The 144179-nt window shown below is 43.6% G+C and overlaps 2 long non-coding RNA genes across 2 annotated transcripts; both read left to right on the top strand.

The window, feature by feature from the left end:
* The first annotated feature begins 37314 nt into the window (after nucleotides 1-37314).
* LOC142459320 (uncharacterized) lies at nucleotides 37315-95397 on the top strand. Its single transcript, XR_012786460.1, has 3 exons — nucleotides 37315-37452; nucleotides 37746-37789; nucleotides 93176-95397. It is a non-coding gene; the product is annotated as an uncharacterized LOC142459320 (long non-coding RNA).
* LOC142459321 (uncharacterized) lies at nucleotides 38425-59059 on the top strand. Its single transcript, XR_012786461.1, has 3 exons — nucleotides 38425-38760; nucleotides 55494-55757; nucleotides 56124-59059. It is a non-coding gene; the product is annotated as an uncharacterized LOC142459321 (long non-coding RNA).
* Nucleotides 95398-144179: the final 48782 nt, after the last annotated feature.

Raw genomic sequence — 144179 nt, 5'->3', positions numbered from 1 at the left:
GTTAGGGATGTACTGAGGGGGAAGTGAGGACTTTGGCTGAGAGGGAGAAAATAGGAATGACTGGAGACAGAGAGAGAGAGAGAGAGAGAGAGAGAGAGAGAGAGAGAGAGAGAGAGAGAGAGAGAGAGAGAGAGAGAGAGAGAGAGAGAGAAAGAAGAAGAAGAAAAGGGAATAGAGAAATGTTTCATCACCACTGTCCTTTGACTGCAGTGGGGTGTGTCAGTGGTCACTCTAAAATTAATACCTGTTAATTGTTAACACTTCATGCATGGCAGAGGGGAGAGTTATCAGGTCCTTCCACTTATAAAAGTTGACTGCTCTTAACCAAGTCTTGTGTGTCCTTCCACACTTTTCCCACGCACACAAGTATATTGCCAAGTCATAGCAGACAACACTTACTTCCCTAAGTCCTAAATCTCTTTCCTATTGGCATCTCAGTTCCTGTCCTGGTTCACTCCTAATCTCCTGATTATTATTTTTTCTAAAAGATCATTTTATTGGGGGCTCTTATAAAAATCCATACATCAGTTCTTTCAAACATATTTGTACATATCATTTCCAAGACATTTTCTTCTTGAGACCTTGATATGAGCTTCTCTTTTCCCTCTCCTCCCCACCCTCCTGTATCCTTGATTCATTATAGATTGTTATATCTTACACTGTTCTTTGTCTCCCTTCACCCATATTTCTGTTATTCATCCCCTTTGTGTGGTGGTGGAGCTATATATCCAATCTTGTGGTGGGTTTTCCTTTTCTCACCCTTCCCCTCCCTAAACATCCCGTTATCCTCATGATATCCTACTCCCATACTTTTCCTGAGGGGTTTATCTTTCCTGAATTCCCTGTTTTGAGAGCTCTTATTGGTTCCAATGTCTGTTCTCCGGTCTAGCCAGAGTTGGAAGTTAGAACTGGTGGTGGGAGGGAGGAAGGATTCAGGAACTAGAAGAATGCTGTGTGATTCGTCGGTGCGATACTGCACCTTGGTTGAACCATCCCTTCCTTATACCACTTCTGTGGGGGATATCCAATTATCCCCACTCTAACTCCGCACCCCCTTCACATCCATATAGTTGTTTGTTTTGGATCTTTTGATGCCTCTTGCCTGCTCCTGTCCACACCTCATGATCACACAGGCTGGTGTGCTTCTTCCATGTGGGCTTATTTGCTTCCCTGCTAGATGGCCACTTGTTTTAGGCACTATTTCTTTGATAGCCAGCAGCATCCATTCATTTCACCACAATTGCTTATGCACCCTTTTATTCTTGAGGGATCATGTCAGGAAGGTTAGTATCAGAGTGCCAGGTTATCAGAACAAAGTTTTCTTGTGTTAAGGGAGGCCTTGAGTAGAGGCCCAAAGTCCATCTGCTATCTTAATACTTAACATATAAATATATGCACATGGGTCTCTATCCCTTTCATTATATCTTAATATATTTACACATATACATACGTATAGCTATACCTCTATACATAGCTTTTGCCTCCTAGTTCTTTCCTCTATTTCCTTTCACCTTCCTCCTATTCCACTATCATGCTCACTCTCCATTCGGCGGCTCCCAGTATTTCCCCTCAGATGCATTACTCTTGATCAAGCCCCACCCAGCATTATACACCCTCCTCAGCATCAATTTTAGATCTCTTATTGTTCCCTTATCTCTGAGTTTTTGGGCTCCCCACTCCCCCTTCCCGCCTCTTCCTTTCCAACGTCTCCCTGGAACTGCTGGTCCCATAGTTTTCTCCTCAGAATTGTTCTCCCTACCTATCTTATGTAGCTAGACATGGGCAAAAGAAATAGAAAAACACAAACAAAACCTTATAAAATGAACAAACAAACAAAACAAAGCAGAACAGAAGAAAAAACCAATCAATAATTCCAGGTCTGTCTGCTGACCCTTATGTATGTTTTTTGATCAATCTGATGAGGTGCCAAGCCCTGTTCCCCAAGTCAGAAGTCTGTTTTCAGGATTCCTTGGTCACCCCTTGGTTATTGACATGCTGGGTTAGTATTTATATATTATCTGTCTGGAAACACGTTTGACCCGCTTCCCTCTTCCTTTCTTTCTCATCTCTAAGAAGGGGATCAGTCCTTGGACGTCAGCTCTTCGCTCTACACTCTTGGGTCTTGAAAAATTTGTCATCCTTCTCCTCCACGCAGATGACTCTGATTTCCACTCAAGAGTTCCACTTTGCACTCTCCAAGGCCTGACCTTGACCTCTTCCTTGACCTATCACTTATGGCCTCTCTATTACAACAATCCATCACCAACCTCATTGTTTGTGTCATATACCTCCTCCCAAAGTCACGTGCTCCAAAGCTTGGCTTTGTCTTTGATTCTTCTCTCACATTCAGGTTCTGTTGATTCTTCTTCTGAAACATCTTTCCCTCTCGTCCTATCTTTTCACTGGCTATTTTTATCACCTAGAAACCATTGGTCCACCAACTCTTCTCCCCTCCTCACAGGTGCCGTTCCAACCTTTGTAGTGCACTGTTTACATCCGAATCCTCTATTCCTCATTAATTCAGAATTTCAGCCCCCTTGCTTACCAGGAGTCCCTTGGTTACACAAAAGCATAAGTGATCAGCTGCTAACTGAAAGGTTGGATGATTGAGTCCAACCTGGAGCACAGGTCTATTTGGACACACATGAGGGGCCCTGTGTGGGTATCAACTCGATCCATGACAACTGGTTGCTTTCCTGGAGGACACTGTCCCTATTCCTCTACCTGCTGTTTACACCTCCTACCGTTTAGAACTCTAAACTTACCTTTTGGCTCATCGCCACGATGTGCCAACACCCCTCTCCACTCCAGCCCAACTAACTTAATGACTGTTCTCTTAAAGCATCTTGCACTTCTGACTCTGGGCCTTTACTCAAGAAGGGAACCTCACCTGAAAGTTTAACCCCCTTGCTCTCAATTTTTCCAAGAAATTTTCTTCCCATCTCACAGCACAGCCAAACCCCAACTGTGGTTTGAATTGGGGTTGCCACCCCCCCACCCCCACTAATCACGTGTTCAGGAAGCACAATTGTACGGTTGAGATATATAAATATTATATTAAAGTCATCGAGAGCTTGAGAGATAAAAGAGATATTGCAATAATGGAGTCAGACACATTTGATGGTAGCATGCTCACCTCAGCCCAGCTTGATGGTCCACATGGAGAGAGGGGAAAGGGAAAGAGGTCAAAGGGAAAGGGAACAGCAGAAGGGAGAGGAGAGGGGGAGCCGAGAGTGTGTGAGGGAGGAGCTGAGAGAGCGAGGGGGAGCTCTCTATTGCTCACCCAGGCCTATATACCTTTTGGGGCGTGCAAGCCCACTGGTTACAGGTAAAGACATATGTCACAGGAAGGGGTTGCACTATAGGTTATACAGCAATGAGAGGGGGTGGTCTAGGGACATACATGCAACAGGAAGAGGAGGGATTGGGGGTATACATGTTACAAGATGGGCAGATCCTAGATTTAGGATGGCAGCTTAATTTTGACCTGTTCTCTGGATCTCCAAAGGAACCATTATCAGTAGGGTGTAAACCCCATGTACTGGAACCAAATAGATGACTGCAGGCTTGTCCATTGTCTTTAACAGCAGGGAGTGGGGCCCACTGCAGTCTGGCAACTGATTGCCCTCGGGGAGGATGCCTGTAAGCATCTGACCTCCCCCTACAAGTCCCATTTTGTTTTATATATAAAATTCAAAAGCCACGTGGGCGACACGGTTATTTTCTATACATCAAAAGCTGTCAAGGCAAAACTTCATGATCCAGGTAATATAGCCAAAAATTCAGCTTATAGAAACATTTGGAATTCAGGTATTGGGGATAAAGTCCTCCTATGCTCATCTGCTATTGGAGGAAGGTATGAGAGAGGTTGGATACTGTGGCGGAAGAAATAGGGCCAAATAGCAATGTCTGCTTCTATAGTTAAAGCTGCTGGCCACACAGCAACCAGCTATGTGCTTGTAAGAAAACCTCAGGTCAGCACCATGTAGGAGGGTAAAGTGAGGAACAATGTCATGAGAATGTGATTAGGACTTACCTACAATTCACAAGGGTAGGGGGTCCCCCTCCACCACTAGAAACCTAGCCTTCCAGGCTCCTTTGCGAGAGAATGAAGGATTTTTCCTTAAACGCTCTCTTCCCATTCTCTGCTCCTATGGTATTTGCCTTATGCACGAACTTCAAAAGTGCCATAGAGGCCGTCTGATTCTCCTTCACACGCCTTAGCTTTCTATAGAAGCAACACGTGATAGCCAGGACAAAAATTCTAACCCAGGCTATGAGAAAGACTTTAAACCCAAGCTCGAGGATCCAACCCACATGCCATTCACCAATTGCTTAATTTTATCAGAGCCAGGAGATGCCTCAAGCCTGTCTTTGAATATATAGAGAATATCCTTATTAAGCTGATCAACATGTAATGAAATGTTTCCCTCAAACCCTTGCAAATGTTTCCTAATCAAATCCCAATCATGCAATGTTACATTATATAGGTAAGGAGTTACACAGAAATCAGTTACATTCCAATCACATAATAGCATCAATTGACAAGTCCAAAATCTTGATCTTTCAGCAAAAGTCTGTAGTAATAGTACAGTCACTATTGTATAAAAGGTTGAGTTTTGATAGAGTCCAAGAGTGTCCCTTAGCATCAGCAATGGAAGAAATATCTCAGCAGTCGCCATCCTCAGGAATCTGCCAGGCCTTTTTGACGTTTTGAATAACTTCAGTAACAGGACAGAGTCAGGGCACACATCAGCTTCCCTCCTTTCTTCTGGGCTTTGCTGGCTGAAGAGAAACCCACCTATCTCCTTTGCTTGTGAAAATATAAACAAATAGCCCCTCTCTTTGGGGTGTCAGTGACCTGGAAAAAGAATTATGATGAAGCTTTTGTGGTTCCTTCGTGTCCTTCATGTCCATCTTTCTCCAAACGTGGTTGTGTTCTTCTAAGGGGAGCCCATCAGCTATTTTCTGCAAAAACATAAATGACAGATGGACTGGGATCCCAAACGCGGTTTCCATCATCTTGGAATTTCTTAGGATTAATTTTCTCTGTAGATGTATGGATGTGCTTTATACAATTGATGCATGTATATGTATGGATTGTGGTAAGAGTTGTATGAGTCCCTAATAAAATGTAAAAGAAGATAAGAGAAAAAAATGATTAGGGCAAAGACTGTACAGATGTGCTTTATACAATTGATGTATGTATATGTATGAACTGTGAAAAGAATTGTATGAGCCCCAATAAATTGTTAAAATAAAATTTAAAAAATTCCAAAAAAAAAAAAAAAGAAGTGAAAGCGTGTTTATCTGGCCTAATTTTGTTACAAGCTTTTAGTAATGAGAAACAATTTTTGGTTAAACTGACCAAATGAAATTTGTCATACATAATATTCCTCTTCTCCCCTTCTGTTTTAACCATTCAGATTTCAAAGCACTGCTAGCAATCTCAGTTGACTTGCTAGGCTTTGACCCAGTATAAGGACTAGTTAGATAGCCTTCATTGTTATGTAAATTTCGGCTCCCAGCTCTCAGAGAATTAAGAGAGCTAATTTGTGAGAACTTCTTACTGTACTTTGAAAGACTCACACAATTCTTAACAAATTTATTCATCTGTTCTTGAAGTAATTTACCAAACAGACATTTTTTTCTCCAAGTTTACCAATGAGGTTACAGACTCAATTAAGATGCTTTGTCCTTCAGGCTTCTCACACTCTATGATTTTACAATCTTGCAATCGTCTCTCTTGGTTAACTCCACTCATTCCCTCCATGCTGGATTTAGAGGAAGTTAGTGGGTGGGTCTTAGGCTCTCCTGCTTGCTCTAAAGGAATGAATGACCCCACATCCAAAGTTTAAAAACCCTTTCCCTTCAATTTCTAATTCCATGTGGGGGTGCTGTTGTTCCCCACAACAGCATTCCAAAAGACCCCTTGATTTAAAGGGTGGTCAGACTTCTCAGTTACTCTTTCCTGATAGACATACGTTTTTACTCAAGGAAGCAAAATTTGTCTTAAGCGATCTTCCCTTTTTATAAACCATGGTATATCAGATTTTATCACTGCCTTGATTTCTTTATTATCCTGATCAATAATTCCAGCAAGACCTTGAGAATTTAGGTTGGATTTTCCTAATAAACATCCTATAGTTCTTTTAGGTAGCGGACTCCAATTACTGCTCTTAATAATTTCTGATTCAATCACAGCTTTCGGTTTTTCCTCACAACTCTTATCAACTCTAGTATCAATTTGAATTTCTTGAGTACTTAGATTAAATCATCCTGATAAAAACTGCCTTTTAGAATCAGCAAACTGCTGTGAGAGTTTCTGAGCCTTCTCTTGGTTAGTCAAGTTTAGAGGAGTCAGAACAGAGGCTGGGGTTCTGCGAGCTGGGTTAGGTCTGGTCTCCTGCCGTGAGGCTGGGTGATACCTGCAGTCTCTAAGATCTTCTTTCCTCCAGCAGGCAGACACCTTGCCTCCCATGCTTTCTTTGCTGGGCGGGGTCTGTATCAAGCTCTTTCCACTATTTTCCCACGGGAAGCCTTTGCTAATGGCAACCCTTTACTGTTGAATTTTGAGCCACATTGACTCGCCAAATGAGTTCCCTTCCTCCAGCGGGGGCAGAATTCAGGGTCTTTTAAACCCGATCTCTATGGTTGCAGCTTGCTCTCCCTACACTGTCTTTGAAGATGACCTTGTAAGATCTCTCTCTGGGCTAGAGTTGCACCTTGGTCCTTGGCTCCGCACGAGAAAGAATTAACGCAGAAGCCTGGCTCGTGATCCAAGTGAGTTTAATGAGAGTTAGAAGAAGTTTCAGGTTTTATGTGACACCCACAGGATTCTTCCCGACCATGCAGCCTGGCAGAGACTGCTCGGCGTCTCGCAAAGATCTTTCTCCCAAGTTTTCCTCCAAAAAAAGACGGTCTCAAGTACTTCCTCAAGTTCTCTCCCCAGTTCCTTCCTCCCCCCCCCCCTCCTGCCTTTTCAAGGATTTCAGGAGGAGGCGTGGTGAACGACCCCAGCTTGACCCCATTGGCTGAATTGCAATCACCTGGCCCAGGTGGGCTGATCCAGGTTTAACGCCCACTGCGGGGAGGGGAGGGTGGGGAACCTAGGCTTCTGAGCATGAGCAGTGCGTTGCCCTTTGTTCTCATGCTTGGCTCTCTCGGGCATGCGTCAATGGACATCCCATCCCTGCCTATCTGCCTAACAACCTGTCTTCCCACAACCAAAGCACTTTGTTCTAGGTCCGGTATAATTTGCCAAGGCCACTGCCATGAGGTTGGCCTTGTATTCCTCTGTCTCTACATTCCTGCATATTCTGAGATCATCTAACAGTGTGCCTTGTTCCCTGTAGGGAAGCAAGACATTTTTACAGTGTTTATTAGAGAAATCATAAGATAGTTTATGCAGTAGGTGTCTTACTGCCTGGACAGTTTTTACACATTTGGAAATAGCATTTTCCAAATGGGACTCAAAGTCAGCATAGGATTCATCATTCCGCTGTCTTATAGCAATATAACTCAGCTTTCTCTCTTCTGATGGAATTATCTTTTCCCAGGCCCTTAGGCAAACTTCACGTATCTGTCTTATTGTCTGTTCAGTAAACTCTAGTTGAGACTCAACTGTGATATAATTCTCATCCCCTAGCAATTGATGAATCCCTATATCTATGCCCTCTTCTGCATTTTTGCGTGCTCGCGCAAGGGCTGCTTCCTTCCACAGTATTTGATATTGCAAGGATTCTGAAGACTAAAGACAGATTTTCGCTAAAGCTCTCTAGTCTGTAGGGGTCCAGCTCCCTTATCGTGGTAATTACAAAATGTGAGTCTGGGCCATAATCACTGACTGCCTGCTTGAGAGCTTTCAGCGACCAAAAGGGAAAGGCACTGTGAGTTCCTGTGGGCGTTTCCCATAAGCCTGTCTGCTAACAGCTCTGACAGGATAAGACATTCTAAATTCTAAATCTCCTTCTGCAATCCCTCTTTGGACTCTTGAAAATAAAGGTGCTTGCCTATACTTGGCTCCTTTGCTTCTGTTCTCTGAGCTGGTCTTCTCAACCTGTATATCCTGAAGTTCCACTCCCGAATTTCATCTTCTGTGTTAGCTCTCTTACTTTGCATTTTTCTTTCTTTCTACTTTTGAGCCACTAATGTTTTATTTTTTTTTGGTTAAAAAAAACATCTTATTGAGGGCTCTTATGACTCTTGTAATAATCCATGCATTAATTCTATCAAACCCATTTGGACATGTTGCCATCATTATTTTCTAGACATAAACTAACAATACCTTCCCCTTAGGTGGGTCAGTGTCCTATTCCCCTATCACACGTCTTCCCCTCCCCCTTTCCTCTTTCCTCCCTCCACCCCTGTTTTAGTTGGCTACCATATGTACCCCTGGATTTGGTCTGACCCCTGCTATACTACTTAGACCTCATCCCTGGACTGTTTGTATACAGTAGCTTTTTCCCTGTGCCCCTTTTGCACATATCTTTCTGTTCTCTCTTTTTTATATATAAATAAACTTACCTCAGCGGACTCATGTTATACTTGTCCTTTTGTGCTTGGCTCATTTCACTTAGCATAATTTCCTCCAGTTCTTCCCATGCAGCGATATGCTTCATGCGTTCATCACTGCTTTTTAGGGATGCATAGTACTCCATTGTATGTATGTACCACAGTTTTTTAATCCATTCGTCTGTTGATGGAAATTTGGGTTGTTTTCAACTCCCTGCAGTTGTGAACTATACTGCAATGAACATTGGAGCACAGATGTCTGGCCGTGGTTTGTTTCTTGTCTCTTCTGGGTATATGCCCAATAGAGGGATTGCTGGGTCGTATGGTAACTTAATTTTCGTATGTTTGAGAGATCACCAAATCAATTTCTATAGTGGCTGTACATACCTACAGGTCCACCAGCAGTGGATGAGTTTTCCTATCTCACCACAGCCCGTCCAACACTTGTTGCTTTCTGATTTTTTGAATTGGGCTATCTTTGAGGGTGTTAGGTGATATCTCATAGTTGTTTTGATGTGCATTTCTCTTATGGCTAATGAATAGGAACATTTTCCTATATGTTTATTGGCTATAGGATTTCAGACTCTGTAAAAGTTTTGTTCAGGTCCTTTGCCCACCTCCTCAGTGGGCAATTAGTTTTTCTCTTATCGAAAGTTTGCAAAGTATTTTATATTTTACTAATAAGGCCTTTGTCTGATGTGTCATTGCTAAAGATGTTTTCCCAGTCGGGGACTCTCTTATTACTCTCTTGGCGAACGCTTTCGATGTACACAGGTGTCTTATCTTCAGTATATCCCACTTGTCTATTTGTGACTCCTCTGTATTTGTATCCTTCCCTATTTCTTGTAGCCTCTGTAATCCCTGTGCCAAGGATCTCAGATTTGTCCCAATTCCTTCATTGAGGGCCCTAATTGTTTGGGGTTTTATCTCCAGGTGTGTGATCCACCTTGAGTTTATTCTTGTGCACGGAGTGAGGTAAGGGTCTTGTTTCATTTTTATGAAGGTAGATATCCATTTTTTCCAGCACCATTTATTGAAGATGGCATCTGCTTCCCATTTAATAGTTTTGGGCCCTTATCAAAGATCAGTTGCCTGTATGCTGATGTTTTTATTTCTGGGTTTTCAGCTTTTTTCCATTGGTCTGAATATCTGTCATTATGCCAGGACTACACTGCTTGACTTCCGTGGCTGTATAGTACGTGCTAAAATCAGGTAGAGCAAGCCCTACCACTTTCTCCTTCTTCTTGAGGAGTTCTCTGCAAATTCTGGGCTTCTTCCCTCTCCATTAGAAGTTGGTAATCCATTTTTCCAATTTTTTGAAGAAGGATGGTGTTATTTGTATCGGGATAGCTTTGAACCTATATAGTACCTGTGGCAGAACTGACATCTTTATTATATTCAGTCTGCCAATCCACGAGCATGGGATATTCTTCCATTTGTTGAGGCCACCCTTGATTTCTTGAAGTAGTGTTTTATAATTTTTCTCATGCAAATCTTTTGTTGTTTAGTCTGGTATATCCCTAGGTATTTCAATTTGTGCTTGGCTATTGTTTAGGGTACTACCTTTTTAATTCTATCTTCTGTGATCTCCTATGTGTAGAGTCGTCCAATAGACTTCTGTTTGTTGATTTTGTATCCCGCCACTCTGCCATATTCCTCTATTCCTTCCAACACTCCGCTTGTGGAGTTTAAGGGATCTTCAATATATAGAATCATATCATCTGCAAATAATGATAATTTCATCTCTTCCTTCCCCAGATGAATACCTTTAATATATTTCCTTTGTCTTATGTTATTAGCTAGGACCTCCAATATGATGTTAAATAGGAGTGGAGACAAGGGGCATCTTTGTCTGGTACCCCTTTTCAGTGGAATTGTTCTCGTCTTTTCTCTGTTAACTACCACATTAGTTGTTGGTTTTTCATATATGGCTTGTATAATATTGAGGAATTTTCCTTCTATTCCTATCTTCTTAAATGTCTTAAACAGGAATGCGTGTTGAATGTTGTCCAATGCTTTTTCTTCATCTATTGATATTATCATGTGGTTCTTATTCATTTTCTTGACAATGCGGTGAATAATGCTGACGGTCTTTCGTATGTTGAACCATCCCTGCACCCCTGGTATGAATCTCACTTGGTCGTGGTGAATTATTTTTTTTAATATGCTTTTGTATTCTATTGACCATTATTTTATTTTTATTAAACGTTTTATTAGGGGCTCATACAACTCTTATCACAGTCCATACATATACATACATCAATTGTGTAAAGCACATCTGTACATTCTTTGCCCTAATCATTTTCTTTTCTTTCTTTCTTTCTTTTTTTACATTTTATTAGGGACTCATACAACTCTTATCACAATCCATACATATACATACATCAATTGTATAAAGCACATCAATACATTCCCCGCCCCAATCATTCTCAAAGCATTTGCTCTCCACTTAAGCCCTTTGCATCAGGTCCTCTTTTTTTTCTCCTCCCTCCCCGCTCCCCCCTCCCTCATGTGCCCTTTGTAATTTATACATCGTTATTTTGTCATATCTTGCTCTATCCGGAGTCTCCCTTGCCCCCCTTCTCTGCCATCCCTCTCCCAGGGAGGAGGTCACATGTGGATCCCTGTAATCAGTTCCCCCTTTCCAACCCACTCACCCTACACTCTCCAAGCATCGCCCCTCACACCCTTGGTCCTGAAGGTATCATCCACCCTGAATTCCCTGTGCCTCCAGCCCTCATATGTACCAGTGTACAACCTCTGCCCTATCCAGCCCTGCAAGGTAGAATTCGGATCATGGTAGTTGGGGGGAGGAAGCATCCAGGATCTGGGGGAAAGCTGTGCTCTTCATCGGTACTACCTCGCACCCTGACTGACCCATCTCCTCTACTAAACCCCTCTATGAGGGGATCTCCAGTGGCCAACACTTGGGCCTTGGGTCTCCACTCTGCACTTCCCCTTCATTCAATATCATATATATATATATATATATATATATATATGTATATATATATATATACATACATACACACATATTCTTTCTTTTTTTGCATGATGCCTTATACCTGGTCCCTTTGGCACCTCGTGATCGCACTAGCTGGTGTTCTTCTTCCATGTGGGCTTTTTTGCTTCTGAGCTAGATGGCCACTTGTTTATCTTCAAGCCTTTCTTAACCATTGCAACCCCATGGATCCTTTTGGCATTTAGGAAAGGCTATGGAACACATGCCCACTCCCCAGAATAATATTTCCAAATACCTCCAAGGAAATACAGAATCACCGTGAACCAAACACTCCAAAAGATTAAGAAAGAAATCACAGACTCGACAATTATAGTGGGTGACTTCAACACACCACTCACTGAGAAAGATAGATCACAGGGAAAGAAACTCAACAAGGAGACTAGAGAGCTAAACTCCACAATTAGACAATTTGACCTAATAGATATTTACAGAGCTCTTCATCCAAATACAAAAAATTTCACATTCTTTTCAAGTCCTCATGGCACATATTCGAAGATAGACCACATGCTGGGGCATAAGGCAAATCTACATAAATTTAAGCACATTGAAATAATACAGACCTCTCTCTCTGACCACTGTGCCATAAGACTGGAAATCAACAAAAGGAAGACAAAGAAAATAAGAGCAAATAATTGGAGGATGAATAACTCTCTACTGCAAAAGGAGTGCATACTGGTGCAGATCCGAGACGAAATCAGGAAATTTCTCGAAACCAACGAAAATGAGCACACAACGTACCAAAACTTATGGGACACAGCAAAGGCAGTCATCAGAGGAAGGTTCATAGCAATACAAGCACACCTGAGAAAGGAAGAGAGACTCATGACGGATACGCTGACACAAAATTTACAAAAACTAGAGCTGAGTCAGCAGGACAACCCTACTAATAGCAAAAGAAAAGAAATTATAAAAATCAGGGCTGAGATTCAGGAGAGGGAAAATAAAAAAACTTTGGAAAAAAAAATACAGAATCACAAAGGCACAAATTGTATTGAAATGCAGTGATGAAAATAAAAGACATTGGATTTGTGGCAAATATACATGTTAATAAATACATTAAATATGATCTGATGGTGGGTCTAATAAACCAAACCCACACCATTGAGTTGATCCTGACTCACTGTGACCCTATATAAAATTCCTCAGGCTAAATCTTTACAGGAGCAGATCATCTCACCTTCCTCTCAGAAAACAACTGGTGCCTTTGAACTGCCAACCTTGAGGTTACCTGCCCAATGGCTCACCCACAGTGTCACCGTGAGTTCTAGATAGTGATGAGCATGAACTGTACTCAACGATGGCTGCAATGACTAGCATGGGGTGTGAAAGCATGTAGAATTTCTCTCGGCGGTAATCGCATGGCTATTCTGAACACAGCTGTGGACATGCTAAACTGCCCTGCGAGCTTAGGGAAACTAACTCAACCAGGATTGTCCCTCATCCAATTTGACATTGCTCTCCAGCCTGCTGGGGCTCAGTGGCTCAGTGTTAGGGTCCCTTGTCTAGATACCAGGGCTGGCATGGAGAAAGTCATTCCTCTGCAGCCTTCTAGTGTGTGGGGGAAGATATTAGTGTTAAGCCTTGGCAGGAAATTGCTGGATTTTCCTGGCAGCCACATTCTTAATAACCATTTACTGGATACTTATTATATTCTGAGGGTAAATTGGTGGTTCAGTTGTAGAATTCTCCTTTTCCATGTGGGAGATCTGGGTTTGAGTCCAAGACAATGCAACTCATGTGCATCCAATACTCATTTGTCAGGGGGATGCTTGGTTATTGCTGTGGTACTGAACTGATTTCTGTGTTGCTATGATACTGAAATGGGGAAGCTTGGTTGGGTGCGGCTATGAGACTGAACCTGTTTCTGTGATGTGTCCAGACTAAGATGAGCGATGAAGAAGAGCCTGGCATTCTACTTCTGAAAACCAGTTAACGAAAACCCCTGTGAATCACAATCTGATGCACAACCAAAGAGATGGTGCAGGACCAGGGAGAATATTGCCCATGGAGTCACTGGGAGCTGGTTGTCACAGGGAGTTGGACTGGAGGCTGACTCAAGAGCAGCTAACAACCATTGTGTTCCAGGCACTCGATTTGCTTTAAAAATCTAGCTCAGCCTTCTGGTACAGGGAAGTGATTAATCATGCCTACTTTATAGCACACCGTGAACCCTGATCAATGTCAGGCCCTGCTTGTGTTTTGTCCCCCCTTTTCCACATTCACATCACTTCCATTCCCCTCTTCAGACTAATACCCCCTGCTGGGTGCTTGGGGTGTGTGTGTCCTTATAGGCATACAGCCATGTGCACTAGACCATGCTGCTTGGTGAATGGGGTTTCAGCTTCCATGAATGGTACTGCAATATAAATCTCATTCAGTTTCTGACCTTTTCAGCTCCTTGCAATGTCATTAAGAGTTATTGCCATGCTGCATATCAATTGCATGTGCTGCTGCGTGCCACTTGGTCATGAGCAATCATCATCTTTCTTTTGTTTCCTTCTTCAGTTGTCTGTTGATTGGCATCCAATTCGGCTCCAACTCTTCTCTATTGCAGGCATCAGTGTGGTGACCATTCTTGTAAAAATGCCCCAAGGGCACTGTGAATTGGATAAATAGCTTGGCCTATATACCCAGGAATTATGCGTTGGGCTGCTAACCCCAAGGTGAGCAGTTCCAACCCACCAGCTATTCCATGGAGCAAAGAGAGGATGTCTGCTGTCGTAAGAATTTAGTTTTGGAAACCTAAAGCAGCAATTCTATTGTGCCTTGTAGGGTTGCTAATGAGGAAGAATCAACTGGGGTTTTGTTTGTTTTTATACATCCAGGAGAGAGCTTTGATGGGGGAGATATTAAGTGCTTGGCTGCTAACCCAAAGGTCAGTAGTTTGAAGCCGTCTTCCACACACTGTGGGATAAAGGCATGGCTGTCTACTTCCCAATAGAAGCCTTGAAAACATCATGGGACCATTCAGCTTTGTTTGATAGGGTCATGAGGAATGAAAGTCAACTCAGTGACTGCGCTTCTTTGGTTGTACGCCCAGGAGGGGCTCACTAGGTCCTAGGGTCCATTCAATGGGCTTTCACTAAGCTCTGCCAGATTGCTGTGCAGCAAACCTGCATCATTAGCAGTGTTTCTCTGTTTGTCTTTCTAACTGTTGCCCGTTTGATGGTTTTAAAAGGTCAAGCACAATAAACTCATCTATGCCAGGCACTTTATGGTTCTGTAGCTGATTCTTAGGGTTGCCATGCCACATTCCTTTGACCCATCTCTGACACCATCTCACTGCCTTCCAGTCAATACCGACTCATAGCGATCCTGTGGGGCAGTGTACAATTGCCCCCTGCGAGTTTCAAACACTACAACTCTTTATTGGAGTAGAAAACCCCATCTTTCTTCCTTGGAGCTAGTAGTTTTGAACTGCTGACCTTGAAGTTAGCAAACCAACTTGTAACCACTGCACTTCCAGGGCTCCTCCTGATATCCATCATAGCAGTGGCGAATGGCTCTATGTAAGTGCAGGCTCCTGCTGAAATGGTGTCTTATCACAACTGTGCAGCATGCAACTCTCCATGTCCTTCTGCCTCGAAGCCTTTTCAAAGGCATGGAAAGCCAAACCCAGGAAGGTAGGAGAGGTCACCTTACTAGGAGGAATGCTCAACACCACTACAGGCGAAGAAGAGCCCACCCTCCTGTTTCTGGTAGACAATTCTAGGACAGAACCCATGTTGCTCAGAAGTCCTGGGGGAATCAAGCCCCTGTATCCTACATTAAAAGCCTCAACACCCTGTTCCCATTGTGATTGCTTCTCCCCCTAACTCAGTCTTGCGTCCGCTTTCCTATTCCCACTCCCTGCCATCAGATCTCAAATAGACTCCCTGCACCCAGGCCTGAGGAATAAGCTCGGCACGCAAGGGCACTCAATCCAAGACACACACATTACTCTGAATCTCCAAAACAACCCTGTGGGCTACGTGTGTAATCCCCAGTTCACAGATGAGAAATGGATTGAAAAACAGTGACACACCCAAGATCACACAGGCCAGGGTTCAAGTCTGTGTCTATCAGTTATTCTTTTATTCAAGTATGCCCGAGAAGACTGAGTCTTAACACTTGAGCAATCTTCTTGGAAGAATAAGGCAAACTACAGAAAACACAAAATGAATATCGCTTTTGTTCGTTTATCCATTTGCAAAAGACATAATACCTATAGTGCTAAGAATAGTATTCAAAGTATCTATTACTACCCCCTCAAAGCTTACATACAAGTCACCAAACTCAAACAAATACAATGCTATCAAGTTGATTACAACTTATAGCAACCCCATATAGGGCTTCCAAGACTGTAAATCTTTACAGAAGCAGAGAGCTTCACTTTTCTCCCCCTGAGCGACTGGTGAATTTGAACTACTGACCTTGTGGTTAGCAGCCCATTGCTAAATGATTAGTTCCATAATCATTACGCTTACTTAACTCTACATTCTTTTAATTATTTCTCTATCAGTCCAAATTGCATCTGGCTACATGGGAAAAAACAAACTGACTCTAGTGGTCTAATCACAAAAGCTTCATCTTTCTTATATTAACACCCAAAATACCAAGCCAGTTGCCACTGAATTGATTCTGATTTACAGTTACCCCATATGATTCAGGGTAGAACTGTGCCCCATGAGGTTTTCAAGGGCTGAATTTTTAAATGTAGATTGCCAGGTTTTTCTTCCAAGGCATCTTTGTCTTAGCAGTGAATTGTGTTAACCCGTTGCACCACACAGGAGTTTGTCTTATACAATAGTAAGTCTTGAAATAGGTAGCCTAGGTCTGGCGTATTTGCTCAGGGACTCATCTTGGATATAGGAGAATGCATGCTTTTTGGTCTGCCAAACTCATGTAACCTATGTGACTCTCTCATCTTTCAATATTCTGACTAGGGAGCATGACAGCAGAAGAGCCAAGGACAAAAATGAAATGGGTTATGCCAGACAAGGGTTTTGCCTTAAACAACAACAAAAACTTTCTTGGGAGTCCTACTCAGTATCTTTCACCTACACATATTTGGCCCAAACTGGGTCAAATGCTTATGCATAGCTGCAAGGGAGCCTAGGAGGGAGCGATTTAAGTAGGTACATTATCACCCTAAACAAAATTGAGCTTCTATTAGTAGTAAGAATGAGAAAAATGGATACTGTTTAGGCATATAGCAGGGTTGGGTAGAATTCTATTTTGTGTCTTAATTTACATTTTGAATGAACTCAGAAAAAGTCATAGAGAGTAGAACAAAGGGATGGATGCGCATCCAACCACCTCAACTACTCATTTCTTTTCATGCTCTCCCTCTAGCTTCCCTGAATAGTTCTTGGTTACACATTGGGCTGCTAATTGCACGGTCGGTATTTTGAAATCACCGGCTGCTCTTCGGGAGAAAGATGGGACTCTACTCTGTAAAGAGGTACAGTCTCAGAACCTCACAGGTACAATTTTACCCATGTCCTGTAGGGTCGATATGAGTTAGCATTGATTCAATGGCAGTGAGCTTGGTTTGGATAGATCTGTGGAATCTTAGGATGGAATAGTTTGAATACACAGAAAAAAATTCAGTGGAATTATAACCCTCTAAATAATTACCCTCTAAAGCCACAAAGATCAACTGTGTCCAGCATGGTGACAATTTAGCATATGCCATGGGCACATTGCTCATATCCCAGTGTTGTTAATCAACAAAAACTCACGCACTGCCACTTATAGTGACCCTATGCACAATAGAATAAAAGCCTTTCTAGTCCTGTGACATCCTCACAATGGTCATATTTTAGTCTATTGTTACAGCCACTGTGTTGATCCATCTCATTCAGGGCTTACCTGTTTTTTGACGATGCTCTACCAAGTATTTTGTCCTTTTCTAGGGACTAATTTCTCCTGATACCATGTTCAAAGTATATGAAATGGAGTTTTACCATCCTCACTTCTAAAATACATTCTGGCTGTACTTCTTCCGGGATAGACCTCTTTGTTCTGCTGGGCATTCATGGTATATTCAATATTATTTGCAACATCATATTTTAAAGGCATCATATTTTCTTCAGTCTTCCTTATTTATGGTCCATCTTTCACATGCATATGTCAAACATTACCATCAAGTCTATTCTTATTCATAGTGACCATATAGGGTTTCCAAGGCTGTAAATCTTTACAGGGTCAAATAGCTTCCTCTTTCTTCTGTGGAGCAGCAAGTGGGTTGAACCACCAACCTTGCTGTTAGTCATTCAACCCATACCAGACACTGAAATTAAGACTCCTTTCACATGCATCTAAGGTGATTAAAAATATCAAGGCTAAAAGCAGGCATAATTTGCTAATCCCCAGAGTAAAGCATTTGCTCTTTCACATTTTAAAGAGGTCTTTTACAACAGATTTTTCCAATGAAATACGTTGATTTATTGACTGCTGCTTCTGTGAGTATTGATTGTGGGTCCAAATAAAATAGAGTTTAGCTACATTTCTCTATTTGTAATGATGTTGTGTGTTTATATTTGTCAAGTTGAGAAGACATTTGTATTCTTAGTGTTGAAGACTAATTCATACTGAAGGTGTACTATATGAGCTTTATCAGTAAGTACTTCAAGGCCTATTGACTTTCAGCCAGCAAGATTGGGTCATCTGCATAATACAGGTTGTTAATGATTCTTCCTCCAAACCAGATGCCTCAACTTCTTCATACAGAGCAGCTTCTCAGATTATTTGAATAAGTATAGTGTGATAGATAGGTAGGTTTATAGTGCCAACCTGGCCAATAAGAACATGTGGGATTAATAAGTTCGCAGTTTGATTCGTGGGCAAAGAGATAAATGGCTCAGCAAGCCACACCTATCTCTCAGTTGCTCTCTGGTGATCAGACCAGTGTGTGGCTGCCTTACCTAGTTCTGCAGTTTGCTGCCTGGCTGTACTGCCATATTTACTGTTGCATGGAAGTGAGTTAAACTGAGTCCTTTGTACTGCTATGTGGACTAATTAGCTGTTATATTCCTTCGTGTTCTATCTATCTATCAAATCATAAATGTCCTGGTTTTGTTTCTCTAGAGAACCCTGTCTAACACATATGGTGAAAGGATATAACCACAACACACACTCTCCTGATTTTAAACCACACACTATCCACTTGTTCTATTCGAACCACTTCCTGTTGGTTTGTGTACAGGTACCACAGGAGCACAATTAAATGTACGGGAATTCCCATTGTTCTCATATGTATTCATATGCTACCCAAAGTTTGTTATGATACACAGTAAAATCCTCTGCATAGTCAATAGTACATAAGTAAGCATTTTCCTTGTATCCTCTGTTTTCAGCCAAGGTCCATCTGAAACCAGCATTGATATACCTTGCCCCATGCCCTCTTTTAATACAGCCTGGATTTCTGGCAGCTTCCTGTTGACATATTGCTATAACTACTTTTAAAGGTATCGTCAATAAAATTGTACTTGCATGTCATATTAATGTTATTTTAAATTAATTTGCAGATTTTGTTGCATCATATTTCTTTAGAATGGACACAAATATTAATCACTTCCAGTTGGTTGGCCAGATAGCTATCTTCCAAATTTCTTGACATGGACTATCACTGCATGAGCGTGTTGAAATATTTCCATTCCTATCCCTTCCTTGCTTTTCACTAATGCTTACATTGCAGCTTCAACTTCCTCTTGGCCTTTTGAACTAGTAGAACCTCAACTAATTCTTGGGAACAGAGACTCTGTACACTCCGTCCATATTCTTTGGATTCTCCCTACATCATTCAATAGTTTGATAAATAATCCTTGAACATTGTAATCCAAGGCTTGGGTTTTTTCTTCTGTTCTTTCAATTTATGATATGCTGACTGTACTCATTCCTTTTGCTTTCCTAATTCCAGGTCTTTACACGTTACAATATAATTCTTTACTTTATCTTCTCAAGCTGTCCTTTCAAATTTTTCTGTTCAACTCTTTTATTTCATCATTTCTTCCATTTGCTTTAACTGCTTTAGGTTCAAGAGCAAGTTTCCCAGTTCTCCTCTGATATCCACTGTAGTATTTTCTTTCTTTCCTGTATTATTAATGATCTTTTTGAGGAGCCCCCAATAAAATGATTTATGATAAATAAATAAATAGCCACAGGTGACATGACAAAAAAAAAAAAAGATTGATGACCTTTATGCTATTTCACAAGTCTTCTGGTAGCTGATTATTAATGTTCAATATGTCCGAACCATTCTTGAGATAGGCTCTAAATTCAGGTGAGATATTGTGATAGTAAGGTTTCGTGTCAATTTAGCTTGACCAGGATCTTCAGAAGGTGCAGCTCACACTCTCCTTGGGGGTATGACCTATTTCATAGCTATAAGCAGACTGTGGAGAATGGGCTCACTCCTTTTCTTCCTGATGAAATGACCCTGGACCCTACGTCTGGCTTCTTGGGATGGCAATCACCATGAGACCTGCTGACCCTAAGAGCTGTCTGTGGCCTGCCAACTGCCTGTTGACATTGGATTCTCCCAACTCTGCTTCCACCAACCTGTGGTTTTCCTGTTTCTTGGGCTATTCCTCCAACAGCTTCAGGAGTCTGGAAGGGCCTCTAGTTTGCATCTGATTTATGGGCTGGAGTTGGACTGGGGTTTCTTGTTGTGTGGACTTCTTAATGTAAAATTCTTTATTGATATAAATTTCCTTCTTCTACATGTATCAGTATCACTGGTTTGTTTCTCTAGAAACCCCAGCCAACCACAGATATAATATAGGCTGTATTTGGGCTCTTTTGCGTTCTTATTTTAATTTTCTTCAGGTTTGGCTTGAACTTGCATATTAGTAATTGATAGTCTTTTACATAGTTGGCCCCCGGTCTTGTTTTGTCTCAATGATATTGAGCTTCTCTATCATGTCTTCCCACAGATTTAATCAATTCCATTCCTGTGTTTTCCACATGTATATATGCCGCTCCTGTTGTTGAATAAAGGTGTTTGCAATGAGGAAGTTATTGCTCTTGCAGAATTCTTTCATGCAGTCTTCAGCTTCTTTTCGATCCCCAAAGCCATAGTTTCTAATTACTCTTCCTTCCTTTTGGTTTCCATGTGTGCATTCCAATTGTCAGCAATTATTAATGCATTTTCAGTACATGTGTGGTCAATTTCAGACTAAAGAAGTTGGTACAATTGTTCATTGGCTTTAGTGGTTTGTGAGAAAATTTGAAGAATGGTTCTATTAACCGGCCTTCCTTGTGTATGAAGATAAATATTATTCTGTCACAGGCAGCATTGCACTTCAAGATAGATCTAAAAATGCTCTTTTTGAGGATGAAAGAGACATTCTTTTGAATTTGTCATTGTCAGCATAGTCATTCTTATCATTTTAAGATTCAAAGGGACTATTTCAACTCACCAATGCCTAGGATATTGATCTTTATAGGTCAGATTCCGTTTTTTTATGATTTCCAATTTTCCTAGATTCTTATTTTGCACGTTTCATGTTCTGATTATTAATGAATGGTTGCAATGATTTTTCTCATTTTGAATTATAATCCATTAGCAAATGAAGGTGCCAGAAGAAGCTTTAGTACACTTTGTTGCTAGATGCCTTCAAGTCAGTTCTTTCTCATAATAATGCCTACACAACAGAATGAAACATTGCCTGGTCCTGCCCCATACTCAAAAATTTTGTTATGTTTGAGTCCATTGTTGTAGGAATTGTCTCGATCCATTTGATCGGGTGTCTTCCTCTTTTTGCAACCCCTCCACTGTAATGTGTATGATGTCCTCCAGGGACTGGTCTGTCCTGATAACATCTGCAAAGTACATGAGATGAAGTCTCGCCATCCTATCTGCCAAGGAACATTTAGCTGCACTTCTTTTCAGACAGATTTGTTTGTTCTTCTCTCCACCCATGGTACTTTCAGTATTTTTTGGTCAGTACCTTAATTCAAATGCACCAGTTCTCCTTCAGTCGTTCTCATTCAATGTTCAAATTTCACATGCATAAGGTGTGGCGGAAAATGCCATGCCTTGGGCCAGGCGCAACTTAATCCTAAGTGAAATTCTTGATCTTCAGTACTTTAAAGTGGTTATGTGCAGTAGATTTGCCTAATGCAATATGTTATTTGGTTTTTTTGATTGTTGTTTCCATGAGCATTAGTTGTGAATCTAAGCAAGACGAAATCCTTGATAACTTCAATATTTTCTCCATTTATTATGATGTTATCTACAGCTCCTGTTGTGAGGTTTTGAGTTATTATTAAGGTGGACTCTACTTTGAGGAAGCTCTCTTTCTCGGTGATATTTTGATTGTTTTGCAATCTGAGGGACTCATTTTCTGGCATTATATCAGACAATATTTTACTGCTATGCAGAAAATTTTCAATGGTGAATCCCTCAGAAGTGGACTGATTGTTTTGTCGTCCTGTCAGTTCTTAGTCTGGAAGCTGTGTTGAAATCTGTTCACCGTGGGTGATCCTGCCTGGTATTTGAAGTACTAGTGGACTAACTCCCAGCATCACAGCAAAGCACAAGCTACCACAGTGCAGCAAATTGACAGATGGGGCGCGGGAGGGGAGTTGTCATTGTTAGACACTGTTAATTTGGCTCTAACTCATAGCACCCACAGCCTGTTTCCTCACAGTTAATGTTGGAGACCATTTTTGCAACCAGTATGCCAATTCATCCCATTGAGGACCTTCTTCTTTTTTTCACCACTCCACTTTACCAAGTATGATATCCTTCTCTAGGGACTATGCTCAGCTGTTAAGATGTCCAAAGTATGTGATATGAAGTCTTGCCATTCTCACGTCTAGGAAGCATTCTGGCTCTACTTCCGCCAAGAAAGATTTGTTCCTTCTTCTGAAAGTCCATGGAATATTCAATATTCTTCACCAGCATCATAATTCAAAGACATCAACTCTTATTTTATCTTTCATAATTATTGTCCATTTTCAAGTACATATGAGGTGATTGAAAATGCCATAGTATGATAGTTATATAATTTTATGTCAGTTTGAAGATATGTAAAAGTGTAAGGTTGGTATCCAATCTGTCAATCACACCATAGCCTGATGGTGCCTCTTTGTGACCATGGCCTTCTCATAAGGAGGGCCCTGGGAACCTCCCCTTCTTTTTGCATTCACCTGACTGCTTCCTGCCCACGTTGAGAGCTGCCAGAGTCTTGCCATGCTTCCATCGACCTTGGGTCCACACGACATTGCAATCACTGGCCTTTGACATCCCTGCATTCTGCATCATTGCATGTAACTGCGTAAGTTGGAAAGGAACTTATGGGCTAGTGTTGGACTTATGGACTTGAGTTGGACTGGCCTGGGATATTTCCTTGAAATAGAAATACTATAATGACTTCTTGATTAAAAACTATTTATTGCACATATATGAGTGTCACTTGATTTGTGTCTCTAGTCAGCCTGGCTTACATCCAGTTCACTGCCATCAAGTTGATTCCAACCCTTAGCAACTCTATAGGACAGGGGAGAGATATCCCTGTGGGTTTCCAATACTGGAACTTTGTATGGGAGCAGAACTGCTGATCTTGTGTTGAGCAACCCAACTTGGTTGGTTCTGACGCATTATGTTTGTAACCACTATACCACTAGGGCTCAGCTGTGCCTTATTCCTCAAAGTGACATCTTGTAACACTGGAAATTGGTCTTCAGCAAGATCTACCAGTGTACTCGGTCATATGACTTATTTTCTTTTTACACTGTTTTGATTGTGATGTGAGGGAAAATCTACAGAGTAAATTGATTTTCTTTACAATTCATGCAATGTTTTATGATATTGATTGCAATACCTACAATGCAATACTACTTTTCCTATTCCCTCCCTTTGTTTGCCGTTTCCATTGGTCTTTCGTTCCCATGCCTTCCTGCCTTCTGAGTAACTCCCTGACAAATGCTGGGCTCTGAATTGTACATCGTTGACAGTATAGGTCTCCTATTTGGGGGCTGAAAGTTGAGCCATGGAGGTGAGGTCAGGTGTCAAATGGGAATTCCACTAGTGCCTATCATATCCTAAGGTTAGTCTTCTTATTTTGAGTTCTACATTTTCCCCAGTTGATCCAGGGCCTACTACTGTGAGCACTTTCAGAGCAATCTGCAGTGAGAACCCTATGCTATCTTGGTCTTCTGGACTCAGCGCTGTGGAGCCTGGGCTTCATGTGGTCAGTGAATCCCTTTCATCTTCTTTTGATGCTATCTGTGTAATTCTGTATTTTGAATTTCTCTTCAATTTTTTCAGCTAGTGAAATGCACATGCTTTTCATTTTTGCTGTCCTAATTCCAGGTCTTTGCACCTTTTCATATAATTCTTTATTCCATCTTTTTAAATTCCCCTTTGAAATTTTATGTTCAGCTTCTTTATTCAGCGTCTTTACTTCATCAATTATTTCTATATTTCTCTCTCTCTTTTTCGTACTTCATCATTTCTTTCATTGGCTTCAGCTACTCCACATTCAAGGTGACATCCGTTTTGTCTTTTCTTTAGTTTCTATCTTTTTAATTATCTTTGAATTTCTTTATTTATGATGTTCTTGATATTATTGCAGGACTCGTATCATCTCAGGTGATTTGTGTTCAATGTGTCAACTTTCTTCTTGAAGTATCCTCTAATTTGGATAAGATATACTCAAATTCATACTTTGACTCTTGGGGACTTGTTTTAATTTTATTTGAATTCGAGTTGAATTTGCCATTGATGGTTTGTTCCACAGTTCGTCTCCAGTCTCGTGACTGATGATATTAAACTTCTTTATACCGTAAATACTTGAGTATAAGCCGAGTTTTTTTCAGCACATTTTTTTATGCTGAAAAAGCACCCCAGGTTTGGGGGGTAAAATTAGTTGCCTTGGGTTATACTCGAGTATATATAGTAGTTTATTTCAACAGATGTAGTTGATTTAATTCCTGTGTATTTCTATCCAATATACATGATCCATGTCTATGGTTACTGTTTACATCACTGAAAAATAAATGTTCAATCAATAAGCCATCCTTATTGGAAAATTCTATCATGAGATCTCCCATGTGGCTTCCATCCCCATGGCCATATTTTCTAACTAGTGATCCTCCTCCTTAGTTTCCAATTTTTGCATTCAAGTCATCAGTAATCTTGATTGCATGTTTCATCAATTTCAGACTGAAAAGTTTGGTAAAAATCCTCAATGGCTTTATTGTTAGCATTAGTGGTTGGTGTGTAATTTTGAATAATAACTTTATTAATTATTCATCCTTGTAGGTGTAATATATCCTACACCTAACAATGGTGAACATTGGAATCGATGTTGAAACATTCTCTTTTTTAACATGAAAGTCATCCATTCCTTTCAAATTTGTTACTCTGGTATGTAAACCATATTATTATGACATTCAAAATGGCCAATACCAGTCTATTTCCGTTCAGTAATAGCTAGAGTGTTTGATCTTTATGTGTTCCATTTTTTCATGGCTTCCAATTTTTCTAGATCCATATTTCATGCATCCCATCTTCTTGTTAGTGGTTATTGCAGTACTGCTGTTTCTTCTCATTTTGAGTCATTGCCACATCAACAAATATAGGTCCTGAAAACTTTATATCACTAAGGTCAACTGTACTTTGAGGAGACAGCTCTTCTCCAATTATATTTTGAGTGTCTTCCAACTTGAGGGGTTCATCATCCTGCACTATATGAAACAATATTCCACTGCTATCAATGTGCTCCACAAACACCACTATTTTTTTCAGATGTAGATTGGCAGGTTATTCTTTCTATTCTATTTACCTGTAAGCTTTTCTGAAAATTTTCGACCACGGGTAACTATGCTTGTGTTTGAAATACCAGTGGTATATCTCACAGGATCATGGTGACTTTCAAGTTATGATAGTGCAAGAACCTGACATGCTAGCATGCTTGGCATGCTAGCCTAATTCCAAATGGCCAGCACATCTCTCTTCTTGCTTTCTCTAGTTTCTGTAGACCACTGTACCTGAGCATGCATGGCTTAGGAGGTTGTGGAGTTAATTCTTGCTTCCTGGAGTAACCCTTAACCAATGACCCATAGGAGTTGTTGGACAAATAGCCACACTCCCTCACATTCTGGGCAGAATAACTAGTGGATTTTCTACAGTGTCTCCAGTAAGATTAACCTCCAGTTGCTCACAATTTTAAATTGTTTGATAATGTACTTTTCATTGGCTGCCTTCTTTCTCTTTTCTATTTCCCATTTCCTTATTGATATCTCCCCAGAAAATGGCTTAATTAAAACCTTTGTCTCAGGATCTAATCCTATGGGGAACCCAAACTCAATCACACAAGACATTTGTCAAATCATGGACTTAGTGGTTATAGCTATTATATGTGTAGGTCATGGAAGAGGAGAATTCATACCATCACTTTGAATAGTCATTTGGAGTGCCAACTGGGTCCCCAGCATAGATCCTGGACATCAAAACTCACTGTTTCCTGTATCATAACACTTCCTTTTAGACTTCAGTCATTCAAAAAACTCAACAAATAGCTTGCTGTCTCACTTCAAATTTTGTAGTGTGCAAATATGGCTATGTTTTCATTGTGTGTTTAGCCCTGGACAAATCAGCTTTGACCAGGAAGGTGAAGTCATGTGGAAAAACAAACCAAAAACACTAGCAGCTGTGTGTTGTGGAAGAAAACCCTGTGGATGAAGTGCAATTTTTAGGGAACAGAGACCAGTAAGATAAACCAATAAGTGTCCACTGTTCTGATGTTAAGGAGAACCCTGGTGAGGCAGTAATTAAGCACTTAAGGGCTAATCAATCAGCAGTTCAAACCCACCATCTTCCCCAAGGAAGAGTTACGATGTGGCAGTCTGACCCCCTTAAGATTTACATTGATTACCACTACCAACTGATCTGAGAGGGATAGCATTAGGGGATGCTGGATCGCATTCTTAACGAGCTCTAATGGCAGAGTGGACTCCTCATTGATCTCCTAACCACAAGGAAAGTGGTTCTAACCTATCAGTTGGTCCATGTGAGAAATAGGAGTTTGTCTGCTCTGGTAAATATTTAAGCCTTGGAAAATCAAAGGGTGAAGTTCTATTCTATCTTGTAGGGTCTCTATGAGTCAGCTTCTACACAATGATAATGAGTTTGCTTTGGAATTTTGGGATAGAATAGGAGAAATATGTGCAACAAAGTTTAAACTTATTTTAAATGTTCAGTGGTATTGCTCAGAGAGAGATTCTTGGAACCCACAAGAATGTTGTCCTTAGGCACCTTCAGATCTGGAACTGAACTCACTCCCTTGGCTCAATCTTCAGCCAAACAATAGGTAGATCTATAAGGTAAAAAGTAACACTAATCAACTCTTTGAATCAAAAGGATATAATTTATTCAAAGATAAAGTTCAGAAGGGTCAGGAAAGAAGGGGGAATGGAAACAGGAAATACAAGGAGGAAGTGCGATAAGTGATATTACGTTGAGCAGATTGCAGTCAATATCATGAAGCAAAATATGTGTGAACTGTCAAATGGAAAACAGATGTATTCTGTAAACCTTCACCCAACTCACAATAAAGAGATTTTTTTTCAGCCTTGGAAACCTATGAGGCAATACTATTCTGTCCTATAGGGTACCACTGAGTTGAAATCAACCCAGTGGCAATGGGATATTGATGCTGATGCTTTCTGCCGATTCTAAAAAATAGGGTTATTAGCAATTATTGTGGAAATAGCATGAATGAGACTATGTAAATGGGGTTGGTTACAGATAAATTCTTGTAAATGTTAAAGGATAAGTGATTGAGGATGGACTTGCCCAAAAAGAGAAAATTATTGCAAGATTTTGTTCCAGGGATAAAATAAAAATAGGCTTCCTGTGGGTAAGACTTAAGCCTATAGATATGGAATTTAAGGAACTGGTATTCCATGATGGTCACCTTCCCGACACAATCACTCAAGACAAAACGTGGGTGTATAAACAAATGAGGTGAAGAAAGCTTATGGAGCCTAGCTATCAAAAGATAAAGAGTCTAGGGTTTTAAAGACTAGAAGGTTCACAAGTGGCCATCTAACTCAGAAGCAATAAAGCGCACATGAAAGAAGCACACCAGCCTATGTGATCACAAGATGTAGAAGGGATCAGGTATCAGGCATCAAAGAACAAAAAAATCATATCATTGTGAATAAGGGGGGGGTACAGTTAGGGGATCCAAGATCTATCTGTAGGCAACTGGACAACCCCTTACAGAAGGGTCGCTGGGAGGAGATGAGCCAGTCAGGATGCAGTGTAGCAACGATGAAACATATAACTTTCCTCTCATTCCTAAATGCTACCGCGCCCACTATCATGATCCCAATTCTACCTTACAAACCTGGCTAGACCAGAGAATATACACTGGTCCATATAGGAACTGGAAACACAGGGAAACCAGGACAGATGACCCCTTCAGGACCAGTGCTGAGAGTAGCAATAACAGGAGGGTGGAGGAAAGGTGGGGTAGAAAGAGGGATCTGATTACAAGGATCTACATATAACCTCCTCCATGAGGGAGGGACAACAAAAAAGTGGGTGAAGGTAGATGTCGGACAGTGTAAGATAGGACAGAATAATAATTTATAAATTATCAAGGGTCCATGAGGGAGGGGAAGGGGGAAGGAGGGGAAATGAGGAGCTACTACCAAGGGCTCAAGTAGAAAGCAAATGTTTTGAGAATGATGATGGCAACAAATGTACGCAGTGGATGTATGTATAGATTGTGATAAGAGTTGTAGGAGCCCCCAATAAAATGATTCTTTTTAAAAACCTCAAAGAGCAAAACACACTATGGTTTATTGTACATCAATGATACTTCAATAAAATTACATAAAAAAGGGGAAAAAGAAATGGAATTTAAGGGAAAGAAAGTATTCCCTTTGAGGACCATATTGCAAATATATATTTAGGCAGGCAATTAGATAAAGACATTTTAAGTCTGGGCTTCTATACCTGCCATCTGTCTGTTATGAAAAGTATAATTAGCAACTAGAATCTCTCATACAAATTCAACTCAATATGGTCTTTCTGGTCTGACCTCCGTGTGTTCTACTCTGCTTTGATGGAGCTCATCATATCATGACTCTATAACAAGATTGAAGAGTTATTTGCATTCTTATGTGGAAGGTAAATCTGTTTGGCCATTCTGTTAGACTAGTTCATTTTCTTTCCTACCATCCCATCTGCCATTTTAATTCAAAACAAGGCGAAAAGCATGTATGTGCCTTTTGAGGAAGGAGAAGATTTTGGTGTGGAAGAAATTCTCTTCTAGACTGCAAGGTAAGTATTTACCCCCTCTAGCCCTGTTGGAGGAGGGGAAAAGGAAGAGAGACAAGGCAAAGAGAACAACATAGTTAGTTTCATGCCTCCTTACTTGACCTGGGGATTGAGGGGAATATCAGTGACTATGGACCTGTTGTGCTCCCCATTTGGAAGCATGAAGAATAGAGGCTGCCAGGCAGAGCAGCCCTCTGGGAAGTCACTGAAGACAAACATATAGAGAGTGCCATCAAGTCTACTGTGATCCATGGAGACCTTATATGAAATGGAATGGAGTGCTGTCTGATCTTGCACCATTGTCACACATTCCTGAATGTTGAAGTCCATTGTTGCAGCGATTAGGTCAATCTGTCTCAATAAGGATCTTCCATGTCCCTCTATTTCATCAAATATGATGTCTTCCTCTAGCAATTGTCCACTGATAGTGTGTCCAAAACGCATTAGTCAGTCAGTGTTCTCTTGTGATCCATAAGGTTTTCTTTCAGTAATTTTTGGAAGTGGACTAGCAGGCCCCTCTTCCTTGTCTGTCTCAGTCTAGAAGCTTCACTGAAACCTGTCCACCATGGGCAATCCTGCTGGTATTTGAAATTCTGGGAACAGAGCTTCCAGCACCATAACAATACACAAACCATTATAGTACAACCAACTGACAGATGAGTGGAGGATATCTATATCTATATATGGAGAGAGAGAGAGAGAGAGTAAAACTGGCAATGCAGTCTGATTAGGCAGTATTCTGATAATCTGCTGCTAACAGAAAGTATCCCCACAAATAACATCTTAAAGTAATGATGATATCAATTTTGCTCACAAATCTGCAATCTGGGCAGAGCTCAGTGAGGACACTAGTTTTGGCTTCATCAAGCATTAGCTGGGGTAGCTCAAAGGACAGAGGCTGCAGCTCTCTTAAGACTCACTCCCTCACACGACTGATACTTCTATTGGTTGGAGCTCAAGAAGAACCCTATATGTGACATTTTCATTTGGCTTGGTCTTCCTTGCAACATCCTGACAGGGTCCCAATGGTGAACAACCCAATACGACCAGGTGGAAGTCACAGAGCAACACTTCTGCCATAGTCAAAGGCCTGCCAAGATGCAAGGAAGAGGGAAAGCAGGCCCTGTTTCTGGAAAAATGAACACAAACTCATCTTGTAACAAGAGAATGTGCGATGTGCAACATTAGGACAGTCATCTTTGAAGGACACAACCTGCCATGAGCCAAGATACAGAGACAGATTTCTACGAAAGCGAAAGGGCAGGACTTAGACTTAAAGATAAAGCCACAGACTTCATAGGACAAGAGCAATAGGGAGACAAGCAAAGGAAAGCTCTAGGACGCAAGCCTAACATGGCTAAAGATAGGGACAATGTCAGGACTGAACTGGAAGCAAGCAGACACCTGTGCAAGGCAGAACCCGTGAAGTTGTGAGTGCCTTCAAAGCTAAGTCAAAGTACCTTGGGGCGTGAGAAGGGAAGGAGCAGGAGAAGGAATTAATGGGTAGGTTTATGGAATTTGTAAGTCTGGAGACAGAGCATCAGGAATAGCTGGGTTCTGGCACTCAGTTGATACCATCAGAGTGTGAACCTTTTCCTTTCAGAGCTGTTTCCTTTTGAGTTTCACGCAGGCTTCCTGATGACAGCTGTAGTTTTATCTAGAAGCTCAGGAATTCTATTAGAGAGAGGCTCTTTTCCTTGCTAATCATTGGTGGTACTATCAGGTAAGCATTGGATTGCTAACTGCAAGGTTGGCAGTGCTACCCTACCAGCTACCTCATAGGGAAAAAGATGGAACTTTCTGCTCACATAAATATTTACAGTCTAAGAAACCCCACAGGGACCTTCTATGATTCAAAATGGACTCATTGGCAATGAGGAAATTGTTTCTGGGGCATTTTTTAGGGTTAGATATCATTAACCTAGCATGAGTCTCATACTGAGTCTGACCCAGTCCCTTTGGACAGAGGAAAGTCATGCCCTGACTAGCCAGGCCTGGAGCTGGCAGATTGGGTCAATGCCAGCAGAAGCATGGAGATGGAGCATGGTGGAAGAGTGATCCCAAAGATACAAGCCATGTGCTGTGAGTGGAAGAAGGGCAAATGAATGCTGCATTAATTAACCAGTCATTGACAAAATGAGGTTGCATGACAAATGGCTCCAAAACCCAGCAGTTCAACAAACAGCCCAACCCCTTCCCTCCCACACACACAGTTCTTAAAATTCAGGATCAGGGAGATTAACTGGAACTTTGAACTTGGCACTTCAGGGCTTGGAAGAGGTGACAGTGCATGTAAAGGCCTTGGGGCAGGAGAGATCTTGGTGTGACTGAAAGCCCAGAAGAAGACTAATTTGGGGGAGGTGAGATAATAGGAATGGAGTTTTCAGTGAGCATTTCCTTGAGAGCCTTCAAGCAAAAGCGATTTTTCTATATTCATGTTTTAGAAGTAGATCTCCACCCATGTGTAAAGCTTTGGGTATTGGATTGGTGTCAGTATGCAGGGAAAAATTAAATGGGCTTGTTATGGATTAGGAGCCTGTGGTAGTCACCTAATCTTGTGTCAAGTTAAGGATTAGGAGTGTAGGCGTGGAGTTTAGGCTGCCAATCTGGAGATAGTCAGTGAGATTTTTATGTGGGCATAGCCTCCTTCTGAGAACTCTGAGAAATCTGGTACTTCCTCCTTGGAGGTGGAAGACACCTCTCTCTCTCTCTCTCTCTCTCTCTCTCTCTCTCTCTCTCTCTCTCTCTCTCTCTCTTCTGCTACTCCTTGGGAGACATTGCAGAAGGCAAGCCAAATGGATGCGACCAGACCTCTGAAGCCAATGAAGCCTCAGAGAGATCGCAGCCAGCACTGAGATGCTTACAATGCCACTGGATCCACAAGACTTTCCACCCATTGGCCTGTGATTATCCTGCATTCAGCATCACTGCACATGTTTTATGGGTCTGAAAAGGAATTTATAGATTGGTATCAGACATATGGGCTAATACCAGACTTATGGATTTGATGTGCACTGGGCTGGGACGTTTGCTTAATGTACAATTACTGTTTGATATAAAACTCTCTCTCTGGATTTATAAGGTAGAATTAGACCAGAACATGTACTCTGGTACAGAAAGGAGCTGAAAACACAGGGAATCCATGACAGATGATCCCTTCAGGACCAGTGGTGAGAGTGGCAATACCAGGAGGGTGGAAGGAAGGTGGGGTAGAAAGGGTGAATCGATTACAAGGATCTACATAAAATCTCTGCCCTGGGGGACGGACAACAGAAAAGTGGGGGAAGTGAGATGTTTGAAGTGTAAGATATGACAAAATAATTTATATATTACCAAGGATTTATGAGGGAGGGGGAGGAGGATGGAAGTGGGGAAATGAGGTCCGTCCATCTTGCCACAGGTATACCCCAATCCCTCCCCTTCCTATTGCCTGTATACCCCTAGATTTTCATCCTCTCTTTACTGTATTACCTATAGTATGACCCCTCCCTGTGATGTGTGTCTTTTCCTGAAATTAGGGGGCTTGCACACCCTCAAAGGTATATAAATCATGGTTAGAAATAAAGAATCTCTCTCCCGTGGTGCTCTCCTCTGCGGTCCTCGCTTCCGTGTCCCCTCTCCCCTTGTTCTCCTTCCCCTCACTCTCCTGCCCTCAGGTCTCCCATCTCTATGGGAATCACCAAGCGGGGCTACGGTGAGCATGCTAACATGAAATTTGTCTGATTCCATCATTTTACTCTTTCTTCTATCGCCTGTATTTCTCTATGAGTTTACTATAATCTTTAATTATTATCACTGTACAATTGTGCCTACCAGACCTGGGATGATTTGTGAGGCGCTGGCTACCCTGACAGCCATGGGAGAATACAGTCTTCTCCCTGAGGTCTTCACTCTAGCAATCATACAAACATCTGTGCAGATTTCATGTTTAATGTAGCTTTATGTCATTTCCATCAAAATACCCAGATGTTCTATTGAAATTAAAGACAATCTCTATCCTCACGATATTTAGGTAACAAGACCAGGCCTACTTGAATCTTTCCATACATCTGAACACATAGGGAAACAAGAGTATGTCATCCATAAAGCTCCTTGGCCCTATGATATTTCAGAATATTTAGAAAAGAGCAAAAATACTTTAACCCTATCTTCTAGATTTAGAGTTGGAATAAAAGGTTTCCTAACAATATGGTTATTGTGTGGTTAAAAGAACCCACAGAAATAAGAAAAAGTGCATTTATCCTCTCATGAGTTAGTACCGAGGGTGGGCATTGGGCTCAGTGTATTTTGAGAGGCGCCTGCTAACAGCGAGAGGCGTTTCCTGGACTTACACTGTCTTCCACATCTGTGGGTACCTCAGCAACATTCTTTTCTGGTACTGAGCTTTCAGACTCTTGGTCAGGAGTATTACCTGGAGTTGTCTCTGCAGGTTTCCTGCCATGGGCAGTAGAGCTACCATAGTGGTCAGCACAGCAGTTCTAGCTGACCAGGCACTGCAGTCCTTACCCAGACTCCTGTCTTCACTTCTATCTTCTCTTGGTCCAGAGCTGGTGGGTCCTTAGCATCCATGCAAGTCTGCTTTCTCCCTGAGACTGGTTTTCTGTCTGGACTCACACTGACTCTCACTCACCGTGAAAAGCTTTGGCCATAGAGAATGATACAAGTTGCGAACACTCTGAATTGGTTGCAGTGAAATGAAGTGAGATCGATTCATGTAGATATTTATATAGATATTGTTATGAGATATATGCCACAATAAAATATCAATCAAGAAAGACATTTGCCTGAAAGACAATCAAAGTATTAAACAGAGGTTAGGGTTCATTCTGTCCACAGAAATAGGAACCATACTTAAAGCAGATTTCTATTCAAAGTAATTCAAGCAAGAGAGTTATAGAGTTATTTATTCTATGTTAAGGAAGAAATTGTCAAGTGAGAATTCTTTTTATGGGTTTCTGTGATGCGTTTGGGAGGGAATTTTGCAGCTGTTGGTAGTTGTTGAACACAATAATAATCTAATGCCATTTGTGTTAGTCTGGGTACATTAGATAAATGATCCACAGAAACTCATATGTATAAGAGAGTTTTATATAAAGGTTAAGTGCACATCAAGAAAACATCCTAACTCAGTGGTACCCAAGCCCACAACTCCAACATTAGCCCATATGCCCAACACCAATCCACAAAGTCTTCTTCCATCTCACAAAACATGCACAATGAGGCCGATGGCAGGAAGAAAGCCAAGTAAGAGAATGTGTAAGCATCTCAGCACAGGCAGGGTCACCCCTCAGCTGTTCTAGCACTCAGGGCTTCATGGGGGTAGGTCCATGCAGCTTCTCTTAAGGGATGTTCTTGCAGGAAGTGAGCCTTGCCAGATGAAGCAGGGAACTGTCTAAGGCAGCTGCACCCTTGTCTGACCATCAGAAAACAAGTGACCCTAGAACTAGAAAGGCGAGGCTCACCAAGCCATTTATCCCTCGGCCCTTCAATTGACCCCATAAGTGTTTATCGGCCAGGTTGGCACAATAAACTATGTACCTCTCCATTGAATTATGTATGAGAAGAATGTTGAAAATATTATTTTGTAGCACATATATGATAAAAATAACTTAGAATATGACATAGTTTTCATTTTTTACTCACAATTAGAAACTGATGGAGAGTGTTGCTGGTACAACATTTCAAAAGACTAGCTAAAATATTCAATCAGAAAAGAGATTATGATATAAGCCAGAAATTTGAATTTATAAAAAGTGTTAGCAATGGAATAAATATTCTTTATTTAATATTTTATTTATTGTCTCACTTTTCCTCCAAAACTGTTTTATTGGGAGCAAATGCAGTTGTCATATCCATCCGTAGTTCAAGTGCATCAAGCAGTATTATACAACTGCTACCCCAATTAGCTTGAAAACATCATCTTCCTTTCTCAACTAGTGGCACCATCTCCCTTTATTCCACCACCACCACCACTCCACTGTAGTCCCAGAAACCCTTATTCTACTTGCTGTCTCTTTATGTTAATCAATTCTGGCTTTCATCTACCATCAAAAAGAAAAACATATCGCTGAAATTCAAGAATGCTATCCCCCAATGACAAAATACATGAGATAAACTCCAATAAGAATTTAAATTGAGGAAGCAGGCAGTCCAAGTGCAGCCAGCAGCCCTTCCTCGGAATCCATAACAGACCTAGGTGTGCTTCGGATGTGTCAGTCTGGCTACTGCAATGTGAGGATCTTGTCAGTTGACTGCCTTTCTCAGGATATTCTGGATCCAAAAGCACTCTTTAGTAGCTGGTGTCCTGCAACACGCCCTGTGGCTCATGCTGAACACGCAAACTGCTTGTCATATGCATGATATTGAATACAGCAAGAAACAACAAAAAACACCTACTCCCTGCCTTCAAGGAGATTTCAGCTCACAGCACAGCCTTATTTCTCTATGTTTGCTGTTCTTCAACTGCAGCACAAAGGAGGGATGCTTGCAAACCTCCCTCCCTGCACTGGCCACAGAGTGAAACCACTGGCTGTGAGGACTGCTGCCTACTCTGATGGTGAGCCGGCTCTGTCTCTTCTCTGTGAGCAAACTACTGTTGCACACAGAGCCTGTGTGTGAGCTGAGCTTTTGTCAGTGACTTACGACACTGGTTTAACAGAAATCAACAGTTATATGTGTGCAGTACACAAGAAGGGGAGTAATTCAACTTGAAGGGAGAATAAGGTTATTTTTATAAAAGAACCTTGTAAATTGAAGCACAATCAGGAAAAATATATTTAAAGGGAAAACCATTAACATGTTAATAAAGATTTTTAAAATAATATAAAAGATGTCACAGAAAAGGATGATATAATTAAAATGAGAATACGATATATGAAGTTTTGTGGAGACCAGGATGATGGAAAAAATAGAACAATTTTAAAAAATAGAACAATTCCTGATAATAATATGAAGTATGATTAAACACAATGCAGAATACACAGAAAACAAATTAATGGACATAAATAAACAAAACAAGATGCAAATTCAGAAATTCGATAACTATAAGCCATTGGCACCGTTGAATCCCGAATCACAGTGATTCTAGGACAGAGTAGAACTGCTCCGTAGGGTGTCAGACACTGTTAATCTTTTGGAGGAGCAAACAGCCTCATCTTTCTCGCTTGGAGGAGCTGGTGATTTCAAACTACTGACATTGAACTTTGCATCCCAATGTAAAATAGATAAAAAGATGGCAAAATGAAAACCTGTGCCAGGGGAGGCTAAGAGTTAAGTGAGAAAGCCCTAATTCCAACAGGAAATCCTCCCTGTCATCCATCTGTGCCTGTCTAAGGCTGGGTTCTCTGCGCCCCCTGCTGCCCAGTGTCTTCCCTGCAGGGGAGGTTTGTGTCTGGGCTCACACTGACTTCCCCTCACTGTGCTCCTTGCACAGTAATACGTAGCCGTGTCCTCAGCGGTCACGGAGCTCAGCTGCCGGGAGAACTGATTCTTCGATGTGTCTCTGGTGATGGAGAGTCGGCTTTGGAAGGACGGGTTATAACCTGTATTACCACCATAATCTATGCACCCCATCCACTGCAGCCCCTTCCCCGAGGTCTGGCGGATCCAGCTCCAACAGTAACCACTGCTTGTTATGGAGAAACCAGAGACAATGCAGGAGAGGGACAGCTTCTGGGAGGGCTTCACCAATCCTGGACCCGACTCCTGAAGCTGCACCTGGGACAGGACGCCTGCAAATTAAAAAAAAATATTCCATGTCAGTCACTTGAAGTCATAACTATCTTCATAGACCCAGGTCGGATATCTGAATCTCTCACCTTGGGGAACTGTCACCAGGCACAGCAGAACACACAGCAATAGCATCTTTAGACCACAGCTCTGTTTCCCAAGAGACCCACAGCCCTGTCTGAAGAGAACTGATAGTTTTCCCACCCCAAGGGTGAAATTGTACCCTAGTGCCTGGAAGATAATTTGCATATGAGGGAGTCCTGTCCTTATAAACAGAAAGTGATAGAGGCCAGGCCCCCCTTTACCTTCTGAGCCCATGGTACGGTAACTGTTTGAACTCATATGTTAAGCAGGGACCCTCAGTTCTTGCTTCAGCCCCATTAACACTTTGGCAGAGTTGGGGGGTTGGGTGTTTCCAGTTTGTTAGGAGGATGCACATCCACACCCAATGTACATGGTTCTATCTCAACCATGTCACCCATGCACTCCCTCTGCAAAGGGCCAAATTACTGGTGCCTCAGCCATTGTTATCTGAGTCTTTGCCGCTGGAGTTTCAGCCACAGGTGTGGGCCCTTTGGCGTGGACCGCCTCTCTCCTCTCTGGCTCCTCCCCAAGCCCCGCCCCAAGCCGGCCAGGCCCCGCCCACCCCCTCACCAGGCGCCTGTGCTGGCATCTCAGCAGAAATGGGCGGGGAAAGAGCTGCCTTGAGAGGAAGTGAAGGCAGACCCCTACCCCTCTCTGACCCCGCCAGCTCCTCCCACCCCGGTTCACGCCCAGACAGGGCCGGAAGTGGCGGTGTCTTATTCTGAACTGCAACTCACTGCAAGGATTCCACTGTCGGTACTCTGCTTGGGGTGCCAGAGAAGCGCCCACAGCCTGAGCACCCTGTTGCCGGCGCTCCCAGGTGGGAGGCTCTGGGCTCCGGGACATGTATGTGGGCGGAGGCTATTTTAGTCCAGCTGACTAGGGTGCAAGCGCCCTTTCTCTCCCCCAGGAACCCTGCCAGCGCTTCTCTTGGTGAGAGGTGGGCGGGTGTCCCTAAGGCCAGTCCTATTTCCCGCTTTCGGATTGGGTGGGGTTCATGGTGGGAGTCCCTGTTGGAGAAAGGGGATCACGGCTGGGGTTTTGGGGTCCGGGTTCCCAGATTTGTTGCTTTGTGAGTTTCCTAACCCCCCTCCCTTGTTTCCTTCCACACAGCGATGCCTGCTCCCCGAGACTCCTTGCACCTCCTCAGCTCAAAGGTGAGCCCCGGAGTCTTGTTCTGCTGACCTCCCTCTGGACCCGATCAGAGTCTGTTCTAGGCACAAGATTTCTTGCTGAGTTCGTGACAGAAACGTCTTGCCTGGCTTTAAAATATTGGTCGCGGCCCTTTTTTTTCTTAACCCCTTGTTTAGAATTCTATCTATATATTACTATGGTTTTTTAAACCATTCCCATTTCCTTTCCTTGGTATTCTTTATTGCTTCTGTTGGGTTCAGTTTGTGAAGCACAGAAGGAGTGGATATCTGGAGATGAAATAACATGCGATGGTTTGTAAGGATGTCTGGGTGGGGTCGGGGTGGGTGGCTGGCGGAGTTGGGGACTAAGAATGAAGGATTGAGGGGACTGAACACTAGAACTGAAAGTGACTAATAAGCCTTTTTAAAGGCCATTGAATCATGGTGGGAAAATAGACAATATGAAATCGATTGTGGTAATGATTTTGCAGTGCTTAAGATGGCTGAACTATGGAATTGTGGGAATTTGTGGGATATGTGGATTCAGTGCCCCAAAAAGTGTTAAAGAAAAAAAGAAAGTTCTCCATCATAAAAGCAATCTAACTAAACTATGCACAGAAGAATCAAAAAAACAAACTGAAACAAAGAAACAAAAAAAAAGTAATGCTAAAGTACTTGACTTCTATTTTGGGGATGAAAATGGAAGTGACCCTGAAATGGGCCCTTGGGTTATGAACGTTGTGAGGCTGAAGGACAATTTACTTTACCAGAGTGCAGCGAGAGCTGGCCAGCCTGCCTGCAGGGCAACAGCAGGCGCACAGTTGCCAGGATGTCCCAGGCTTTGATGGTGGAGCAGTTTGGAATGTGCCAGTTGAGATGCCTGGTAGGCGATGAGCCCACAGTTGTCGATCAACGAGTGCACGATGTCCATGGCCCTGAATGAGATGCTGAAGTCCAAGAGGACTTAATGGAGCACCTTGTGCACATACACAAAAGTAAGCCTCTGCTGCTGCACTGGCATTTCTTACAGTGCTCCCTCTGAGCCTTAGCTAGAGTCTCCATGGACTTATCAGGGTCAAGTGGGTTGTTTGACTGGGACAGTACACCTGGCAAAGGTAATGTAGGTGTCTTAAGGTGAGCTGAGGGAGGACAGAAACCTCCCCTGGAGCAGAAGGGCTAAAGCTTGCAGGATCTTGATTTTCAGGAATATAGACTGTGAAAGCAGGACCTCCAGATTCCTCTGACCTTTTGGGTTTTCAGCAGGAATTGCTGGAAAAGTTACCACAGGGATAACTGGCTTGTGGTGGCCAAGTGTTCATAGTGATGTCACTTTTTAATCCTTCAATGTTGGAATGATTTGATCTGATCTCTCCTGTAAGATGGGGGTGGAGAGAGAAGGGCTGGGTTAGAGGAGAGAGGAGGGAGGACAGAGGAGCGGAAGGAGGAGAAAGAGAGAGATTGGAGCAGCTTCCACACACCCTGATGGCCCCTAATCTGGATTCCCAGGCTGCCCCCTGCCCGACAAGGTGGGTATACCAGCCACTGAGTGGGGACTTAATTGTTTTTCTAGACACTACGTAGGTGGTCGACTGGTAGATCCTATTAGGAAAACACGTTGGAGATGCTCACATTGTGCACTGTGTGTCAGCATGCCAGTTGGATCCCTGGCCCACTGTCGGCGCTCTCCAACCCTGGGGTCCCCAGGCTCTCCCTCCTGTTCTCACAAACTTTTAAATAGTTGAGTTGGATTCCATTTTAGTTTCTTAGATCTTATCATTGTTTCAAAATGTTTCACAAAATGTCTATTTTCAATTCTATTATTTTACTTACGTGATTTTTGTGTGTACATATGTGCATGTGTGTGTACCATGCACACGTTTTTGTAGTATCCTTTTGGATCACCACTAAGGAGGTCGACCAGTAGTCTTGTTCGGAAATATGTGTGCTACCTGCCAAGTGCGTATATAAATCCGCTATTCCTGTTTGTGCCCATTTTAGCCCTGCAGCCGGGCTGGCCAGCTCACTATTCGCTAGCAAACAGCATCACCTCCTCCTCCTCTTGTGTTTTAGGAGGGTATCGGTGTGTTGGAAAGATGGTCAGCATCTTAATATATAAGAGTTAATAGTTTGGGAGTTGGAGATTAGCAGTTAATCACTAGGGATTTAAGTACCAAATTATTTTTGAGTGTTGAAATGTAGCCTACAACTTTTTTACATTTACTAGCTATAGCATTTATCACCTATTTGGCATCTTTTTATATGAAATCATCTATTTATGATGAAGAAGGAATTTTCATTTGTTTCTGGAAGTTTTTCTTCCTTTTATTAATTCTTTTTTTCTGATTAATCTAGCTAGTACAATTTTTAATATGAGTGGTGGAAATGGACACGTATGTTTATGCTGATTCTGAGGTAGTGTGAATTTTTTCCTCTTCTACATGTGAAATTTGCAGTTTTTTTCATGAATGTGTATTAGCATATTGGATTTGACCCATTTCATGTTAGATTTGTAGTTGTTTTTAACGTGAAAAGCTTTTGACTTTGTTTAGTATGTATTCTGTGTCTATTTAGATAATTGACTTTCCCCCCCATCAGTAGACATATCTGAGTGTTTATTTTCTTGTGTTAATTCAGTTCTGGGATGATTAGAATTAATCATGATACATACTTATTTTAATATATTATCTGTCTCAGTTTCCTGCTTTTAATGTAACTTTTTCATTCAGATCCCTTATCAACACTGGTCTACAGTTTTCTTAAAGTATCATTATCTGACATTGGTCTCAGGTTACTTCTGGTCTCATAGATGGTGTTACTAAGTACTCTCTCAAAACTATTGTTATGTTGGAACCCAATAAGTTGAACTTAAACAACAAAACAGTAAAAAAAAAGTGTTTATTCATCTTTTGTGAATACTCTGCCAAAATTTTTAGTTTTCATGTATCATACAGTTAGGCTGGAAGTTTCTCATGACATTTTATTTTGATTCAATTGATTATAGACCTTCTAAACATACTGAAATCCAGTGAGTTAACTATTGTCAGTCTCTTGCTCTGCTAGATCTCTGATCTTCCAGCTGAACCCTCAGTGTACAGGACTACATGATTCACAGTTTCCTTGAAAGACAAATAGCTACTCAAAACTTAGTGACTTTGGTGTATGTGCTTGGCTGGGGAGCCAATGGGGCGAAGCTACCATCTGTGGGATTATGACTGAACGCCTCTAAGTCAGAATCCCGCCCAGGAGGAACGATACGGCAGCGCCGCGGAGCCTCGGTTGGCCTCGGATAGCTGGTGCTCTGCCGTCCCCGCCGGCAGGCGGGCCACGAGCGCATCCGCCTCGGCCGGCCACGCGCTTGCCCCCGCTGTGCTTCGGAACCGGGGTCTGGTACAGAGTGCCCCACGTCCCGGGAAACGGGTCGCGGCCGGAAAGGCGGCCGCCCCCTCGCCCGTCACGTACCGCACGTTCGTGGGGAGCCTGGTGCTAAACCATTCGTAGACGACCTGCTTCTGGGTCGGGGTTTTGTACATAGCAGAGCAGCTCCCTCGCTGCGATCTATTGAAAGTCAGCCCTCCACACAAGGGTTTGTAAAAAAAACCAAAAACTTAGTGACTGTGCTGCCCTTAGACTAGAGCTCATGTTTGTGAAAATACTCTGCCATCTGGCATGCTGTGAGGCCCTTAGAGAACTGCCTTCAGCTCACCAAAAGAATGGATTAATGAGGGGTAGGAATGCCTCAGTGATTTCGTTGTCACCTTGTTTGTTCCAATTTTATTAACTGAAGAAACCTCTTCCCTTTTTTAATGAGAGAAATAATACCTTATGTAAACACACACTAATGTCTTTGTGTTTGTGCTGGATGCATATTTGTGGATTCTGAGACTGTTATGTCAGCTGTCATTGAGTCAATTCGATTTCACAGGGACCCATTGCACAACAACAAAGCACTGCACTCTCCTGTGCCATCCTCACAATTGAGGATGAATGTATGTTTTTAAAAATTTAATTAATTTATTTATTTTAACTCATTTTATTAGGGGCTTATACAGCTTGTATTACAATCCATGCATACATCCATTGTGTTAAGCACATTTGTACATGTTGCTATCAATTGTTTTTAAAAATTTTCTTTATACTTGAGCCCTTGGTATCAGCTCCTCGTTTTTTTCCTCCCTCATGAAGCCATGATAATTTATGTTTTTATTGCTTTTTCGTGTCTTATATTGACCGATGTCTCCCTTCCACCCCTTTTCTGTTGTCCATTCCTGAGAAGGAGTTATATGTAGATCATTGTGTTTATTTCCTCCTTCACCCCCCACCTACTACTTACCCCCCTGGTATTGCTACTCTGATTACCGGTCCTGCTGGGTTTTATCTGCCCTTGATTCCCTGTGTTTCTAGCTCTTATCGGTAACCATGTGCTTTCTCTAGTCTAGCCAGAATTGTATGGTAGGTTTGGGTTCATGATAGTGGGGCGGGGAGGGGGGGTGGGGGGGGAGGGAGCACTAAAGATGTAGAGAAAAGTTGTATGTTTCATTGGTGCTATACTGCACCCTAACTGGCTCTTCTCATCCTTTCACCTTTTCTGATAGGTTGGTTTATTGTGCCAACTTGGGCAATAGGAACATGGTATTAATAATGTTGCAGTTTGATTGGAGGGCAAATAGATAAATGGCTAGGCAAATCCTGCCTCTCTCTCTCTCTCTCTCTCTCTCTTGCTCCCTTCTGATCAGATCAGGGTGTGCCTGCTAGTTCTCTGCCCCAACTTGTGAGCTACACTAACAGTGGGACTGCCAACCTGTGGATCATGTCGCTAGAACTTGAGATTCCTTCGAGAAGTGGTTCATCATGTTGCTGGTTTATACATCACTTGAGCTTGGGACTGTTGGATCCTATTGTCTTGCTGACTGTTGATGACCTGACCTTCTGTTTGCTTCCTGTGTCCACACTACCTGCATTGCCCTACATAAGACTCACCTGTCTGCTTCCTTGACCTTGGACCCAGGGGCTCTCATGAGTTGAAGGATTTCCAGTATATTAAATGTTTCATGGAAGTGAGATGAACTGAGCACTTTGTACAGCTGTGTGGACTAATTAGCTGCTATATTCTTTTGTGCTTTATATGTCTATCATTATATATAATACATAATAATATATAATGATTATATATATTATATAGAATGATTTTATATATCATGATTATATATAATATATATAATAGATGTATACAGCACATAAATATATATACATATATATGTATATATATTTACAAGTGTCCTGGTTTAGTTTATAAAATACCCTTCTGTAAGGGGGTGTCCACTTGCCTACAGATGGACTGTATGTCTCATTCCATACTCCCCCTCTTTGACATTGATAGGATTTTTTGTTTTGTGTCTCTGATGCCTGATCCCTGATCCTATTGATACCTCATGATCACACGGGTTTGTGTGCTTCTTCCATGTGGAGTTTGTTGCTTCTCAGCTAGATGACCTTTAGGACCCCAGATGCTATTATTTTGATAGGCAGACAGCATCAACTTTCTGCACCATTTTGTCTTAATTGATTGTGTCAGGAAGCTGAGCATCACAGAATGCCAGGTTATTAGAGCAAAGTCTCCTTTCATTGAGGGAGTACTGGAATAGAGGTCCAATGTCCGTCTGCTACCTTAATACTTAACATTTAAATATATGTACATAGATTTATTTCCATTTCATCATATATATTTAAATATGCAAATGACTGTATTTAGAAATTTATAAATGCCCTTTGTCTCCTAGTACTTTCCTCTATTTCCTTTTACTTTCCTCTTGTCCCACTATCATGTTTGGCATTCATCAGTTTTCAGTAATTCCTCTCATTACATTGCCCTTGATCACGCCCTACCAGGCATCCCAGAGTATCTTCGACATCGATTTTAGGATTTTAGATTACTTGTGTCCTTGACCCCAGGTTAACAACCACTTCCTTTCCCCCCGCTTCCCCGTCTCCTGTATCCCCCCCAGAACCATCAGCCCCATTGTTTTCTCCTCTGGTGTGTTTATCTTGCCTATCTTATCTAGATAGACATGCAAAGACAATAGTAAGCACAAACACAAGACAGAGCAAAACAAACAAAAAACAACTATTGGAGAAAAAGAGAAAAGACTAGAAATCGTCCCAGGTTTGTTTTTTGACCATTAAGAGTATTTTACTATCGGTTGAGTTTGATGTGGTACCATGCCTTGGCCACACACTCTATTTTTTTATTTCCCGGGCACTTCATTGCTTTGCTCCCCTTGCTGCTCTGTTGCATGCCCTTAGCATTTTGCCCCAGTGTGGTGGAGTCAGATCGAGCACATTTCCCACACTGTGCCACTAGTGTTGTCCCTCATAGTGCTATGGGTCATTGAGGGATGTTGTGTCTTGTGGTGTGGCTGGGCCTATGGTCCTCTCTGTGCATTGGCCAATTCGAGCAAGAATATCATGCTTGGGGTTTGGTGGGCCGTGATGTGAGGGTGAACAAATTGTCGCAGTCACTTTGTTAATCCATTTAGTAGAGGGATTCATGTTTTTCACTGCCCTTCGTCTTTTGCAAACAGAGTATCCTTTTCAAGGAATGATGTTTTCTGATAATATGTCCAAAGTATATAATATGAACTCTCACCATCCTTACCTCTAAGTAGCACTCTGTCATTACTTCTTCCAAGACAGACTTGTTTGTCCTTTGCCTGTCCATGGTAAGTGAGATATTCTTGACCAGAACCACAATTCTAATGCATTCATTGTTCCTCAGCCTTCCTTTGTCCATCTTTCAAATGCACATGAAATCAATTGACAATAGCATGTTTTGGTCAGGTGAACCGAGTCCTCGAGGTAATATCTTTTCCTTTCAATACTCTAAAGAGGCATAGTTCAGCAGATTTAGCTAATACAGTGTAACTATTGATCTCTTGACTATTATTTTCAGTATTCAGGGTTTTTGTTTGGTCTTTTTTCCATAAGCTAACCAATTTTCTGGAAGGAGTTAAAATTTACTCAAGCTTTAGATTAAGAATTTTGATAAATGAGAGGCTGTCAGAGCCAGCCGACTAGTCAAACAGTCCTGAAAGGGGGAGTGATGATTAAGGAAAAAGGAGAGACAAAAAGTATTGGGAGGGCAACAGGGAATACTGAAGCCTGGAGTTTATTTTACATATTTTTTTTATCCATGCAGATACAACCGGGGTTAATTATCTCATTGTTAAGCAACTACATTTGATACATTTGCATACTTCCTTGTTCTTGTTTTTAAGTGTCTATTCTAAACATAAAGTCGCAGAAGAAATCAGCACACAATGATACATAGGTCATGAGAATTCTGTCCTTTCAAGGCTGAGTCTTAATGGTCTTCAACATCTCCCCCTTTTCTATTTACTGAAGGTGTCTTTACTCAAAATGTTGGCAACTGACTGTGCCTGTCTTAGGTTGTGGAGTCCTCAAATCACCCTTACCTGTCATCAGTCACAGTCCTGTTGGTGACTATGACCCGTCTTAGTTTGGGAAACTCAGACTCCATCTTACGCATCTCTGACTAACCAGCCTCCGTCTTACACCCCTGTTTGGGGAGGGGGCAAAGTGCACAGGTGTACTTCATGAAGCTTTGTTCTTAAGTCCAATAATTCAACCATAACCCTGTGCAGTATCATAGGGAGTATGCATGAGATCAACAATACACACACTCCCGCTCTGACTAGAGACATAAGCATGTGAGGTAGGCCTCTGAGATTTCCTAATGAAGGGAAAGCAACTCAAATGTGCTGGAGCCAATCCTCAGCAAGTTTAGCGGCATCAAAATCAAGAGACTTAGCATATTTTATGGCTAATATTTTTTGATGGAGTTGTAATAAATCTAAAGACTCATTAGTATTGTGCTATATACCTTGAAGATGGTTCTTCACTTTAATCCAGCTATACTGACTGTTATTGTACTATTTAGGTGTAACACAGATCCATGTACGTACAGCATGGCACTGTAGACTAGACCTGGCCTTAAGCCCTTGCACCTCATCTCCTAAATACATGACCATGTCATAAAGAGCATTTACTTTTTGTTCTAACTTCCTGTCTATATCTTCTTGAGTTCCCAACACAGTAGTCACATTTTTGGATAATTCATTTACACAGTGGGCAGTTTGTATGATTTGTGAAAGTACAATTGCTGCAGTAGTAGCAGTAGCACCTAAACTTAGTATATGTAAAATACTTGCTATAAGCAAACCTACAAAGCACATGGGTCTGGTTAATGCTTTTCAATCTCTTCTAATACCTGTAACCCTCTTTCTGAACACCAAGCCCCAGTAATATTCACTGGTAGCATAACAAAAGAAGATTGATACAAAATGGCGATGATAATATCTTCAGGGGACCAGGTAATAAAAGTAGACAAATTACAATTATTACAAGACATGTTAAACTTAGAATCATCATGATCTATAGTAATATTCCCTGCCAAAAGTACATAAGGCGATGGTACGCAGGCAGTAACGTTTCCCTGCGGTCTGGAGGAAGGGCCCATAAGCTTCGTGTCCACTAAAGCAGCCCCTATTTTCCACCATTGAATTTGTGGAAAACCCGAGTCTGACCACCAAAGTCCTACAGACAGCCCCCTTTCCCATTCAGCAGTGTTTTTTTTTAGTATTGTCCTGGTTGCGAGACCAAGCTATGATATATAATTCCTTTGAGATATTATACCTGATGGGCTTGTCCGTGAGACACAATCTCTACAATATGCTTTTATTCTTTTGAGTCTCTAGTCCACAAGGGGAAAAAGACTGCGGAGTGGGTGAGATTACATTTCCTTCACTTTGTACAGGGAGGGCATGAGTCATTAACTCACACCTTGATTTCCGGACCTTCCCAGACAGGAGGATGTAAGAAGGGTAAATCAGGAACAGAAGCCTATACTGCTCACTGAGCAATGTCCTCAGAAACACACCGAGGCAAATTACCATCCGCATGGTTTGCAAACCGCACCAACTCTTCAGGCAGCCACCGTGCTCCATCAGCATCCTGCGTAAAAATACAAACATGCCCTCGTCCCCATATTAATACCGGTTCGGGGCCAAGCCTTGAGGCAAAACAAGCCAATGAGATCTCTTCATAGGCTCTTTGAAGTTGGTGGAAGGGACGTTAAAGGCAAATCTTTTACAATCATTTGGATCCAAGGGCATGGTATAAAAACAATCTTTTAAATCTAAAATGATCTCATATGTATTGGCTGGAATAGCAGAGGGGGAAGGGAGCCCAGCCTGCAGGGCTCCCATAAGTTCCATAGTATTATTAACCCTCCTTTACTGTTTTTCCTTACAAAGCAGCTGCTGTCGCAAGCCCCTGAGTAAAGAAAGGTCCAATGTCCGAGCATAGTCTGATATATTCGGACATGTTGCCCTTTTTTCTAAAAGGTCTCAGCACTGCCTGGCATTTTCAAAAGCCAATTGTTTCCATTCTGTGAGGGCAAGTACCGCGATGGAAAGTGTATCTAATAAAGATTGAGTAAAAGGGTACTCGGGACATATTGGTCACAAGCAACCTTGAATTCTTTTAGCTGTTTGAAAGGAATAGGAGTATGATCTCTCATCAGATTACCCTGGGCATCCTGTCACTCAGTTACAGGGAACTGCATACTGAACTCCCCTATATCCTCTCCTTGTTTTGCTGCATGTGCGGCAGCACTAAGCATAGATCCTTTCCTGGAGCCCCAGTCACAACCAGTGCTGCAACTGGCAAGTCTTCTAGAAAAGGATTCCTTTCACTGAATGCACTCTGAAGCCTCTGAAATACCTTGGCCCCAGTAAGTTTTGGCACCCATTCATGGGACTCTATCTCAGACTGCTTTTCTATTAACTTGACTTGCATTTCCCTCATCTTTGCTGCTAATGATGCATAAGCTTCCTCCCAGCCTACCACCTTTGTTTAATCTGGGCAGGACTTCTGAGTATCTTGCACCAGGTTTTGATTCTCAGGTTGAAGTGCCTCGGAGGCAGCGAAAATACCCAAATCCTCATCATGATAATGTGCCACCTTGTCCTCTAAGGGCTCCACATCGCCTGGGTCAAGGGGTTCCTCATCCTTGCTTTCAAAGCCCTCCAGTTAACTTTTCAGTGACTTCAGTGGTTGAGGAAGAGGCAGAGGCGCAGAAGGAAGTTTACTTTCACTTTTGTTTGAGCATGCAAATTGGTGTTCAGGCTGGAGTCCCTCATGCCTATGGTACAGGCTATCCCTAACTAAATCCCATAAGCTAAACGTGTCTATGGGAACCTTCTATGTCCATTAGTGGTGTAGTGATCTTTTAACCATTTCCCTACTTTTTGCCAAGTTTCAATATTTACAGTCCCTTCCTCAGGAAACCAAGGACATACCTTAACCACAAAATCTAAAAACTTCTCTATTCTTTGGTAGCTTACTTTTGCTCCTCTAGCTTTTAACATATCTTGAAAAATATTTACAAAAATCTGTTTGCTATTTCCTTGCCCCATTTTTCTCCCAATAGCTACTCACGTCACCACCAATCTCTTTGTGTACACCTTTGTAATCCACGGTGTCCTTCACTTTGTCCCCCGTTTTCAGTGTCCCTGGTTTGGGCGCCACTCTTGTCCAAGCCAGCCAGTGAGTTGAACAGTCCTGAAAGAGGGAGTGAGACAGAATTTATTGGGAGGGCAATAGTGAATACTGAAGCCTCGCGTTTATTTTTCATACTCCTTTTAACCATGCAGAAACAACCTGGGGTTAATTATCTCATTGTTAAGCAAGCATATTTGATACACATAGCAACTCTTGTGACCTATTTTCCCAGAGCTTGCACACGTTCTTGTTCTTAACAGTCTGTTCTAAATGTAAACTCACAGAAGAAATCAGCAAACAGTGACACATAGGTCTTGAGACTTCTCAGCCGTTTCAAGGCTGAGTCTTTATGGCCTTCAACAAGGGTCCTAGAATCCAACCTTGTTCTTCAACCTGCCTGCCCCAGAGCTCTGAAATTGGAACCTGGACTTATAACATAGGGGAATGGTGAGCCTTATATTCCACATATGCATGATGAGTGGGTAGGAGAAATTTTATGAAATGTGTATTTCTCTAGTAGGCTGATTTGCAGATTAGTTTTATAGGGGCACTAACCTACACCTCTGTCAGATAACTGCCACTTCACACCTCCTTGCCTTAGAAACTCACTGGTGCTTGCAAAAGGCCAATGGTAATGATATCCAAGTAGCCACTCAGGCTAATGCCTCCCCACTTGATCGCAGCACAGCCTCTTCCCTCCACACTCATTTTGTCTTCCTACCCCTTCAGCCTCCTGGTGGAGCATGTTTTACAAGCTCATGCCCACACACTAGCTATCCACCCTCTTCCTAGAAGCCCAAGTCTATGGATGGGACATCCTAGAATACAAGTGAATAAGCCCTTTCCAACAGTTTGTGTTGTTTGTCATCAGTTGAACATTATTTAAAGAGCTTGAACCTCATGCTCTGGGCAAAGATGACGGAAGATAAGTTATCTCTTTCCTTGATCCATCTCATTTACCTTCAAGCTTCAGCCGTCACCTTGGCTCTTGGCATTACCCATTTACCTACAACTAGGCATTCTTTGAGTATAGCATGCATCCTTTTACAAAGGCTTTATCATTGCCATCTGTAAACACAAGAGCTGCAGAGAGGAGAAAATAAGCATCCCCCTTGGCCTGTTTCCTAGTTAAGGCTGTCTCTGCATTGACCAGCTCACCTCTAGGATTTGCTGTTCATGTCCCTCTGTCTCTTATTGTCCACTTCAAAAAGAAGTTTCACTGATTAGCACACTCTGCTGTGCATATTACTATGGGCCTCTAATGGATTCCCCCAGCCTAAGTCATTTCTTAACACTCAGTAGATTATTCAAGGAGATGCGAGCTCATAAAGTTTGATGAAGAGCCCAGATGAGTTGGAGTGAACACACACTAGCAGGAAACTCACAAAATGACATTTGTATTCTAACAGTCATATTAACATACACATGCATATTGTGAACAAATTAGCACATCTACTACAACTAACAAATCTTCATATAATACCCTCAGATTAATAAATACACATGCATTTACTTAAGAAAAACCACAAAGACACACTAAAATATACTAGAATTATAATAATAAAATAAATGCAGAACAGACTACAAGTTCTGTCACATTGTATAACATCTTAAGGCAATGTGCTAGCACACACAAAACACACAGACATAAAGTGCATACAAGAACATACACTGAGCTACAAGAATGTGGAGGTCTGTGGTAGGGACATTTTCTCTGCAGGTAGAGGAAATAGGTACCTAATTTAACTAATCCTTCTTAGGCTCCTCTACATTTCTCCCCTGAGGGCCCCTTTTATATGTGGGCTTTCAGTGACCCCTGAGCCCAGCCATATCCCTGTATTGGTGTTTGTGTCTGGGTTCCCACAACCTTTCCCTCTGTGTGTCCGACTCAGAAATACACGATCGTAACTACAGCAGTCACACTGCTAATTGAGGGAAAATCAGTTCCTGGTCATGTCTCTAGAGAAGGATATTCTGCTCTCAATAATATGTGGAGGCATAGCCACCCACAGAACTTGAAGGGAAACCTGTGGGTGCCCTGTGCAGAATAGGACGTGTATAGCCCATGCACAAGGGGACATAGGGCACGAAGGGAGGTGAGTTCTGTGGAGGTACCTTGAGACTAAGCATAAAATGTGTCTTGTCTCCCTTTTCCCACTCTTGTATCAATATTCACAAGTACTGAATTAAACAAACAGCCTTTGGAGAAAAAAAAAACGGACTCTAAAATCAGTCTGTGGTGGACAAGGGCAGACAGGAGCTGTGAATTAATAAAATGAATGAACTCAGAGAAGAAAGTCTCCGATTGGATGAATGGAGACAGGCGACTTGATATAGGATTGGGCTACTGGTGATAAGTTCTTGTAATATGTTGTCTGGAAAAATATATATACACACAAGCTAATAAAATGAGATCCTTTGCACAGCAGGGACTGTTGTCCCAGGGAAGGAGGGAATACAGGAGGGGTATTGAATGCAAGGCATAAAGAGCTTGATGAAGCAGATGATGTGAACAGAATTCATCCTAGATGCAGGAATTACCAATTATATGGGAAATGTGGCGCGATTCAAGGGGAAAACGAAACAGAAACTAAGTTCAAAATCATCCTATCGTCACAGGGAGATTGGGTGAGTGTTTGAGAAAGATGTGAGGAGATGCACTGATTCCCTGAGGGATACCGAGAAGGAGAAGAATCCCCAGACACAACAGGAAGCCAGTGGTGAAGCTCCATCTGCACCTGCTCCTCGGTCTGAGACCTGTGCTCTGGGTCCTGAGGGCCCCTGCAGCCTAACCTCTTCCACTAGAGTACATTCGTGTCTTGGTTAACTCTGACTTCCCCTAACTGTATGCGTTGGTCTGGGTAGATTAGAGAAACAAATCCATAGACACACGCATATTGTGTATAAGAGATTTAATATAAAGGGCAATTGTACATTAAGAAAGCATCTCAACCCCAGTTAGGTCCAAGCCCATAAGTCCATAATTTGCACATATGTCGGATACCAATGTATAAATTCCTCTTCAGACTTATGAAGTACATGCAATGATCCAGAATGCAAGATGATCACAGGAAAGTGGGCAGAAAGTCTTTGGATCGAGTGGCATTGTAAGTTTCTCAGTGCTGACGGGGGCTCTACATGGATTCTCCAGCACCCAGGGCTTCATGAGGTAGATCCACATGGCTTCTACTCAGGGATGTCTCACAGGGGGTCACCCTTGTCAGTAGGGTGTATCCCAGGGATTAGAAAGAGTGTCTTCCCCTCAAAGATGGAATATGGGATTTCCCAGAATTCTCAGGAGATCGAGATGCCCACACATAGGCGTCATTGGCTATGACCCAATTGACAGACTCCAACCCTTCCCTCTTTATCCTCTCAAGTCCCAAATTTACACCAGATTATATAACTACCACACTGTTGAGTCTTTTGCACAGAATTACAGAGCTATGTCCTCGAATTTCAGATTGTCCATTTGAAGTTATAGTATATTCTTACTATTGTCTCTGGAGATGGTAAATTGGCCCTTCAGAGAATCTATGTGGCTTTTCCTACCAACACTATTAATGTATGAAACCCACTTCCGCCCATTCTCTGGGCCTAGGCAGACCCTCTGTGTATTATACACACAGACAGTGAATGCAGAGACAGCAGGGGAGAGTCTCAGAGAAGCCTCAGGCTGCCTAAAGTCTCCCTCAGATTCCATAGCTCCACCTCACACTGGACACCTGTAAACACACCGACATCCTGATGATGAAAATCATAACATATTCACTGCCTCTCACTCACGCCCCCTCATACACACTTTATCTGCATCAAAGCACCATTTGAAATTCCAAAAAGGAAAATTGAGCTCAATACAGATTCCATGGTGACTTGATGTGTTCAGTCCTGAATGTTGGCACCTGGGAATTCCAGAGTTGGAGCACCTCTCCAAGAACTTCAGAGTTGGGACTTGGATGGTTTTCATCAGCAGGGGAGATGTCTATTTGCATACCTTTTGCCTATATAGTCATAAGTAATGTTGAATGACTTCTAAGAGAGTCACTCCAAGAGTAGCTAAGGATGTTCTAGATATCTTGGAGAGCTCTGCGTGTGGAGTTCATTATGCGATGGGCTGCTAAATGCAAGGTCAATCATTTTAAATCTCCAATGGCTGTGCAGGGGAAAGAATGCTCTCCACACCCATGAAGGTTTACAGACGCAGAAGCCTAGAAGGGCAGTCCTATTCTATCCTATAGGGTTGTTATGAGAAAGAATTGACTTAATGGAAATGTCAACCTACAGTTAGAGACACTTCCTTGAAATGTGCCCACCTCCTCCCCACCCCTCTGTGTGGTGCTTATTCTTTTCTTGATGCAGTTAAATATTCCCCATAGAAATATATATCTAATCTGACACAAGCTTCCCTTGTCTAATTCTGTTTTAAATTATCTTTTGGAAAGGAAATTCATATGCTAAAAGTAAAACCCTCATCATCACCTTCTAGACCTTCCCTAATTGTCCACTAGAGCTGAATATGACAGTGGCTCCTGAGTTTTGCTCCTTCCCTGCAGGTTTGTCTTGCCTTAATCAAGCTTGCCTTCCCTTCACAAATCTTTTGCACACCAAGAATTTTAAGGTATCAAGTTACACTTAGATGTTCTTTAAATGCTGAAGATCTCTACATCTCCCAGAGAAGCCAATGCTGTTCGTGAATTTGCATAACACATCAGGACGTTTCCAGGGCATCTTCCTAAAACTAGAGGAAGTCTCCCATGGTTAAGGAGTTGATTTTGTTCTCCAAATCTAGGTATTATGCTTTACAATACTAATGCTTTCTTTTTTATTAAATACTTTTATTGGGGGCACTTATGGCTCATATCACCATCCATGCATTCGTCCATTGTCAAGCTCATTTGTACATATGCTGCCATCATCATGTTGGAAGTGTTTGCTTTCTACCTGAGCCCTTGATATCAGCTCCTCATTTCCCCCCTCCCTCTCCCACTCTTCTTCCTTCATGAACCTTGATAAATTATAAATTTTTATTTTACATTTTCCACTGTCTCCCTTCACCCATTTTTCCATTGTTTGTCCCACTGGGAGGGAGTTATATGTCAGTCCTTGTGATTGATGCCCCCTTTCTACTCCCATCTTCCCATTATCCTCTTGGTATCTCTATTGTCATTATTGGCCCTGAGGGTTTTATCTGTCCTGGATTCCTTTTGTTGTGAGATCTTAGCTGTAGAAGTGTACGTGCTCTGGTCTAGTCAGATTTGTAAGGTAGAATTGAGGTCATGATAGTGGGGGGAGAAGCATTAAAGAACTAGAGGAAAGTTGTCTGTTTCATTGGTGCTGTAGTTCACTCTGACTGACTCTTCTCTTTCTTGTGACCCATATGTAAGGGGATTTCCAATTGTCTATAGATGGGCTTTGGGTCTCCACTGCACACACTTCTTCATTCACATGGATATGATTAAAAAAATTTTTTTTTGTTCTGGGTCTTTGATGCCTGATACATGATCACATGGACACTTCATGATCACACAGACTGGTGTGCTTCTTCCATTTTTGCTTCTCAACTACATGTCTGTTTGTTTATCTTCAAGCCAGTAAGACCAGAGCCACTATATCTTTTGATAGCAATGAACCATCAGCTTTCTTCACCACATTTGCTTATGCACCCAATTTGTCGACCGCCATCGTGTTGGGAAAGTGAGCATCACAGAATGCAGGGTTTTAGAACAAAGTGTTCTTACATTTGGGGAGTACTTGAGTTGAGGTCCAGTTTCCATCTTCAACCTTAATACCTAACATATCTATTTCCCTGCCATTACATATAAATATATTTACATAGGTATATGCCTATATTTAGACCTCTGTAAATGCCCTTTGCTTTCTAATTTTTCCTCCATTTCCTTTTACTTTCCTCTTGCCCCACTAACATGTTCAGTCTTAATTTGAGTTTCAGTAATTCCTCGCTCTGACTTTGCCCTCGATTAATCCCCACTAGGCATCCTATGCTTTCTCTCCAACGATTTTAGTTCATTTGTTGTTAACTTGACCTTGGGTTGGTTGATCCCCTCACCCCCACCTTCTATTCTCCCACCTCTCCTTCTCCCATGTCCCCCCGGGACCACTGGTCCTGTTTTTCCTTCTCTGAATTGTTTATCCAGTCTTCTATCTAGATCGACATGCAGAGACATTATTAAGAACAAAAACAAGGCAAAGCCAAACAAAACAACAGAGGAAGACAAAACCAACCGAACAAACAGAAATAACAACAAAAAGATAGCCAGTGACAAAACAAGAAATGCATATAAATCGTTGCAGGCTGGTTTTTGACTTTTAGGAATGCTTTCAAGTCGAGTCTGAAGGGGTGCTGTGTCACACTGTCCCCAACATCTAATTTTGGCATTCCTCGGGGACTTCATTGCTTTGCTTCCCTTGCTGTTGCATGCCCTTAGTATTTTGCCCCAATGTGATGGGGTCTGATCAGACACAAGTCCCACCCTGAGTCTCCAGTGTTGTCCCCCATAGTGATATGGTTCAGTTAGGGACATCATGTCTTGTGGTGTGACTGGCCCTATGATCCTCACTGTGCCTTATCTGCTATGAGCAGTAATATCGTCCTTGGGGATTAGTGGGTCAGGATGTGTTCTTCTCACACTCCTACCCTCTTCGCTTCTCCCGTGTGCTCTAATCACAGATGCACATGTCCCCAAGCTTCAGCTTCAGTTCTGTTCTCTGAATTGCCTTCTTTAGGTAGGGGTGGGGGGAAGGGAAGGGGGAGAGTCCACATAGTTGGGATTGGGGCAAGCGCCATTATATGATTTCTAATGACTATGAGACATTTTGATGCTTTATTAAGAATCTCAAAATGTCAGTTTCTCCAAGTTTCAAAAATACATGCAACTGTCAATTATTTCAGAAATGGTAAAATCAGGTTTGCTTTTGTTTTCTCTTCACAGGAGATATTTGGGCTGGGATTCACACACATATAGTTTCAACCTACAGTAACTGGTAAAAAAGAATTAGGATGGAGAGTAACTGATTGTGTTGAGAGAAGCACATGGAGGTCAGATTTTAACAGCCTAGAGAGATTATCGGTCCTTCTGGGATTGATTTCAACTTGTCCCAAGTGTGATTTCTTTCTCCCCTGTCTTCTCAGGAAGAACAAGGAATTTTAATTTTTAGGATCTTCCCTTCAGGAAAATAAGAGACATGAGAACTGTAGTTGCTGAAGTGTCCTTGAAGAGGTACTCCACGTGGGTGAACTGAGAAACTCCAGACACAAGAGGAAACAAACTTGGCATCCCCTGCACCTGCTCCTGTGGCAAAGATTGTGTCCCATGTACCCTGAGCTCCCTCTGCTGCCCAGTTAGTGTTGTGATGCTTGAGATGTTTGACCATTTAGCCTTCACTGTGTCTCCTGGTAAGTTTCCTACATTTACATGTCATTGTCCTCAGGTTTCAGATTGTTCAGTTAAAGTACACCCAGCTGGTTGAGCTGTTGTGGTTTCAATGTATCAATATGTGAAAACTGAGTTGTTGCTAAGACTCTCATCACAAGACTTCTTTGCCACCTAACACAGGTTGTGTTTCCCAGAACCTGATAGATCTAGAAACTTGATATCTGCAGACCTGAAAGTTAGACATAGCACTTTGAGACATTGCACATAGCTTTCCCAACTCATGACTGGTCTGTAGCAGCTCTACCTGAACAATCACACCTAGGAATAAAGGGGGGGATATAATTTAAAACCATTCTAAGATGAAAATCATTGTTTTTGACATGAAGGTGCTTACAGGGTAGGACATTCATGTCACCAGGAAGAATCCAGAAGGGTGTTACCTCCACAGGCATCTATGATCAACATGGTAAGGATGAAGACCTAAGAAGTCTGACTTTCATTTGTGACTTGGAGCTCTGTTACCATATTTTACTCTAGGTGATTCACGTGTGCTGTGCATGTGGAAGCAGAAGGAGGATGGTTCTGAGTAGGAGCAGCTGAGTAATGGCCTCTAGAGGGAATTTTTCTGACCTTTGTTCTGTGAGGTCAATCTCTACCCTTCATCATTTGCACTCACTATGGACAAACAATTTCTTCCTGAAAACCATGTGTAGATTTGTAGAAATGCAGACAGTTGGCCTGAGGTGTGAGCCATAACGAAGGGAATTCCTGGGGATACTATTTTTCTTGGAATGTTTCACTTTCTCTCTGGGCAGCCCAGTTCTACCCTTAGTACAAGGGTACCCCATGAAATGTGCAGGCTGTAGGGTTAAAGTGGGAGGTAAAATGATGAACATTTCTGAGAATTTGCTTCTCTTCAAAACAAAACAAATCACTTTTATTGGCACTTTTCAAGTTATCGTATAATTCAATACCTCAATCATATCAAGAAGAGTTGTACAATCTCTACCACAGTCAATTATGGAACAATTTTCCCCTCCATAATCATTATTCATGTAATATATTTCACATACTTGCAAAAATGTATGTAACAAAACTTTCACCAGTTCAACAACTTCTGCATGTGTAATTCAGTGCCACTGAGTATTCTTTTCATGTTGTACAACCATTATTTTAATCACCCTGCATATTTTTCCACCACCATTAAAATTAATTCACTATCCCCTAAGCAAAAACTCTTCCTCCTTCACACATGGTAACCATAGATCAAGTCCCCCCCCCTTTCTTTTGTAATGTTCCTGATATAACATTCAGATTTCCATACTTAAAACACTTCTAGAAAAGAGTTGTATATCCATTGTCAAATAAGCTTAATGCTCACTCGTGCCTCACAGATCCACTAATTACTCCCTAATTCCCCTCCCCCTTCCATATAAACCATTGCCTCAGTTATTGTCTCCATGCATCCACTTCTTTTTTGCTTCCAAACAGGGAGACAATAGCAAAAACAATTAAAAACCCAAAAAAGAAACATAAAGAAAAATAATAATAACATAAAGATACAAATTTAAGTAGAGTATAAAACAGAGAAGGCACCTACTTCTCTTTTCCTGTCCTCCTCTTCATCTGCCTCCTTGGTTGCTGTGGTAGTTGCATAATCTGTTGTCAATTTGAGACTTAAGAATGAAGGGGTGGAGTTTAGTCTGTCAGTGCGGGTGCAGTTTGATGACCTCATTTGGAGGCATTGAGGAGATAAATAGTTCCCTGGAGGCGGGACACAACCTCATGCCCTGTGAGACATTCCTGTGAACAAGACACATGAAGCGACACTAGAGCCCTGGAGCTGAAGGAGCCACGTGGAGACCCTTGACAGCATTGAGATGTTTCCGCCTCCACTGGATCCAAAAGAATTTCCACTCACTGGCATGTGGTCTTCCTGCATTCGACATCATTGTATATGTTGTGTGAGTCTGAAAAGAATTTATAGTCTGGTATTGGATATATGGGCTAATTTCAGACTTAGTGACTTCAACTGGACTGGGCAGGTATGCTTTCTTAATGTACAATTGCTCTTTGATATAAAGTTCTCTCTTGTACACATATGAATGTCTATGAATTTTTTCCCTAGTCAACCCAGAGTAACACAGTTGTGGAGTTTCACATGTTCACTTTCCAGGCACTAGGTAGAGGTGCCCATGGTTTATGACAAGATTTAGCTAGATCCATCCTCTAGGTGATCATATTCTGGGTACAAGATCTTAACATGGCTCTGTTCAATACTTACCTTCATTGAAAAATGAATGAAGATAAGGGCATTACAGCAAAGTGGGGTGAAAAAAGCAGATGGTGCCAGGCTATCAATTATCTGGGGTCTAAAAGGCTTGTCTTCAAAGAAGCAGCCATCTAAGTCAGGTGTCAAGGAAGTCCACAATGAAGAAGCACACCAGCATGTGGGATCCAAAGATAGTGACAATTAAATTCAAATGTAATGAAGGAAAAAGTCCCAGAGCTCAAATGATGAACATCCATCTTGTCGAAGGGTAGGTGAACAGTGAGAACTCAAAATCCATCTGAAGAATATCTAGTCATATTAAACCTCTGGTACATCCCCTTGAAAAGGTTTACCATCAGACAGAGATGATTGTGAACTTGATCACAGTGGATCAGACCATGGCATAATATGACAATTGGTCAGTTGACCTACCTCTCGATCCAACCTGTACTTGCTCTAAGGTAAAGTATTTCCCACTTGTTCCATAACAGTATTTTTTTTGCTGAACTTTAAAATATTGATGGTAGTCTTTCCTTTCTCATTCTTTATTTTCATTTTTATCTTTATATTATTATTATTTTCTTCTTGCAGCTTTATTTTAGTTTTGGTTTTGGTTGTTTCTATTGGGTTTCCAAAGTTGTAACGCACAGACAGGATCCCTAGAGACAATAACTGATGCAATGGTCTATAGGGCCCTAGGGGAGTAGAGGAGTAGCAAGGGTGAGGAAATTTTGGGAGCAAACAATGAATGTGGGAGGGGGAAAGAACATAAGAATTCATTATGATATATATGCATATATACATATATATTTTACAACACTGTAAACATTAAGTCAGTGAATATTTTTTTAACATTTTATTTTATTTTTTCAATCTTTTTATTGGGGCTCATAAGGCTCTTATCACAATCTGTACATACATCAATTGAGCAAAGCACCCTTACACATTCGTTGCACTCGTCATTCTCATAATTCACCTTCCACTTGGGTTCCTGGAATCAGCTCGGTTTCCCTTTTTTGCCCCTGTCCCCCTCCCTCCCCGATGCCACCCCTGGTCCCTTGATAGTTTATAAATAATTATTATATCTTATCTTACACTCCCCGGCGTCTTCCCCTTACCCACCTCCCCATTGCCCATCTCCAAGAGAGGAGGTTACACATAGGTCTCCGAGATCGGTTCTCCCTTTCTACACCCCCTTCCCTCCTGGTGTCGCCACTCCCACCGCTGGTGTTGAGGGGTTTGTCTGTCCTAGATTCCCTGTGTTTCCAGATCCCTACTGCACCGCTGTACATCTTCTGGTATAACCAGGCCCGCTAGGTAAAATTGGGGTCATGATAATTGGGAGGGGAGGAAGCGTTCAGGAACTAGAGGAAGGTTTTTAGTTTCATTGTTGCTACACTGAACCCTGAGTGACTCATCTCCTCCCCACTACCCCTCTGGAAGGGATGGGATGTCCAGCTGTCTACAGTTGGGCATTGGGTCCCCATCATGTACTCCCCCTCTTTCACGGTGATATGATTCTCACCACCACCCCACCTTTGTTGTTGGAGACCTGGTCTCCTCTGCCCTTCATGATCACCTATATGTTGGTGTGCTGCTTCCGTGTGAGCTTGGTTGCTTCTGGGCTAGATGGCCGCTTGTTTGCTTTCAAGCCTTTAAGTCCCCAGACACTATGTCTCTCAGTAGCCGGGCACCATCAGCCTTCTTCACCACACTTGCTTATGCACACTTTCGTCTTCAGTGATTATGTGAGGAAGGTGATCACACAATGATTGTTTTTGTTCCTTGGTGTCTGCTACATGGTCCATTCAACACCTTGTATTCGTTTAGGCCGTGTGCTTCTTCTCTTTGGGCTTTGTTGCTTCTGAGCTAGATGGCCGCTTATTTGCCTTCAAGCCTTTAAGACCCCAGACGCTATATATTTTTGATAGCCGGGAACCATCAGCTTGTCTGCTAGCTTAAGGTGGGTCTCTTGCAGGAAGCAGATTGATGGGTTATGTTTTCTAATCCAGTCCTCCAGCCTCTTACTTTTAATGTACGAATTGAGCCCATTGGTATTCAGAGTGATTATTACTATCTCTGGCTTCATAGTTTCCATACTCTGTTTTGTGTTTTGGGTCTTTACCTATCTCCCTTCATATCAGTGTGCTGCGTTTGAGTGAGGGTTTCTATCATGTCCTCTTTTCCATCTGAGACCCTGTTGTCCTGGTACTTGTTGCTGGCATGTTAACTTCTAGATGGAGATGGGATATATGGTGGCCTCCCGATGGTTCTAGTTGGAGCTTGATCTTCTGGCCATAGTGAGTCCGCCAGTATCTTCTGCAGGGTCGGGTGACTTGAAGCATATTTTTGAGTTCTTCCTTGTCCTGGAAGACCCTTACCCTCTATCTTAATGGATAACTTGGCAGGGTGTAGGATTCTGGGTGAGGCATTTTTATCTTTCAGTTTTTGGAAGATGTTGCTCCATTCTCTCCTCCTTCATGGTTTCTGCTGATAAGTCTGAGCATATTCTTACCTGCGCTCCTTTGTATGTGACTGTCTTCCTTTCTCTTGCTGCTCATAAATTTTCTCTTTTTCCTCTAAGTTGGATATTTTTACTATTATATGTCTTGGCGTGTTGCTCTTGGTGTTTACCTTAGCCGGCGTCCTCTCTGCTTCCTGTATGAAAGTCTGATTCTCCTTTGCTAGGTTGGGAAAATCTTCTTCCAGAAATTCCTTTGCTATCTTTGCTGTCCATTTTTGTGTTATGTTGTGTTCCGGTAGACCGATTATTCGAACATTATTCCTCTTCATAGCATCTGTCATTGATCTCAGGCTGTCTTCTGTTTCGTTAATTTTCCCATCTGATTGTTTTTCTTGCTTGCTTCGTTCGGTTTGAGTGTCCTCAGTTCACTGATACGGTTCTCAGCCTCCTCAAGCCTAGATGTAGCTTCTGTGACCTTTTGTGTGGCCTCTGCTACCTCCTCTGTTAGTTTCTGCAGTTCCCTTTGGTGGGTAGAATTCATCCCCTCTATTGTGGACTTCATCCCCTCTATTGTGTATTTCATCCCTTCTATTGTTGCATCCTTATTCTGGGTTGCTTCTCTTAGCTCCTGTATTACTCTAAGCAGAGTTCTGAAGATTTCCTTTTGTGGCTGATCCATATCTGTTTCTTCTATGAGTGACATTAGGTCTGTTTAAGTGCCTCGTTTCTCTTCTTTCTTTGTTGGGAGTGATGTGGTCTGTTGATTTTTTCTTGATTCTTTCATAGGCCCCATGCTTCTGGGAGACCGAGGTAACCTTATCTATGTTATTGTTAAGGATTCTTTCAGGCAATTGCCTATGACCTACTGTAAGGGTGGGTCAGACTGCTGTGTAGACCGAGTTCCCTGTCGGGTTGGTAACCCGCAGTGCAGAGATGTATCAGCAGCTGGAATGGGGGCTGGAGCCTCAGTGAGTGTCCTCAGGCTGCTTTGACCAGGTGTGACAGGGTACCCTTAGCAACCCCCTTTATGGGGAGTGGAGGTTAGTAATAAAAAGGATTTAAAAGGTTAACGATTTAAAAATAGTTTTTAACAAAATATTGGGAAGGAGGAAGAAAAAAATTGGAGAGAGAGGGAGGAGAATCTGTAATAGAAGAGGGACAAGCTGTGATACTAGTAGAGGTGGAAGGAGAAGAAAAAAAGAGAGAGAAGGAGAATCTATAGAAAAGGGGCAGAAGAGAAATAAAAGCATTAATGAAAAAGGAGGAAGGAAGGAGAGAGAGAGTACAGCACAGAAAGTAAAATAACGGGAAGAAGAAATTAAAAACAAAACAAAAAACACAAAAAGGCAAAAAAAAACCTATGCTAGATGGAGGATGTGTAGATGTGTATATCTGAAAATTTCCCCCTTTTCCTCTAAGCGCTGGTGATGCCTAATAGAGCGCAGAGGTGGGTGAGTTCGTGTTGTCCCAAGATATGGTGCTGATCTATGTGATGGTGGGAATGCTCTTCAGCTCAGCAAGCCCTTCTAGGTCCAGCCGCTCCCCACTGGCAGTCCTTGTGCTCTAGCTGGGAAGTGCTAGGACAGCTAAGGGTACTGTGGGGGGGGGGGCACAGGCCACTGTGCCCGTCTCCTGTGGTGGCTGGGGAGGGCTGCGGCAGGCTTAGGGCTGGCACTGGGAACCCCACAGGGCCCCCAGGTGGTGAGAGCCGGCTGTAGCTCACTGACGGCTCCGCAGGGACTGCAAAGCTGAGTCCTAGGCTCCACCGCAGTTGGAATGTTTGATCTGCCCGGGCTGTGAGCGGGCACGGGAAGGCCCCTTGGACAGCAGCACGAAACGGCAGGGGGCAATGGCCCCTGTTCTCCGCCCAGGCTCAGAGCTCAGAGCCGTGTGGACAATGGCGGCTTGGCGCGAAACCGCAGGGGGCAATGGTGCCCGTCCTCTGCCCCCACTCAGAGCTCAGAGCTGTGCGGACAGCAGCGGCTTGGTGCGAAACCGCAGGGGGCAATGGCGCCTGTCCTCCGCTCAGGCTCAGAGCTCAGAGCAGTGGCTGCCGGGGTCCCTGCAGCACCCTGGGGAAGGCACCCACTCTTGTGCCTGGCACCGGGAGGGGCCCTCGGGCAGACTCAGCAGCGCGGGCCACGGCGCTCTGCGGAAGCGCAGGGTCCGGGACAGGCGCGGGTTGGGCTATGGCTCCCGCCGGCGGGAAATGCTCAGCGCAGGGTCCTTGCCGGGAGTGGAGCTGTTGCTAGGCTGCAGGGGGTGGGTGGGGTGGGCGGCCAGCACACAGAGGGCCGGTGGAGAGGTCCTCGGCAGCAGTGTGAGTGGTGGTCACCCGTGGGGGTCGCCAGACAACCTGCGGGTCTGCCCCCCAGAGCTTGGATAAATGGAGGGAGGGACACGGCCCCAGGGCAGATCTCTGCCTTGAAGGGAGAGGGGAACCACGGGAGAGGAAAACTTCTCTCCTAGTGGGGATCCGCGAGTGGGCCGCTGGTGTAGGGGAGCGCGTGACCTGCTGCGCTGGTCTAAGCAGGGCAGGCAAGCGACTCTGGGCGGGGGTCCGGTTTGGGGATGGAGCTTAGGCTAGTCGCCAGTGAGATGGTGGCAGCTTAGTGACCAGAGATGTCCCACGAGTCCGGTCCTGTTTCACCTAGACCCCTGCTCAGGACAAATGTGTGGGGTGGTACTGGGGTGCTGTCCCAGGGGGATATTTCACTCACCAGACCCCTACTATTCAGCTACCTGGACACCAAATCTGCTTTGTTTGGAGGAGCTCTCAGAGTATGCAGGTGTCCAGGTCGGCCATCTTCCTGGCTTTAAACATTTTATTAGGGACCTATACAACTCTTAACACAATTCATACATACATCAATTGTATAAAGCACATCTGTACATTCTTTGCCCTAATCATTTTCAAAGCATTTGCTCTCCACTTAGACCCTTTGCATCAAGTCCTCTTTTTCCCCCTCCTTCCCCGCTCCTCCGCCCCCCTGTAATGTGCCCTTGATAATTTATAAATTATTATTTTGTCCTATCTTACCCTGTCCGGAGTCTCCCTTCACCCCCTTTTCTGTTGTCTGTCCCCCCAGGGAGGAGGTCATATATAGATCTTTGTGATTGGTTCCCTCTTTCCAACCCACTCACCCTCTGCTTTCCCAGTGTCGCCCCTCACACTTTTGGTCCTGAAGGTATCATCCACCCTGGATTCCCTGTGCCTCCAGCTCCTATCTGCACCTGTGTACATCCTCTGCTCTATCCAGACTTGCAAGGTAGAGTTTGGATCATGGTAGTTGGGGGGGGGGGGGGGGAAGGAAGCTTTTAGGTACTAGAGAAAAGCTGTATTCTTTATCTGTGCTACATTACACCCCGACTGACTCATCTCCTCCCCTAGACCCCTCTGATTGGGGATCTCCAGCGGCCTACAAATGGGCTTTGGGTCTCTACTCTGCACTTCCCCCTTCATTCACTATGGTAAGATTTTTTTTTCTGACGCCTTATACCTGATCCCTTCCACACCTCTTGATGGCACAGGCTGGTGTGTTTCTTCCATGTGGGCTTTGTTGCTTCTGAGCTAGATGGCCATTTGTTTACCTTCTATGCTTTAAGACCCCAGACCCTATCTCTTTTGATAGCCGGACACCATCAGCTTTCTTTGCCACATTTGCTTATGCACTTGTTTGTCCTTGGCGATCATATCATGGAGATGTGCAAACAATGATATGATTTTTTGTTCTTTGATGCCTGATATGTGAATATTATATACATCTATTTTTAAAACTACATAAAAACAAAGCTTGACCAAGGGTTACCGTGGGTGGAGGAGATAGGGTTTTTGCTTAGGGGGAAGTCAGTTTATATGAATGGTGGCGGGATAATTTTGAATAGGATATCAATAATGGTTGTAAACACGAAGAGTATAATCAAAGACACTCAATTGTACATATAATAGTGGTTGAATTGGAGAATGTTTTCCTGTGTACATTTTGCCAAAATAAAAATGTAATGATATGAACAAAGAGGAAGAAAAAATTTTAATTGATAGTGATGATAATTGTATACCCCCCACTTTATTAAAAAAAAGAAACATATTTATTAATAAAGTATTTATTTGTCTTTCCTCTGTCAAACTCTGAGCCAATTATTTTCCCCAGACTGCCCGGGGAGGTGCAGAGAAGGGAAATTTTGGGCAGACAGACATGGGACAGAGAAATGTGGGGGGTGGATATGGCTCCTTCACATGGCAAAAGGGATGAGGAAGGCCACCATCAGGCAGAAAAGCCTGAGGTCCTTCAAGAAGGCAAAGTCCAGGATGGCATAGGAGAAGGGTGGCTGCTTCAGAGAAGGGTTCCTGGCATAACCCAGGATGAGGCTCCCAAACCCAGTCCCAATGCGGGCTCCATAGATGCCACTCCAACTGTGGCAGCCCCAATGAGCTTGGTTGCTGTGTCAAAGTCCATTGAGATATGCTGGTTTGAAAGCTGTGACTAGAGATCAGTGAGGTCAGGGAATGTGGGGCTGCCAAGCTGCTGAAGCGCTCCTCTGTCAGTGCCTGTGCTGTTTCTGCGCGACAGACAAGGGTCACCTCATCAGCTGGGAGGCGCTTCTGACCAGAGGAGGGGTGGAGAAGAATTTGGCGCTGACAAAAATTTTTAAGGGATGAGGGTAGTGGCAGGCGAGCTGCTCCTACTGCAGAGAAGACTGACGTGTATGCCTCTTCTTTGTATGATTGAATTATATCATATGTGCATGAAATTCCAATAAAACTGTTTTTAGAAAAGAAACAGAAGATCATCTGTGACTTACACAGACCCTCAGTGTAGGGTTTTGGTTAACAGGTTCATGGCCCAGTTCCTGTCTTTGTGAATAGCATTCTATTATCACACTGCTATGCCCTTTTCTGCTGCCTGCTGTTGTTTACACAATCAGTAAGGTTGAATATTTGTCTCCAAGTCTATATGACCAATGCAATCATCAATTATAGTTTTCAGAGGTTTTTTTGAAAAAAAAATTACTGACCCCTGATCTAGGGGAAGAGTCTGGATGAAAAAGAGCAAGGCTTCATGAAATACATAATTTTAAAGTATGATGATTTTTGACAGAATATAATACTTAAAAATTCACTAAAAATATGTCAGAACTACCAACCCCAGTTAGACAGTGGTGACTTGCCTAGCTGTTAAATGAAAATTCAATCTTTCAGAACCACCAACTTCTCTGTGAGAGAATTAGTGGTAGAATAATCTCATAAGGAAATACAGGCTTGGAAATCTTATGGGAGCAGTTCTAGTTTGTCCTATAGGATTACTATGAGTTGGAACTGATCAATGTCAACAGAATTTTAGTTTGGGTGAAAAGCAACTTTTTACACTATATTATACTTGAATAAATGACACCAAGTTTCAAACCACCAACTGTACAGCCATTAGTTGAAACCATAAGAGTTAGCACTACCCAGGCACTCCACTGAGTCTGCCTGAAAGATTCTTCGACTGGCAGTTACATGAACTCTTGTCAACTTAAGAAGGGGTGGAGTCTATCCTGTCAATCAGGTTGCATCTTAGTGACCTCATTTGGAGGTACGAAGGAGATAAATAGCTCACTGAAGGCTAGATACACTCTCTCCCTGTGAGGCATTGCTGTTGACAAGCCACATGGAGCTATGCTAATGGCAGCCAGAACCTTGGAGCTGGAGGAGCCATGTGGAGGCCCACGCCAGCAGTAAGATGCTTCTAATGCCACTGGATCCACAAGACCTTCAACCCACTAACCTGTGATCTTCTTGCACTCAGCGTTGTATCATGTGTTGCATGAGACTGAAGAGGAATTACAGGACGGTATCAGACATATGGGCTACTATTGGACTCATGGGCTTGTCTGGACTGGAGTGATATGTGTTCTCAATATGCCATTGTTCTTTATATAAACTTTTTTCCTATACAGGTAGGAGTGTCCATGAATTTGTTTCTCCAGTCTACCAGGACTAGCACATTGACCTTCTCAAAAGAGATGCTGATTACCCCTGGAAAATTTCTACTATCTATGGAACAAGCTCATTTTGGTTGGCTGTTTTTCTCTCTATGAGAATGTTTTCTTTTCTTACAATACAACTTTGAATTCACAGATATTAAGGGTAGGCACTGAATCATAAAAAACAAGCAAACATAAATTCCTAGTGTGAAATAATGAGATGAAGAACCCTGGATCACAATAGAAACACAGACTAGAAACTCCCTTTCCAAATACTCATGATCCAGAATCCTTCCTTCTGTCCATGCCCTTACAGAGCCCTGCAAAACAGCTCCCTCCCTCCCTGCATAGGAGGTTTGTGTCTGTATTCACTCTGACTTCTCTCTGTGTCTCTTCCCCACCATTATACATGGATGTGTGATTGACTTTTAGACTGTCCTTTAGCGGATACAGTGTGTTCTTGGCAATGTCTCTGGAGATGGTAAACCAGCTTTCATGGAATCTGTACAATACGTGATATAAACAGTACTGATAAGATACCCTGCAGGCCTTGAACTTGGCTGCTACAGGTCATGGAAAAGTTACTAAATGTAAATCCAGAGTTTGCACATTAGAATCTCAAAGATGTCTTATGCTCAATCAAGTCTCCTTCAGACTCATCCAGTTACACATTACACACTCATCCAGTTGCACATTACAGTTGACATTTTCAAACAGTATATGCCGGTCATGAAAACGATCACACATGTCAACTGTCTGTAACTCATGCCCACTCACACACACTTGCTCTCAATAACATTACTTATTGAAATAGCTGCCTGAAAAACACAGCTTAGTACAGACTCCATGATGAGTCTGTGTTCATACAGATTGCATAATAGGGACTCTTGTAGATTATGGTACTGAGGATCTTCTCCAAGAACTGTATTGTTGGGATTGGGGTGTTTTTTTTATCAGCAGAAGGAGGGCCTTTATTTGCATATGCTTCTCCTTGAGAGAAAGAGCCAGGTTCACAAATAAAGCAGTCACAAAACCTCATGCTTCAATCCCTGAGCGTTTCACCTCAGAGTTTCCCCAAGAAGAGGAAGAAACTGACATACTGGCAATGAGGCCTATTATCCCAAGTGTATTATTCAGAGTGAGTAAGACCTCAATTTGAATAAATACATCATGAGACTATATCTGATGGGCTATGTTGGTATGCATGCGATTTGTAAGTTTGTAATAAAGTTTAAAAGGAATCAATCTGGGATGAGAACCTTGACTGCTTCCTCAGAGAACACATTCCCTTCCATGATTTTTCCATTCTCCAAGACCAAGCTCCTGTTCTTTCAGGCCACAGAAAGTGATGAAGAAGATGGTTGAGAAAGGTGAGGATGACTAGGATGACTTTAGGAATAAAGGCAATTGTATTCTTCTCTCGGGGACTTACATCTTTATAAGACACTCAGAACAAAACCAGGAATACTTAAATTGTCAGATACACATTTTCTCTTCTGCAATAGATTATGGAAAATCATTAGATACTCAAAAGCTTGAAGGTCAGCTAAATCTAGAAATCTCATTGAATTCAGCCCAAAGTGGCTCCCATTCAATGTATGCTGTACATAGGAATGGCTTTTGTAAGTCACTAAGAAGGAAGAGCTTTCCTTTGACAACTATACTCTTACATCTGCTCAAGAGTCATTCTAAGGTGAAAAGAGTACCTGCAACAATGAAAAATTTACCTTTGGCACAGGAAGACATTTCTTGTCCACAAAGTCATCATTGATAAAGTTATTCACACATAATCTTACATTTTATACAGGATCTTATACCAAAATAGCTGAAATTCCTCACCTACAGTTGTGTGTCACTGCATACTGGGAATGTTACCGGTAACAAACAGCAAATTAACTAGCAAAGCCACCAGGAGGATGAGAAGCTGATTAACAGGACAAATGTGGATTCTCTGGGTGAAACCAGAAAGAGTGTCCGACATTTTGTGCGGCTGTGAAGATGAAGATACAGCATCCAGCATGAAGAACTGAATGATCCTGTTTGGCCCTAGAATTCTCCCCGAATCCTGAATTTTCACAAAAGTTAGTATGTTTCCTGGACTATCATGGCCTGCAGGTTCTGAAGGATAGACTGATAGAGGATATTAGCACCCAGGTAATAAAATGCAATTGGTGAATTTATGTGTTTTTCAGATGGGATTGCAGAAAAGACACACACACACACACACACACAGAAACATTAGGCCACGAATGTTAGGAAAAACAACCAAAGCTGTGCTGACTCCTGAGATTCCCAAATTTTGGAGACTTGACTGCAAAATTTGTGGTAATGGGGCCCTGAGTTTGCGCTCTCCCCTGGCGGGGAATAAAAGGAAAAACAACAAAAGCAAAAATCAGCAACAACAAAAATTGTGTCATTTGAAGAAATTCAATATAAAATAGGCAGACTGCCTACCTTTTAATTAAATCATTAGCTAGATCATTGCCAGAATTCCCCACAGAGTGTGATGGAAGCACATACTGTTAAGACTGTCAGCCAATACTCAAGCACCATTTTCCTGAAGTCTGACTGGAAAGTATTTTATCTGAGCGTCATGAGAACTCTGATGCAGGGACCACTGGCAGAGTCATTTCTTGTCCTTAAAGGTTAAGAAGCTGATTGTTGCTGTAGGACAGAATATATTCTTTTGTTACAATATAACTTTTTAATTCATAGATGCCAGGAGTAGGCACAGAAGAATTATTTTTTTGAATTAGAGATCTGTAAGGAACTGAGATTTAGAAGAATCCACATATAACCACAGGAAATCAGCCTTGAAGCTCCAGCTGCTCCTGGGTCTGAATCTTGTGCTCTGTGCATCTGGAGTGCCCCCTGGAGACCAGTATTCTCCCTGCAGGGGAGGTTTGTGTTTGGGCTCTTACTGACTTCCCCTCACTGTGTCTTGCACAGTAATACATGGCCGTGTCCTCGGCTTTCAGGCTGTTCATCTGCAGATGCAGTGTGTTCTTGGTATTGGCTCTGGAGTAGGTGAATCGGCCCTTTACTGAATCTGTATAGTATGTACTACCCCCAGTACTAATGCCTGCGACCCACTGCTGGCCCTTCCCTGGATACTGGCGGACCCAGGTCATCCAGTGGTCACTGAAGGTGAATCCAGAAGCTGCACAGGAGAGTCTCAGAGACCCCATGCTTTCTCAGATCGCCCCCAGACCCCACCAGCTGCACCTCACACTGGACACCTGCAAACAGACACTCTGATTAGATGACTTACACACCAACACACGCACACACTATTATACACACACACAGCAAGCTCTACAATGATTACCATGTAAAATGGCCAAAATGAAAGCCAAGTTTGGTACGAAATTCATTATGTGTCCTCTGGACTAGCTCCTGATTTCAAAATATTAACAGCAGAGACCCTTGAAACTGGCACTGTCCTCTGAGATGTCCCACATCAGAGGTTGTGGTTGTTTTATCAGCAGGCAGAGAGCTGCATTTGCATGTCCCCTGATATTTAGAAGCAGATGAGTAGAGAATATGGACAAGAGTTCTCCCTCGGACTGAGAGAAACACGAGCACCTCCAACAGAAAACAGCTCTTAAACAGGTTGTTTATCAAGCATTGCTTTAATTGTTATGTATTATCAATCTTTTAAAAAATAGTTTTCAATGTGTGAACTTTATATTACATACATAACAGACTTCCTGTGTCGTATGAGCATTCACAATGCATCCTCTCTTGTTCACCTTACGGACTGGATACACATGATAGTAGACCGTTCTATTACCTCTTTCTTGTGTGGGAACCTTACTGATTTTTCTTTCCTTCTAAGGCATTTCCATATTTCAGTGATATTTGTACAGTGTGGACAGGAAGTTCTTCATAAAGCATGTCCACAAAACATGCAGAATGGTGTCTCCTCTCTGGTTTCTGATCTGAGATTCCTGCCCTCCTGCTCTTGGGATGATCAGGAAACCTGGCTATTGATCACTTTTGTTCATCTTCTAAAAAAGTCATTTTTCATATAATCAGATTACTGGTTGTGTTCCTGTTATTTCATTTATCTTGGTTACTTTTTTATTGCCTCTCCCAGGCGTGTGCTACCTATGCCATGGATATTACCTATGCATGCTCATCTTTTTCTAGTTCCATTACTTGGAAACTGAACTAATCCATCTCAGTTTTACTTCTATACTATACAATTCTGTGTTGCTATGAATTCCTCATTAAGTTCTCTTCAGATGAACCCCACGGTTTGTGATCTTGTGATTTAATTTTCATTTAATCCAGTACAGCCATCCAGGATGTGAAAATCATTAAACACATGTTCATGATACAAATAGTATATATCCATATATTCATCACTCACACTCACTGCCATGAGTCAGTGCAGACTCATAATGACCCTATAGACAGGGTAGAATTGTCCTTGAGCACTTCTGAAACTGTAACTCTTTATGGGAGAAAATAGACCCGTTTTTCTACTGTGGAACAGCTAGTGCTTAAGAACTCCTGAAATTTCAGGTCTCAGCTTAATGAGTAACCAAAACACCACCAGGGTTTATTTATGCATACATGTATTTAAATGTGTTTATGCATACAACATATAAATGAATTAATATTTAAATTTATGTGGTGTTTTGTAATATTTAGGAAGACAAGATTTTCAGAGAAAATATTTTGGAGGGAAAGGAAACCCTAGTTACTAACAGGAAGCTCCTTGCTCCCATCCCTCCCCCATTGCCCTTGCCCAGAAGTCTGGCTCCTGTGCTTTGTGCAGGCCATGAGATCTCTATAGACTGAGGTCATTATTGCAGGATAGGTTGTGCCTGGATGGTACTGAGTCTTCTCACTGTTCCTCTCACACAGTAATGGACAGCTGTGCCCTCAGTGGTCATTGCGCTCAGCTGCCGGGAGAACGGATTGGTGGACATTCTTTTGGCGCTTGAGAGTCAACTCTATTGAAGCGGGTAATTGTTTTCTGCTGCTCAGACATACTGATAACAACCACTGAAAACTTTTTTGCAGGTTGTAGTAGATCCAGCTCCAAAAATATGGAGCCACCAGAGACAGAAAATCTTAAGGGGGAGGATTTGTGGTGCATTTGTCACTCCTGGGCTCAAATCCTGATGCTGTACCTGTAACAGGACACTCAGGGCATGGAAAAAATCCATGATGACAACTAATGCAAACCTCTTTTATGTCAACCCATTTTTAGAATCTCTTGATACTATCAGGCCAAAGAATACCCAAAAGAAAATAAAAACTGATGAACAAGTGATGTAGTTCCTACAGAACTCTGACCACTATGTGGTGTCTTGCACCAAGTTTTGAACTTTAATCTGGAAATTGAAGGGGTGATCTACATGTAAGAATCCCAGGAGAGAAAAGTAGAGAAATTTTCCATCTTTTCTCATAAATCACAATGAGAAAGTCTAATGCCTTCCTTTTCTCTGGGATTACCGCTGTTTATTGAGAAATCAAGATTCTTAAGCAGAAGACCAGAGAAACTATTGGGACACAGAAAGCACAGAGAGTGTTAGGAAATTTGGATTATATTAAGACCCGCAATTGATAATGGATATTTATTCTACCATGTTTTCTCAGTTCTCTGCATATTCTCTTGAGAGTTCTCTCCTCTTTCTTCTTCCTAACATCTCACTAAGCATCCGTTTGGAGAGTGAAACATGTACAGAGTTTTGAGACTCAAAGTGGGTAAAGGACATGAACTTGACCAAAGGAAACATTCAAGTTGCAAAAAAACACATACAAAGATATTAACTCCCATTATTTATTAGTGCTGTTATTGTGTGGTCGGTTGGCTTTGTTTGGTTTTGAGATCATTTCTTGGAATGGTTACAGAATGCCTGGCCATATTTTCTGGAAAACATTTTAAGTACTTTCATAGAATTAAAAAAAAAACATGTTCAATGCAATCTATAGTGTGCTTTGTTTATTGTTTCCACTGATTTTCATTGTTCATCACAGTAATACAGAATCTTTGAAAACTTCAGCAGGTTCTTTATGCAACATGCTATACTGAGCAAATAAACTGAGAAGCTGTACAAAATGAAAACAATGACATCAAGATTGTAGGAAGCTGTATTAATAATCTGTCATGCAAGTAACATAGTACTACATGTTGTAAGATAGTATGACTTATAAACCTTACTGATGAAGATCAGGGACTGCTGATTTCACTTTAGTTTAAAATTCATTGTAAAGAAATTAACTCCCCACTAAGGGACCAATAGAAAATATCAAGATAAATGGAGATAATATTGAAGTTGTGAAGGAGTTCATCTTGCTTGTATCTACAATCAATACTCATGGAAGCCACAGTCAATCAAATGATGAAGTTCATTGAGCAAACCTGCTGCACAGAACTCCTGAAAGGTTGAAGATCAAGGATGACTCTTTGAGGACTGAGATGTACCTGGCCCAACCTATGTGGTTTCCAATTGCCTCATATACACGTGCAACTCAGAAAAAGAAAGAAAAATAAAAGATTAAACGGTGTATTTGAATTATGGTAATGGTGAATAATTTGATGGTAGGATGGACAGCCAGAAAAACAAAAAAATGTATATTGGATGATGTACTCTTATAATGCTTACTTGAAAGAAGTGAGGAGGTGATTACTTCATCTCAAGTACTTTGGACATGTATCAGGAAAATCAGAACTTGGAAAAGAACATAATGGTTGATGAAGCACAAAGTTATTTTTTTTTTAAACATTTTATTAGGGGCTCATACAACACTTATCACAATCCATACATAGACATACATCAATTGTATAAAGCACATCTGTACATATTTTGCCCTAATCATTTTCTTTTTTTTTTTTTTCTTCTTTTACATTTTATTAGGGACTCCAACAACTCTTACCACAATCCATACATATACATACATCAATTGTACAAAGCACACCCATACACTCCCGGTCCCAATCACTCTCAAGGCATTTGCTCTTCACCTAAGCCCCTTGCATCAGGTCCTCCTTTTTTTCCCCCCCTCCCTCCCTTTTCCCCCCTCCCTCATATGCCCTTGGTAATTTTTACCTCGTTATTTTGTCATATCTTGCCCTATTCGGGGTCTCCCTTCCCCCCTTCTCTGCTGTCCCTCTCCCAGGGAAGAGGTCACATGTGGCTCCTTGTAATCAGTTTCCCCTTTCCAACCCACTCACCCTCCACTCTCCCAGCATCGTCCCTCACTCCCTTGGTCCTGGAGGTATCATCCACCCTGGATTCCCTGTATCTCCAACCCTCCTATGTACCAGTGTACAGCCTCTGTCCTATCCAGCCCTGCAAGGTAGAATTCGGATCATGGTAGTTGGGGGGAGGAAGCATCCAGGATCTGGGGGAAAGCTGTGTTCTTCATCAATACTACCTCACACCCTAATTAACCCATCTCCTCTCCTAAGCCCCTCTATGAGGGGATCTCCATTGGCTGACACTTGGGCCTTGGGTCTCCACTCTGCACTTCCCCCTTCATTTAATATAATATATATACACATACATATATACATATACACATAAATACACATACATACACACACTTATATCTTTTTTTTTTTTTTTTTGCATGATGCCTTATATCTGGTCCCTTGGGCACCTCGTGATCGCACTGGCCGGTGTGCTTCTTCCATGTGGGCTTATTTGTTTCTGAGCGAGATGGCCGCTTGTTCACCTTCAAGCCTTTAAGACCCCAGACACTATCTCTTTTGATAGCCGGGCACCATCAGCTTTCTTCACCACATTTGCTTATGCACCCATTTGTCTTCAGCGATCCTATCATGGAGGTGTGCAGTCAATGATATGATTTTTTGTTCTTTGATGCCTGGTAACTGATCCCTTTGGGACCACTCGATCACACAGGCTGGTGTGTTCTTCCATGTGGACTTTGTTGCTTCTGAGCTAGATGGCCGCTTGTTTATCTTCAAGCCTTTAAGACCCCAGTCACTATCTCATTTGATAGCCGGGCACCATCAGCTTTCTTCACCACATTTACTTGTTCACCCATGTTGGCTCCAGCTGTTGTGTCGGGAGAGTGAGCATCATAGAGTTCCAATTTAATAAAAGAAGGTATTCATGCATAGAGGGAGTGTTTGAGTAGAGGCCCAAGGTCCTTCCGCCACCTTAATACTTGACCTATAAATATAGACACAAAGATCTATTTCCCCAACCTCCTATATATATTTGCATGTACATGTCTTTGTCTAGACCTCCATGAATGCCCTTTGACTCCTAGCTCTTTCCTCCATCTCCCTTGACCTTCCTCCTGCCCTACTACCATGCTTCATTGCCACCTGGGCTAGAGTATACCTCTTCTCTAAGCAACCTTACCCTTGATCATTTCCCACCAGGCCTGCCACTCCCCCTTCTCTACCCTTTGGGGTCCCATGTTTTTCCCTTGTCCCTGGGTTTGTTAACACCACTTCCTTACCCCCCCTACCCCCCACCCCAAGTCCCCCCGGAACTGTCGGTCCCGTTGTTTTTCCTCCAGATAGTTCATCCAGCCTGTCCTATTCAGACAGACCTGTGGAGTCACTAACATGCACGAAAACTAGACAGAGGAACACAAAGCAACAGTATATAACCGGACAACAAAACAACCAAAACAAACCACTGAAAAAGAACAGAACAAAACAGTTCACAAGAGAAAAGCTTGTAGTTAGTTCAGGGATCTTTGCTGGCCCTTAGGAGCGTTTTCCAGTCCAGTCTGTTGGGGCACCACGCCCTGGCCCCAAAGTCCACTTTCAGCATTCCCTGGGGACCTTGCCACTCCATTCCCTTGCTGTTCCGCTGCACTCCCCCAGTGCATTGCCTCGGTGTGGTGGGATCAGGTCAGGTGCAATTCCCACACTGTGTCTCCGGTGCTGTCCCCTGTATCGCCCTTAGTCACTGAGGGGCATCATGTCTCATAGTAGGGCCAGCCATGTTGTTCTCTCTGTGGACTGGCTGCTCTACTCATGAACATCATCATCACGGCCTGGTGGGCCAGGCTGTGCTCCACTCTCTCCTCCTGCCCCTTCATCTGCTCCCGTGTGCTCTGGTCAAATATGACCATCTCCCATAGCTGCAGGGTCAATGTCGTCCTTTGGAACAAGTTCTTTTTGGGGGAGGGGCAGGAATCCACTTAATTTATGGTGCTGGGGCCTGCCTCCCAGACCTCTCCACCGGTTCCGTCCTCCACGCCGGGATAATGCATTCACACCTTGCGACACTGGGTTGAAGTCTGGTCCCACTTTCCCTGTGGAGATATAAACAATACCCTCCCCTTGGGTGGATTAATGCCCCATTTCTGTCATGCTGATTGTACTTACCTCAGGGGACTCATGTTGTACCTGTCCCTTTGGGACTGGCTTACCTCGCTTAGCATAATTCCTTCCAGCTCTTCCCATGAAATAACGTGTTTCATGTGCTCATCGGTGCTTTTCAATGCTGCATAATACTCCATTGTGTGTATGTGCCAAAGTTTGCTAATCCACTCGTCTATCGATGGAAACTTAGGCTGTTTCCAAGTCTTTGCTATTGTGAATTGTGCCGCAATAAACATTGGAGCGCATATGACTGGTCGTGTTTTATTTGCTGCTTCAACCGGGTATATGCCCAGTAGAGGGATGGCTGGGTCGTAGGGTAGATCGATTTCCATTTTCTTTAGGTATCGCCAGATTGCTTTCCACAGTGTCTGTACAAATCTGCACGACCACCAGCAGTGGAGGAGGGTTCCTATTTCACCACAGCCCCTCCAACACTTGTTGCTCTCTGATTTACTGATCTGGGCTAGCCTCAGGGGTGTTAGGTGGTATCTCATGGTTGTTTTGATTTGCATTTCTCTTATGGCAAGGGACTTCGAGCACTTTCTCATATATTTATTGGCCATATTGATCTCCTCTCTAGTGAAAGTTCTTCTCATTTCTTTTGCCCACTTCCTTAGGGGGTTAACTGTTTTCCTCTTTTTGCAGGTCATGATGGTGTTGTAGATTTTAGTAATGAGCCCTTTGTCTGACGTGTCATTACTAAAAATCTTCTCCCAGTCTGTGGGTTGCCTTGTCACCCTCTTGGCAAAGTCTTTCGAGGTGCACAGGTGTTTTATTCTTATTAGATCCCATTTGTCGATTTCCAGATCACCTGTGTGTGTCCCCTTCCCTGTTGCAGTGAGCCTATGTGCTCCCTGGGCCAGTGCTCTGAGATTAGTCCCGATTCCTTCCTTAATGGTCCTGATGGTTTGGGGTTTGACTTCTAGATCTGTGATCCACCTTGAGTGTATTCTTGTGCATGGGGTGAGGTAGACGTCTTGTTTCAACTTTCTACATGTGGATATCCATTGTTTCCAGCACCACTTATTAAAGAGGGCATCTGCTTCCCACTTGACGTTTTTGGGGCCCTTGTCGAAGATCAGTTGTCTATATGCTGATGATTTTACTCCTGGGCTTTCTATTCTTTTCCACTGGTCTGAGTGTCTATCATTGTGCCAGTACCATGCTGCAAAGTTATTTTTAAAACTGACCTTTAGCAAGATAGATTGGCACAGTAACTGCAACAAAGGCCTCATACATGACATCTGTGAAAATGAAGCATGACCCGTTTTTCATTCTGTTTTCTCGATTGTTGCTGTGAGTCCAAACTGAGTTAATATGATTTTAAACAGCAAAATGCAATGCCAGTGACAAATATTGTACTCAGTGGAGAGGGAGTGAAAGCATTCCCCTTTCAGATTGAAACCAGATAAGGATACCATTAAATACCAAACTTATTTCATATTGTGCTGAAACTCTATGATAGTTACATAATCTGGTGTCAATTTAAGACTATTAAAAGTGAAGGCGTGGAGTTTAGCCAGTCAATCAGATCGTAGACTGATTACCTCATTTTGGGGCGCTATGGAGATAAATAGCTTGCTGGAGGCAGGATACACACTCACTCCCTGCTAGACATTCCTGCTGATAAGAAACATGGAGCTACACTCGAATCCTGCAACTGGAGAACCACTTGGAGACCGCCTGCCAGCACTGAGATGCTCCCACCGCCACTGGATCCACAAGACTGCCCAGCCACTGGCATGTGATCTTTCTGCATTCGGTGTCATCACATGTGTTACATGAGTCTGAAGAGGAATTTGTAGATTGGTATCAGACATATGGGCTAATATCGGGCCTAGGGACTTGATCTGGACTGGGCTGGGATGTTTTCTCAGCTTTTTTTTTTACACTTGCTCTTTTTATATAAAGCTCTTTCTTAAACACATGTTTCTCTAGTCAACCCTAACTAACACAAACTCTTAACTACAGCTATCAATTAACACATGTAAAACAAGGGCATCCAAAACGGCAACAAAGAAGTAAAACTCTTCTATAGTTGCTGATGGCATCATTCTAAACATAGAAAAGCCAAAAGCCATAGAAGACAATTATTGAAAGTAGTTGAAAGATTAAAAATTTTCACAGGTTATAAGGTCAACATAGAAAATCAGTTTGAGTTCCACATACCAATAGAGAAAGTTCTGAAAAGGAAATAAAATGTACACTGGTGCATATGGGCACTGGAGGCACAGGGAATCCAGGGTGGATGATACCTTCAGAACCAGGGTGTGAGGGGTGATACTGGGAGAGTAGAGGGTGAGTGGTTTGGAAAGGGGGAACTGATTACAGGGATCTACATGTGACCTCCCTGGGGGATCGACAGCAGAGAAGTGGGTGAAGGGAGATGCCGGATAGGGAAAGATATGACAAAATAACGATCTATGGATTATCAAGGGGTCATCGGGGGGGGGGGGAATGGGGAGGGAGGGGGAAGAAAAAAAGAGGACCTGATGCAAGGCTTAAGTGGAGAGCAAATGCTTTGAAAGTGATTAGGGCAAAGAATGTACAGATGTGCTTTATACAATTGATGTATATATATATATGTATGGATTGTCATAAGACATGTATGAGACCCTAATAAAATGTTTAAAAAATAATATAATTTACAATAGCCACCTAAAAGTTAAAATAAATGGAAATAAACCTAAGCAGAGAAACAAAAGTCTTACATAAAGAAAACTATAAGAAAAATACTACTCCCCCCCAACACCACCACAATAAAGAAAATTTAAAAGAAAAAGAAAAACACTTCCAAGGTACCAAATGACACACAAATAATTAGAATAATGGACCATGTTCAGGAAGATGAAGGCTTACGTATGTGAAAATAATACACTCTAAGTGATCTATAATTATAATGCACTTCTGAACAAGATACAGCGTCGGTCTTTAAGGGCATGGAAATTGCTGACCAAATTTTAAAAGAAAATACTCATCAAGTTAAAAAAAATGAAACAGACCCATGATAAGCAAGGTCAGAACTACCCACCCGTCATACCTCAGAGATCCTGTGGTGTTGTGGATTACACAGTCGACTATTAATTGAAAGTTCTGCTGTTCATGAGCACCATATACTCCTCAGGAGAAAGATGACACTTTCTGATCATTGAAAGTTTTAGTCTCAGAAATCCAAAGGGACCTTATGTTTTCTCCTGTATGATTTCTATGAGTCTTTATTGACTCAACAGCAGCCTTACCCATTTTCTATCACTTATTTTAGTGGAGTATATTTCTGTTTTTCTGTATATTTGCTTTCACAATAGTTTTTCCTCTTCTAAGTTAAGACAAAATAGAAGAGTTTCTACTGGAGTTTCCTCTCAATCAGTTGCTTAGCGGTGGGAAAAAAGCCAAACCAAGATACAGCAGAAAATCTCATCTGTGCTCACACACACACACCTGCTTCTGGTTCCTGGGCCTGTTAATTTGGACCTGACCTCCCCCTGCTGATCTTTACATCAGTCGCCCCTCCAATAGCCACCCCCCCACACACCCCAGCTGTCCTGCAGGGTTGTTTGTGTGGGGGCTCACACTGACTTTCCCTCTCCTTGGCTCCTTCCACAGTGGTTGTCAGGGGTCACAGAGCTCAGCTGCAGGGAGAACTGGTTCTTGGATGTGTCTGGATGAGGGACACTTGGTAGACCAAGCAACTAAGCGACAAAATGAGCAATCTCTTCCTCCAAAACCAATCCCACTGTGATTGCATCTATTCCGACTCATAGGAAACTTAGAAAACTGATTGGAACTGCTCGTTAGGCTTTCTCTGACTGTAATTATATACAGGAATAGAAGTCATCTTACTCAGGGGAACTGTTGGCTGGTATGAATCCCTGACCTTGTGTTGAGCAACCAAATCTTATCCCACAGCACCACCATAGCCCTTTATATCTCTGCACCAACAGACCCATATTACAGGGTTTCCTAAATGTCACTTTTAGAATCCAAATCATAATATTTTCAACATTATTATATACATATGAACTCTGCACTATGAATAAGCAAGGCCATAGTATAAATGATGGCCTTTGACTTGTGATGCTGAAAAAGAATGAGGAAAGTGCTGTGGGGAGACCTGGCACTATAACAATCAGGTCTGTTTTGAAGGGAGAACAGCCAGCAAGTTCCTTAGAATCATGGATGGTGAGACTCTTGATACCAGTCCCTTGAGAAAGACATCATCCATGATAAAGCAGGAGATCAATGAAGAGTAAGGCGCATCATGAAATGGATTGACACATTGGCTGTAACAATGGGCTCAAAAATATTCATTGTGATTATGGTGCCGAAGAAGGCATTATTTCATTCTGTTGTACATGGCATCACTGAGAACTGGAACTGACTCTATGGGACTTAACATATTCAAACACACCACATTCTTCCCATGTTGAATGTCAGTGCTGGGGAAAAGGTATATATTTTATGTTGGAAAACACACCTAGCAAAGGGAAATATGTAACAATACACTGTCTTTATAATAATTCTTATGTTGCCATTCACTTTGTCTCAGGTAATTACTCTTGTAAATGTCTTGTCTATGTAATGATATGACTATAAGCATCCAAGGTTGTTTGGGTGCAGGGTGGTTATTAGACCCTGAATCAAATAAAAGAACTGTCCAAATAGGATTTTCTTTTCTGTAATACTGATGGGAGACAGTTATCAGGTCTTTAGTCAACGGACTCACTGAGTGGTTTTAAACTGCCAATCTTTTGGCTAAAACTTGAGCATTTAATCATTGTGCTACATAGTTTTGTGGTCCAGGTTCACCTAAGTATAATTTACACGTACCGACCTTTACTTTCTGAAGATGAACATTTCTCTTCATGTTGACCAGAGTTAAGATTATATAGATTTCTTCAATGTCGGCACTACTGCTGAATTTTGATCCTTGAGTATTTATTGTAGGATGCTGTGCTATACATTGTGTGATTTTAGTAACAACCTGAACGTTATCTCTATTGCCTGAAACAGCAACCACAGTTGTGATAACCAAGAGTGACTCTAATAAAGGCCAATTGCCCTATAAGAAATATCAAAGAAGAATTGATGCATTTGGGTTTTGGTGCTAGAGAATAATATTAAATATATCACAGGCTGCCTGAAGGACAAGCAGGTCTATCTTGGAATAAGCACATCTTGGATGCTTCTTGGAAGCATTCAGATAAGACTTTATCTCACTTATTTGGGCATGTTGTTAGGAGGAACCAGAACCCGGAGAATGGTCTTGTGCTTGGTAGATTAGACTGTCAATGAAAAGGAGAGAGACTTTCAAGGAGGCGGATTGTCACAAAGGCTGCAACGATGAGTCAAACAGAGGAATGATTCTGAGTGCACTTCCGGGCAGCATTTCATCCTGTTGAACACGGGTCTCTGTGATATGAAGCCAGCTCAAGGGTGCCTAACAATATCAACGTATACAATTATGGTCCAGATCATTGTAAGTTCAAATCATTACATAATGTACACTTGAGAGCATTCACTGGAATGAAAACATTGAACATCTACCTGATGGCTTGGAGACAATTTTGGGCTCACATGAGAATTTTTCCTGCATTAATATTTTTATAACAAGGCTGGTGGCATAGTGGTCATGTGTTGCGCTGAGATCTGCATGCCAATGCCCACTCCAAAGAAGAAAGAGAGGGTTTTCTACTCCCATAAGCAGTTAGAATCTCAGAAACCCACAGGGTGCCACCATAAATTGCCATCAACTCGATGACAGTGAGGTTTTTTTTTTTTTTATTATTTCTAACTTTGACAACACACAGCTCTTGCTAATCCTCTGAATTGTACACTGAGATCTCGTTGATACCTATTACTATTGAAAGGTGAAACAGACAAATCCTATTTCACTGAAAAGATGGCAGGTTCAGATACATGAAGGTTCCCTAGAATCTGTGCTTGGTGGTCCCTAGAGAGGTTCTGACAAGGTGGGGAAACCACAGCTTTTGAGAGGAAAACATCACTGACTTGTCTTTCACATCTGCTGAAACCATGCCTGATGTACTAAGGTTTGTGTTTGGGCTCACACTGAATTCCCATCACTGTGTCTCTAGCACAGTAATACATAGCTGTGTCCTCAGGATTCACGGAGCTCAGTTTTAAATAAACTTCGCCCTTGGAGGTGTCCCTGGTGATGCTGACTCAGGACTGCAGAGCTGGATTATAGTCTGTGCTCCTATTACTCCACATCACCCCAACCCATTTCAGTCCCTTTCCTGGAACCTGGCGAATCCAGTGCATATTATTGCTGGTTAAAGAGAATCCAGAGACGGCACAGGTAAGAGACAAGGTCTGTGAGGGCTTCACCAGTCCAGGGCCTGACTCCAGTACCTGCACCTGGGCCAGGACACCTGGGGATAAAGAGAAACACCGTGAGTCATGTGGTCAGATGCTGCATCCCCAGACTTCATGTGTGAATCCCTGAAGCACTTACCTTCCGGCATCGCCACCAGAAAGAGGAAAACCCACAAACAATTCATGATCATGTGGATAAGAATCGTTACACCCAGAAAATACTCTCCAGTTTGCGAAGGAATATGAATTTAAGTACATGCATGCTGTGATTTTATGGGACTGGTATTTGCATGTGGTAGGTGCACTTGTATTTAAAGGTGGAAAGGGTTGAATGGAGCTTGTAGCTCTGGGACTCAGACTATTAAAGTGATGCTGGTGGAGTCCTTGGGAGAACACAGTCTTCTCTCTGAGGTCTTCACTGTACCAATCACATGAATATCTGTGCAGATTTCATGTTCAATGTAACTTCATGTGCATTCCCATCAAAAGTACCCAAATGATCTATTGAAATTCAAGACAATCTTTATCCTCACCATGCTTTGGAATCAAGACCAGGTCAACCTGAATCTTTTTGTACATCTGAACACACAGGGGAAAAAGTGGATATCATCCCAAATTCTTCTTCCCCCCAATACATTTTGCAATATTTGGAAAGAGGTAAAAAATACTTCAATGTTATTTTCTATATTTAGAGTTGGAATGAAAAGGTTTCCTAACAGCAGGGCTATTTGTGAGGCTAAAAGAAACCACAGAAATAGGAAGCTCAGTTTTCCACCCATGAATTAGTACCCGGGGTGGGTTTTGGGTCAATGTATTCTGAGAACCCCCTGTTGACAGCATCCCATCACATACAGGAGAGGTGTTTGCTGGGCTTACACTGTCTTCCAACTTCTGTGGGTCGCACATCAACATTTTCTCTGGCCCTAAGTGTTCAGACTATTGTCAGGAGTGTTACCTGGAGTTGTCTCAGCAGGTTTCCTGCCATGGGCAGTAGAGCTAACATAGTGGTCAGCGCAGCAGTTCTAGCTGACCAGGCACTGCAGTCCTTAACCAGGCTCCTGTCCTCACTTCTTTCTTCACTTGGTCCAGAGCTGATGGGTCCTTAGCATGCCTGCAGATAGCTTTCTCCCGGAGTTTTGTTTTATGTTTGGTCTCACACTGACTCTCCCTCACGGTGAACAGCTTTGGATGTAGAGAGTGCTACAAGTTTCAAGCTCTATGAATTGTTTCCAGTGTCAGGAAGTATGATCTATAGATGTTTATATAGAGATTGAGATAGAGAGATATGCCACAATAAAATACTGATTTCAAAAATCTGGCTTAAAGACAATGGGGCAATGAACAGAGTTTAGGTTGCTTTCTTTCCAGAGGAAGAGGAAAAGTACTTAAATCAGAATTCTATTCAAAACAAGTGAAACAAGAAATTGATAGAGTAATTTATTCCATGGTAGTGTGGAAGGGTTAAGTCGGAGTTCTTTCCGCAATTTCTGTTAAGGGTGACAGGAAATTAACAGATGTTGGTAATCGTTGAAGCAATGATAAATCTCATGCCACTGAATTATGCATGAAACGTATGTTGAAAATATTTTTGAATATATATGTTCAATGAGAAAAATTTAAAATAAATGACAGATATATTTGTTCACACATCGTCAGAAACTGATGGAAATCTTTTTTTTCACATTTTATTAGGGGCTCATACAACTCTTATCACAATCCATACATATACATACATCAATTGTATAAAGCACATCCGTACATTCTTTGCCCTAATCATTTTCAAAGCATTTGCTCTCCACTTAAGCCCTTTGTATCAAGTCCTCTTTTTTTCCCCTCCCTCCCCACTCCCCCCTCCCTCATGAGCCCTTGATAATTTATAGATTGTTATTTTGTCATATCTTGCCCTATCCGGAGTCTCCCTTCCCCCCTTCTCTGCTGTCTGTCTCCCAGGGAGAAGGTCACATGTGGATGCTTGTAATCGGTTCCCCCTTTCCAACCCACTCATCCTCTACTCTCCCAGTGTCGCCCCTCACATCCCTGGTCCTGAAGATATCATCCACCCTGGATTCCCTGTGCCTCCAGCTCCCATATGCACCAGTGTGCAACCTCTGCCCTACCCAGTCCTGCAAGGTAGAATTCAGATCATGGTAGTTGGGGGGAGGAAGCATCCAGCATCTGGAGGTAAGCTGCGTTCTTCATCGGTACTACATCGCACCCTGACTCACCCATCTCCTCTCCTTAACCCATTCTGTGAGGGGATCTCCAGTGGCCGACAAATGGGCTTTGGGTATCCACTCTGCACTTCCCCCTTCATTGACTATGGTATATATATATATATATATATATATATATATATATATATATATATATATATATATATATATATATATATATATATATTTTTGCATGATGCCTTATACCTGGTCAATTTGACACCTCGTGATCGCACAGGCAGGTGTGCTTCTTCCATGTGGGCTTTGTTGCTTCTGAGCTAGATGGCCGCTTGTTCACCTTCAAGCCTTTAAGACCTCAGACACTATCTCTTTTGATAGCTGGGCACCATCATCTTTCTTCACCACATTTGCTTATGCACCCGTTTGTCTTCGGCGATCGTATCATGGAGATGTGCAGCCAATGATATGATTTTTTTGTTCTTTGATGCCTGATAACTGATCCCTTCAGGACCACGTGATCACACAGGCTGGTGTGTTCTTCCATGTGGGCTTTGTTGCTTCTGAGCTAGATGGCCGCTTGTTTATCTTCAAGCCTTTAAGACCCCAGTAACTATCTCTTTTGATAGCCGGGCACAACTGATGGAAATCTGTGGGTACAGCAACATTTCAAATTACACTTTAAAATATTGAAAAGGAAAAGTGATTTTCATATAATTCAGAGCCTTGAAATATGAACAGTATTATCAATGGAATAAGTAAAGTCTATATTCAATATATTATTTGTTTAATTGCACTAAAATCACTCTTAAAACAAGAGTACTAGCCATACATTATTATATAATTATAGCATATGAAAAAATGAAGAGATTAACCAAAGGACAAGGGATGTGAAAGTAGAATTGGAAATTCTACTATTATTTTAGGACCAAATGTGGGATCCTGGCTACTTGAACGTGAAGATCTTGCAGATTGACTACCTTTCCCAGGGCTTCTGGACCCAAAACCATCCTTTAGCAACTGTTGTCCTACAACATACTCTCTGTTCTGCAATAAAACAAGTATTGTCGTAAGTCTGTGCTTCTGGGAGATCCTATTGACTTTGACACAAGAGGCTTTAAACTATTAAATATTTTAGAAAAATCTTTATGCAGTTTCAATGTCATCTAAGACATCTTCTCTAGCAAAGTTAAGACTTTGGTGTGTTTCTGTCCTAATGGGAACGCTCTCACTAAAAATATGATATTTATTGTTAATATTACAATTGTGTTGAAGAAAAGTTTACTGTAAGGCCATGTCTGTTACTGTGATTTCTTGTAATATTAATGTGAATGCTTTTTTCTCTTCTCTTTTATTTCAACCCAAATAGTAACTTTCATTATAAAACCAGAAATGAGAAATAACCTAAATGTCTAAAAAGAGATAAATTGTAGTATATGCGTGTTCCTTCTCTAAGATGTTAAGCATTAAAATCAATTCATGCTGACTAGATATAAACTTATGGGTCTATTGCCACATAAATGAAATAAATTGAGTGAAATATGTTAAGCAAATGAGCATACATACTGTCTTAAATCAGCTATATATAAATCGCTTATTGTGTATGAAACAATATGAACAGGACTGTATTCTGTGTATCGCAATCGCATAATAAGGAACCATTTCCAAGTAATAATCCCAATGAATCCTTCTGGGAGACTCATTTACGTTTAAGGTGGAACAGTGAGCATTTTGAAAATATTCAGCCATAGTTGCCACTGTATATTAGGAAGATATGCAAATACCGCCCCCCCCCCTTCTGCTAATAAAATCCACACCATTCCCAACCATACAGCTCTGGGAAAAGATCCTCAGTACCAGAGTCCCCAGGTAAGCCCATTCAGTAGTTTGTATGAACACAGACTTGTCTCACTCAGGTATTTTAACAAGTCATTTTATTGAGAGCTAGTGTGTGGAGCAGGAGACTGGAAATATGTCATGGTTTTCATGACCAGCATATTCTGTGTTTGCAAGTGTCAACACTAATGTGCAACCGGCTGGGTCTGAAGGAGACTTGAGGGAGCTTAAGATGTCTTTGAGATTCTTTTGTGCAATCTCTGGATTCACTTTCAGTAGCACTGCTGTGACCTGTATCAGTCATGCTCCAGGCCTACAGTGGGTTTCACATATTAGTACTGTTGCTATCGCATATTATGTAGATTCCGTGAAGGCTGGTGTACCATCTCTAGAAACATTGCCAAGAACACACTGTATCAGCGAATGGACAGTCTAAAAGTCCATCACAATTCCATGTATTACGGTGGGTAAGACACACGGAGGGAAGTCAGTGTGAGTACAGATGCGAACCGCCCATGCAGGGAGGGAGCTGTGTATTGTAGGGTGCTGTAAGGGCCTGAAAAGAAGGAAGCATTCTGACTCTGGAGCATTTGGAGAGGGAGTTTCAAGTCAGGTTTCTTACTTTGATCCAGGGTTCTTCATCTCATAGTTTCCCACTTGGAATCTATATTGTTTATGATTCAGTGCCTACCCTTAATATTTGTGGATTCAAAGTTGTAAGAAGAGAAAACATTCTGTTGGAGAGGAAAACAAACAAATGAGCTTGTTCTACAGGGAGTGTATATTACTCTGTCAGGGGTGATCAGCATATGTCTTGAGGTCAGTATGTTAGTCTGGGTGGATTGTAGAAATCAATTCATAGGCACTTCTATGTGTATAGAAAGAGCTTTATAGAAGCAGCAATTGTAAATTGAGAAAGCATACCAGCCCAGGACAGATCAAACTTATAAGTCCAATAGTAGTCCATATGTCTGACACCAATCTGTAAATTCCTCTCGATTCATGCAACATATGCAACAACGCTGAGTACAGGCAGATCACAGGCTAGTTAGTGGGTGGAAGGTCTTGTGGATCCAGTGGCCTTGAAAGCATCTTAGTGCTAACATGGGTTTCCATGGGACTCCTCCAGCTCCAAGGCTCTGGCTGCTATTTGCGTAGCTCCATGTGACTTGTGAACAGGAATGCCTCGCATGGAGAGAATGTATGTGGCCTCTAGTGAGATGTTTATCTTATTTGCACCTCCAAATTAGGTCATTTAGCTGCAAACTGATTGACAGGCTAGAGTTCATTCCTTTGCAAGTTGACAGGAAATCACTTAACTGCCACAGTCGAATAGCTTTCAGGCAGACTCAGTGAAGTTCCTGGGTAGTGCTAACTGTTAAGGACTCAACTAATGGCTGTAAAGTTGGTGGTTTGAAAATTGGTGTCATTTATTCAAGTATAATATATTGAAAAAAGTTGCTTTTCACCCAAACTAAAAGTCTGCTAAAACTGATCATTTCCAACTCCTAGTAATCCTATAGGACAGATGAGAACTTCTCATATAAGAATACCAAGCCTGTAGTTCCTTATGAGGTTATTCTACCAAAAATTTCTCCCACAGAGCAGTTGCTGGGTCTGAATGATTGACTTTTCATTTAACTACTGGGCAAGTCACCACTGTACAACCATAGTAGGTAGTTCTTACCTATCCATTCAAGTGAAAATTTTAAAATATTATATTCTGTCAAATAATCATTATAGTTTAAAATTATATATTTCCGAAAGTCTTGCTGTTTTTCTTCCTGACTCTTCCCCTAGATCAAGGATCAGCAAATTTCTTTTTTGAAAAAGGCCTGAAAATCATACTTTATGATTCCACTGGTCATATACTCTTGGAGACTATTACTGAACCCAACTGATGGAGTGTGAAAATAGCAGCAAGCAGTAGAGAAGGACATAGCCGTGTGCTGATAGAATTTTATTCACAAAGAGAGACTCTTGGCCATGAGCCTGTTAACCAAAGCCCTATCTGAAGGTCTGCATAAGTAACAGACAACATTCTTCCTTAAAACAATTTTATTGGAACTTCATGTACATATGCTTCAATTCAATAATTCAGTCATATCAAGAATAGGTGTAGAGCTGTCTATCTTCTCTGCACCAAGAGCAACTCCCCTGACACTACTCCTCATCCCCTGAAAATGTATGCCTGCACCAAATTCATCTCCACCCTTTCCCTGGTCAGGAACACCTCCCAGTTGTTGACTCGACCCTTGTCTGTGTAGGTGCCGAAATAACTGGAGACACTGACAGATGAGCACTTCATCAGCTCGAGAGTCCCACATTCCCTGACCTCACTGATCCCTTGTCGAAGCTTCTAGTCAGCACCATCTCAAGGGACATTGACATAGCAGCCAAGCTCATTGGAGCCGGGACTGGAACAGTTGGAGTGGTGTCTCTGGAGCCGGCATTGGGACTGGGTTTGGGAGCCTCATCCTCGGTTATGCAGGAACCCCTCTCTGAAGCAGCAGCTATTCTACATCATCCTGGGCCTTGCCTTCTTGATGGCTTTTAATGTAGGGGTTTTTAATATAATATTCACATGTAATACACTTGCATAGTTAAATCACTTTTTAAAAGAATTGTAAATATATATATACCTATATCATAACAAATTCTTATGTTCCCTCCCCCTCTTGCATTCATTGCTTGCTCCCCAAATCCCCTCACCCTCCTGACTCCTTTGCTCCCCACATGCCCCAGACCAATGTATCAGTTATTGTCTCTAAGTATCCACTCCTTCTGTGCTTAACACACTTGGAAACCCAATAGAAACAATAAAACACATAGAAACAATAAAACACAAAAACAAAACAGCAGGAAGAGAATAAAAACATTATAAAAATGAAAGTAAAGAGTAAGAAAGGAAAGTTCACCTTCAGTATTTTAAAGTCCAGAGGTGGGTGGGGATCTGTTGTAGAACAAGTGAGAAATACTTGACCCTAGAGCAAATTCAGGTTGGGTCAAGAGGTAGGTCAACTGACCAAGTATCATATTATGCCATGGTCTGATCCACTATGATCAAGTTTGCAGTCATCTCTGTCTGATAATAAAGCTTGTCAAGAGGATCTGCCAAATGCCTAATATGACTAGATATTCTCCAGATGGACTTTGAGTTCCCACTGTCCACTTAGCCTTTAACAAATTGGAGGTTCACAATTGTAGCTCTGAAACTTTTCCCTTCATCATATTTGTATTTTGTTGTCACCATCTTTGGATCACACAGGCTGATGTGCTTCTTCAGTGTGGACTTACTTGACGCCTCACTTAGACTGGTGCTTGTTTGATGACAAGACCTTTAAGACCCCAGATAATCGATAGCCTTGCGCCATTTGCTTTCTTCACCACACTTTGCTCTAATGCCCTTATCTTTAGTGATCTCCCCATGAAGGCGAGGATTGTGCAGAGCCATGTTATAAGATCCTGTCCTCAGAATAAGATCACCTAGAGCACTGATCTAGCTAAATCTTGTCACAAACCATGGGCACTTCTATCGAGTACCTGGAAAGTGACAGGTGAGACTCCACAACCACCAAGGTAGATGAGGAGGACGAAATGAGAAGAGAAGTGGGTGCTCCCCCCTTTTTTGTATGCTTTATTTATTTATTTTTAAAATATTTTATTAGGGGCTCATACAACTCTTATCACAATCCATGCATATACATACATCAATTGTATAAAGTACATCTGTATATTCTTTGCCCTAATCATTTTCTTTCTTTTTTGTACATTTTATTAGGGGCTCATACAACTCTTATCTCAATCCACACATATGCATGCATCAATTGTATAAAGCACATCCATACATTCTTTTCCCTGATCACTCTCAAAGCATTTGCTCTCCACTTAAGCCCTCTGCATCAGGTCCTCTTTTTCTTCCCCTCCGTCCCTGCTGCCCCCTCCCTCATGAGCCCTTGATAATCCACAGATTGTTATTTTGTTATATCTTGCCCTATCCGGAGTCTCCCTTCCCCGCCTTCTCTGCAGTCCATCTCTCAGGGAGGAGGTCACATGTGGATCCTTTTAATCAGTTCCCCCTTTCCAACCCACTCACCCTCCACTCTCCCAGCCTCGCCCCTCACGCCCCTGGTCCTGAAGGTATCGTCCACCCTGGATTCCCTGAGCCTCCAGCGCTATTATTCTATCTTTCTGTATTTGTTTATAGTTTCTGTTATTTGTTTCCTGTTTGGAGCACAGAAGATGTGGATACATAAAGACAACCACTGAGGCAATGGTTTATCTGGAAGGGGAGGGAGAAGGTAATTGGGGAGTGATCAGAGGGTGCGGGAGGCAGGAGGAAACATTAGAGCTGATTGTGATGATGCATACGGAACTCTTTTTAGGTCTGGTTTAACAAGGGAAGTGTGAAAATTATATCAAGAAAATTATTTTTAAAAAGAAACCAAACTTTTTACTGTGCATGAAGGAGGAAGAATTTTTGCTTAGGGGACAGTGAATTCATTTTAATGGGTGTGTAGCAATTCACAGAAGAATAAAAATAATAGTTGTACAACATAAAAAGAATGGTCAGTGGCACCGAAGCACACATGTAGAAGTTGTTGAATTGGTAACTGCTTTCTTGTGTATATTTTTGCAAAATAAAAAGTTACATAAATGATAATGATTATGGGGGAGAAAATAATGTAAAATTGATTGTGGTAAGGATTATACAACCCTTTTGATATGGTTGAATTACTGAATTGTATATTATGTGGATAAATTATCAATAAAATGTCATTTTGTTATTTTTTAAGAGAAGTGGATGCTCAGAAATAGTCATCATTTTACCCTCACTTTACCCAATAGCCTGAATCTCTCATAGACTAACCTTGTCCTTAGGATAGGATGGAGCTACCAAGAAAGAAGGTCACCAAGGAAAATGGCATCCTCGGGAATTTCCTTCATTGTGGCTCACAGCTCAGGCCAACCACGTGCATTTCTACCAAACTGCCCATGGTTTTCAGGGAGGACTTGTTTGTCCACAGTCAGTGTGAATGATGAAGAGGAGAGATTGAATCACAGAACGCGGGTCAGGAACATCCCCTCCAGGGGCTCAGCCTTTCCTACTCGGAGCCAACCTTCTGCTTCCACAAACACAGCACACGTGGATCACCTGCAGTGTAAAATATGGCAGCACAACTCAAACTCATATTCTTCCCATGTTGATCAGAGATACCTGTGGCGGTGACACCCTTCTGGATTCTTCTTGGTGACATGGATGTCTTACCCTGTGAGCACCTTGAACATCAAACACAGTGCTTTTCATCTTAGAACTCTTTTAAATTAGATCTCCTCTGTACTCCTAGGTGTAATAGTGCAGGTAGAGCTGCTACAGACCAGTGATGGGCTCAGAAAGCTTTCTCAGAGGGCTATGTCTCACTGCCATGTCTGCAGATAGCAAGTTTCTAGATCTATCAGGCTCTGGGAAACAAAGCGTGTGTTATGTGGCAAAGAAGCCTAGTGATGACAATTTTAGCAACAGCCCCGTCTTCAAAATCAACACACTGCAACCATGATAGCTCAGCCAGCTAAGCATGTTTTAGCAATAATCTGAAACCTGGAGACACTGGCATGTATTATGTGGGAAAAGTACCAGGAGGCACGGTGAAAGGAACGTGGACAAACATCTCAAGCGTCAGGAGACCAAGAGGGTAGCAGAGGGAGCTCAGGGTACAGGGGACACAGTTTTTGCCATGGGAGCAAGGACAGGGGTGCTGAGTGCTTGTTTCCTCTTGTGTCTAGACTTTCCCAATTTACCCAAGCCGAGAGCCTCTCCGGGAACTCCTCCGGAAGGACAGTTCAAATATCTCTTATTTTCCTGCCCTGAACATGAAAATCCATCGTTCTTCCTGAGAAGACAGGGAGAAACACATCAAACTTGGGATAAGTTGAAATCAATCCCAGAAGGCCCAGTGTTCTCTCAATGTCATTAAATTCTGCCCTCAATGTGCTTCTTTCAACACATTCCGTTTCTCTCCACTGTTGTATTTTTCCCCAAATGCCAGTTGGTTGAAACTGTATGTGTGCACATCTGACGCCAAATATCTTTTGAAGAGAAAACAACTCAAAACAAAGCATGATTTTACAATTCCTGAAATAATTTATACTTAAATTATTAAGTGCCGGGAGGCACTGAACTGCATAGTGTCTGCTGGGAGAGAGGCGTAGTCTCAAAGTTTTTGGCATTTTCAGGGCCCCAGTTGGGAGGCGTGGTCGACCATACTGGTTAAACCCATTGGCTGAATCAAGCCCATCTGACCTAGATGGCGTCTCAACCAGGTGTGCCGGCTTCCTCTCACAAAGACCTGAATGTGAGCATGCCCTTTAGCCTTAAGCAGCTTCCAACTTCCTGTAAGGGTCGAGAGAGGCTTTGGCACGTAGAGTGACAGCCCATAGTTCTGCCTCACAGCATCAGTGTCTAAAGAAGACATGGGTGTTGGAGAGTGTGGGGCAATGATGATACTCTCGGGTGGACCTGATGGTTTCAAGGAACTCCATACTGCCCAGTCCTCGACACACAGGATAATTCCATACTGTCCAGTCCTCGACACACAGGATATACGGGAGCCTCAGTCAGGGCAGGAGCAATGAAGGCTGGAGGGAGAGAACACTGGGCTCAGAAATGCTGGGTTTTCCTTTGGCCATTCACACACACCTCTTAGGAAAAGAGATCTCTCATTGCAGCCTAACACACAAATAAGTTCAAAAGAAGAATTACCCTACAATGGCCTCAGAAGAAACAAAAGAACCTCTATTGATAAACACAGGGTTCCCTCCTATGCAAATCATTCTGCAGGCACTAGGTTAAAATCCCAGCCTTGGGTACTGAAAGCTATCAGTTCTCTTCTGACAGGGCTGTGGGTCCCTTGGGAAAGCAGAACTGTGGTCTAAAGATGCCATTTCTGTGAGTTCTGTGCCTGGTGACAGTTCCCCAACCTGAGGGTCTCATATATCAGTGTTGATTCTATGAGGATGGTTGTAACTGCAAGTGACTGACATATTCCAATTATTTTTATTTACAGGCGTCCTGTCCCAGGTGCCGCCTCAGGAGTCAGGGCCAGCACTGGTGAAACTCTCCCAGAAGCTGTCCCTCACCTGCACTGTCCCTGGTGTCTCCATCACCAGCATTGGTTACGACTGGAACTGGATCTACCAGACCTGAGAGAAAGGACTGTGGTGGATGAGATACAGAGATTATGATGGTGGTACAGAGTATAACCCGTCATTCCTGAGCCGACTTTCCATCACCAGAGACACATGGAGGAATCAGTTCTCCCTGCAGCTGAGCTCCATGACTGCTAAGGACACCGCCATGTATTACTGTGCAAGGAACAGTGAGGGAAGTCAGTGTGAGCCGACACAAGCCTCCCCTGCAGGGAACACATTGGGCAGCAGGGGGCGTGCAGGACCCACTGAACACACACACCCAGTCCTAGACAGACACATGAATGACAGGGAGGATTTCCTGTTGAATGAGGGTTTCCTCTCTTACCTCTCAGCCACACCAGGGACAATTTTTTTTCTCTCCACTCACCTCTAAATTTACAGGCTTTTTAATTTCCTCCCTGCATACTTGAACGGAGGAACAAATATTAAAGTTACTCTGATCCTTCATACTCATCTTGTATGACCGATTTTCCTTCTCTACAAACTGATTATCATGGTCATTCTCATCCTATCTGTTACTCAAAATCTGTTGACAATGAAATACAGGCATGCACAGATTCATGAGTGCAAAGCATGATTTCAAATGTCCTGAGCTCGCTGATCTATTACAGCCCGGGCAGGCCTCTGGAGTTCTTTCTACAATGCTCCCTGTGCACTGTGTGTGATAATTGACTAAAGATCTCTAAGTCTGAGAAAATAAATGGGTGACTTCTGGGGCTAAACTTGTGGCATATCCTTCATAATGCTTGCTCTCCACTGTCTCCCTTGATGCAAAAACAAGTGTTACAGGCACAGAGGGGAACAGGTGAACTGGAATGAGCTGTCTGGTTCGCGGACTCCTTTGTAAGATTACTCATTGGAGTCCCAAGGAAGTGAACGCTTGTTGGAATGAAAACTTTGATTTCCAAAAGAAAGCAAATGTGTCATAAGAGGAGGACATTCCACACTCATATCTCAGAATGCTTTTTAGAACTGAGAATAGTGTGACTTCACACGTATTTTGAATCTGTGATCAGGGGAACTGGTTCCTAGAGAAAGGACATCCTGTTTGGTAGAGTGTCAGCAAAACAGAGGAAAACGCTCAGTTAGAAGCACAGACAGAGTGGCTGCAAAAATGGTATCAAACTTAAGAGCAAGTGAGGATGGTTCAGGACTTGGAAGTTTACTTATTTGCTGTAAGTCTTCATGAGTAAAAGTGACTCAAAAACACCCAGCATCTTTGATGGCCTGAGGTGCAGAATGGTCAGCTAAGTGTAATTACCTAAAATAATCTGAAACCGTTTTTTAAAATTTTAAATGTTAAATAATTTTTAAATTATTTAACATTTAAAATGTAATAAATGTACCAGTCCTAATTAAATTACAGCTATATGTTTTTCAATCAGGAGAACAAAGTATAATAAATAACTAATATATAATATATGCAAATAAAGGTTATTTACAACTCCACTACCCTGGTGGCATAGTGGATTTCACATTGGTATGCTAAGTACAAGGTAAGCAGTTCAAAAGCATCAGCCACTCCAAGGGAGACAGATGAGGCTTTAAAAAGATTTACAAGGAATGTAAATTATATAATCCAAATCCAAAGAAGCCAATAGTATCAGAGCTTAAAAAACAAAAATTTTTAAATAGTATCAGAGCTTAACTTGTGAGATTCTGGCATGCAGAAGGCCATGGATGACAGTGGAATCTCAAAATACATTTGCAGGATCTCCACAGGGAATACACCTCCTGTGATTTCCCTCTGACCGTAACTGAGGGGTGGAAAAAGCTGGTGATCAGAGAGTATTGGAGAGATGACTATAGAATTTCAGAGTGACACATCTGACTTTGATGGTTAAAACTTTTCACTTGATCTCTCCTTTTATGAATTTTGTGCTGAATCTGGGTTTTAACATTTTATGTGATTTTTACAAATTTAAGGGATTATTTCTGCTGTGTTTTGTTATTGTTGGTAGCACTTTTGATCCTCATATATTTTTATATGTTTCTTAATGTATGAAGCACAGGGTGGGTGACTCTACAGAATAAGGGTTCCTGGGGGTTTCAGCAAGAGAGATGGGGGAGTTAATAGGAGTTGAAGAAGGAAAAAACATGTTTTCTAACTCTAAAACACTGCTGGATACAATTTAACTGTAGAATGGGATGATGTCTGGATTAGGTCTTAATAAAAGGGTTTTTGTTTGAAAGAAATAAAATGTTAAAACATATTAGTTTTGAAAAAATGTTTTAAAATATTTTTATTTTGAATACTTTCAAAAATTATTTTAACAAAATAATATTGAAAATTAAATAAGAAATCTAACATCGATATAATATTATCTATTATATATTTCATAATAAAATTGCCAATTTCTCAATTAAAAAAGTTTTACAGTGCCTAAAACTCTAAGAGGCAGATTTACTCTACTCTAGACAGTCACTATGAGTCAGTGCCAGTGAGTTACGTTAATTGTGTTTCCAATTTGAATCTTATTTTGGTTGCTTATGTCCATTAGTTTATTTTCTGTATTTTGTTTAAACATATTTAATACTATTGTCAGGAATTGTTTTTTTCCCATTACCATGGTCTTCATAGAATTTCCTACATTGTGTTTTTAGGTTAATAATCTCATCTTTTCTGTGACATCATTTATGATATTGTTTATATTTATTAACATGTTAATGGTTTTCCTTTTAAAGATATTTTTTCTGGTTGTGCTTCAATTTACAAAGTAGCTTGATAAAAATAACCTTATTCTTCCATCCATTTGCATTTTCCCCTTCTTTTATAGTGTAAGGACGACTTAACAGAATATTTCCGTTCAACCAATGTCTGAGGTCACCAGAAAAAGCACACCTTATTCACAGGCATTGGATGCAATAGTTTTCTCACAGAGAGAAGAGACAGAGCCGGCTCATCATCAGGAATGGGCACCAGTCTCCACAGCCAGTGGTTTCACACTGTGGCCAGTGCAGGAATGGAGGTTTGCAAGCATCCCTCCTTTGTGCTGAAAGTGAAGAACAGTGTTCCCTCCTCAACAGCAGAGATAGAGAAATAAGGTTGTGCTATAAGGTGGAATCTACTGGAAGGCTGTGCTATAAGGTGGAATCTACTGGAAGGGAGTGATATGGTTTTGTTGTTGTTGTTTTGTATATTCCATGTAATGTATGTAACAATCAGTTTGGGGAATGTTGGCTTATGTTCAGAAGAAGGTAGGTGTGTTGTAGGATGCCAGCTACTAAAGAGTATTTTTAGATCCAGAAGCCTTGGGAAAGGCAGTCAGACAGCAAGGTCATCACATTCCAGTAGCCAGCCTGACACATTTGGTCCTAAGCACACCTGGGTCTGTGATGGACTCTGGGGAAGGGCAGCAGACTGCACTTGGACTGCCTGCTTCTTCAATTTCCAATTCCTATTTGGGTTTATCTCAGATGTATTTTTGTCATGGGCGGTAACATTCTTGAAATTTTGTTCTTTGTTTATCTGTTTTACATTAGATGACACCCAGAATTGATGAACACATCGAGATAGCAAAGAGAATAAGAGATTCTGGGGCCTACAGTAGGGCGTGGCGGGGATAAAAGGGAGCTAATGCCAAGGAGTTCAAGAAGGAAGGGGGTGTTTTGAAACTGATTCTGGTAACAATTGTTCAATGCTGCTTGATGCACTTAAACTAAGAATTGATATGATTATAAGCACCAAATAAAATGGTTTTGGAGAAAAAAATGAGAAAATAATTAAATATTAAATAAAGACTATTCCATTGCTAACAATTTTTTAATTTCAAATTTCTGGCTTATATCATAATCTCTTTTCCAGCTCAATATTTTAGCTAGTGTTTTGAAGTGTTGTACCAGCAAGACTTTCCATCAGTTTCTGATTATGCATGAAGAAATTATCTTTCATTTTTAATTTATTTTTCTCATGGTACATGTATAGGCAACAAAATAAATTTTCAACAATTCTTTTCATGAATGACTCAGTGGCCTTAGATTATCATCATGTTCAACAATTGCCAACAGCTGTAAGCTTTCCTATCACACACATCACAGACACCCATCAAAAAGAATTGACTTGACAATTCCCTCCTTTACATGGGACAAATAACTTTTACTTTCTTGCTTCAATTATTTTGAATAGAAGTCTGCTTTAAGTATCTTTCTCTTCATGTGGAAAGAGTGAAGCCTACACTCTGTTCAATACCTTCATTGTCTTTCAGGCAGATTTCTTTCTTAATCAGTATTTTATTGCGAAATATATCTCAATATAATATCTATATAATTATCTATATCTATAGATCATACTTCCTTCCACTGTACCCAATTCAGATTGTCTTCAAGTTGTAGCACTCTCTACCTCCAAAGTTTTTCACAGTGAGGGAGAGTCAGTGTGAGTCCAGACATAAAACTAACCTCAGGGAGAAAGCTGACCTGCAGGAGTGCTAAGGACCCATCAGCTCTGGACCAAGTGAAGAAAGAAGTGAGGACAGGAGCCTGGATAAGGACTGCAGTGCCTGGTCAGCGAGAACTGCTGTGCTGACCACTGTGGTAGGTCTACTGCCCATGGCAGGAAACCTGCTGAGACAACTCCAGGTAACACTCCTGACCAATATCAAGAATACTTGGGACCAGATGACGGAAGGGAGGTTCACTCCGCTATGGGAATGTGCTAATCTGTTCACTGAAATGTTGAAATCCACAGACACACGTGTATAAAAGAGAGTTGTAATTAAATATTAAATGCACATCAAGAAAACTTCCCTAAAAGATCTTTTTAATCTCATAAGCCCACCATTATGCCATAGGCCCCCCAGAATCCACAACCATCTACAAAAGAGATGGAATGAGGCTGACTGCTATTAAGAGCAAAGTCAGAGAAAGCAAAATAATCTCATATTTGGTGGGCATCTGCATATAGCTGGGGAGCACCCAAAGCTGTTTCACGTAGATAATGTGGCTTCTGCTCAGATATGTCTGAGTGTACGTGAAGTTTGGAAGGAGTAACATTTAACTGGCTAAGGCATCATCTCACTTTACTGAATTTCAAAATCAAGATGCTCAAGAACTTGCAATGCTAAAGTGACCAATGCATGAATCATTCCGCCCTTCAAGTAACACCACCTGTGCATTTTGGACATTTGGCATGATAAGCTAACAATATGAGTGAGCATAACCTGTTGTGAAAAACAGGAAGATACAGAAAGCTCCATTGTTTAATGTAATTATTGTATACGGGAACTTGCAGGATGTAAAATTTCCCATATGGATCTGAAGATGGAAAATGACAATGCCCCTTGACCAAAAAAAACAAAACAAAAAAAACCATGTTGAGGCACTCTCAAAATGAAAAACGTAAATCTGGGTGAGGCAACACAGAAGGCAGCCAGTGAAACGCGGCATGTTAAGATTTCCTTCACATTCAAATAGTTGAAAATCTAAGGCATGAGCTGAGAATAGTAAAAAACTGTTTGATGCTCCATAATCGGTGCAGAGAAAACACCAGAATAATTGCCTCTTCCTTAATATACTTGAATCTGCTGGAGTTACATTTGGAGGTGAGATATGGGAAACTGTTTGAATTACAATAGTATAGAAGTAAAAGCAATTTTACACTGTGAGAAGCTCAAGTGTTTTCATTGGAATTGGTTGTCTGAATGACACCCACCTGGAGCTTTTTTTTTTTTCAGTTGTAGCTTTTGATTCTGTGTCTTCTCTTCTGCAGGCTAGGTTTTCAGGGTATTGACTGCTCTTTCTAGACTTTTGACAAACCTTTAGTCTGCAGGTTTAAGGTCTGGTGCTGGCTGCACTTTTGTCTATGGGAAGGAGAGGGACACAGAATCAAAGGGTTTATTCAGATGGTCTATGTGTCCTAACGTAGAAGTCAGACAGAACAGTGTGGTTACTGTAGTTGCCATCCGCCTGGGACTGAGTTTTGGCTGCATGAGAAGAATGATAGGGATAAAAGTGATGCAAACAGAAGCAAGTATCTTTAATATATTGATGCGTTCAGACTCCAGCCTAGACACTGATCCTTTCTGGGGACATTATATGCAGTCTCCCCTGACTCAAAAACAGTTCTGAGGAGTCGGTGATTGTGACTGAGTAGGAGGGCTCACTGCCTAGATATCACACGTCGTAGGTCCACATGAGGGCTATTCCACGTCAAGCGGTGTCTTAGTGTGCCTCAATCAGTGTTTCCACCCAAATCCCTAGGCTTCTCAATTTCCTAGTACCCTGTGTCCTGCAGTCCCTTTTACCCAATAACCCTGGTGTTTATACTTTATAACCACATTTTCATTTGTGGAGATTAAAAATTGTTATTAAATAATGTGGTTTATGGAAATTGAAAAAATAAGCCACTAGAAGCTTACTTGGCTAAAAAAATATGCCAGTTTGCAAGGAAATGTCTGGAGAGGCTGCGTAGGCAGTAATAGAGCCGGCTCAAAGTTGGCAGTCAAGCACTTGCTTCATTGAATGTGTGTCACTATACACAGTGTTGGAAGTAAATTGGCGTCATGAAACAGGTTCCTGAAAGGTCCCCAAATCACTATTCCAAGGATTTAAACCATACTTTCCCCCATTCCATTTAACCTCCAGATCATTCAAGCTTTTAAAAAACAGGTCAATTTCACATTCAGTTCATCAGCCCACATCTCAATTGGCTCATATCAGTTCAAAGACCCAGAAAACACAATCTCTGAGTTGTGCTGTATTACACTTATGATGAGCTGCTTTATGACCGTCTGCTTCACTTTCTGTTTTTAGAAAGTTTATCATAAGTAGCATGCACTCATGCTATACCACACACCTCTAATGCCATTGTAGCTGTAAGTTTATATCCATAGTATTCAAGCCCCACAGACTGATGAAGGTGAGATATATAATGCTAGGGGGTGGGAGTCCCCCATCCAGAGATTTTTCACTTTTTTTAATATTAACAAATACACACATTTGTTTCTCTTGTTAGTTTTTTACAATTTTTAAAAAGATGCCCAGTTACTGTTTTGTTGGGGATTTTATATTTTGTGTTTGTTTTTATTTTTTACCTCTTTTGTATAAGTAGGGAATTTATAGGGAAATATGTACTTTATGGAATAAAGTTTAAGAACTAATATATATTTTATCTTAAATAAATTAACGTATCTTTGATCTTACAGCTAAATCACTGATTATATATTTGCACAGCCGACTTAAAGGATGAAAGAAAATTCTATCAAGAGTGTTACTTTTGACTTCAAAGCCTTCCTAATAAAGTCTTTTAACTACCTGTGGAAAAAAATAAGAAAAGAAAAGCTAGTATCATGAGGTATTTGACTTCGGTCAGAACTGCCTCATGACAGAATCGTCAGGATGGGGCCGGTCATAACTCAGGACTGAGTATACTTGCATCCAAACTGTTACTGTTGGGTAGATTCCAAGTCATGGAACTACCAGGTGTGCAGAGCCAAACTGAACCTTGTGAGATAGGGGCTGCAAGGCTCTGTGAGGGTTCAAAAGCAAACCACCAGGTCTGCCTTCTGAGGTACCACGGTATGGGTTCAGATGATCGTTTAAGTTATGAATTGAGCACTTAACTGTTTGTGTCACCCAGAGATGGCATGGAGGAAAATAGCTTTTCACTGTTTAGTGACTTTCCTAAACGGAAACGGGTGCTTATTTGTGTCTTGCCTTTTCTTATATTACTTGGGTTAGTCTGAGTACATTAGAGTACATGGAGAAAAAATCCCAAACCAGTGCAGCCCAAGTCTACAAGTCCAACATCAGCGCATTTGTCACACCTCAATCCACTGTGTCCTCCAACATCTTAACAAACACATGCAGTGAGGTTGGCTACAGGCGGAATGAACTGCCCATCTGGGTTTCTGAGGTTGTTACCTCTTTACTGGAATTAAAAGCGCCTTTTTTGCACCTGGAGCGGTTGGTGTTTGTAACCACTCAGCCACGAGGGCTCCATCTCCTTGTGCAGGACTACTCGTGATTTATTATCTACCCTAATGCTGCTCCCAGGGTGGTACATGGGCCGGTGATAAACTGTGAACTGTTTAAAATCTGTCCATTTGTAGCTAGGTACAGAAAAGAAGGTCAGAGTGCAGGTCACTGCTATTTCCAATTCCAGCAATGTCATGTAAAGGGCAAAGCGCGTAGCAGGGATTCTAGACTAAGGACACACTGAGGATGACGAAATACATCGGGGAAAATTACTTGTGATAAATCAGAGCTCCTGAGAGGCTGGGTCAAAAGTCGGGGAGGGCCAGACTCCAGAGTGGGTGGCCTGGGTTCCCACCCTGGCTTTGCCAGTCGTTCACTGTATATCCTTGGCAAGGCATCTCACCTCTCTGGGTTCCACTTTCCTCAGCCATGAAACAAATCAGCCAACGAATCTAAAAACAAATAACCTCACTGCTGTTGAATCCCTTTAGACTCACAGTGACCCTATAGGACAGGGTAACACTCCCCATGTGGGTTTTAGAGACTGGAACTCTTTATAGGACTAAAACTGCACCTTCTGCCCTCACCCCAAACTTAACATGTTTCTAATCCACACAATGTTTACAGCTTTAGGTTCTCATCCCTCTACTTCTTCCAAGACACCGAGGAGAATGGAGTGTTCGAGCAATATCCAGGTCACATGACCGTCTTTCTCAGTTCTTATCCCGCCTTTTCCTCTCCTGAGCACAACTGTCATGTTTTCATGAGCGTCCGTGGCTATGATAAAGAATACACGTTTATGGGAGGTAATCAGGGCCTGGGTCTTCCATAAACCAGTTGCCAAAGACTTTTTACAGATAGGTAATAGTAGACCCATATGTTTTACTTACCTACTGCTGCCTAGTGACTTTCAATCCCACTCAGTGTGTTATTTGCTCACAATTCTGTAATTTGAGGAAGGTTTGACCAGGGCAGCTCAACTCTGCTCCACATGGCATTGACCAAAGCTGCTAAGGCAGCAAGACCGGGCAAGACGGGTTTGCTTTGGTTCATAGGTCTAGGGCCTTGGTTCTTGCTGTTGCATTGGCTCCCCAATTTTCCTCCATGTGATCGTACCATGTTCTTACCTTTAACTTCCTCACTGCAGGGTGATTTTCAAGATAGATTTTTTGTCAGGATAGTTGGGGTGACGGCCCATGAATAAATCCCTTAAAGGGATTAAATTGAATACACAATTTTATATGTGACTGCCGAATATCCCCCAGAGCACACAAGTTGAAGCCACAGGACATTCTCCCTGAGAGAGGTTCCTTGTAGCTTTTGATTGTCTTCTAAGTCTCTTTTCCTTTTCCACAATAATGTCTGGGTTGCTTTATCAATTGTCTTCCTTCTTTTTATGTGGCACAATCTCTGGCTGTTTAGTCCAAGCCAATGCAGTTCCTTCCCAAACTTACTGGGTTTCCCTTGCATTGGATTACATGATGCACTCCATTTTATGAAAGCCTATTCCCACATCTCTTTGAGATGGATCTCTCTCTGTTTTAAGCTGCAATTCAGCCTACTTAGGCTGTAGCACAGCCTCCTGAAGACTCTTAGAAAATATTTTGTGTATGTACATGAGACTGTCTACAAGGCACTGCATTACATTCTTTTGTGATCTCAATACAGGGTATTATAGCTATCTTGATCTGATCCAACGCAGAAGCCATGCTTTCTTGGCAGTGCAGAGGCCATTCCTATTGTGAGACATTATTTTTTGGCAAGAAAGACTTGGGGTTGCAAAATAGGTTTATATTTAATTTCAGCAAGTCCCTTCATATTTCATATTTTTTGCTAAAAACACAACTAAACCTCAATAAGAAGTAACTTCGTTAGCTTTTCTTTATCCTTCTGTAGTTTATTATTATTTGTCTGTTGTCTAAATTGTTAATGACGCTGAGAGTTCAGATTCTAGATAAAGGAGAAGAATGGCACTGTCGCCCAAAATAGTTGTTCTTGGTGTTAGTTGGTGTAAATCAATTCCAGCCCATCCACTCACTTACTGCCATTGAGTCAATTCTGACTCATGGCAACGGAGTATAATTGCCCTGGTAGGTTTCTGAGACTATACATCTTTACAGTAGAAAGCCTCAGCTCTCTCTCTCAGAGCAGCTGGTAGTTTTGAACTGCTGGCCTTATGGGTAGCAGGACAATATGTCACCAGGGATCCTTTTCAAGACTGTGACCTTTCAGTATCAGATTGGCAGGCCTGCTTTCTTAGGAACCTGTGGGTGGGTTTGAAGCATCAACCTTTTGGTTTTAATATGCAAGTGCTTAGCAAATGGGCTTTATCCTGGTTTGGAAAGCCTAAGTCACTGGTCTTTTGCCTAAAGATTCACTTTCAATGGCCCTGGCTTGTTTCATGGGAAGGGCCAGTTCAGGGGCTCCCGGACAGATGGTGGGGTAGGATCCTTATTTAGTAGGGCCATATTGGGTGGGGGCGGCGGGGCAGTGTGTGTGTGTAATCTGCATCTTTACCAAATGGCCCCCCAGAGACTCAAATGAGAAACACGGGCCACAATTGTCTTCTGCATCTCTTGTTGCTGCCTTTTGGGGATTTTTCTGTCTTTTAGCAGCCCTGGAGGCCCCTCCTATCTAGGCAGGAAAAGGAGCCAATTAATAAATACACACTAAGGTGTTAGACAGTGATAACAGCTAATCGCTTCCAAGGACAATTGCTCTCAGAAAGAAAAAAAAAGAGAGCTCATGGGGAAAAAAATCAAAAATTATTTAACTCCAGTGAATAGTGTCTCCTGGATGATTTGTGTGTGTGGGTGTCTGAAGTCCCTCACATCAGGCTCTTCCTCTGCTTTCATGTAAATTGGACTTTAAACACATTCCCCAGGAAGGGTTTGAATGCCTCTGTGTATGGAAGCTTCTTGACAGAAGAGGGATTTTTGTCTCTTTTGTTCACTGAAAGAGTCCCAAGGCCTGGCACTTAATAAGTAAGTAGCAAGCTGTTTGAATGAATGAGTGATTGAGGTAAAGAAGCCTTCTGCAGCCATCCAGGTTGAGACTGCCCTCTCAGAAGCCTGACTCTTGTCTAAAGTGAGGTACACCTCTCCCCCTCCCCATTCATGCTTCCCCGTGGTCTGCCTGGGATTGAGCTGAAAAATGATATTTCATACATGTCGTCCTCATTATAACATCATCCCTCAGAGCGAAGCTCTCTGACCACCCTGAAGACCTGTATTTAATGTGAGGAAAGGTGATTTAATGGAGTGGAGAGTGAAGCATAAAGCAGACAACCCTTTCAGAACAGCAGAGCAGGCTGATCTTCCAAGGGGAAAGGGACAAAAAGGGAAAGGAAAAAAATGGGGGTGAGGGGGAAACCCTAACTCTCACTCTCCTAATAGACTGAAATTAGAAGTCCTTTTGGTCAGCTCCATAAGAAGACAAAACTGAAAGGGGGTTCATCCCACCCTCTTCCCCACCCCGCCAGCGCATAGCTGACTTACCATGCATTTACCTTGGAGCTGATTATGTGCTGAGTTGAGGCAGACAGGGAGAATTTATTGGCATTTGGTCTCCCTTCACACATTTTGTTACAGCCAGACATCAGGGACTGAGCTGCGGGATATTAAAGGATTTGGAAGAGTTATCAGGGAATGTGACATATTTATCAAAACCAGGGAGATATTAGAAAGCTGGGTTGCTGCTACACCTGGGTGTGTTACATGATTAAAAAAGTAATGACAATGCATCCTCTTGATGGATTTTGCACCTGCGTGAATACTGAGCAGGTCTGCTGGACCACCGTGGGTCGAGAATTCACACCTAACAACCCCGTTGATCTCGGAAGAAAACTGTGGCTGCTAGGTCACACTTGGAATCCAGGTAGGGTCTTGGTTAAGCATGACTGCTAATCAATAGGACGGCACTTGGAATTCACCAGCTATCCCAAGTGAGAAAGATTACAGTCTTGGAAACCTTCCGGGAGGTTCTTCCCTGGCCTACAGGGTTGCTGTAGTCAGAATTGACCTGACTTCCATGGCATTGAGCTGTTTTGAGTTTTGAATGGCTGAATTGGAGATTTCAGGATTGGAGGAAGACTTGAGAACAACCTGAGATATGCAGGCGACTCACCTTGCTTGCTGCAAGGGAAGAGGAGTAGAAGTACTTACTGATGAAGTTCAAAGATGATAGTCTTCAGTATGGATTACAACTCGAGGTTAAGAGAACAAGAATCCTCACCACTAGACCAATAAGCAACATGAGAAACAGAGAAAAGATAGAAATGGTGAAGCATTTCATCTTACTTGGACCAATCCACAACCAGCGCTCATGGAAACATCTGTCAAGAAATCACTGGACAAATTGCATTGAGAAAATTTGTCACCTTAAGAACCCAGGAGCATCTTGACTCAAGGCATGATTATTTTCATGTGGAAGCTGGAAAATGCATAAGGAAGTCCCAAGAGAAGAATTGATGCATTTGAAATACGGTCCTTGTGAGGAATATTGAATACACCAAAGAACTTTTAGGAGAACAAACAAATCTATGTTGGAAGAACTACAGCCAGATTGATTCTTAGAAGCGAGGATGGTGACACTTGGCTTCATGTACTTTGGGTGTTATCAGGAGGGACCAGTCCCTGGAGAAGGGCAGCATCTTGGCCAAGCCAAAAGGAGGACAAACCTCCACAAGATGGGTTGACACAGTGGCTCAAATGTAGGAATGGCTGTGAGAATGGCGCAGGGAAGCGTGCTGTTTTGTTCTGCTGCACATAGAGTGGTCATGAGTTGGAACCAAATTGACAGCACCTGGTTACGCAATGGACTAACAGCAAGATCAACCATTCAAAACCACCAGCCACTCCTCAAGAGAAAGATGAGGCTTTTTTTTACTCCCATAAAGAGTCACAGTGTCAGAAACTCACAGGGGGAATTCTACCCTGTCATATAGGCTCACTGTGAATTGGCATCGACTCTATGGACGTGAACAGCAGCAACAACAACAACAACAACAAAACACTAATGGTGCCTGGGTGCATGCGCAGACACCCATCCACTTGCACTGGGCTAAGTTAGTGGTTTCAGCAGGAAGCTTACCTCGGTGGCTTCCAGAACTCCCCTGGACTGAACCAATTTACACCAGGTCCTTCAAATATTCCTGGTACCCTGGGTATCTTTCATTTCCCGGAGTTGGTTGTATGACTTAGGCTTGATGATCATGGGGCCACATGAAGGACACCTATGTGCTCCAACCACTGCCTTCCGAGAGAGTGCTGCGGCCCATTGCCTTCAAGTCAGTCAGCTCCTGACTCATGCAGTCTCCATGCGCTACAGAACACAATGCCCACTGGTCCTGCCTCGTTCCTTCAGTGGGTTGTAGATTTGACCCCTTGTCAGCTGGGGGGTTTTCAGTGGCTGATGTCTGAAAGGAGGTCACCAGGCCTTCCCTCCTAGTCTGACTGTAGGCTGAAACCATTGCTGAAATCTGTTCAGCATCATAGTAATATGCCAGCCTCCACTAGCAGATAGGTGGTAGCTGTAACAGGAGGCACACTGGCCAAGAATCAAACCCAAATTTCCTTCATGACTAGTGAGAATTGTGCCATGGAGCCACCATTTCCTCTCTTCTGGTTTCTAGTGTTTATGTATACAAGATCACAGTACCTTCTAACAAGCAGTAAATAAGACTGTACCACGAGTCACCTCTATTTAGCACTCCCCCCATTTTTCCACATGAATTATTCAGTGTATGACAGTTTCAATATGTCTGTCTTTTTAAAAATTGCTGGGTGAACTTAAAACAGCACAAGGAAGTGCCAGCATAGCAAAATGATACCCACCTGCTTATTTATCTTAAGAGAAGAAAAGTCGTGAATGCATTCACTCAGGTGAAAATATCATTAACAGAAAGAACTGACTAATGGTCACCAGGACCCATGGTTAATCCAGGCTTGGTCATCTGATTCCAATCCATCAGACCTAGCTATAAATCACTTATATATCTGGGTAATAAAAAGCAAATATAAATTTTCAAAAAGATTAACATTGCATGGGATATAAAGAGACTCCATAACAACTACAGGCATAAATATGTCTCAAGACAAACTCATTGTGTACATCTGGAATACATATTATCTCTTGCTGAAACACGTTTCCCACTAGACCCTACCCCAAGCCAGTAAAAGTCATTAATTCTACAGTAAACTGTGGATTCTACTACTCTGAAATGGGAGCTGTGTCTCTAGACCTAATTTGGGGCTGTTCATACTGAGGACTCACCAATACCCTTCTGTAGGGACCACAGTCCAGGTGAGAATCAGGAAATCTGGACGACAGGGAGGATATAGGAGCACTGAGACCTCAATATGCTTCTAGGGGAGCATGGCCCAATGGAATTCCATTTCTGCACCCCTGGCAGGAGGAAGTTGATCAGGAAAGTAATGGTTTCTAAGGCAGTATTTCTTAAACTTTCACATGCATGCACTTACCCAGGTTCCTGGAAATCAGGGTGGGAGGCAGATTCTGATTTTGTGGGTTCAGGGTGGGACCTGGGATTCTGCAGTTCTAGAGGCCCTGGTACTTTTGGGCTGTTAACCACAAAGACAGTAGTCTTAAACCCCCAGCCACTCCTTGGGAGAAATATGAGGGTGTCGACTCCTGTCAAGAGTGACAGTCTGGGAAACCCACAGGGGCAGTTTTACCCTGTCCTATAGGGTCACTATGAGTCTGCCAGTCCTGGGCCACCCTCATATCTTTCTGATGTTTGAACCCATCTTTGCAGCCCCCGTGGCCATGCGTCTTGCAAACGGCCTGGCTCTTTGTCACTGGCCCTCTCCTTTAATCTGACCAGAAGGGTTCGTCATCTGGCCCTCTCTCTGACAAGGTTCTGCCTTGGTTTACTAGTCCACCACTACCTGACAGTGGTTCCATGATTAGCATAAGGTTTTCAGTGGTGTATTTCATCATCCTCAGTGTGTCCTTACTCTAGAAACCCTGCTGCGGCTTTGCCCTTTACATGACAGAGCAGTGACCTGCACCCTGACCTTCCTTTCTGTACCTAGCCACAAATGGACAGATTTTAAACAGGTCACAGATTATCACCGACCCATGTACCACCCTTTGATCGGCATTGGAGTAGATAATAAATCACGAGTAGTCCTGCACAAGGAGATGGAGCCCCCGTGGCTGAGTGGTTACAAACAACAGCCGCTCCAGGCGCACCAAAGGCGCTTTTAATTCCAGTAAAGAGTTAACAACCTCAGAAACCCAGATGGGCAGTTCTTTCCACCTGCAGCTACCATCACTGCATGTGCTTGTTAAGATGGAGGAGGACATAGTGGATTGGGGTGTGACATATGCGCTAATGTTGGACTTGTAGACTTGAGCTGCACAGGTTTGGGATTTTTTCTCCATGTGCATTTACCCTTTATCTAAAGCTCTATTTTATACATTTCAGTTTCAGTGGATTTGTTTCTCTAATGTACTCAGACTAACCCAAGTAATATAAGAAAAGGCAGGACACAAGTAAGCACCCGTTTCCGTTTGGGAAAGACACTAAACAGTGAAAAGCTATTTTCATCCATGCCATCTCTGGGTGGCACAAACAGTAAAGTGCTCAATTCATAACTTAAACGATCATCTGAACCCACATCGTGGTACCTCAGAAGGCAGACCTGGTGGTCTGCTTTTGTAACCTCACACAGCCTAGCAGGCCCTATATCACTCGGTTCAGTTTGGCTCTGCACACCTGGTAGTTCCATGACTTGGAATCTACCCCACAGTAACTGTTTGGATGAAAGGTACTCAGTTCTCAGTTATGTCCGATCCCATCCCGACGATTTTGTCAAGAGGCAGTCCTGACCGAAGTCAAATACCTCATGATTCTAGCTTTTTTTTTCTTATATTTTTTTCCACAGGTAGTTAAAAGACTTTATTTAAAAGGCTTTGAAGTCAAAAGTAACACCCTTGATAGAATTTTCTTTCATCCTTTAAGTCGGCTCTGCATATATATAATCAGTGATTTAGCTGTAAGATCAAAGATCCGTTAATTTATTTAAAATAAAATATATTTTAGTTCTTAAAATTTATTCCATACAGTACATATTTCCCTATAAATTCCCTACCTATACAAAAGAGGTAAATATAAAAACAAACACAAAATATAAAAACCCCAACAAAACAGTAACTGAGCATCTTTTTAAAAATTTTTTTAAAAACTAACAAGAGAAACCAATATTGAGTGTCTTAGTTAATATTAAAAAAAATGAAAAATCTCTGGATGGGGGACTCCCACCCCCTGGTTTTACATATCTCACCGTCATCAGTCTGTGGGTCTTGAATACATTGGATATAAACTTACAGCTACAATGGCATCAGAGGTGTGTGGTATAGCATGAGTGCATGCTACTTATGGTAAACTATCTAAAAAAAGAAAGAGAAGCAGATGGTCATAATGCAGCTCATCATAACTATAATACAGAACAACTCAGAGATTGTGTTTTCTGGGTCTTTGAACTGATATGAGCCAATTGAGTTGTGGGCTGATGAACTGAATGTGAAATTGACCTGTTTTTTAAAAGCTTGAATGATCTGGAGGTTAAATGGAATGGGGGAAAGTATGGCTTAAATCCTTGGAATAGTGATTTGGGGACCTTTCAGGAACCTGTTTCATGACGCCAATTTACTTCCAACACTGTGGATAGTGACATACATTCAATGAAGCAAGTGCTTGACTGCCAACTTTGAGCCGGCTCTATTATTGCCTACTCAGCCTATCCAGACATTTCCTTGCAAACTGGCATTATTTTTTTCAGACAAATAAGTTTCTAATGGCTTATTTTTTCAATTTCCATAAACCACATTATTTAATAACAAAATTTTTTTAATCTCCACAAATGAAAAGGTGGTTATAAAGTATAAACACCAGGGTTATTGGGTAAAAGGGACTGCAGGACACAGGGTACTAGGAACTTCAGAATCCTAGGGATTTGGGTGGAAAAATTGATTGAGACACACTAAGACACCGCTTGATGTGGAATAGCCCTCATATGAACCTACGACGTGTGATATCTAGACAGTGAGCCCTCCTACTCAGTCACAATCACCGACTCCTCAGAACTGTTTTGGAGTCAGGGGAGACTGCATATAATGTCCCCAGAAAGGATCAGTGTCTAGGCTGGAGTCTGAACGCATCAAAATATTAAAGATGCTTGCTTCTGTTTGCATCACTTTTATCCCTATCATTCTTCTGCAGGCAAAACCCAGTCCCAGGCGGATGGCAACTACAGTAACCAGACTGTTCTGTCTGACTTCTACGTTAGGACACATAGACCATCTGAATAAACCCTTTGATTCTGTGTCCCTCTCCTTCCCATAGGCAAAAGTGCAGCCAGCACCAGACCTTAAACATGCAGACAAAAGGTTTGTCAAAAGTCTAGAAAGAGCAGTCAATACCCTGAAAACCTAGCCTGCAGAAGAGGAGACACAGAATCATAAGCTACAACTGAAGAAAAAAAAAAAAAAGCTCCAGGTGGGTGTCATTCAGACAACCGATTCCAATGAAAACACTTGAGCTTCTCACAGTGTAAAATTGTTTTTACTTCCATACTATTGTAATTCAAACAGTTTCCCATATCTCACCTCCAAATGTAACTCCAGCAGATTCAAGTATATTAAGGAAGAGGCAATTATTCTGGTGTTTCCCCTGCACCGATTATGGAGCATCAAACAGTTTTACTATTCTCAGCTCATGCCTTAGATTTTCAACTATTTGAATGGGAAGGGAATCTTAACATGCCGCGTTTCATAGGCTGACTTCAGTGTTGCCTCACGCAGATTACGTTTTTCATTTCTAGAGTGCCTCCACATGAGTTTTTTTTTTTGGGGGGTGTGGGTTAAGGAGCATTATCATTTTCCATCATCAGTTGTTGATGGGAAATTTTACATCCTGCAGGTTCCCGTATACAATAATTACATTAAACAGTGGAGCTTTCTGTATCTTCCTGTTTTTCACAACAGGTTATGCTCACTCATATTCTTAGCTTATCACGCCAAATGTCCAAGTTGCACAGGTGGTGTTAATTGAAGGGCGGAATGATTCATGCATTGGTCACTTTAGCATTGCAAGTTCTTGAGCATCTTGATTTCGAAATTCAGTAAAGTGAGACGATGCCTTAGCCAGTTAAATGCTACTCCTTCCAAACCTCACGTACACTCAGACATATCTGAGCAGAAGCCACATTATCTATGCGAAACAGCTTTGGGTGCTCCCCAGCTATATGCAGATGCCCACCAAATATGAGATTATTTTGCTTTCTCTGACTTGGCTCTTACTAGCAGTCAGCCTCATTCCATCTCTTTTGTAGATGGTTGTGGATTCTGGGGGGCCTATGGGATAATGGTGGGCTTATGAGATTAAAAAGATCTTTTAGGGAAGTTTTCTTGATGTGCATTTAATATTTAATTACAACTCTCTTTTATACACGTGTGTCTGTGGATTTCAACATTTCAGTGCACAGATTAGCACATTCCCATAGCGGAGTGAACCTCCCTTCCGTCATGTCTATAGGTATTTCTCCTTCCTATGGGCAGTTGGACAGTAATTTATCTGGGGAACGTCTGGTAAACCAGGACAATGGTGCTTCCCCAGCTTTCTGTGATGAGGTGCCAGGCCATTGGTTACCTTTATAAAAGTCTCCTGACACGTCCTAGTGATGTCTGTTTCTGGGACCATAGTGGCTTCCTCTTCCTCGGTTGGTCTTGTTGGTAGGTGCTGTCCAGTTGGTCTGCTTCAAAGCAACCCCAATGTACAGGACAAGGAAAGGCTTGCCAGTCCTGGACCACCCTCATTTCTTTCTGATGTTTGAACCCATCGTTGCAGCTCCCATGGCCATGCATCCTGCAAACGGCCTGGCTCTTTGTAACTGATCCTCCCCTTTAATCTGACCAAAAGTGTTCGTCATCTGGTCCTCTCTCTGACAAGGTTCTGCCTAGTTTTACTAGTCCTCCACTACCTGACAGTGTATCAATGATTAGCATAAGGTTTTCAGTGGTGTATTTCATCATCCTCAGTGTGTCCTTATTGGGGGCTCTTACAACTCTTTTTACAATCCATACACCAATTGTATCTGACATAGTCATACGTATATTGCCATCATTCTTTTCTAGACATTTACTTTCTATTGAGCCCTTGGGATCAGCTCCCCCTTTTTTCCTCCTCCCCCACTCGTGGTTCCTTGATAGATTATAGATTGTTATTATTTTCATATCTCACATCGACCATTGTCTCTTTTATCCTCAGCTTTCTGTTGCTCCTCTCCCTGCGAGGGGTGTGCAGTTATATGTCATTCATTGCTATCGGTTCTCCTTCCTCCCATCCTCTACCCCTCTTCCCCCTACCCTTTTGGTATCTCTATTCCCATTCCTGTTCCTGGGTTCCATGTGTTGTGAGTTTTATCTCTTGCTAATACCTATGCACTCTAGTCCAGAGTGGGAAGCGGCACTGGGGTGATGATAGTGGGGGGTGACGAGGCCTCAAGGGGTCAGAGGCAGATTGTGTGATTCATTGGTGCGATCCATGTCTCCTCAGGGGGGCCTCCACCCAGTGGGACACAGCATCTGGGAGGCTTGTGGCTTTCTCCTGAGACAGCATGGTGGCCAAGGGCCCGGGCATTGAGGGTGGGACTCTGGGCCTGGGGTGGCAGCACTTGCCGAAGCCACCCCCTCCCCCAGGCACCCACCTGGATATGGACGAGCACGTGAGACAGTTGGCTGTGAACTTTGAGGGTGGCCTCAGCGTCTCAGAGCAGGTGGGGTCTGGCCTGAGTCAGCTCCCACAGCTCCAACCAGGAAGCCCTGCCCCCAGCCGGGGGTCAGCAGTTATCCCAGCATTCTCATTCCTCCCCCTCAGCTTCTGTCTGGTCAGCCCTTCAGCTTCCTGGCTGGGTTTAGAACTTGTCCTAAGCTCCCAGAGGGCCACCGTCCTGAGATCTTGCTCAGCGCTTCAGGCCTTTCTGCAAACTCTCCTCCCAGGAGCCCATTATCACTAGCAGTTTACCCCTTGCTCTAACGATGCTCCAGGAGGCCTGCTTGGGAAGTGTTGGGCTGTTGCCTGGTTCAGTCCCACTAACTGCTCCTCAGGAGAAAGAAGAGGTTCCCTGCTCTTGGAAAGATTTACTGGCTTGCAAACCCTCTGGAGGATCCCCATGAGTCAGCAGGTGGGGTCATTCTAAAGCCCGGCACTCCGCAGGTAGCCACGTTGTGTGCCACCCAGGCATGCTGTGTGTTTGGAGGAGACTGCACACCCTTCAAAGGTAGAAGCTGCACCCCTCCATGGTTCTTGCATGCAGCAAATGCAGGGCCCCTGAGACTCCGGGCCAGCCTCTGGGCTAGGATCATGGGCAAATCGTTATCTCGCCTAAGCTCCATCTGGGCTGGAAACGCAGTAGCTTGTACTGTGACCTGGGTCAGCCTGGGGCTGTGCAGGGCATCCTCAGCCCAGCTCAACTCTTCCCAGAACGCCCTTGCAGTTGTAGGGAGCCCCTGGCTTGGGAAAGTGACCCTGCTAAGTGGGCTTTGTGACCAGGCTCCCTGATCCACCGACCCAGGTTTGCCTCCTCCACAGGCTGCAGACAGCAGGGGCTGCCCTGGGTTTCCTGAACCCGGGTCCTCTCCAGAGACAGTGTGGGCAGGACCTGGAGGGTGTGGAAGTGAGTCGTGCTGGGAAAGTGGATGGAGGAACGGAGGGTAGGGTAGATGCTGGGTGGGCTGAGGGGGCAGGAGATGCCCTGCAGAGTTCTAGAACCAGGGCTGAGGGATGTGGGAGCTGTTGGGGCCAGCTGGCCCTTTCGTGAGTTTTAGGAGCTGCCTGAATTCCATCCACATTGACCCTCTCCAGCCCCACCTTTGGCAGATGCTGGAAGAGAAGTTCAAGGTCTTCCGGGAGAAAGGGCAGAGTGTGGGGCTGCCAGGGTGCAGGCCCTGAGGGAGCTGGCAGGTGCCCTGGAACTCGCCTACCCAGCTCCATGGCCCAGAGTCAAGTCCACAGGAGCGGCGTTGAGGCCACATGGGTGAGGCTGGACAAGGCAATGAAAGCCCGCACCGAGGTGGGTGCCCAGAGGGACAGGCCAGTGACAGCCAAGGGGTTCAAGACACAGGGGCCTACCCCAGATGTGTGTGCATGTGTGTGCGTGTGTGTGTGTGCTCATGTGTAGGGGTGGGCATGTGGGTGTGTGCATGCATACTTCTGTGTGTATTCTCGTGTGCACATGTTTGTATGAAGGGGCATGGCTGACTCCAGCTCCCAGCATCAATCAGCCTTCCCCGTCCAACCACGCTCCTTCCTGCCCCCAGTTTGGAGTCGTTCAGCGCAGGTCACTCCTTGTGGCAGGACCACGAAGTGGGCTCTCCCAATGCTCCCTGAGCACGGGCCGCAGTTTCGTTGGGGGCACAGGCCCTGCTGGTCTTCTTGCTGACCGCCACTCTTAGAGCTCCCTGCCTCCCCTCCCCACACCCTCCTTGCTCGGGATCTGGTGTCTCAGTGCACTGAGCACCTGACAGGTCCTGCAACCGAAATCCTGGGGCTGGGTGGCCCCGGGGCCAGCCCTCTCCTCACTGACTTTTGGAGGTGCTACAGGCAGACCCCCTGACAGGCAGCCCACTCGCTCCCTGAGCCGCCGTCCTCATGTGCTCAGGGCTCCCCATCTTTTTGCCTTCCACCCAACATGCGTGTCAAGACCCTTGCCTCCCTCGGGCCCTGCCTGTGGCCCCCGGGCCTCATCAGGAACCTGCTGTGATCAGAGGAAACCATCCATCTTCTAACTACCGAAGGGCCAGAAGGCGCGAATGTACAGCGATGATAATAGGTAAAGGTCACGGTAAAGGGCGAGAGAATACAATACAGAGTCAGACATGTTTTATTAGGCATGCTCACTTCAGCTCCTTTGATGGACCACGTGGAACTGGGAGAAGTGGAACCTTTGCTATCTTGGGACGTGTATAGGGAGCCTGGAGACACACCTCTTCAGTAGTGACATGGTCACAAGGTGGGCGGTATCTATCGTAAGGCCCCTGTACTTGAGCTCACCAAGGTGAGGAAAGCTAATACCTGCATTGGGGGAAGCTACAAGGGGGGCTGGGTGTCACGGTGGGAAGAGAGGGCAAAAGGATCATATCTGCTTCTACACAGAGATACAATCAGCCATGTGCTCACATTATGGCAGCCTAGCTGTTAACGGAGAATCCGTGGGAATGATTTTTAAAGCAGGATAATGTACTTGGACTTTACCTCTAACTTACCAAAGTAGAGGCTTTCCTACCGTGGAATACCAGCTTTCCAGATTCTCCCTGTTATAAGTTAGGGAATAGAGTCTTCGTCCTATTTCCCTCCGTGTTAAAGCCCCACAAATCCCCAAGCCACAGTCTTTGCTCAAAAGGGGGTGGCCCTGTTCTCAGGGAGAAAGTTGCTGGCCCTCCTTCCCGCTGTGCCCTCGACTTCCACAAGGCAGCGCTCGAGCTGTGGGGCCACATGCAGAAGGTGGTCCTGGTGGAGGGTGCTGTCCTTGGCCACGACCTGGTGTCTGTGGAGGTCCTGCAGCGCCAGCACCGCCTCCTGCAGGGGAGGGCCCCAGTCCCTCCCCCCCGCAAGAACCCCTCTTCTGTAGCCAATGGATGGATGAGGAACCCTCACCCCCAGCTGACCCCAGGCAGGACTGCAGCCCGCCCCTTCCCCCTCTGGGATGGGGGGTGACGGGCCTGGGCTTGACCTAAGCTGGGGTACAGCCAGGATGGCCTGCAGAGTCCTGGGTGGAGGAGCATTCAGCCTGCTCTCTGCCAGCTGCAGAGGGAGCTGGTGGCTGTGGATGAGGTGGTGGTTCAGATGGGGATGGAGGCCATCCAGGTACACCCTGCGGTCAAGGAGGGCCTGGCCGGGCAGCTGGCTGAGGTGCTGGAGGCCTGGGCCACCTGAACATGAAGGCCTGGGAGAAGGGCCAGCAGCTGGAGTGGGTAGCCCATGGCCACACCTTCCTCAGGCACTGCCAGGAACTGCTGTATGTGCCACCCCACCTGGATGGGGGCTCGCTCTGTTCCATGCGGGTGGGGGCACCCAGCTCTTCCCTGCCTCCTCCCTGTTCTGCCCTCTGGCCCTGAGACCTGTTCCCATGCCCTGTCCCCCACCCAGTACTCGGGCTCAAGAGAAGCAGGCGCTAGTCTATATCCTCAGAAGGGCCAGCTGGGGCCAAGGAGACACTGGGACAGGAGCTCTGCCTGAGAGCCCAGGCAGTGCGGCCGGCGGGGTAGCAGCTGCTGGACACCAGCCACGTCATGGCCCCAGAGATGTGCGCGCTGAGGGCTAGGGCCAGGGTGGTGCGTGGCCAGAGCTCCCTTTCCTGCTGCTCCCTGCTCCACGGTAACCCAGCCCTATCCCACCCAGGCGACACCCTGCGCCCCTCCCAACAGCCCTCTGCCCCCCAGGTCACAGTGTCTCCGGGAGCTGGACAGGCAGCTGCAGGAGCTCCGGACGGCCTGGGCCCTTCACCAGGAGCACTGCCAGGTGAGCCAGGACTAGGAGGAGCTGCGTGGAATGTTGGGTCAGGCCGAGGTCTGGCTGGCCTCCTGAGAGGACCTCCTGCTAGACCCTGACTGTGGAGTGAGCAGGGATCCGCCCCTTAGAGGGCCACATGCCTGGCACCAGGACTTGGAAAGGCAGCTGGCGGCCCATGAGGAGAAGCTCACCCAGCTCCAAATGTAGGTGAGGGTGTGGAGGGCGGGACTGAGGAGGGGTCGAGGGGCCTCCACCTGTGGTGGGGTCTCCAGAGCATTGATCTACCCTGAGGGGCACCCCTTCGGGGAAACAGCCACAGGGTCCTGTCCTCCATGGGCAGTCTGGCTCTGTGGGGTCCATCACAGCTTCTTCTGCCCAACTGCTCCCTCCCCTCCTCTTCCTGGTTTCGCCCTCTGAGAGCTGCCCCCAGAGCAAGCCCTGTGGGACACAGAGGGTCACTATGGGTGGAAACCAATCAATAATCTCATGGGTGCAGAGCACACTCTGAGGAACACAGGGGAGGTGACACTAGCTACAGAGAATCTGAGTGGAGCAAGGGTTTGTAATTCTTGTGTAGGCTGGGGGTGGGGCTGATAGGGGGGGATTGATACCACAGGATCCTGTGGGACTGAAAATGAGGACCTGAGGGTGGACGGGCAGAGGGAGTGCCCCATCCTCTGAGGCAGGAAGGTGGTCAGCTAGGGTGAGTACGGAGGAAGATGAGCAGGGGCTGCTGCAGTCACGCAAATGTCACGTAAGAATCTCACTTTAGTATAAAATGTTTGTCTCCATTGCAAAGCCACCTCTAGCAACTAGGATCCCCTCTCTCCCCATCTGGAGTTGACGAGTGAAGAAAATCAAAAACTGAAGCAAAGCAGTCCACAGGACTAACGGACCACCAACACCACAGCCCTCCATCCTTGTCCTGGAGACCAGGAGAGTTAGATGGTGCCCAGCCACCGCCTCAAACTGCTCTGGTTGAGCTCAAACTGGCAACTTGTGCACAGCTTGAAAGCCAATGGAAGGTGACTTCATGAAGAGAGGGCATTACAAGTTTGACAGGGACTGCTGGAACCCCGAGACCAGGGCCCTTCAAATTCAAAACAGAGCCCAGTTCTGGGAATCACCCCTGCCCAAGCAACAGTCGAGCTGATAAAGTGAACGCATGGCACCTGTGAGGCAAGTGCTTCCCAGAGCAAAGGGGAGCATTTGCCCTCAAAGTTCAGGAGGGAGGGAGGGGCCAGGGAGAAGGCAAGAAGAGTGCTGTGTTATATTATGAGGGCTGCAAACAAAATGTGTATAAATTGTTAAACTGCTCTGCATGTTTCCACTTAAAACAAAACCCTCTATATTAAAATTCATATATATATGTGCATTATATGTGTGTATATATATATATTAGTCAAACCCAAGGTCAGAAAAAGGCATGCCTTGGGCTGCTGCTCATGGCAAGGTCAGTGGTCTGAAACCCATCACAAAGACGCGGCTCGGCTGTCTGCTCCCGTAGTGACAGCCTCAGCGACACAGGGGCCGTCGTGTGCTGTCCTACAGGGCCTCGATGATAGAAATCGACTCGATGGCAATGATTTGAGTGCTTTGAAGGTCAGAAACTGTAGACAGTGATCTATAAACGTCCTTCTCTCCTGTAAGGTGTCTGTAACACAATCAAAGGAAAACAATCGGTCTGCTCTCCAGATCTTCAATGGGACCATTTCCAGGGAGCCTGGTCATACCCTGCCAGACTGTGCCTTCTCAGATCCGCTGGCACTGATAGGAAGGTTGTGGGTCCTGCAGGGGTGGGGGACTCTCCAGTCTGCTCCCCAGCAATAGAGGCACTAGGCCAAGACTGGAAGAGCCCCGGCAGGGGAGAGTGGGGAGGTTGAGGCAGTCACTGTGCCCTGCTTCTGACACTCTTCATATGGCTGCTATGGTCACCCTTGACCTCAGGGAAGGCCAAGGGTCACCAGGGCAGAAAACACTTCCTTTTTATGGTGAGGGCCATATCGTGTCTCAACTTCACTGCTAATTAGCTGTGGTCTCTAGCAAGTAACCCAGGCTCTCGGTGCACCCAGTTTCCCCAGTGCTATCTGGAGTCCCAAGAAGGGCCAGGTACAGCCAGGCTGCTTGCAGCTGGGCCAGAACCAGCAGCTTCCCTCACTGTGCCCTGAAGCCAGAAGCCCAGAACTCAAAGGCTGAGCTTTGCTGAAGGTCGTCTGACATGGCCTCTCAGCTTAAGTAAGGGGTCCCAAGCTACAGGCTGCACAAGTTGCTCCCTGGAACACGTGGCCCGGGCCCCCAATGTGGGCACACAGAAAGCAAGTTCACCTCTCAGGGGTTTGGCAGAGCCGCAGCACAGCAAGGGTCTCCCTGGAAGCCCTTCCAGCCCATGCCCAGCACCTCCCCCAAACTCACCCCTGCTCCAGGCTGCTGGTACTCACTGTAGGTCCTGTCACCACTGCTGGGCCCTGGGGGCAGTGCTGGGCCGCCACTCCAGCAGGCTCTCCGCTAGTGGGGCAGGCTGCCCCCTGGTGGCCACCCATCTTCACTTGTTGCTGAAACATTGCAAACTTGGTTAAGAGGAGCTGAGAAGAGAGGAGAAGGGTCCCAGGGGGCACTGGCTGGTGTGGTTGTGAGACACCTCAGTGAGTGACTGGGCAGGGCAAGACTGGACAGCCACAGAACTTGCCCCTCTACGCAGAGAGGGGAATAGGAAGCCACAGCTGTCCTCAGTCCAGACTGATGTTCCCCATCAGCCCCTTGTGCATGCAGCCTCCCCTCCACCACCCGTCTTCCTTCGGCTCCAGGGCACCTTCCTTGCCCCTAGCCCCTTCCTCACTAGGGTGTGCTCATAGTCCTCTCTCCTCTGGCCACCAGCTGCTGGCTGCTCAGCCAGCTCTGCAAGTCCTCGGCTTCCCTCAGGAAGCCCTGCAGTGACAGCATCCTCTTCAGATGCTGGCCCCTGTGGTGACAGCTGAGTCCCCCAACAGTTAGTGTGCATGTGTCCACACTCTGCAGGACAAGGGACCCAATCAAAGGGGCTGCCTGAAGGACAAGGTTCTTCATGGTCTTTGCCCAGGCTGCTCCTCTGGATTCAAGAAGCAAACCCAGGGCAGGGGGAGTTGGGGCTGGCGAGGGTGTGGCTGTGGGGAAGGGCAGGTGACTGGATCCAGGGAGCCGAGCCCCTGCCCTGCAGGCTCTCCTCAAAGGTTTGTGGGAAGAGGAAACAGTGAAGGACTCATCTTTTCCTGACACATGTCTACAGGCCTCTGTCACGGTTCTCTTCAAGGCAGGGGTAGCATCTAGGGGAATAAGCAACCCCAGCCAGTTTTCTGGTACCCCCGGATGCAGTGACCCTCACTGTTGGGCTGCCAACTCCCACAGTGTCTTCAGCTGCTTCCAGAGCCTCCCCTGCATCACACCCAGCTGCTCTGAGACCTCAGTTACAAGGATCTACATATAACTTCCTCCCTGGAGGATGGACAACAGAAAAGTGGGTGAAGGGAGACAAAAAATGTAAGATCTGACAAATTATCAAGGGTTCATGAGTGAGGGGGGAACAGGGAGGGCGGAGAAAAATGAGGACATGATGCCAAGGCCTTAAGTGGAGAGCAAATGTTTTGAGAATGATGAGGGCAATGAATGTACGGATGTGCTTTACACAACTGATGTATGTATGGATTGTGATAAGAGTTGTATGTGCCCCTAATAAAATGATTTTAAAAAATTAAATCATTTAAATTTCTTAGGACAATGCCATTTGTATTTCAAAGCAACATTCACGAAAACTATTTTTCACCTTCACTATCTTCTATTTAGTTTTAAACAGTGCAAAAACAATTCTTATGCCTTTTTATGAGATGTAATGCAAGTAGACATAAATTTATGCATAATTAAAAATGTGAATGAACAAAATATTTTGTTAAAAAATTTGAACTTTTGTGAAAATCATCGAAAGCATATAGCATTTTATTGAAGGGTTGGGAATGTTTTCCTCTATTTTATTCTAGTATTTGGTCTGAGGTTCTTACGGCATATTCTGATTGTTGTCGTGTAAGAGAATGTACATTCCATATAAGAGAAAACTTTCCTTATAATATTTTCCTATCCATTGCTTCCTGCGGAATCTCTCATTTGTTCTTTTATCATTTTTTCCTATAAAACGCCCAGGCTGCTTAATTTTATTCTTATTAATCATTTATATAAGTTAGGAAAATCTTTATTATATATACATTTTTATTAAAAATCTTTTATTGGAGACTCTTACAACTTTTGTTGCAATCCATATTGATTGCATCAGGCATTTTGTACATATGTTGCCTTCATTCATTTATAGACATTTCTTTCTTTTTCTTTTTTAAAATCATTTTATTGGGGCTCATACAACTCATCACAATCCATACATACACCAATTGTGTAAAGCACACTTATACATTCGTTGCCTTCATCACTCTCAAAATTTGCTTTCTGCTTGGGTTCCTGGAATCAGCTCATTTCCCCTTTCCCCTATCCCCTTCTCACCCTGCTCCTCTTCCCTCATGAACCCTTAATAATTTATACATTATTATTTTCTCTTATCTTACACTGCACGGCGTCTCCCATCACCCAATTTTCTGTTGCCCATCTCCCAGGGGGGAAGTTATATGTAGATCCTTGTGATCGGTTTCCCATTTCTATACCCACTTCCCTCCCAGTATCGCCACTCTCACCGCTGATCCTGGGGGGTTCATCTGTCCTGGATTCCCTGTGTTTCCAGTTCCCGTCTGTACCGCTGTGTATCTTCTGGTCCAACCAGGTTTGCAAGGTAGAATTGGGATCATGAGAGGTGGGGGGAGGAAGCGTTTAATAACTAGAGGAAGGTTGTGAGTTTCATTATTGCTATACTGAACCCTGAGTGACTCATCTCCTTCCTACTACCCCTCCGCAAGGGATGTCCAGTTGTCTACAGGTGGGCATTGGTCCCCCGTCATGTACTCCCCTCATTCACGATGATATAATCCCACCTCCCGCCTTTGTTGCTTGAAAACTGGTCCCCTCAGCCCTTCATGATCACACATGTTGGTGTGATGCTTCCATGTGGGCTTTGTTGCTTCTGGGCCAGCTTGTTTACTTTCAAGCCTCTAAGACCCGGGACGCTATATCGCTTGATAGCCGGCCACCATCAGCCTTCTTCACCACACATACTTATGCACACATTCATCTTCAGCGTTTATGTGGGGAAGGTGATCACACAATGATGGTTTTTGTTCTTTGGTGTCTGCTACCTGATCCCTTCAACACCTCGTGCTCACTTAGGCTTGTGTGCTTCTTCTCTGTGGGCTTTGTTGCTTCTGAGCTAGATTTCAGCCTGTTTGCCTTCAAGCCTTTAAGACCCCCAGAGTTTCATTATATTGTGCAGAGAGTGGCTATGAGCCAAACCCACTAGACTGCACCCAACAACAGTAACAACAGGACTTGTGCTTCTAACAATATGCTGAAGAAGACCTTAAGAGAATCTCCCCTTCGTTTAGAGCAGCGGCTCTCGACCTGTGGGTCATGTCTACTTAAGGGGTCAAACAGCCCTTTCATGGGGTGGCCTGAATTATAGCAGTAGCAAAATTACAGCTATGATGTAGCAACAAAAATAATTGTATGGTTGGTTGGTCACGACTACATGAGGAACTGGATGAAAGGGTCTTGAGTAAGAATGTTGAAAACCACTGTCCAAGAGGAAGACTCAATTCTTGATACAGTTGAAGGGCAACAAAATAGACTCAGCCCCAATATAGATGGGATAGCACAGTGGCTGCAACAATAAACACAAGCCAAAGAAACACTGCAAGGATGGCACAAGATGGGGCAGTGTTTCATTATATTGACATAGAGTTGTTATGAGTCAAAACACACAAGAAAAAAAAAAACAGGACTTGTTTTTCTAACAATGTACCTAAGTAGACCTTAAGAGAATCTCCTATTAGTTTAGCGCAGCGGGCCTCAAACTGAAGGTCGTGACCCCTTTTGGGGGATGAATGACCCTTTCACGGCAGTGGACCGTTCATTAAAGTGGAAAAATTAGAGTTATGATGTAGCAATGAAAATAATTTCATGATTTGGCAGTCACCACTACATGAGGAATGGTATGAAAGAGTCGTGGCATTAGGAAGGTTGAGAACCACTTCTCTAGGGCAAGACACAAATCTGGTACAGAAGGGAAGGAAGAGAGCGGCAGTCTCCAACAAGTTGGATTAGCACAGTGGCTGCAACACTGAGGCCAAGCACACAAGCACGGTGAGGGTGGCACAGGTCAGGGCAGCTAAGAGTCAAAACCCACTCGACAGAACTTAATGACAATAACTACAGGACGTGTACTTCTAACAATATGCTGAACTAGATCTTAAGAGAAACTCCTCTAAATTTAGAGCAGTGGTTCTTAACTTGTGGGTCGCGACCCCCTCTCACAGGTGTTGCCCAATTCATAACAGTAGTGAAATCACAGTAATGGAGTAACAATGAAAAAAAAATTACTGTTGGAGGATCACCACAACATTAAGAATTGTATAAAGGAGCCATGCCATTAAGAAGGTTCAGAAACACTGCCCGAGAGGAATACACAAAACGTGGTACTGCAGAAGGGCAGCAAGTGAGAGGCAGACCCTACAAGATGGAATAGCTCAGTGGCTGCAACAATGAGTGCCATCAACGAACCACTGTGAGGACGGCACAGGACGGGGCAGCGTTTCATTATCTTGTGCTTAGAGTTGCTGAGAGTCAAAACCCACTCGACGGCAACTAACAGCAACACAAAAAGTACTTGAGCTTCTAACAATATGCTGACGTAGATCTTAAGAGAAACTCCTCTTAGTTTAGTGCAGGGTTCTCAGCCTATGAATCACGAACCCTTTTGGGGAGTGAGTGGGTTGAATGACCCTTTCACAAGGGTTGCCTGATTCATAAGATTAGCAAAATTACAGTTATGAAATATCAGCGAAAATTTTGTATGACTGGGGGTCCACCACTATTTTGGGAACTGCATGAAAGGGTCGTGAATTTAGGAAGATTGAGAACCACTGTCCGAGAGGAAGACACAAATGTTGGTAGAGTAGAAGGGCAGCAAAGGAGAGGCAGCCCCTCCAAGTTGGAATAGCTCAGTGGCTGCAACAACCAGCGCAAGCAAAGAACCACTGTGAGGAATGCACAGGATGGGGGAGCATTTCGTTATATTTTGCATAGAGTTGCTATGAGCCAAAACCCACTTGAAGGCACCTAAATAAAATAACAACAGGACTTTTGCTTCTAACAATGTGCTGAAATATATCTTATGAGACATTCTTCATAGTTTGGAGCAGAGATTCTCAACCTGTGGGTCATGACTCCATTAGGGTGATGAACTACCCTTGCACAGGGGTGTCCCACTTCATAGCAGTAGCTACATTACAGTTATGAAGTAGCAATGACGATAAATTTATGACTGGGATTGTACCCACTACATGAGCAGTGGTATAAAAGGCCTGTGGCATTATAAGAAGGTTGAGAGCCACTGTCCTTGAGCAAGACAGAAATCTTGGCAGAGCAGAATGGCAGCAAATGAGAGGCAGACCCCCAGATGATAGATTAGCGCAGTGGCTGCAACCATGAGTGCAGACAAGAAACCACTGTGAGGATGGCACAGGACGGGGCAGCGTTTCATTATCTTGTGCGTAGAGTTGCTGAGAATCGAAACCCACTGGGCAACACCTAACAACAATCACTGTAGGACTCATGCTTTTCACAATATGGTGCTGTAGATCCTAAGAGAAACTCCTCTTAGTTTAGAGCAGTGGTTCTCAACTTGTGGGTCACGAGCCCTTTGGCGGGGGGTCAAATGACCCTTTCACAGTGGAGGCCTGATTCATAACTGTAGCAAAATTAAAGTTACAAAGTAGCAATGAAAATAATTTTATGATTGGGGGGTTCATCACTACATGAGGAAATGAATGAAAGGGCAGTAGAGGGGCAGCAAAAGAGAGGCAGCCCCCCAAAAGTTGGATTAGCCCATGGTTGCAACAATGACAACAAGCAAAATAACCACTGTGAGGGTGGCACGACACGGGATCACGTTTCATTATATTGTGTATAGAGTTGCTATGAGCCAGCACACACTCAAAGGCACCAAACAATAACAACAGGACTGTGCGTCTATGAATATGCGGAAGTAGACCTTAAGAGAAACTCCCCTTAGTTTAGACCAGTGGTTCTCAAACTGTGTCACAGTGCCTTTAGAAGACTAATGAACCTTTCACATGGGTGGCCTGATCCATAACAGAAGCGAAATTACAGTTATGATGTAGCAATGAAAATATTTTATGGTTGGGGAGTCACCACTACATGAGGACTGGTATGAAATAGTAGTGGCATTCAGAAAGTTGAGAACCACTATTCTTGAGGAAGACACAAATCTTGGTACGGAAGGGCAGGAAAAGAGAGTTAGTCCCTAACAAGATGGATTACCACAGTGGCTGCAACAATGAGCGCAAACAGAAGAACCACCGTGAGGATGCACAGGGCAGGACAACGTTTCATTACATTGTGCATAGGGTTGTTATGAGCCAAAACCCACTCGAAGGCAGCCAAAAACAAGAACAGGATTTGTGCTTCTAACAATATGCTGAAACATACCTTAAAAATAAACTCCACTTAGTGTAGAATAGCAGTTCTCAAACTGTGGGTCGTGATGCCTTTTGGGGGGTGGGGGGGAGAATGGCTATATCACATGGTGGCCTGATTCATAACAGTAGCATAATTTTAGTCATAAAGTAACAAGGAAAGTAATTTTATGATTGGGGAGGGGGCGTCACCAATACATGAGGAATGGTGTGAAAGAGTCGTGCATTAGGAAGTTTGAGAACCACTGCCCTAGAGGAAGACACAAATCTGGGTACAGTTGAAGGTCAGCAAATGAGAGGCAGTCCCCCAAAAGATGGATTAGCACAGAGACTGCAACAATGAGTGAAAACAAAAGAAAAGTGTGAGGGTGTTAGAGGATGGAACAGTGTTTCATGATACTGTGCATAGAGTTGTTATGAGCCAACTATGAGCCAAACCCACTCGACAGCCCCCGAACAACAATAAGAACAGGACTCTTGCGTGTAATAATATACAGAGCTATACCACAGGAGAAACTCCTCTTAATTTAGAACGGCAGTTCTCAACCTGTGATTTGTGACCACTTTGGTTGGTTGAACAACCCTTTCACAGGGTGACTAGATTCATAAGACTTGCAAAATTACAGTTATGGAATAACAGTTGAAAAAAAAAACTTTATGCTTTGGGGACCACCACTACACATTGGGAAGTGTATGGAAAGGTCGTAGAAATAGGAAGGGTGAGAAACACTGTCCTAGAGGAAGACGCAAGTACAGTAGAAGGGCAGCAGAAGAGAGGAAGTCCCTACAAGACAGATTTGCACGGTGGCTGCAACAATGAGCGCAAGCAAAGAACCACCGTGAGGATGATGCAAGACTGGGCAGGCCTTTATTATATTGTGCACAGGGTTGCTATCGGCCCAAACCCTCTCCACGGCCCGAACAACAATAACAGGAGGAATCATACATCTAACAGTATGCTCAACTAAACCTTGAGAGAAACTGCTCTTAGTTTAGAGCAGCCGTTCTCAACTTGTGAGTTGAGTGGTATATCCTTTGGGGGTGTTCAAATGACCCTCCCATAGGCGTGGCCAGATACGTAACAGTAGCAAAATTACAGTTATGAAGTAGCAACAGTACAATTTTTTTGGTTGGGGGGTCATTACTACACGAGGCACTGTATGAAAGGGTCGTGGCATTAGGATTGCTGAAAACCACAGTCCTACAGGAAGACACAAGTCTTGATACAGTTGAAGGGCCGCAATATAGAGTCAGCCCCCAAATAGATGGAATAGCATAGTGGCTGCAACAATGAGCTCAAGCTAAGGGAACACTGTGAGGATGGCACAACATGGGGCAGCGTTACATTATATGGAGCATAGAGTTGCTATGAGTCAAAACCCACTCGACTGCACCTGACAACAAAACAACAGGACTTGTGTTTCTTATAATGTGCTGAAGTAGACCTTAAGAGAAACTCCTATTAGTTTAGTGCAGCGGTTCTCAACTTTTGGGTCACGAGCCCTGTTGGGGGATGAATGAACCTTTCATAGTGGTCGCCTAGTCATAACAGTAGAAAAATTAGAGTTACAAAGTTGCAATGAAAATAATTTTATGATTTGGCAGTCAGCACTATATGAGGAACGGTATATAAATGTTGTGGCATTAGGAAGGTTGAGAACCACTGCCCTAAAGGAAGACACAAGTCTTGGTAGAGTAGAAGGGCAACAAAAAACAGCCAGCCCCCCCAAATATGGCTCCAACAATGAGCACTAGCAAACAACCACTGACAGGATGGCACAGGTCTGGGAAGCATTTCATGATATTGTGCATAGAGATGCGATGAGCCAAAACCCCCTCCGCAGAACTTAACAACAATAACAACAGGGCTTGTGTGTTTAACAATATGCTGAAGTAAATCTTAAGAGCAACTCTTCTTAGTTTACAGCAGGGTTCTCAACATTGGGTCGTGAACACTTTCAGGTGGGGGGTGTTTTGAAACACCCCTTCACAGTGATGGCCTGATTCATAACAGTGGCAAAAGTACAGTTATGAAATATCAATGAATATAATTTTATGATTGGGGTCCACCACTACATTGGGAACTGTACGAAAGGGCCGCAGAATTAGGATGTATGAGAAACATTGTCCTAGAGGAAGACACAAATGTTGGTACAGTAGAAGGGCTGCAAAAGTCAGTCAGCCCCTACAAGATGGAATAGATGCAGCTTGAGTGCAAGCAAAGGACCACAGTGAAGATGGCACGAGATGGGGCCGAGTTTCATTATATTGTGCATACAGTTGGTATGAGCCAACACACACTCAAAGGCACCAAACAATAATAAAAAGAACTTGGGCTTCTACGAATATTCTGAAGTAGACCTTAAGAGAAACTCCTATTCGTTTAGACCATTGGTTCTCAAACTGTGTGTCGAGACACCTTTGAGGAGACTAACGAACCTTTCACATGGGTGGCCTGATCCATAACAGAAGCAAAATTACAATTATGATGTAGCAATGCAAATATTTTATGGTTGGATGTCACCACTACACGAGGAATGGTGTGAAGTGGTTGTGGCATTTGGAAAGTTGAGAACCACTGCTCTAGAGGAAGACAGATATCTTGGTACAGAAGGGCAGGAAAAGAGAGGCAGTGCCCAACAAGATGGATTAGCACAGTGGCTGCAAAAATGAGTGTGAGCAAAAGAACCACTGTATGGAAGGCACAGGACGGGAAAGCATTTTATTACATGGTGCATAGAGTTGGTATGAGCCTAAACCCATTTGAAGGCACCAAACAACAGGATTTGTGCCTCTAACAATATGCTGAGGGAGACTTTAAAAGAAACTCTTAGTGTAGAGTAACAGTTCCCTAACTGTGGGTCACAACGTCTTAGGAGGGAACAATGAGCATTTCACATGGGTGACCTGATTCATAACAATAGCAAATTTATAGTTATGGAGTAACCAGGAAAATTATTTTTTGATTGGGGGGGTTACTAGTACGTGAGGAATGGTGTGAAAGAGTCATGACATTAGGAAGGTTGAGAACCACTACCCTAGAGGGAGACATAGATCTGGGTACAGTAGAAGGGCAGCAAAAAGAGGCAGCCCACAGCACGATGGAATACAACAGTGGCTGCAACAATCCGCGCAAGCAAAAGAACCACTGGGAGGATGGCGCAGGACAGGACACCTTTCCATCATATTGTACTTAGAGTTGCTAAGCATCGAAAGCTACACAACAGAATCTAACAATAACTATAGGATTTGTGCTCCTGACAATAGGGTGAAGTAGATATTAAGAAAAACTCCTCTTAGTTTAGACCAGCGGTTTTTAACCTGTGGTTCGCGACCACTTTTGGTGATCGAATGACCCTTTCACATGTGTGAAATGATTCATAACTGTAGGAAAATTACAGTTACGAAGTAACAATAATATTATGATGGGGGTCACCACTACATGAGGAACTGTATGAAAGGGTCATGGCATTAGGAAATTTGACAACCATTGCCCTAGAGGAAGACACAAGTCTTGGTACAGTAGAAAGGCCACAAAAAAGAGGCAGCTACCCAAAAGTTGGATTAGCACAGTGGCTGCAACAATGCGCACAAGCAAAAGAACCACTGTGAGGATGGCATAGGATGGGAAAGCGTTTCATTATATTGTGCATAGAGTTACTATGAGCCAAAACCCACTCGATGGTACCTAACACCAATAACAACAGAACTTGTGCATCTACCAGTATGCTGAATTCTATCTTAAGAGAATCTCCTCTTAGTTTAGAGCAGGGGATCTTCAGCTGTGTGTCGCGACCCCTTTGTGGATATGGAATGAAAATTTCACAGGGGTGTCGTGACTCATAACAGTAACAAAATTACAGTTATGAAGCTGCAATGAAATCATTTTATGGTTGGGGGGGGGTCACCACTAAATGAGAATCGGTATGAAAATATCATGGCATTAGGAAAGTTAAGAACCACTGCTCTAGAGGAAGTCCCAAATCTTGGTATGAAAGGGCAGGAAAAGAGAGGCGGTCCCCAACAAGATGCATTAGCACAGTGGCTGCAACAATGAGCGCAAGCAGAGAACCACTGGGCGGCGTTTCATTATATTGTGCGTAGAGTTGCTATGAGACATACCCATTCGACGGCACCCAACAACAACAACAAATGGACTTGAGCTTCTAACAGTATGGTGAAATAGACCTTAAGAGAAACTCCTCTCAATTTAGAGCAGGGGTTCTCACCATGTGGGTCGTGACCCCTTTGGGGCTTAGACGAACCCTTTACAGGGTTGCACTATTCATAACTTGTAACAAAACGAGAGTTACGAAGTAGCAAAGAATATAATTTTATGATTGGGGTCTACCACTACAAAGGAAACTGTATGAAAGTGTCGTGAATTTAGGAAGGTTGAGAAGCACTGTCCTAGAGGAAGATGCAGATATTGGTAGAGTAGAAGGGCAGCAAAGGAGAGGCAGCCCCTACAATTTGGAATAGCTCAGTGGCTGCAACAATGAGCGCAAGCAAAGAACCACTGTGAGGAATGCACTAATGGGGCAGCGTTTCGGTACATTGTACATAGAGTTGCTGTGAGCCAAAATCCACTCAACGGCACTTAACAACAACAACAACAGGACTTGGGCGTCTAACAATATACTGAACTACATCTTAAAGAAACACCTCTTAGTTTAGAGCAGCGGTTCTCAACCTGTGGATCGGGACCTCTTTGGGGGTTGAGCTACCCATTCACAGGGGTCGGTCTCTTCTTCATAGTAGCAAAATTACAGTTATGAAGTAGCAACGAAAATAATTTTACGAATGGATGTTCACCACAACATCAGGAACTTCATTATAGTGCCAAGGAATTAGGAAGGTTGAGAACCACTGGTTTAGAGCATAGGAAATCTGATGCAATACTGCATATTTTAACACACATGAAGGTGGAAAATAAAGGAAATTGGGAGAGGACAGTAGTATCAAATTCCTATGAGTCAGAATTGTTCTATATCATAGAGTAGCTAAGACAATGAGAAGAAATGACAAAGTCAAAGAGCTGAAGAGAAAATTCCATAGGACACGTGGCAACAGCTTTATGCTCTTGTTAGACCCTCGGGACCTCCTTATCTTTTGCTGGTGCACCTCCAAGATCCCAGAATCCCTAGTTGACAGTGGAATTTGCATAGCGAACTGGCTCATTGAGCCAAGCCGGAGGCCTCTGTCTGCAGAAGAGACCAAGCCCTGTGCTGCAGCTCCTGCTCCCATAAGCAAGCAGTGGGGTCCAGATGCGGGTCCTGTGTTTGCTTCCTGTTGTAAAAGACAGTGTTGGGACAAGTAGCCTTCTACTGAGTCTCTCCTCCGTCTACCTGGGGGAGCAGGCTCCTGGCTTGCTGTGGCCAGCTAATAGCAATTAGTAGGCATAGCGCTAATGAAGAGAGGGGACAGCTGGGCAGAGGGCCTAAACCTGCTGAGCGCCATGGCCCCTGAGACACTGGCGAGCTGTTGGCTCCCAGCTCCTTGTCCCTGACTCTTACCTGCCTCCCTCTCTCGAGTTCACTCTTGAATTTCAGTCTCCATGCAATCTCACCCAGCCTTGCTGCCTGACTGGAGAGGGAGCCTGGAGGCTGTTAGAATAGCGCTGCTCAGGCTCTTTGGGCTAAAGAGTCTGACGTGGGCCAGCAGCTCCATGAAGTTCCCTCCCTCAGGCAGTTTTCTGCCTCTCCATCCCCCTTAGTCTCCCTGCAGGCCTGGCCCTGGGCCCTGACATTCCACTTGCTTCCTCATCCAACATGTGGAGGGCTGGCTCTTGCCAAGTACACACATGGGTGCAGACATGAGAGATCCCACTCTCTCCTGGAAACCAGGAGGTCTGTAAACAAGGGCACAGCTGAGGCCTGTTCTTACGCAAATCATGTGCATCCTTCTCTCTGCCCTCTGCCCTGGGGTAGGGACAAGGGCTCTGGGAAGACCGGCCACCCCATCACTATGGGGCATGGCCCGATGGTGCTGGTGCACAGAGCACTGGGCAGGCAGGGCTCCCTACAGGCCCTTGCACCGTGTGGGGCTACAGAAGGGGAGAAAGGCAGAAGAGTGCTGCCAGGAGCCAGCTGCACTCTGGCAACGTGGGGTCCTCTGGGCTGGGCCACTGAGGTGGGGTGCTAAGGCTGTGCTCCCCTCTCCCTCTCCCCAGGTGTGTGGTTGTGCTCTTCAATCCCCGGAAACACAAGCAGCACCACATCCTCAACAGCTCCAGGTAAATGGGCTCTGGAGCTTTGGGGAGTGCCACCTTTTCCCAGGGACGGCCAGAGGAGTGCCACCTGCTTCTCTGTGGCATTGGGCCCTGTTGGGCCCCAGGCCTGCAAGGGAAGCAGCACAGGGAGGGCGGGTTTGCTGCCCTTGTTTTGAGAGGGGACTGTGAGAGGCCAGACCTGGGCCAGGCTGCCAGTGCCTCTCTTGAGCCTGCCCCCATTCCTTTCAGGAAAACCATCACTGCCCTTGCCTTCTCTCCTGATGGCAAGTACCTGGTCACCGGCGAGGTGAGTGAGGAAGGAAGCTCAGGCACTGCAGAGGGGGTGGCCTGGCCTTAGCAGAGAGTGACAGCCTGCAGCCCGCATAGGACTGGTGCCAAGTTTGACTTTCTGTACTGGTGTCCACTTTGGGTGTTTGGTCTGCCCTAGAGCAGTGTTCTTAGGCTGTAGCCTGCGTCAGAAGTGCTATGGTGGCCCCGTAGTACAGACTGCTGGCTCTCGGGCTCAGCAGGTCTGGGGTGGCTCTCTTCAGTTTGCAATGCTAACAAGTAGTTCCAGATGAGGCTGAAGCTGCCAATTTGGGAACCACATTTTGGAAAACACCTCCTTAAAACATTCCTTATCCTGGAGTCCTCCTGTTGGTCACAGTGTGGAACAGGGCTGCCCTCCCATAGACTTGCCCTGTGAGGCTGTGGGAGCCAACCGCAGTAGTGGTGGTTCTTGCCCATCCAAATCACGCCAGGAGCCCATCCCTGAGAGTCCCTGTTCCCCAACACTGATCACATTCCCTCCAGGGGTGTCCTTGATTCATGTGCAGCCACATTAGGTTAGGTGTCCTTCATTTATGTGCAGGCTCTTGTCCAGTGGCTGGGAGAGCCAGGCCTCCTTGGATAGGGAGGGAGCTGGCTGCCTCTGGCCTTTACTTTGGGGTCTTCGTCCCCGCAGAGTGGACACATGCCTGCTGTGCGGGTGTGGGACGTGTCAGAGCGCAGCCAGGTGGCAGAGCTTCAGGAGCATAATTATGGCGTGGCGTGTGTGGCCTTCTCACCCAGCGCCAAGTACATTGTCTCAGTGGGCTACCAGCATGATATGATCGTCAATGTCTGGGCCTGGAAGGTGAGTGGGCTGCTGGCCTCAGGACAGGCAGGGCCGGGAGGGGAGCCAAGAAACTGCTGACAGGTGGCCTTCACTTCCGCCTGCTGGCCTCAGTCCCTTTCTAGAGAACTCTGAGCAGAAAGGAGCAACTGTGTATCTAGGATGCTGAAGAAGGGGCAGAAGGAGAGGTCAAGTTCACAGCTTGTCTAACCTCCTTCAGTGTGTAAGTTTCTTTTCCCTCAGCTCCTAGAAGCAGAGCCTTGATTTCCCTTGACTTTCTCTCCAGAAAAACATTGTAGTGGCTTCCAACCAGGTGACCAGTCGGGTGAAAGCAGTATCCTTCTCTGAGGACTGCAGCTACTTTGTCATTGCAGGCAACCGGCACATCAAATTCTGGTTCCTTGATGACAGCAAGACCTCAATGGTGAGGCAGCAAGTAGCCACCAGGGTGGGGTCTGCCCAGATCTGTTCCACCTGCGCCCCCTTCTGCATGCTCAAAAGCCCTTTGGAAGTCTCAGCTGGGCCAGGTGCTATGTCAATCTGCAAGGGAAGCCTTTTCCCTCTCTCCCCAGGGCCTGCTTTCCAGGGGGTAGCCTGCAGGGTGGGTGTGTGGGTGGCACCTGTGGTGTGCCTCCACAGGTGAATGTCACTGTGCCCCTGCTGGGCCGCTCCAGGCTGCTGGGGGACATGCAGAACTACCTGTTCACTGATGTAGCCTGTGGCCGCGGGAAGAAGGCTGACAGCACCTTCTGTATCACATCCTCGGGGCAGCTGTGCGAGTTCAGTGACCAGAGACTGTTGGACAAGTGGGTGGAGCTGAGGGTAAGTGAATGCTTTGTCGGCACCCTCCCGTCTGTCACCTCCAGGCTCCGGGGGTCCTGGGGTTAGCAGCGGGGTCTGCATGCACGCTGGGGGAGGCCCCAGGCGGAGGAAGGTGTTTGGGAACCTCTCTGCTCGCTCGCGCTCTCTGTCTCTGCCGCTTCCTCTGCTTTCCTCTTCTGCTCAGCACAAAGACAGCATCACAGTAAGTGTGCTGGCCCTGTCCGCTGCCTCTGCTGCCTTTCTCTTGGCCAGCCTTTTCTGAGTGTGTGTTTGCCTAAAACTCAGGTGGCTTATAAGGCTTGCTGACTCCTTCCTAATTGCATGGGGCTGTGGGCCCTCTGGCTAGCTGCTGTTAGAGGGAGGGGCATTGAGGGGCTCTGGCCAGGGCAGCTGTCCTACCTTGCACTTGTCCTTGCCTCTTGGCTCATGGCTGTTGAGGTGGGGTGAAGGAGTGCGCAGACGCCCTTGCTGAATGGGGCTTCTGTGCTCACAGACCACAGTGGCCCACTGCATCTCGGTGAGCCAGGACTACATCTTCTGTGGCTGTGCTGACAGCACCGTGTGTCTTTTCAACCCCTCCAACCTGCACTTCCTCAGCACGCTGCCCCGGCCCCATGCCCTGGGAACAGACATTGCCAGCATCACAGAGGCCAGGTGAGCGATGTGGGTGGGCCCCTGAGTCCTGTCAGAGCCCCACTCTGTGCCAGGCCATCCTTGGCATGCTGCAAGGAGAGAAGGGCACACATAGGCCTCTGGGCAGACCCTTGCAGTCAAGCACAGGTGGGTCTTTTAGCATTTCTTGCTCACTGTGGGCAACCGTGGTAATCTGAGTCTGCCGTGTGGTAATGCATTGTCCTGTAAAGACCACAGCTAGGACAGACGGGCAGTTCCTTAGGGTTTCTGAGAGAGACTGGAAACCTGATGGAGCAGGCCTTTCTCCCTCAGGGTGGTCCTGGGTTGCAGCTGCGGTAGGAGGGGCTTATTGTAGCCTCGGGCCTTGGGTTGGGTGATTGCAGGAAGTGAAGTTTTGCTCTGGTTTCAGTGCTGTCAGGAAGCGGGGCAGTTCTGCAGTTGGGTATATTAATTTCTCTTTCAGGGCAGGACGGGACTAAATCTGCAATTGGTAGGAAATGATATATGACCATGGTTGTGGCTTGCACAGTGTCCTTCCTTGTCCTCTGACGTGAGTCTAGAAGGGCCTGACATCTGCTTGGCTGCATCACGGCCACACACTGTCCCTGCCTGACGTTGGGGGCTATGAAATAACTTGTGTTCTTTTGGAGAGCCCCATGGCAAGGAATGCCAGGCCAGCTGCTGCGTTCTTTCTCCAGTGACTGCTGGCCAACCTGCTGCTCCTCCCTTGAGTGCCCCATTTCATTTGCGCTCACTCACTAGTTTGCCCTGTCTGCCCTGGACACCCTGCCCCCCTCTTTCCTCAGTCGCCTTTTCGCTGGAGTGGCCAATGCGTAGTATCCGGACACCATCTCCTTGGCCTTTGATCCTGCAAATCAGTGGCTGTCTTGTGTGTACAATGACCATAGTATTTATGTCTGGGATGTGAAGGACCCCAAGAAAGTGGGCAAGGTGTATTCAGCTCTCTATCATTCCTCCTGCTTCTGGAGTGTAGAGGTACGTGGGCCAGGTCTGCTGAGACTGACCGTGTTTCCTGGGCTACTATTAGGAGCTGGAGTTCCTCAAGTGTGGAATTTGTTTCCTCCAGCACCCTTGCTCCCCCAGCAGTGCCCCTGGGTCCCTTCGTATCTGTTAATTGGCTCTGAGGATGGGAGGGGATTTTAGTGCTGACTCATCTCAGACGTTTTTCAGTATGCCCTGTGCAGTCTGAGCTTTGCCTCTTTGGACATGTTCCTGAACTTGACCAAACCTTAGTTTCTGCAATTGTGAAATGACATACCTGATGCATTTGATTTTTACGAAAAGGAGACAATGAAAGTTGGAGATTTAGAATGCCTAGTACTTACTAGGTGCTTGGTTAATGTATATTCCTTTACTTGTTAAAGACAAGAGCTAATCATTATGACTTGCTTGCTCTGGGAAAAGCCTGGGGTTAAGTCTTGACCAACCTTTTCTCTACTCTCATCCCGTCCCATCTCTGTGGGCAGCCAAGGTCTGACCCAGGTCCCTCTGGTCCTTGTACTCCTCCAGGTCTACCCTGAGGTGAAGGACAGTCAACAGGCCTGCTTGCCCCCGAGCTCCTTTATCACCTGCTCTTCTGACAGCACCATCCGCCTGTGGAATACAGAGAGCTCTGGGGTGCATGGCTCCACCCTGCACCGAAACATCCTCAGCCATAGGGTGAGACCAAGAACTGACTTTTAGTTTGCTACTCACTAGCTTTTGAAGACCCCAGTCACTTCCCTGATGGATACAGAACATTGTCTTTGTGAGCTAGTTTGTACCAATTGATCTTGAGGTCTCTCAGAGCTATGTTCCTGATCCCCCATATTTAGGACACGCTCCCTCAAGGGGTTTTGTTATAGCTAAGACATTTTCATAACTATGCCTCCTGGATGCACTATTATATTCATGGGCATATTTGTAGTATATGCTAATATGTATATAGAACTATTCTCTGGCAAACCTATATTTATTCATGGGGCTAGTCCCATTCTCCTTCCCACAACTGCTAAGATTTTGTGGTATTTCTATCTATCTATTTATCTCTTTAGCTATCCTTGTACGTTATTGTTATTATTGGAGTATTTATCTCTGTTGCCTTTAATGCTTGTAGTCTACTGAGAAAGGATAGTGTTTTGATGTTCCAAATGTTTCCCATTTTCTGGGTTACATGACACAAACCAATAGAAGAAGAGAAAAAAAAATTAACCCAAATAATAACACCAACAATAAAACCAATTTAGTCTTTTGGTTAAGAATTAGTCAGACTTTCCCACTCCTAGGCTAACCCTTGAAAGAAAAAGAATGAGATAAAAGACCATAGGGAGGAAGAAAGGAGAGTGGGAGGCAAGGGAATAAAGAAAGAAGGTGGCAGGGTTGTGTGAACAATTAATGTGGACCTTCTTTGATGTGTATTAAAAATAATATTGACTGGTTTTTTCAATACTCACCAAAAATTATTTATGTCAATCAAGAAAACCTCACTACCCTGGAATCAATTCTGACATATAGCAACCCTTTGGACAGAGTATAGAACTGCCCCTATGGGTTTCCAAGGCTGTAAATCTTTATAGGAGTAGAAAATCTCATCTTTCTCTTGTGGAGTGGGGGTGGGGGGAGTTTCGAACTTCTGATCTTGCCGTTAGAAGTCCAACTCATAATCTACTTCACCAACAGGGCTCCTCCTTTCATCATTAATCTAGACTGTTTGACCTTCTTGGCTTACTGGGTTTTATTTTCTCGCTTTGGAAGACATGGTACCAAAATACACACCATTTCCTAGCCCCCCAAAAATCAAAAGTAAGCAAAAACAAAACAGGAAAAACTAGCAACCCAATCCAAACCAACTAACCTTTTTAGCCATATAGATAAAGGATACTTGTAGCCAACCTCTGTGTTGGGGGCAATAGGGATGGATGGGGACTGTGGTTAACAGGCACGTGTCAGCTCATCCACAGGGGACATTCAAATTCTAGCTCCAGACTGTTGTTGCCTTGGGGAAATGCAAGGATTTTAAGGCCTGATTTTCTGTTTGTAACTGAGATGCTGAGAATATAAAATTCGATGTGAAATCGTCAACTTTTCAAATATTGGATCACATTAGTTAAAACCACTTTTCAGGCTGCTCATCATCATACTAGCACGTCATTAGGCTAAAATCATATCAAAGACATCTGGTTTATCCCCTGTGCCCTTTAAGGACAGCTGAAACATGAGGACGGGAATTTGACATTCATTCTTCCTCTAGACCCTCACCCTTTGCCTCCATCGGCTGGCGTTCATAGAAGAGGCAGACGGTTTTGTTCAACTTCAGCATAATCAGAGTCATGAGAGTTAAACACAATATATATATCATTTCATACTAGTCATTTTAATATTAGCCCAAACAAAACCAACAAAAACCCAACCCGTTGCTGTTATGTTGGTTCTGGCTCCCGAGGACCCCCTGGGTGCCAGGGAGAAACTACACATCACAGGATTCTCAAGCCTGTGGGCTTCTAGAAGCAGGCCATTAGTTATTTGTTCTGAGGGGTGCAACTGCCCACCTCTTGATACGTTGAGTCCTTAACCATTTGTGCCACCCAGGGTCTCCCAGTCTTCGTATGTGACCCCCAAATTCCTTGACAGGCTACCTATAGGAAGGTAGAGTCTATGTCCTTTCCCCTTAAATTGGGATGTTTCATGACCTCTGTGACCAATAGATTATGGAGAAGATGACACTGTGACATCTAGTTTGGGCAACCCCCTTTCCTCCCCCAAAGTGCTTCACGGCTTCTGAAAAATCCCTTCAAAGACTTCTTCTTGAGTGCTCACCCTTAGAATGTCTAGCCTCCACGTGCTACCTCTCAGGACACTTCTCAGCACCCGAACACTATGCTGAAAGAAGCCTGAGCCACCTGGAAAGGCCACGTGGAGACACTCCAACCAACAACCTAGCTAAGCACCCAGCTAACGGCCAGCTTCAGCTGCCAGCCCTCTGAGTGCACGTGTAGGCACTGGAGTCACCAGAGGCCCCTGCCCCAGCTCCCATGTGACTGCCAACTCATGGGAGACTCCAAGCACGACCCAGTGGCCTCCCAGCAACCACACGATGATGGTCCTTGTTTGAAGCCACTGCGTTTGGGGAGGAGGCGTTTCTTGCCCAGCCACAGGGATGAGAACCTGCATCTCAACAACATGCAGGTGGGTGAGGGGGCCGTCTCTCGAGCAAGGCAGCCTCCCTTCTTGTCAACTCCTGGGGATTTTTGTTGCTCTTGCCACTGCTGCCCCACTTCCCCAGGAGCTAGAGGAAGGCAGGCAGCAGGCCTCATGTGGCCAGGAGGCAGGAGCCTTTGTGGGATGCAGTTACAATGGGAGAGATAACCTTAAAGGCAGGAGCCTGACTTTACCTTTGCCTCCTGAACATTTGGGATGCAGAACACCTGTCAAATCCCATCTTCTGTCCAACCCTGATCATATGTCTGTCTTATGTTTGCACACAGGACGCAGACTTGTGAACACCCAAAGAACAGGGTCTGGTGCCAAGAAACCAGCGCCACAAGGAACTGATGTTTCTCCAGCAATGGGGAGGGGTGGGATGAGAGGAAGAAAGGAGTACAAATCACTGGATGAAAACAAGGTGGGGAAAGGAAGGAGGAAAGGGAGAGAGTGAAGGAGGGAGACTGGGAGGCTGAAGGGAAAAGGCAGGGAAGTAAAGGAGAAAGGTGGGGGTGGGGAGAGAGGAGTGATGAAGAAATGGAGGAGTGTGGGAAGGAAGATGGAAGGTGAAGGCAGGCAGGAAGACGTGAGCAAAGGGAGGGAAGGAAGAAAAGAGAAAGAGAATGCAAGAAGAAGAAAGGAAGGTAGGGAAGAAAGGAAGAAAATGAGAAACCTAATGTCAATGGCACCCTCTATGTTTTTATTTCCTGTTTTTCTGAGGTAGCCTCTTCAGCAGAAGCAAATGGGCTGAATCGCCTCAAACTCCACCTAGGTAGAAAGCACGGGTTTCATTTCGCCAGGGCCTGTGTAAATGTTTGAACTGAGCAGCATTAACACTGAGACAGTGATTACCCCACGTGGCTGTTGCGCTCTGATGATGCCAAGGCAACGGGAAAGGGGGCTCATTATTTCAACAGGTGACAAAAAAAATTGTATTTTGACATTTCACCCTGAACATGGGGAAGGGGGGCGTGGTGGAGGAAGCAGGGGCCCTTTGTGGAGTCTCCTCTTGCCATTGTGATGCCCCTTGGCCTGCCAACAACCTGAGGGCCTGCACGCTGCCAGTGAGGGGCTTGGCTGCAGGCCCTAGCCCAGCATTTCTTATCAGATTTACTGTGACAAGTGATGGGAGAAAAGCAAGATGCTGTTAACAGCGCATCTATTCAGACCCTGCTATTTAGAAATTTGGATTTATATTTTGTCAGAGAGAAGTAGCACTGATGTTAATCTTTGCACTACCCTTGGAAAAAAATCATTCATAATCTAATAACAATAATCCATAGCATTTGTGGAGCTCTGAGAACCAAGGGATGGTCAGAAGCATTTTTAGACAGATGTCTCATTTCATCTTCAAAGCAACCCAGTGAGGAATAAGAAAAGTTGGCTTATGACTTCCCTTCTGGAAAGTGAGTCTTTGGAAGCACAGAGAGGTCCAGGTTTGCCCAAGGTCACATAGTCAATAAGTTAGAGAGCCTGGATTTGAACCTGAGCGGCCTGCTGCCAGAGGTACTTTTTTGCTCGTGTTTATTAAGGCAACTTGCAGCTCTGGCAAGGATTCAGATAGAATTGAGGATCACTTTTTTAAACAATTTATTAGGGGCTTATACAACTCTTATCACAGTTCATACATATACATACATCAATTGTATAAAGCACATCTGTACAGTCTTTGCCCTAATCATTTTTTTCTCCTCTTTTCTTTTTTTACATTTTATTAGGGACTCATACAACTCTTATCACAATCCATACATATTCATACATCAATTGTATAAAGCACATCCATACATTCCCTACCCCAATCATTCTCAAAGCATTTCCTCTCCACTTAAGCCCTTTGCATCAGGTCCTCTTTTTTCCCCCTCCCTCCCCTTTCCCCCCTCCCTCATGTGCCCTTGGTAATTTATACATCGTTATTTTGTCATATCTTGCCCTATCCAGAGTCTCCCTTCCCCGGTTCTCTGCTGTCCCTCTCCCAGGGAAGAGGTCACATGTGGATCCTTGTAATCAGTTCCCCCTTTCCAGCCCACTCACCCTCCACTCTCCCTGCATCGCCCCTCACACCCTTGGTCCTGAAGGTATCGTCCACCCTGGATTCCCTGTACCTCCAGCCCTCATATATACCAGTGTACAGCCTCTGCCCTATCCAGCCCTAACAGTGCTTCTCTCTATCCTTGTGGAGCCCTGGTGATGGGCTGGGCTGCTAAGTAGTAGGTTAAACAGGCTTTCCCCTCCTGTGAAAAGTTACACTCTCGGGAAACTCACGGGTTGCTCTGAATCAAGGTCAACTCAATGGCAGTGAGTTTGGCTTTTTAATGTCTCTCCCTGTTGTTGTTGTTGTTGTTGTTGTTAGTTTGCCATCCAGTTGGTTCTGGTCCATGGCAAACCTATTCACAGCAGAATGTAACAATAACAGCTCCTCCTCCATCCACCCAAGTGTTCCTATGCTCAGTCCTCTTGTTGTAGTCACTGTGTCAATCCAGCTCTTCAAGGGCCTTCAACCTTTTTTCACAGCCCTTCCATTTTTCTAAGAATGATGCCTCTCCAGGGACTGGTCTCCACTGACAACATGTCCAAAGTCTCACCATCCTTACTTCTAATGAGAATTCTGGCCATACTTCCAAGACAGATTTTGTTTGTTCTTTTGGCAGTCCATGGTACTGTCAATATTCTTTGCCAGTACCATGGTTCAAATTCCTACAGTTTACCTGGGTCTTCTTCACTCAATGGCAAGCTTTTCACATGCAGATGAGGCCAATGAAAATACCATGGTTTGGATCAGGTGCACTTCCTGCTTAAAGTAACATCCTAACTTTTCAACATTCTAAAGAGCTCTTATGCAGCAGATCTACCCAGTGCAATGTATCTTTTCATCTCTTGACTGCTGCTTCCAGGAGCATTGCTTGTGGATCCAGACAAGACAAAATCCTTGACAACTTCAAGTTTTTCTCGATTTATCATCATGTTACCTATTGGTTCAGTTGTGAGTATTTTGGTTTTCTTTGTGTTGAGTTGTATCCCACATTGAAGGCTGCAATCCTTGATCTTCACCAGCAAGTGCTTCAAGTCCCCCATCCTTGTCACCAAGCCAAACTGTGTCGTCTGCATATAGCAAGTTGTTAATAATATTTCCTCCAAATCTGATTCTGTGTTCTTCTTCATATAATTTGGCTTCTCTGATTATTTGCTCACCATACAGATTGAAAAAGTATAATAAGTGGGTGCAACCTGGGTGCACACCTTTCTTGATTCTTAAACCATGCAATCTACCCTTGTTCTATTTGTGCTACTGCTTCTTAATCCATGTACAAGTTTCACATGAGCAAGACAAAGTGTTCTGGAATTCCCTTCTCAAAACTATCCATGTTTTGTTATGATCCACACAGTCAGATACCTTGGGTGTTAATAAAACATAAGTAAACATCTTTTGGGTATTCACTGCTTTCAGGCAAGATCCATCTGATATCTGATATCCTTTGTTCCACATCCTCTTCTGAATCTGGCTTAAATCTCTGGGAAACCAAACTCACTGCCTTGTAGTTGATGACAACTCATCCTGACCCTATAGTATAGGGTAGAACTAACTGCCCCTGTGAGTTTCTGAGACTGTAACTCATTATGGGAGTAGAAAACCTTGCCTTTCTCCCACGGAGTGACTGGTGGTTTTGAACTTCTGACCTTGGGGTTTGCAATCCAACCTGTAACCACTGTGCCACGATGGCTCTTGAATGCTGAATATGGTAACTTTCTGTCAATGAATTAATGCAACTGTTGTTGTATTAGCTTCAGTACAATTTGACTCACATGTGATGCCAATGATAGTGTTACATAATTTGACCATTCGGTTGGTCTCCCTTCTTTGGTATGTATACACATATGGATCTCATCCAGTCTGTTAGCCAAGTAGCTGTATTCCAAATTTCCTGACATAGATGTGTGAGTGCTGCCAGTGCTTTATCAGCTTGTGGAAACATTTCAATATATATTCCAGCAATTCCTGGCATCTTGTTTTTGGCTAGTGCTTTCCATGCATCTTGAATTTCTTCTTTCCTGACCATTGGTTCTTGCTCATATGTTACCTCCTGAAATGGTTGAATGTTGGTCTATTCTTTTTGATACAGTGACTCCATATTGTTTCCATCTTCCTCAGATGTTTCCTTCATCATTCAATATTTTGCCCATAGAATTTTTTAATATTGCACCTCGAGACTTGACATTTTTCTTCAGTTCTTTCAGTTTAAGATATGCTGAATATGATCTGCTTTGGTTTTCTAACTCTAGGCCTTTGCACATTTTGTGATAATATTTTACTTTGTATTCTCGAGTTGTCCTTTGAAATTTTCTATTTAGCTCTTTACTTCATCATTTCTTCCATTTGCCTTAGCTACTCTCTGATTAAGAGTAAGTTTCAGAGTCTCTTCTGACATGCACTTGTATCTTTTCTTTATTTCCATTTTTTTAAATGACACTGTGCTTTATTCAGAGATGTTCTCAAAATTTGGTGGGTTATTATCAAGGTTGTATATTGACTCTCGTGTACTTGTTTGCATTTTCTTGAACTTCAACTTGAGCTCACATATGAACAATTGCTGATCTGTTCCACAATCAGTCCCTGGACTGGTTTCAGTTGCTGATATTGAGCTTCTTTTATTGTCTCTTCCCACAGGTGTAGTCAATTTGATTTCCGTGTATTCCATCTGGAGAAGTCCACATTTATGGTCACCTTTTTTGTTGTTGATCAAATGTTTGAAGAAATCATTAATCATGCAAAATTCTAACATACAATCAAGATAAATTGGTAATTATTGGTGATTGGAGTGCAAATGTTGGAACCAAAGAGGAAAGAACAGAAGTTGGAAAATATAGTATATGCTATCAGCAATTTATTGGTCTTGCAAACTCTGTCATGCGATCTCCAGCTTGGTTTCTATCACCAAGACCATATTTTTCAACTACTGATCCTTCCTCTTTGTTTTCAACTTTTGCATTCCAATAGCATTTTGATAGCAAGTCTGACAAATTTGGGACTGAATATGGTGGTAGAATTATCCAATTTCTGCATCACCGGCTTTGGGTGGTTGGTGCATAAATTTGAACAATAGTTGTATTGATTGGTTCTCCTTGAAGGGGGCTAGATAGCATCCTATCAAAGATAACATTGTACATTAAAATAGATCTTAAAATGTCCTTTTGATGATGAATGCAATGTTGTTTCTCTTGATTGTGTCATTTCCAGCAGAGTAAACCATAAGATTTTCTGTTTCAAAATGGTCAATATCAGTCCATTTCAGCTAACTAATGCTTACAATATCAATCTTTATGTATTCCATTTCATTTTTAATGACTTCCAATGTCCCTAGATTCATATTTCATACATCCCAAGTTTCAATTATTAATGACGATTTGAACTGTTTCTCCTCATTTTGAGTTGTGGCCCATCAGCAAATGAAGGTCCTGATGGCTATCCTCGATTTGCATCATTATGGTCGACTTGCCTATGAAAAGTCAGCTCTTACTCTTCCTTAGCCAGTATTTTGAGTACTTTCCAAGTTGAAGAGCTCATCTTCTGGCACACGTTCTGACAATGTTCTTCTGTTGTTCATGGGGGGTCTAGTAACTGACAGTATTGCTGCTATCCATAGGGTTTTCAATGGCTCATTCTTCCCATGCAGGTAGCCAATTCCTTCTTCATTGTCTGTTCTTTGTCTGGAAGCTCTTTGGGTGACCCTGCTGGTATATGAAATGCCAATCACATAGCTCCCAGTATCTCACAAAACAAAAGTCACCACAGTACCACAAAATGCCAGACAAGTGA

Source organism: Tenrec ecaudatus, chromosome 10, assembly GCF_050624435.1.
Source record: "Tenrec ecaudatus isolate mTenEca1 chromosome 10, mTenEca1.hap1, whole genome shotgun sequence".
Taxonomy (NCBI): domain Eukaryota; kingdom Metazoa; phylum Chordata; class Mammalia; order Afrosoricida; family Tenrecidae; genus Tenrec; species Tenrec ecaudatus.
Note: the sequence above shows the minus strand (reverse complement) of the source record. Positions and strands in the feature narration are given on the sequence as shown.